This window comes from Danio aesculapii, chromosome 3 (genome assembly GCF_903798145.1).
Source record: "Danio aesculapii chromosome 3, fDanAes4.1, whole genome shotgun sequence".
Classification (NCBI taxonomy): domain Eukaryota; kingdom Metazoa; phylum Chordata; class Actinopteri; order Cypriniformes; family Danionidae; genus Danio; species Danio aesculapii.
This window is the reverse complement of record NC_079437.1, coordinates 22,978,531-23,093,787: the sequence shown is the minus strand read 5'-3', so window position 1 is coordinate 23,093,787 and position 115,257 is coordinate 22,978,531. Positions and strand designations below refer to the sequence as shown.

Sequence of the window (115,257 nt, the reverse complement as noted above, 5' to 3'; positions counted from 1 at the left end):
CAAGTTTGGAAGAACATAAGAAACTAAAAGGAACCAAATGTTTTTATTTTGGGTAGAATCAGTTTTACAGTTTCAGCATGTAAATCCTTAACCAAAAATAAAGAAATAAATAAATAAAAATAAAAATTATATATATATATATATATATATATATATATATAAACACTTTTCTTGAACGTTAAACTTTTTAGGAGGCATTTAACCTTTTTAATATTTTTTTTAGTATGTGGGTTTTAGAGTCTTTGAACAAAATATTGTTATATGTTGAATGGATACTAGACAACCAAGAAAATATTAGTAGACTACAGGACTGCTTGTGTGCAGGTGCATAACATTTCTTCACAAGTGAAGACAACTACTTGCTTGATGCTCAACATGCTTAAATGTAAATCAGAAGTTGCTGAGACTTATTTCAGTATGCTGATTTATTTCCAACTGAAAAGACATATAGAGGAGGGGACGGGCTTTCTTTTAACACATGATTTCCTTGTAGCAAACTAATGGTAAGAGGGGCATAGTTAAGAATTTTGAATTTAATGTACTGTTATGAAAGCTCTGAAGTTGATGTCAACAGAAGGACTGCCACTTCAAATGCGGAAGCAAATTGTTAGACCCTGATTGATTTTTAATTGTCAGATATATAAATAATTATTCATCTCAAGAATAACAAAATCAAATATTGTACATTTTAATTTCACACAGATTTTAAGTTGCAGGATTCTTCTTTTGTAAGTTCTTTGTATAAAAGCATATGCTGCTATATGAATAGGTTTCCCACACGTCAAACGTTGTTTCTCATTAACAATTAACATCTCATTGCATTTACTGCAAGAAACAAGACCTTTTCACTAATCTACTGCTTACAAGTCTGCCGGCTAGTCTAGATTTGGCCTACGGTCGCCTGTTAACATGAATCTGAGAGTTTCAAGACAACATGAAGCTGTGCAACCTGAACATTGTTCTGTTCAGTGTCAGCCATTTCTGCCTTTGAGGGATTAGAGTGATGTCATCGGCAAGGTCTCAACCCTTTTTGCTGTCATCCCGGCTCAGGTCGCCTTTAAGTCCAATAGGCGAAGCGTTTGCATGCACTATAATTCAGACTGTGACTTTGATGATAATAGCACTAATAATGGCCTGACAGTGACGGATGGGTGCAGGCAATTTGGGGGCCCGTGAAGTGACCCCCGGCCCAATCAGAGCACTTCCAGGTTAAATGTGACCCCAGGCAGCCGGCAAAAGGAGAAGTGCTGAATGGATGAAGGGGAAAAGGAAAGAGTGAGGGAGAGAAAAGGAAAAAGGTGAGGTGCTGAAGTGAGGAAACACTCCTCAGGATAATAAGTAATTGCAGCCATACTCCATTTCTTTCCTGTTTGGATGCTTCTGCAAGACTCTGAGAGTAGAAACTCTGTCCGCTAACCACAGAGGCAGGAGCATTCGAATCCCTGGAGCTACACCCCAAATTCTGCCGCCTTGCCAAAACCTTTCGCTTTCACAACCCAAGTCTTTGGCCGCAAACGCAGTTCTCTTAATCAGTCCAAACACCTCCCCGGGCAGCAGTGGGAATGCTTGGCCAGGCCATGTGTTAGACATTAAACGCAATCAGTGACGGCGCTTTTTTGAGTGCTGGAGAGATTGAGAGGAAGGGAGATCCAGGTTGATAAATAGCAGAGCCACTCAAATGCCCGTCTGTTCACGGGGAGTCTGGGTAATCAAACCGAGGCCTGTTTGCTTTATTTATGCCGCATGTCAAAACGAGAGATTTATCGTTATTGCAAGGCAGCTCTTGATTAGTGAGGAGAATGTGGGAAGCTAACCTGGAAAACCTCCACTGCCGTTTAACGTCGTCTTGTTGGGATGAGCACAAACCGAACAATAGATGCATGCTGGTAAAGATGGAGAAGTGACAGGGATTAAGCGTTCTTTGTGGCGACGGCAATTCTGGGCGCAGCATTCTCTCGTGATTACTGTAGGAGAGCGCTCTCCAACTCTGTTCAAAAACAACTAACATCTGATTGCCATTCATCCTTTAGCGGTATCATCTGCAGATGGGAACTGACACCAAAGACAACACAAGCTATGGAAATGATTAAGCAAGACCTCCACAGCAAATAGCTTGGTTATGCAGCACTGTAATTTCAATTTCCTTCGCAAACAACTGTTTCAATATACGTCTGGACAAACCAAATAAACACTTCTGACGTACTTAGGGTTTCTTGAGACATATAACCTTTTATCTTTGCCTGCCAGAAACAAGCGGCATGTTAAGAATTAGCACAAGGTTCTTCCCTCTAGGTCAACACCGTTCCTTGCCGTTCCTGTACTTTTCCATTAATCCTCCTCCATCTCCCTTAATCATAGCGCTGGCCTGGTGACTTGAGAGGCGCCAAGTAACACGCAACCTGTCAGATCCAGCAAGGGAAAAATGAATTAAGTCCAGAGGGTAAAGTTGGGACGGAGAGAAGTGTGAGTGGGCCGAGTATTGAGCCCTGGGGCACATCGAAAGTCATAACTCAGAGCTTAGGTACCGTGGCCCGCCTGAGGAGTTACCGTCTGCCAATTGATTTAGTGTCATCTGAGGTCCTGGCCGCCTCTTACGATTATGTGCCTTATTAAGTGATTCTGTGAGCATGACAGCTTTAGGATATTAGGTGATACTTTCTGTGGCCTTTTTCTAAGTATATGAATCGCCTGCTTTTATTAGTCTGAAGGACACCGCATCTCAATCCTGGACGGATGGTGTCAAATCTTTTCTATATATTATTGGCTGTAACCACGCAAGTTGGATTAAAATACCTCCATCTTCCATGAAGCATGGTTGCTTTTATAACAACACCAGTTTTAACATTCTGAGGTCACAACACTCAGGACATCAGCGTTTCTAAAAAAGTGAAACGCAAATATTTTAGTACCAAAACATGCCGTAAGACCAAGTGAGCGTGTTTCCTTTAGAAGGACATTTCCTCTGGATAGTGTTTATTTTCTTTCACCTTTGTTTGATGGAAAGGTTATTCAAACATATATAAAAGAATGATTTTTGTTTGATGTGTGTATATCTGTGCCTGCGTAGATGTTTATGTGTGTGCAAAGAAGCCAAAATTGTGAGTTAAATATTGTCGTAGACATTCATTAGCCAAGTGCAACAAGTACAGGGGACTTTTGACCAAAGTTACTGCAGGATTATTTTATCAGAAATCACATACACAGAGTTCCCAGAACTCACCAGGAGAAATCTCTTCATCCTCCATGTTGGATAAAATTCCTGAAGCACAAGAGATGCTATTTACCATGACTCCAGGGCTTCATGCATTACTGGAAATAGACAAAGAGAAACCAAACAAAACGTTTTAGTCAGTTTTTTCATTTCGTTTAAGTCAGACATTTGGGGTTTAAGGAAAGGGTTTGATGGGCAAAACATTACTTTCATTTCTGTATCTTTTAAAATACAATTTTAATGTTTTGAATCAACTGGGCACAAACAACTGAGCCCAAATGCAGAATTAATTTCTAAACCATGTGCTGGAATTAGCCACACCCCAAAGGAAGTGTAATTAGATTGACAACAAAGAGTTATTAAATTAAAGGTATTCATAAAATAACACAAATTGGGAGTGCACCTCATGTCATGGATCACATATCTCTTTAGTTATTATTTACATTTATTAGATTATATTATATGAATGTATTAATCTGTCTTTGTGTGGGTGTCTGCACATTATATATATATATATATATATATATATATATATATATATATATATATATATATATATATATATATATATATATATATATATAGAAAAGCTTGTTTCTTATGAAAAGGTATGCATTAAACTGATCAATACGTTTTAAATTAATTCAAATTTTGATTAACTATTTATCAACTAATCATGACATTTAGCATTTTGCACAAAAATACTGTTTTTAACAGGCCTTTAGCCAGTCTGGTGAAAGGGGCGATTCTTTTTTCTCAAAAAGTGGACCTCTTTGCAGTTATTCGTCTCATTTTCTATTTAATTATGAGATTTAAATACTGCATTTTAAGTACTATTTCAGCTGATTTGGCTGGTCGGGTCATCATCACAATCACACTTTTTTCATTCATTCATTTTATTTTTGGCATAGTCCCTTAACTAATCAGGGGTCACCACAGCGGAATGAACTGCCACCACACTTTTTGATTTACCAAAATATTTCCTAAAGATTTTTTACATTTTTTATTCTAAATCTGGCTATGGGCCTGCACAGAAGAGTATAGTAATACTGCTAAAATTTCTGCATTTCCATTAAAAGAATAAGGTTTACATAAACAAAAAAACACACCCAACAAATATTTTAAATTAATAACGAATACTGTGGAATTTAGCACGTAAAAGAAACTTAAGTTTTGTAATTTTTCCACAATACTTAAATTAATTCTGCATCCTGATTTCACCCTCAGTTAAAATTTCAAATATAAAATTGGTAGGTTTAACAGGCACTCTCAATAAAACTGGCTGAACCAATCTTTGTATTTCCAACATTTTACCTTCAACCATCATTTCAATCTCCGTACTCAACAAGAACTCTTAACACAAAAAATGAAACTGTATTACAGCCTATAATCATTCCACAAAGAGAACATTCAAAACAAAGTGAGCTGAGAAATTTTCACCCATATATTTCCAGGGTCAGGACTGTGAACCTTTAGTCAAGGGTATTTACTGCTGAATCTTTGTGCCAAGGGACTCTGACAACATGGCATTATGCGCAATTTATGTCAGCCTTGGTTTTGTGTGTGTGTTTATGTGCCAGAGTGTGTGTGAAAAAGAGTGTGACAGAGATTGCATTCATATGTATGACCTTCCTCTTTAGAGGCACCGTCAAAGATCAGAGTCAGTGTTGACAGAGATATTTCTCCCATGCATTGCAGCGGTGAGGGCTGCTGTCTAAATGCTTACTCACCAGGCGCCGACTGCTCAGGCCGCCAGCAGAGCCAGTCAGTGGCCCTGAATGCCCTTTTGCTGACTAGACTTTAGCAGCCAATAAATGGAGCTGTCACTCCTGTCAATCTTGCTTTCTGTGACACAATCGCCCTATCACGCCCACACATGCCGTCCTGCCCGCCTCAATTATGGCCCTAAAAGGACGGCTTTCTCCGACAGCCCTGCCTCCTATATGACGAACTGCAAAAATGGCCAATCATTTCAATCTCCGCCCTGACATTGAGAGAGAGAGAGAGAGAGAGAGAGAGAGAGAGAGAGAGAGAGAGAGAGAGAGACTTTATGCAATTTTTAAAAATGTGTTGCTTAACAAATCATTATTTAATTCACTGCAAAATTATGTTTTTGAAAAAATCTCATAACGTTTTCCCCCATGCCATATTGTTTCATAAATTTTCATAAATCCAGAACATCCTGTGAAATTTCACCATACTTAACAACAAAATCAGTTGACTGGTAGACAACAAAAATAACGACTGAGAAAGTAACTGATGTAGAACTCACACAGCCTTCAGGTTCAGATATCCCAAATTCTTGTGGTTTCATGAAGAACCAGAACATGAGGAAAGGCAAACCAGTAGAAGGCCTCAGTCTTCTTTCTGCATCCTGATGCTCTATCGCCCTCTTCTGGATGCAAGGTTGATGCACAGACTTGCTGTAAAGGCAGAAAACGATCATAAAACTACCACACTAATAAAGATATGTGATTTTTTTGTGACATTAGGCAATCAATCTTTCAATATTTTTAAATCCCGATTATAATAAAGTAATTTATTTGATAGCTGTTCATTAAATAACAATCAATTTAACTTTTTTACATTAACAATATTAGTCCTATTTTGTCATTTAACTACTACAATACATTGTAACTATCATTTCAGAAGTTCTAAGCTTACATATTATACATTTCAGTTACACGATCCTTTAAAATTTATTGTAATATTATGATTTTATTTTCACAATACATGTAATTTGTGAAAGTTGATATATTTTATTAACTCTTGTGTGCAATAAATAAATTCACTAAGTGGTATGCAACAAAAGGTTAGCCTTGAAATGACCTGCGACAGCTAGATTTTAGAAATTACCATATGGCCTTTCCTTTAAATCACTAAAGAAAATGTAAACACACTTCAAGTGGTTTGAATCAAAAATATTAGGCCTACTTAGCTAATATAGCCTATAATAATAAAATGAATAAACATCTTTATTTACACTTACACTGTCAGTCGTTTACGTTTACGTAAAACAACCCTTACAAAAATTAGCTAACCACAATTTTACAAAAAACATAGTAGGCTATCCACAACTTAACCATGAGGTTTCTACACTAACCATAGTAAACCGTATGTGTAGCAAAATGGTGAACATCTGTCTAAAAGAATTACATATTTAGCTATTAGAATTTTACTATAAAACCTTGGTTACTTTTTGTAAGGGATTTAACGTGAACCTTTTTTTCTGGTTGTCATCTACTGGAATCTGGACGTACACAACTATGACTACGGCCTACTGGTTTCTGCTTGAAAACCTTATACTTGTTTCTCCAAACGACCTCGCCTACACACTTTCTCCCTTGATTACTTTCCTGCTGACTATATACTTTGTGAAAGCTTTCCATTCTATCGGTGTTCTCATATATTCTGGGGCCTGTCGCCGTGTTTACCCTTGATGGGGATAAATCGTGTTTTTTCCTTTCCCGCGCTTCAGTCCCGCGCCGACTACGAGAGTCCTGAATGGCGCGACGGTTTATTTGTTTAGGAGAGCAGCATTTATTTTCCGCATGCTCTGTTTGGGCAGATGGCGGGTCTCGCTGCGCCAAGTGGACCCGGTGTTTATTTGAAATGGGGCGTGCGGCACGCGAGGGTATTGAGGAGCCCCGCGGACCATGTGTTCCTCTGTGCGCTCTGATTGGGAGACGCGGAGTTGGCAGGCGACCTGACGAGAAACAGGAGACAAAATGGCGGGCCGTTTCTCTCTGTGAGCTCAGGCCTTCCATACGGCGTTGGGTCTGGTTTGAAAGCGCCTGGTTTCATGGATGAATTAATTTCATGAGATCTTGAAATCCAGCACAACACATATTTCAATATGATTTTAAGGATATATGACAGCCCGGTGTAATTTGGTACCATACTTATGATAGTTAAGCAGGCCTTCCAAAGTACACCCATTCAGTTTTCCAAAAAACGCCCAATTAAAATAGTTAATTTTACGTTAACTGAACAATTCCCCCCTTTTTTAGTAGTTTGAGTAATGGTTAATATTTTGTGCTAAAACTTGCCAGAAACATATCAATGTGATTTGATTTATTAGCCAAACGGTTAGTCTGAAATAAGATGTTATCACTTAGGCTAGTTTACCTCCACATCAGATTTCTCTTTATTTTTGTTTTATGTTTTCTTTAGTTTTACTGTGTTAAATTGTTTTATAGATTAAAAGTTAAACGGTGTGTATATTTTAAACGAATGAAGTAGCTACTTGTCTTTTCCACAAGATTCACAATCCATGTTTTTAATTAAAAATACAACCGTAAATATGTTTTAAACCAAAATATTGGCCCTTAAAACTGTTCTACACTTTCTTTTGTGTGAAGGGTCCACACAATGATTGACAGCACACATTAAATTAAACACACCCCACAAGTTTAGCCCTGCCCTGCATTTGTGAACGTCATTTCTAAGAGGAACCAATCAGTAAAATGACAATCCATCAATGTCAGCTCTTTGGCCAATTAGAGAGAATATGCTAAACAGCTGCTAGCCAATCACGCTCAATGTATTCACTCAGTCTTCTATATAGGCAGCAACCCCTTGCTGTGCTGCATGATTTGACTGAAAATGTGAGCGAGCAAACAGTTCAATGGTTTGTTCTGTAGATCTGCTGGTTTTGGATTTTAACTCCTGCAACTGAAACCAAAGGAATTATTTCAGATTACTCAACTGGGATGTGAGGCTTGTCGTGGCTGGCTGATTCAAACAACTCAATCGAGTCAAAATCACACATAGCATCTAAAAAAGCTTCCTAACTCTTAGTGCAAGAGTGTGGGAAAACTGACTAATGACAGACATTTATTTATTTTTAATCACCCCAGTCCATCATTCCCAAAAACCTGTGGCGTGTCTTTTACATATTCTCTTGCTCACTCAAAGTTGTTCATCATCACATATTCCAAACAGACCAACATTTTGTACTGTCAAGCATGACAACTTCACCAACGAGTGAAATATGAGGAACAGTTCAAAGGTCTCACCATACGCCAACTGGCTCGTATGTAAGAAAAAGCAATGTGACATCTACATGGTTGCCTGCATTTCCCATATGCCACTTCTACCCAATTATGGGTGGCCATTTGACCAATCAGTGTTTCAGAACTGAACTCCTTCATAAATCATTGATCGGCTTGATGTTTTGATCAATATCATAAGCTCTTATCTGTCTAAAGATCACCTTTATTTAGAGAATGCACAACATATGTGATTCATCCATTTTAGCACTTTTTAAGGTACCTCTTTTACTTTGTCAAGTAAAGGTTCTTCAGAATTAAACAGAGAAAGGGAATGTTGTTTTCGTGAGAAAGTACATTAAAGTACAACAGGGAAAATAAAATCAACTTGAAATCAAGCCAAAATCTGCCTATCTACTGAACATATAAAGTATATTTCTGATTATATATTACATGATCAAAATTATTGTGATTAGTCATGTCCCTATGGTACAAAAAAGTATATGAATTTCATTCATTCATTTATTTTCCTTCGGCTTAGTCCCTTTATTCATCAGGGGTTGCCACAGCAGAATGAACCGTCAACTATTTACATTTAAACAGCGGATGCCTTTCTAGCTGCAACCCAGTACTGGGAACATCCATACACACACATACGGTCAATTTAGCTTTCCCAATTCCTCTATAGCGCAGGTTTTGGGGGAAACCGGAGCACCTGGAGGAAACCCACGTCAATACAGGGAGAACATGCAAACTCCACACAGAAATGCCAACTGAGCCAGCCGGGGCTCGAACCAGTGACCTTCTTGCTGTAAGGCAACATCTTTAACCAGTGAGCCACATTTTTTACATTAATTTATTTTCAACAAATACATTTTTGGTATATCAGAACTTTAACATAGCACAGGCCTAACTGAACATTTAATTATTTTGTGACCATTAATCAACATCAAAGAACTGCAAATATTCAAATGTGTGTTTCAGGGCATCCTCAAGATTCGTCTTAGACTGCTCATCACATAAACAAATATCAATAAAAATGACAACAGCATGAGGGCGGCAAGGTGGCTCAGTGGTTAGCACTGTCACCTCACAGCAAGAAGGTCGCTGGTTCAAGTTCATTTCTGTGTGGAGTTTGCATGTTCTCCCTGTGTTGGCATGGGTTTCCTCCGGGTGCTCCGGTTTCCCCCACAGTCCAAACACATGCGCTATAGGGGAATTGAATTAACTAAATTGGCCGTAGTGTATGTGTGTGAATCTGAGAGTGTGTGGGTGTTTTCCGGTACTGGGTTGCAGCTGGAAGGGCATCCGCTGTGTAAAACATATGCTGAATTAGTTGGCAGTTCATTCCGCTGTGGTAATCCCTGATAAATAAAGCGACTAAGCTGAAGGAAAATGAATAAATGAAAACAGCAATGACATAGCCAAAGTTTTCATATTTTAAAGAATTATTCAGATTACATCAGCAGTGTTTGGTAACTTGTACATTAATCTCATACATTTTATCACTGATTGGCTATGCTTTTGTCCTTAAATTTACAAGCATGGATGGAAAATTAATTTACATTATATTTGCATGGCAATATTCAATTTACAATTTGTAATCATAAAGAGTAACTGTAATCTTAATGTATTTTACAATGCCAAATGCAGTCTATTCACCAGTACAACATTTGATTTGGTTACACCTGATTATAAAAACAGATTATATGGAATTAGTTCCTGCCTAGCCTTCATTATAGCTACTCACAGACAGACACACACAGACACACACACACGCACGCACACACACACACACACAATCTGGTACAGCTTTCCTAAGGGAGACTTCCCACTGCCCACTTACTGATTTTATTCTGTACAAACTGTATATTTCATCGCCCAATGCTACCCCTAAACCCAACCCTCACAGGAAACAATCAGCATTTTTTACATTTTCAATTTACTTTATTCTACACTGTAAAAAAAATCCTGGTTGCCTTAAAGTTTAATTAAATTAACCTTATGAATCTATTGAACTTATATTATGTTAAACTGGATTTAAACTGCTTGCATAACTTATACAATTAAGTTACAACATGATTAACTTAGTTCAATAAGTTAAAATGAACTAAAATATTTGCTGTCATGACTAATTGTACACATATTTTTTACAGTGTATGTGATTTAGAAGATGTTTTCCTTATGAGGACCAAACAGTGTGTGTGTGTGTTTGTGTGTGTGTGTGTGTGTGTGTGTATTTTGTTTATTAGCCTATTATTTAGTATATTTATTATATATTATTCAGTTTGGTCATTTAGTAGCCAAATTGCTAAATAAATAAAACTGATTAAAAAATAAAGTTAAATAATTATTTACCATTGTTTGAAGCAGAGTCAGTGTGGTTTTTAAATGACATTATAACTGTAAAAAATGGAGAAAAAGACATACTATATTATAAAAAATCAATACAATATTATATTTCTTAATATTGTGATTAATTTGTCTTAATGAATTATTATTAAAAGATTAACAAGTGCGAAAGTGTAAATGTGAGTTAGATAAAAATGTCAGGAGAGGTGACAGAATTATATTGATAAATGATATTATTTGCCAGTGCAAAAAGTTTATCAAATTTGTCCTAAGACCTTCACTTTCATCAAATGGTGAAATTTGTTCCTCGCCAGTGCCTTGCTTGGTTTGGGACTTGTGGAGCTTCGCATCGATGGATTTGCTCTTCAATGTTTGGACTTTCAGCAGTGAAAATTAAACCACACTGAACTGAACTAAACTGAACTTCAACTCTGAAAACTGAACTGAGACAGTTTCAATTTACTATAATCTTCTATGTTAAGCTGCTTTGACACAATCTACATTGTAAAAGCGCTATAGAAATAAAGATGAATTGAACAAATGTTCAGCAGTTTTAGAACAAGACTGATGAATGATCCACTTCAAATGTTGATTACTGTATACTTCAAATAAATAGGTAGGATAAATTACAGGTTATATGGTTAGGATTATTTTATTAGAATATCTAGACATGACATGGCCAGTTTTTTTCCTTTAATCACTCAGCTTTGGGGGATAAAGAAATGCCTTTGATGAAAAAACCTATAAATCTGTCTAGTTTTTTTTTTTTAAGTTATACTTTTTAAGTACTAACATCTTCACTTTTGGTACCTCATATGCACCTTTAAGGTACCAATATGGATCCTTTATAAACCTTTGAAAGTACTCTCTACACCTGCTTTCCTCACAGTGTGCAGATGACATACTTGATTGACAGCTGTCTAAGGCCTAGTTCTACTTTTTTTGTCAATCAAATATGGAGCTTCAGAGAGCTTGCTTGAAAATGCTGGGTTGTTTTAACCCAACATTTGGCCAAATATGGACAAAACCAAATTGTTGGGTTAAAAAGTGTCATTTGAATTCAGTTGAACCCCAAATTTTACATATTTATTGACATTTTATTTGTTTGCATTATAAATTTATATAGCGTAACAGGCTATAGCCTACTGTGAATGCATTTGTATGATGTGAATCCCTGCCATGTCATTTATCATTCAACGCGTTATGTGTAAAGTGTAATATGTGTTGAAATATCACCAAGGTGAAGTCCTCGAGGAAGCGAGCGTGCAGTCATGACCTCGCGGAGGGCTGATTTTGGGGACATCGCGTGTTCTGTCCCACGAAGAGACCCGTGACAGATGACGGGACGCTGTTTCATCCGGCGGTTGAGCACTTTGAAGCGCTTTTTGCGAGCAGCTGCGAGCGGTCTGAAATCTATTAACACCCGCTACTCTCTGAAAAACACACTTCCTGGGGATGAGAAGATGCTGCGACACGTGTGTCCCGCGCTCGCAGTTTGACCTCTCTGTATAATCACACACAGGAAACATATGAGGCTACAAATGATGGAATTCAGTAAGGGTTCAAGATAGCCTACATCAGTGATTGGGAGGATGGCTTGGGTCTCATCATCCTGACTATAATGGAGTAACTTGACTCTCAGTTTATGCTTTTTTTTTTTTTTTTTAATCTGTAAACCTAGACAAATCACCTTGATTAACTAAATAAGACGAGATATTATCTGTTCCCGGTTTAACCTCTTAAAATTTTGGGGTTTCTGCCTGGATTTTGCCTACCTAAATTTAAAAGCTTCCCAAATGCACACGCAGAGGTGTAAATGCAAAAGTTTTGAATCATTTTAAGATCAATTTAATAATAAACGCGTGTCGCCCATAGGTGTATAGCTTATAATCAGCAACTCTTTATTTTTCAAGAGGACAATGTAGTTTTATGTTTGTCCACTAGAGAGAGCTATTAGTGCGACAGACACGTCACAATCATTTATTCATTATTTTTGGGGATGAACTTAATAAAACGATATATTTAAGATAGCCCTTGTTGAGGCGGTCATTGATCACATACGGCGGAAGTCCATTTGTCTGTTTAACTTTTATAATAATTCGTGCATTTTCTCTCATTGCCACTGAACTACTCTTATAAGAAAATGAAGGCAACAGTTAAACTCAGTAAATGCAGTTTTGATTAGCTCTTCTTTTTTTACACTATCCCAGTTTTTAAAGTTTATTTCAGGTCAACCAGGATACCACAAAACAGTACAGGGGACCTGTGGAGATGTTTGAATAAAATTAAATAAAATAATTAATAACTGAATTAATTAACAGTTTGCATTTCTGTGTGGAGTTTGCATGTTCTCCCCGTGTTCGCGTGGGTTTCCTCCGCGTGCTCCGGTTTCCCCTGCAGTCCAAACAAAGACATGCGCTATAGGTGAATTGGATAAGCTGGATAAATTGGCTGTAGTGTATGTGTGTGTATGAAGGTTTCCCAGTACTGGGTTGCAGCTGGAAGGGCATCCACTGAGTAAAACATATGCTGTATAAGTTGGTGGTTCATTCTGCAGTGGCAAATTCTGATTAATAAAGGGACTAAGCAGAAGGAAAATGAATGAATGAATTTATCTATATAAAAGAAATAATATTTTATAAATAAGCATTTTATAAAGCTAAATGAACACAATAGTATAATGGAAACTAATTAAAATGGATTGAAGTAGCCTAATATTTAAAATATTATATCAAAATGATAAGAGTTACAATTATATTATAAAATAATTATAAAAACATAGGGTACATTTAGCCACTACATAAAATAGAGAATAAAATATTCGTTTACATCGTAAGTTCGATTAAAATGCTTAAAATTAGCCTAAATTAGTTAACTTCAGTTTTATTTTTGTCATTAAATTTATTATGATCAATATAATAAATTTACCATGCAGCATGCTGGCCACTACGTAAATATTGTATGACCTTAACTGCAGTTTAATTTAATTATTTAACGGTTAAAATGCACAAAATTATTGTGGTGTCATCAGAAAATAATTATACCTTAATATCGGTTTTTTATAATTACAGCTGACTGTTACAACTAAACTTACAGTCGCCTATATGAGTTTTACATAAGAATGTATTTCATGCAAAATTATTATAATAGCTGCTAATGTTGCTTTTTACATATAACGCATAAACTAAACACAAGAAGTGAGAGATGAAAAGGAAAGGGTCAGACGGAATCTGTGGATGTTTTTTGTTATTTCTGCGAAGAATTTTGCTAGAAATCTGCGGATTTCTGCGAAATTATTTTGGGAGTAGCATGACTAAAACCTTAATATGTGAAATAAAAAGTAACACCTTTTTAACCTTTATATAATGTTTAAAATGCAAATCGAATTAGATTCATTAATTTGGTAAACAAAGCAAGTCTCTCATATAATATCTCTACTAAAAGACAGAAATTATTCAGTTTTTAAATTAGCTATAGTAATATTATTGACTAATATGAAAATGTTCATCTGATTTATGTACAATGCAGTTTGTACAGTAATATACATAGATTTACACACATTTACCCAAGTAAATAAACAGACTTAATGATGAGCTAAAAATTTGCGAAATTCTGCGGAAAATCTGCGGAATTCTGCGCGCGCATATTCCGTGTGGGCCTACATATAGCCATACAGCAGCAAGAGAACAAACAGATATGAAAAGGCTGGAAAAATGTAACCAATCAGCGCCAGAGCTTATCAACCTAGACATCTTAGTCACGTGTTCACGAAACACCCCTCCATCCAGCACTCGCTATTTCTGTCAGCATATGTTTCACAATGGTTTGTAGCCTAAATAAATACCTTTAACTTCTACAATAAGTATTTTTAAATGTCATATGATGAAAAACAAGTTATAAAAATAAAACGAAGTTATTAAAAAAACGAAGCAGAAAATTAATGAAGTCATGACTTCGACTGTGTGGAAGCTTCTGTCAGTAAAACAAACTCATAGCCTATGGAAACATAGATCTGCCAATAAAGCTATTTCTGAGATGACGGTCTAACATAATTTTTGTGCGTATATATATATATATATATATATATATATATATATATAACTTAATCACCTCCGTTTTAGGCATTATGCGTATAAACAGACGATTCACTGATAACACCATGCTACAATTTTATTTAGCAAATTTGTCTTGTTTTTTTCCATAATTTTTTTCAACACAACCAACTTTTATTTCTTAAAAATTTTCCTTTATTTGAAAATTATTTTCCCTTTTCCTAATTATCAGCCGTATTTTGAGATTCATGTTTTTTTTCACGCTCTTTATGCTTTTGAATTGCATTATGGGACCTTTATCTTTCTTTAAACAACTTTTACCATTGAAATCTTCGAAAACGTGACCTAAGAAAAGTGTTAGATATTTGTTACAGTGTGTTCTTGACTCCAAAACTATTCATTGACGGATATCTGTTACAGTGTAGCTCCTGTTGACTCTAAAACTAAGTGGCAGATAGCCTATTTGTTACAGTGTAGCTCCTGTTGACACTAAAACTGTTCATTGACAGATATTTGTTACAGTGTAGTTCCTGTTGACTCTAAAATTTCAAAAAAGAAAAAATTAAATATGTAAAATGTAAAAAAGTAACCTAATTAAAATGACAAATAAACTAAACAAACTATTTGATTAATGTTTAGTCGATTGCCTTTAAAACTATAATAACTACTAACCTTTTCAGTAGCTTATTTTAAACACAAAATGACCCACATAACTATTACAAGACGGTAAATAAATACAACTAGTCCAACTTTCTCTGGAGAAATAATCAGTGCAAACAGATCTGCTTTGACAGGCACCGACTGTCTGTATTGCGGAATTCCGAACAGAAAGAGTTAAATATGATTGGCTACTGAACGCTCCAGTTAAAAAAAGTCTCCACCCTCCTTTATGGACTGTGACCAATCACGTTTTGAAGACTCAACTGCAGACGCCCCTTCATTATTCATGTAGGTGGAGACTCAGCTTTGAGATTCTCATTGGCCCACAGTGACGAATGACAGACCTAGCCACACCCTCTCTAGATCAACCCTAAATATATGAAAATCTATGCAGAATATTCACGAGGAAACAATATGATTGGTTCACAGTAACTATTCTCTCACCAATAAACAAGCAGCAAAGCTGTCGCGCTTGTAGTGCGGACTCAAACAATCAGAAACGACCAAATGAATGCTAAAAAACACAAACATTTATTAGTTTATACCATGACACTTTCGTTCACAATATTTTTCATGAAACCATGGTTTAAAGAAATTAAACAAATCCAGGGCATATAAATAGTTTATTTCACATAGAGAAAATTCTAGCAAATATCCTTGTTTTTATGGAAAATTTTGTCAGTTTGTATCTCCAAAGACTTAATTAAAAATTGCCGTACTTTCAATATTTCATAGCTGTATTACACGTAGGCCAGTGTTTTCATTGCAAAAAACCCTGGTTGCCTTAAATCTTTAAGTCGAATCAAATTAACCTTGTGAGTCAATTAAACATATATTATGTTAAACTGACTTAAAACAGCTTGCGTAACTTATAAAATTAAGTTAGAACATGATTAACTTAGATTAATAAATTACAATGAACTAAAAACACTAATTGATCATATATATTTTTATTTTATTTTTTATTTTTATTTTTATATTTTTTACAGTGTTGCCTTTAATATTACAATGAAGTATATAATAATAATAATAATAATAATAATAATAAAAATGCTTCTAGTCAATTTTTAATATTGCCTGTTTCTCATTTTAAAAATATAGCTAAATATTAAGTTGTAGGCCTAGCGTAACAGAACTCAGAATCGTGTATAATATTTTTGACAAAAGGTGGTAAAGCAATGTTGACATATAGCAAAATGACAAAAGAGTAAACAAGAGGTTTATACAATCATATTCCTGATCATAAAAAAGTCACAACCCAATGGTTAATGAACTTATAACATCTAAACACCATAGAAGTATATAAATATTTGCAAATGTAAAAAAAAAAGAAAAGAAATTGCAACTTCTTTGGAAACATTCAAGCATGTGTGTAGGTGTTAGCGAAATTTGCATTTCATATGAATTAAAAAAATCTACAAAGCAGAAATGACCTAATTTACTCTTTGACACAAAATATAAATATCTTAGTATGAAACATGAGACACAAGTGCCCCTGATGTGCTACTTCAAGAATTAAATTACATCTCATTCAAAATAACAATGAAATTCCCTTTCAATTATTTACAGATTCCTTCAGAAGTAAGGGGAAGTTTTTGTTTCTGACTTATTTTAGGATTGACCACTTGATCTGCTCCTTTGCTGACTGTAACACCTACAAATGAAAACAGAATTCCAGTAAATAAGATTAATTAGCTTTGACCATAAATAAACAAACAAATAAATATAAAAAAAATACAATTTAAAATGCAATATAATGAACTCTGAGACACGTTATTCAGCTAATATGTCTGTATTTATTTAACATAATTAGCATATAATAAATGTACAGTATCATATAATAAAAACCAAGCTTGCATTATAACCCCAATAGTGCAGTAATTAAGTGTGTGAAATATGAAATTTGATAATATAAAAATATTTATAATAATATGAAATATGAAAATGCTATTAATTTACCCAGGCCATGCAAGAATTAGGTGACTACAGAAGAAGAAGATTTGAGCTAAAACTGATGATTCATAAAACAAGCTTCCAAAAAAACAAACAAATGAGCAAACAAACAAACAAACAAACAAACAGACATTGTATTATTATTTTTTTGACTCTCAAAGTGCCATGTGTTTTTATGAATTACAATGGTTACAGCAAAAAATGCCTTAATATTTTACTGAAGAAAAAAATCATAATTGAACTGCATGTTAAAAACAAATGTAAAGTTGTTTTAACCCAAATTTGTGTAAATATAGACAAACCCAGCCATTAGATTAATAATTTAACAAAGAAATTGTCCATATTATAAAACGTGATCAGAATTTTTGGGTGAAGTGATATGGTTTAATCATTTCAACAATTCATATTTCGGCCACAAGGGGGCATTAGAAGACCACAATACTAAACGGAAAGCTTGTTTCTTCGGTTTTAATGAACAGTTCTGTTCTTTAGAATAGAATAGAATAGAATAGAATAGAATAGAATAGAATAGAATAGAATAGAATAGAATAGAATAGAATAGAATAGAATAGAGAACTTTCACTGTTTTGAGAATTATAGACTGTATAGAAGCTCAAAAGTTTGCTATGTGTTCATGCACTTACATTAGTGGTGAGAGCCAGTTTCTCTGTGATGTGCTGTTAGGGTTAAAGTTGGTGTTAGAGGTCAGAGCAAGGCTGAAATCACTACAGCTGTTAATGATGGTTAGACAGAAAGCCAAACATTTCTAAACACAGCTTCAAGATCATTCACATTAAAGAAGTTCAGAGACATTTCAAGTGTGTGTGTGTGCTTGTGTGTGTGTGTGTGTGTGTGTGTGCGTGTGTGTGTGTGTGTAATACCTGCGCCACACTCTGTTCTGATAGAGGGTTGTCATCTGCCTGTGAAAGAACCAGCATCAAGAAAAATTACTATAAAATGAAACAACAAAAACGAGGCAGATTTATCGTGCAAGATGTGACGCACAAAATGTGCTAAGTGTTACTGTGCACAATAGTCAAAGTTAGCAACACAGGTCACAAAGATTAGCAACACAGTACAACATTGCCTGTAAACACAATTAATGAGCAAATAAACAAATAAAAAAAAAAGTAAGAACACTCATAGCAGCTAATATCAAATGATTTGACATTATTATTTATGGCCAATTATAATGTCAGTTTGCCCAGTTCAGTGTTAATTTGACTTCACAAGATGTTTTGTATAGCGAGTGAGCATTAGACTGCATTTGACAGCATTAATTTTTTTTGTATTGTTTCAGGCATCAATTTGTCTAGATATTATAACTGGCTATTCTAAATTTACTAAATGTCAAAACACTGCTACTGAAACATTAACTATTTTTAAAAGTATTGCATATACATTAACGTGGCATTGTTTAATTATTTAGTAAGGCTTTTCTCCTGATGATCTCCCTTGTGACAAAGACTATAGAATACTTAAAGGCTTTTGCTTGTGACTGGAATAAATAAATAGATAAACAATCTCTATTGGCAGACCACTGTACTGAAGTAATATATATGATCACAAAATAAATGTATTTAATGTAATCACAATGATTTTTGATAACCAGGATCACTGTTAATTCAGTGTCAATTTAAAATAAAGGACATTTAAAGAAAACTGAAAGAAGAAAATAAAAAGTACACAAAGGTCTTAATTTATAAAATAAAATTAAATATAATATAATATAATATAATATAATATAATATAATATAATATAATATAATATAATAAAATAAAATAAAATAAAATAAAATAAAATAAAATAAAATAAAATAAAATAAAATATAATATAATATAATATAATATAATAGAATAGAATAGAATAGAATATAATAGTATTTTAAATTAAATTAAATTAAATTAAATTAAATTAAATTAAATTAAATTAAATTAAATATTATTTAATTTATATTATATTATATTATATTATATTATATTATATTATATTATATATTATTTTAATTTATATTATATTATATTATATTATATTATATTATATATTATTTTAATTTATATTATATTATATTATATTATATTATATTATATTATATTATATTGTATATTATTTTAATTTATATTATATTATATTATATTATATTATATTATATTATATTATATTATATTATATTATATTATATTATATTATATTATATATTATTTTAATTTATATTATATTATATTATATTATATTATATTATATTATATTATATTATATTATATTATATTATATTATATTATATTATATTATATTATATTATATTATAGCACACAAATACTTAGTGACCTACTATCACTAAAACTGTGAATAAACAAATAAATAAATAAATAAATAAAAACCAAGATGTAAAAAAGTATTCACTAATAATCCATTTCAATTTTACAATAAATCCCACACATTTATTTTTCCTATAAATTAAGAAATATGAGATAAAACTTGAAGATTAGACTTGAATCTAATAATGAGTACAGTCCCATTGCATGTTTGTGGTATTTTTAAAAACGTCTTTAAAAGTTAATCATTTATTTTATGGATGGATCCAAGTGGAACAAAGTCTATCCCTGGACGATGACCCTGAACTTGAATAAAAATACTCAAATAAGAACATAAAAAATTTACGTACATTTGTAGACTACTGTTAAGAACCAGCACAATCACTAAAACACACTCATGGATGGCAGAAATGTACAATTTACAAGTTTTTATGTGGTTACATTTTATATTTGTACTTCTGTTTTATTTCAAAATCATATTTTACCGTGATTAACTGCTTAAAATGTTAATGCTTTTATGAGTAGGAGAGCATCGTCCCTCTAGCGCGAGTGAAAAATAAAACCCTGGCCAGCATAAATCAGACGTGTGGACTGAGGTCAGTCATTGATTGAGTGAGTTTATGTGAGCGTAACTCAAAGATGCGTCTCAGTGTCTCTCACTCGACAGTGAAAGCTTTATGGTCAGATGTCAACGGGACGTTTTCTCAGTATTGATGGTCTGCCGGGGGTTACAGCTGTTCCTTTGAGCTTCACACCATGCATTTACCTGCCCGGGCCACTGGGCTGAAGCAGAGCTACAGGAGCTGCCGGCTGTCTCCCTGACTCTCTGTGGACCCAGTGATGTAATCAAAAAGGACGAAGGCGTACGCTTGATCCGACACACACTGACAGGGCAAGAGATGGACATTTAGACTTTGTGTGTGTGGATTTATGCCAAAGGGACACATTATTTCTAGAATGATGGAGTAGAATCTTCCGTTTATTAGTCTTCCACAATTTAATTAAGAATTATAAACAAGCAGAATATAAAAGGCAACTCCTGTTAAGCTGAATTAATGGGCAGAGGTAAACATAAACAATAAAAAATGTGATGTTACATGTAACGTGATAAAAATAGATGTTCAAATGACTTGCAGTACTGTTTTTATATTTGACAACTTAGGGGTGTGCAAGACTGGGAAAAAGATGTCTCTATATTTTCTGTATTATATTGTTTTCTATATGTGCTATGACAATGTTTCTGAACGTATGATTGTGGTTGAATGTTAGGATTTAGATGTTTTTCTGAACACTTTTACTAATAATTACCAAAATAACTGAACATAAAAAAGTTGGCAGTGGTAGCTCAGATGGTTTAGGTCGGACATAAATTAATAAATGACACTAAGGGCTCTATTTTAATGGTTTAAGTGCATGGTCTAATGCATACGGCACAGATGCACTTACAGCATGTCTGACTACAGTTTTGCTATTTTAAGGACAGGAAAAACTCTAAAAGGTCTGAAAGGATTGTCCTCATTCTCTTAATGAGTTATGGGTGTGCTTTAGGTGTAACATGCATTACACCAAAGCCCCCTGAGGTGAAGAAAGAGTGGGAGGAGGTAGAGTTTTATATTTATGTAGACATAAATAAATTTAGTTTAATTTTAAAAATTCTTTAAAATTTAATGATGTTTGAGTATCCGTGTGTGTTTAATAAGCAACTTGTATGCATGTTGTGCATCTGCCTATACAGACGCATATCACTAATCAATCTAAAAAAAAAATATTGACTTTAGTCCAGTGCTTAGTTGTTCAGTCTATTTACTCTCCTTTACTCTCTTTTCCTTATACGCTATATATAGTCCCTAATTGATCAATGAACCAACGATTACTCTGGCGTATAGTAAATACTCTGCCCTTCCAGCACTGGGACTGGGAACAACCCATACACTCTCCCATTCACACACTTGTACACTATGGCCAATTTAGTTTATTTAATTCAACTACTGTATATCACAAATAACACTTGCGTCGCTGAATTGCACTGGGTGTATTAAAGAAACCGCTTTCACATGGATTCTTGTTTAAGAACAAGTCGCATTTTCTCACTTCACTCAGTTCGTTCATTTAGGGACGATACGGTCACAGTAATCATACTCCACACCAAAATAATCAGTCCAAGAGTGTTTGAATAATGTGACTGAGTCCTGAAAATGAATTTTAGAGCTGTTTATATGTGTTAAATCAATTTGACAGAATGGACAAACTAGTAAAATGAAATTTAGTATTATGCACACTACCGGTCAAAAGTTTGGGGTCTGATTTTTAAACGTTTTAAGTTAAGCTTCTCCTGCTCACCAAGGCTGCATTTACTTAATCAAAAATACAGTACAAATGGTAAAATTGTGAAATGTTATTGCACTATAAAATAACTGTTCAAAAGTAGATTAAAATTTAGTTTAATAATTTATTTAGTGATTTTAAAGATGAATTTTTAGCTTCATTACTCCAGACTTCATAGTCACGATCCTTCAGAAATCACTGCAATATAAATAATAATAATAATAATTATTATTATTATAATAATTATAATAATAATAATTATTATTATTATTAATAATGGTAATAGTAATAAAAGCAATAATGAGTGGAGTGATAATTTAATTTGAAACCACATACTATAAAAAGCAGTTATTTAACATTTGAATAAATATTTAACACTTTTTTTTACATTTAATAAATGGCACCTTGATGAACAGAATAATTTTCTTAAAAAAAAAAGAGCATAAAATAAAAACTGACCCCAAACTTTTGACCAGTAGTGTCCATTGTATAAAAAAGGTAGTTTGTTTGTCTATTGACCTTTAGATTTAATACTTGGTCAACTTGGAGTAAGATAAGGCTTTTTAATTTGATTAAGAATTAAGTAGCCTTAATTGTTGCTCCAAATGGTGAAGTAATAAAAGCTCTAAAAAGATGCTGTCTGTCCATTCGGATCAGTTCTGGAACATAAACTGTTGCTCTCTGACCAATGAGCTGAGAATTTACTGGTATGTGAAAAATGCTGATCCAGTTATAAATCTTGTGAACCAAGCCAAAACTGCAACATTGCATCAGTTTTAATCCTTGTTTCATGACCAAAGCATTCCACAGATTCTACACTCTACAGCTATGAAAATGCCCTGCTAGTAGGTGAGTGATTCACTGATTCATTCAAATGATTTGTAATTAATTCAGAAAGAAAGCAGAAGTGACTGTATTTATGAATGAATCATTGAATAATTAGTTCAAAAACGGATTCATTCAGAAGCAAAACACTGCAATGTTGCTCTGATGAGCTTATAGGCTTTGTTTAGATCAAATTTCATTAATAAATCAGAAAAATAAAAACTCAAAATATGGTTGTATTGTTGTCACGTAATATTTTGGTATTTTGCTGTTCTATAGTGTCTTACCCTGTAGTTGACTTTTTCCATGACCTGTTGGGGATCGCTCTCCAAGATCACGCTATAAAGTCAAAAAGCAAAATATGAATGTAAAAATTCATTAGTTGTACAATATAACATTGCTAGCATTGACATTGTGGGTAATGATAAGCTTTGCAGCTAATTATTTCATCATTAAGAAGGTCTAAAGATGTAGTTTTTTCTGTAGTAGAACATAAAAGAATATTCATTAGACATTGGTGTGTCATTAGGAGCCACAGATATTAATTTTGTTTAGTCTATATGCATTTCATCAAAAGTCACCGCCATCTTGGATGACTCTGGGGTGATGTAGAGGAAAATAGTTCATCCAATTATTGGATACAAGAAAATGTTAAAATTATACAGTTAAAAAATAAACTTCTTTCCAAACATCTAGTGTGAACCATATTTGATTTATAGAAAAAGAAAAAGAAAAATACATTTTTTTTTACAGCAAAGACAAATTAAATTGATCAAACATGACAACAAAAAAATTGTAATGTTTTAAAATTGTAATTAAAATGACATTTATAACTAGTCTAATATATAATAATGAGTTGGTCCTTAAACTAAAGTGTTACCAAAACGTCCTTATTTACCCTCCATCGATGATTTCATCCACCACAAGGAAAACTCCATCCATATTATCCAGCAGAGTCCTTTTCTCCACATTCTTCCTGTTGGAGAAGAACCGCACATCTGAGCACACAAATGGCCTACTGTGACACTTTATTTGCTGCATATCCTATGGTTACCACTGGAGGCTTGATGCCAAAAATAGCTACTGGAATTTCTTACACGAGTAAGTTTATAGGCAGCAAGAGCAGCACATGTTGTCAATAGGGGCTTTTACACAAGCCACCAGGCCTGTCCCATGAGAATTACCCCCTTGAGGCATTTTTCCTGGTTGAATTTTCACCCTCACTACAAACTCTAACAGGTTAAAGCAACTAACAATAGCTTTAATGTAAATGTCTTGAAACTGCCAGTGTTCCAACACCTGACACCAGCTGTGCAAACATGCAAATATCATGTATTTCCACCAATAAGCTATGAAAACGTTCCACTAGTGCAAGGGTGTCAAACTCCAGTTCCTGGAGAGCCGCAACACTAAACAGTTTAGTTTCAACCCTGCTTCAACACACTTACATGTAGGTTTCAAACAATCCTGAAGCACTCATTTAGTTTGGTGCAAAGCTGTGGCCCTCCAGGAATTGAGTTTGACACCCCTGCCCTAGTGCAAATGTCCTGTTCTTCAATATCAAACACAGACTGGCCTCACCATTTGGGGTTGGTTTGAATTTATTTTTAAAGGCATAGTTCACCCAAATAATGACAAATTTATCCCTATTTAATCACCCTCAAGTGATTCCAAACTATGAATTTCTTTCTTCTGTTGTTCTAAAAAAATAAGATATTTTTAAGACAGATGAAAACCGGTAACCATTGATTTCCATAATAGAAAAAACCCTGTGGAAGTTAATGGTTAAAGGTTTACAATATTTAAAAAAATATCTTCTGTCAGCGCTAATAGCCTAGTGGTACTGTGTGCCGACATATAGCACCGATGTGCTCATGACGACCCGAGTTCGATTCCCGGCTCGAGGTCCTTTGCTGATCCTTCCCCTCTCTCTGTTCCCAATGGTTTCCTGTCTGAAATCTCTGTCCTATCATAATAAAGGTGAAAAAAAACTTCTTTCGTGTTTGACAGAAGAAAGAAACTCATAAAGGTTTGTAAAAAGTAAAGGGTGAGTAAAAGATGAGAGAGAATTTAAATTTTTGGGTGAACTATCCCCTTATTTCCAGTACGATTGAATAACGTAAATGTCTACATTACATTTTTCAGCAGTCATTACCTTTTCATTGTCACACAATCCACCAGAATCACTCTGATATACCCATTTGTTGCCCAAGAAACATATTTTTGAATTATTACTGTTAAAAGTACTACCTAAACACTTTAAAAAAACTATTTATTTGAAACAGAAATATTTTTAATGATGATAATAAGATTATAAATGTCTTTTCTTCCCTTTTAAACAATATAATAAATTCCATGTTGAATAAATGTATAGTTTTAGTATAGTAGTACAAGTAATTTACCACATAGTATATGCTTATCCACTAGTTAGAGAATGAACTCACCTCAACATTTGACTGAGAGAGTCAAACAAGCAGTTCAACACTGCCATCAACATGAGCTGGAAGACAAACACAGGAAGAGAGAGGAGATAGACAGAGACAGAAAAGGAAATGAGATGAAACATTTTTGTTGCATCTGCATCCTCTTCAAAACAAAAGTAGATGAATCCGATGTCAGACGGTGTCCAAAACTGGCCAGCTCTCCATAGCAGTAGGAAAGAATTACAGTCACATGCAAAACAAGTGACTGTGTTAACTCCAGCCAATCACATGCCAGCTCATCTGCATACAGGACTCACCTCGTTTTCCTGAGCGCTGCCGACTACATAGAAGAACAGGTCTATGCTGCTCTTGTAGACTATCGTCATTCCCTCTAAGAAGGCGATCTCATCTGCACACAAGGACAGAAACCAGAAAGGGATAGTTCAGACAAAAATGACAATCCCAAGTGCTTCTAAACATTTTAGAATTTCTCTCATCTTTTGAACACAAAGAAGATACTTTGAATAATGGCATAAACTAGCAGTCATATGCTACGTTCCATTTTGAATAGTATCTGTTCTGTTCTTACTGAATTAGTAAGTCCCAAATTGAAGTTTGTTGTAAAGTGTATGCCAAAGGTTCCTGGATGGTTTACTATTTCTGGTAGAGGTTTTAAGTGTATAACCGTCCACACTCTAACCGCTGATATTACCCACAACACATTGCGTATTGGATGTGAATTCGATTAGAACTACAAACGCAGGTTAAAAATGTAAATAAACTACAAACATGATGGATGTGCGAGACCAAGCGTCAAGTAGAAAGGCTTCGGTAGAGATGTTCGTATGACTGTTAATTAAGATCTAGCCAACTGGAAATAATTTAAATCGCGTTTTCAGTGTTACGTTTTATCTGCAACAACAATACTGAACTTATATAAAGATGTGTTTGGATATTAAGGTCTTAATACAGAATTACCCAAAGACCTGAAAAGATTTCTCTGGATGAAAGACTTGAGAATGGCAGATTATCCTGCTGCTGTTTCTCCAATAAGGTAGGAAATTAAATATGACAGAAATGTGGATGATGTGTTGAGATGTAGACAGGGCTCATAAATAAGCAACACAACGATCTGTTAACGAGGAAGTAATATGACCCAAAGTTTGCATGCTCTTCTGTTACCCATTCAAAAGTATATATTTTTCCTTTACAAAAAAGTACATAGTTTCAGGGCGTAGGAAAGTATGTGAATTGGGATGCAGCAACAGACTTTCACAGTGTAATTAATTCCTACTATGAATGTCAGTGGCTGCAGGTTTCCAACATTATTTAAAATATCCATGAGTGTGAGTAAATTGTGAGAACCTTTATTTTTGGGTCAACTATGCTTTTATTTATACCATTTATTTATTTTAAATGTGAATATTCAGTCAAAAATATCGATCTATGTGAGGGTTTTATACAGTTTAGTGGCAAAATAAACTTCGAACCGAGATCAAAGCGAGGGTGTTTTTCACTTTGGTTTTCTTGGTAGATTTAAGCCTGACCATAGAACAAAGTAAGGATGTGTTCACACTTTGGTTCATTTAAAACAAACTCTGGGGCAACTATTCTACTTGCAGTGTGTTTTGAAGCATAATACATACCATAAAAGCGGTTTCCAGTGTCAGTATTTACATGTAATGAGCAATATCAAGAAAAAATGAGGAAAAAAAATTACCATGCCTGAGTTTTCGATTCTTTTTATGGCCACATCTTATAGCTATACAAGCCTTCTAAGTGTGAACACACCCTTAATTGTTCTTTTAACTCAAGTTATTATAAGGTCAGTATCATATATAGAGTAAGACCATATAGAAAATCCTAAATGTAATATTCAGGACCGTGCAAGTGTTTTTATTAATCAGCAATGTAAATTGCAAAACATTTCACAAGTATGTGAATAAATGAAACTGCTTCTTAGATAAGAAAAAGTGCTGGTGGGACGCTGTTCATTGGGAAATGACACATATAGATGGTTGGTTGACTGTGGTTAGCTATTAGTAGATCTCTTGACAGGTTGATCGCATCCACAAGGATCATTTTGATTATGAGGGCACATGAATTACAAAAAACATTATTTTAATGACCCCTGGACAGTATTTTACTTGTGGTGTTGTGCTTATATGCTGGTGTCATATTACTCAAAGTTTCATGTGAAGAAAACACCTGTAGGTCAGATTTTCACTCAGATGAACATCTATATATATTTGTCTGACTATCTGAATGAAGAATGAACTACACACTGTAAAAAATTGCTGTCTAATTTACAGTATTACTGGCAATTTTATACAGTAATACTGTAAAAAGTGCATTGTAAATTAACAATGTAAAACTGTAAACGCTAACACTACAGCACAATTGTAATTATTAATTTACAGAGCACTTGTAAATTTTACAGTATTACTGGCATTTTCTTACAGTGCAGTCAAGAAGGACTCTTGACACACAGATCACCATTTGTTGTTTCACCTTTAAGTGACAAATACAGGTGTGTATTTTGACTACATTACCTCAGCTGAAAGAATCAGGGTGGTTTTACTGTCCCGGTGTCACACTCCTTCGCCCCACAGGGCAAGTGACTAAAAACATTTATGAATTAAATGGAACAGGTTCTCCACCCAGTTTTTCAGTAATCTGACCTACAAGCCCCAGAGGATCCTTGTAAGTTCTAATGACCAAGGCCCTCACTAAACTAGTTTTGAAACTCGACCTGGGACTAATCTGGGACACTTCTTATTTTACTGAGAGTGCTTCTGGTCTTAATCGACACGATAAGATCTCCAAATTCACGAAACCCTTAGAGAAGAGCTTGAGCTGGAACATAAAGCAGACGGCCACGTCTATTTACTATGCACATTTTGCAGGATGCCGAATAAAACGCAACACAGAGCCTGTAAAATAATCAACTTACTGTCAGCTTTGTGTGTTTTGTTGAAGACGTTCTTTTCAAAATTCTTCTGCTCCTTCATGGAGGGGTAGAGTTCTGGATCATAGTACTGAAATTTCACAGGAATCATTTGTTACAGGACATAGATATTGATTTGTAACATGTTTGTTTTTTCTTCAAGTAATATGTTGCAGTTTTACATAATGGAAGCAATCCTAACTTAAATAAATACAAATGGGAATAAAATATATAGAGATAACTAAGATCTGAATAAAGTTATAGTTAACACCACAATGAAAATTAATTACTGACAAACCTTAATGAGTTTCATTTTTTTGTTGAACATAGTAAGTAAACTGTTACTACCATAGTAGGTAAAACAATTATAATAAAAGTTAATAGTATTTCCAGATTTTTTTCTGATATAAAACAGAAAAAGGACACTCATTAAGGTTTGTGACAAGTGTAGGGTGAGAAAATGATGGCATGATTTTCAGTTTTATCTGATCTATCCCTTTAAGGTGTGCTCATTTACGTAATTTAATATTTTTGTCCCAGTTACTCTAAAAGAGAAACATCAGGGTTTCAATATATCATATTTATCATACAAAGTTATTCTTTGACATTAGCTATTCTTTCAATAAAAGAAGACATTTTTAGATATGTAATTAGATCCCATCCCTGTACTACAAAGGGCACATGTACTAATATAATAATAAATAATATAATAAATAAATAATAATTACATTTTGAAATAATTATAAATGTCATTATTAAATAAAATAATAATTATAAATATCATTCATTCGTTTTCTTTTCTGCTTAGTTCCTTTATTAATCTGGGGTCGCCACAGCGGAATGAACCGTCAACTTATACAGCATATGTTTTACGCAGTGTATAATTATAAGTATTGAAATCATTAATTAAAGTCATTTTAGATATCTAATTAGATTCCATCCCTGTACTACAAAGGGCACATGTACTAATATAATAATAAATAATATCATAAATAATAATAACTAGATTATTAGTTATTAAACAGTTTTATAACTACACAAGGCACATAATATACTACTATACTACTACTATACTGACATTATAGTAATATAATGTACTAATATAATAATGAATAACATAATAAATAATAATAGGCAAGGCAAGTTTATTTATATAGCACATTTCATACACAATGGTAATTCAAAAGGTTTTACAGAAACATGAATAAAAGAAACAAGAAAAAAATTATTAAATGAATTAAAAATGATTAAAACTGGTAAACAAAAGAGATAAAAATTATTAAATATATTTAAAAATAAAAATAATAACTAAATATTCATTCATTTTCTTTTCGGCTTGGTCCCTTTTTTAATCTGGGGTCACCACCGCAGAATGAACCGCCAACTTATCCAGCATATGTTTTACGCAGCGGATGCCTTTCCAGCTGCAACCCATCACTGGGAAACATCACTCCCATTCACACACATAGATTATGGACAATTTAGCTCACCCAATTCACCTATAGCACATGTATTTGGACTGTGGGGGAAACTGGAGCACCCGAAAGAAACCCACACGAACACATGGAGAACACGCAAACTCCACACAGCCAACTGGCCCAGTCGAGGCTCAAACCAGCGACCTTCTTGCTGTGAGGTGACAGCACTATCTACTGCGCCACTGTGCTGCCCATAACTAAATATATTTCAATAATTACAAATGTCTTTATTGAATAAAATATTATTTATAAATATCGAAATCATGTTTAAAATACATTTTTAAAAACATTTTAAAATGGATAAAACATCAAGATTCAATTCTTATCCATTCTCATATGTATAATAACACTAATAGTGATAATAACAACATAATAATATCAATAAATATTATACTATATATAAATAATTCAAGTGATAATACATATCTGATAATAAATATTGAGATAATTTCTCAAATAATAAATATTTATCATTTTTAACATGCTAAAATATCTCAAGTGTAAATTATCCATCTTTAATGAAAGAAATAAGTGTAAAGGAGGAGTCTATGCACCTTTGAGAGTAGTCTGTTTCCATCGTTGTCTAAGATGAAGACTGCCTTAACTGTGTACAGCGAGGGTTCCTGGTTGAAAATAAATCATGCTGATGTTAATTTCGAAAGTTCAACACTTTTGTTTTTAAATGCAAGATTAAATACATCTGTCACACATGTCGATACAGACAGAGAAGGTTTAGTCAAAACAGGCTGTTGGCTCTCGCTTTGGGTCCATCCGGGCCAAAGTTCTGTCATGCACTGACTACCACTGATTCAAAGTCTGAGTGTATCACAGAACTTGAGCCAGGTGAACAGGGGAAAACCATCATCTTTTCAGATCATCTGGCTGAAATATGAGACAATCCTGTCTCAATGCAGACCTTTAGGGCCCAATACCGAAACCTCATCGGCTGTAAATTATAACAGCTATTAAATATCTATTAAACTATGTTTCTATGCAATAAAGAATACATGAATGACTTTTAACTATAAGGTTTAATGAATACTTTGCTCAATTTAATGATAACATATGTAGTATGCTACTGCATCTGTTCATTCCAAGGTTGTTTGAAACAGTGTATTGTGTGTAAACAATGAGTATAACAATGCAAGGCCTTTCCTTTTGTCAAAGTCAGTAATGAATGAATGTCACTTGTACCATCACCTTTTTATTTATAGCACACATACATGTATTAAATGTAAATTTTTTGACATTTACCTTGAGACAACAGTACATTTTATTGAAATATATCAATTAATTTACATGTTTAAGTGTCATCCTTCATCTAACAGTATTATAATGTTAAATAGCTACTTTAAAATCACCCGCCCCCCTCCCATTTATAAGGTATATTCAGTAAAGGCGACAAACCGAGTCGCTGCTCTTTTTCTACAGCTAAGCTACTACTTCATTAATCATTTGTAGTGAGAAGTGATGTTGTTTATATAGGTCAACTCATAAGAGTATTAAAATGTCCATGGCAAGCAGTAACCCTGATCTCCTCCAAGTGTCCACCTGTGGAATCAATCACGCGCACCGCACAGGCAGCGCGCGCTCCGCTCCGGCAGACGCGCATCGAGGACGTGGCATCCACGTCTCACTCTGAAAACCCATATCTTCCACGACTACACGGAAAAACTTTCAGAACAAACGGAGCACAAGTGCAGAATGAACATGATCAAACCTGTAGCGCACAATAAGAGGAACACACAACAACATTCGCATTTGGCACGACTATAATAGGAAAATAATGTTATGCTTTGCTCCCAGAAATGTTCACTTGCTCGCAGAGAAACAGGATCGGTCTCTGGCAGCAACATTTCGATTTCGGGAATGTAAAATGAAAGCACCAGCGTATATAACACAAAACAACACACGTTTCTAGTAGTTCACAACCGTAGGTTTTCTTAAAATATTTTTTTTCAACTTAGCAGGCTAAGCCTTAGAATAATATAAAGCGAAATTAATCGCTGTAGTAAAGATATTTCTGCTTAGATTTAAGGACAAAAACTGCGCACAAGCTGCTCAAGCCTCTCGATATATGATTTCAGCGTTTACGATAAGTCAAATAAAAAAGAGCAAGGATTAAATGGCACACATAACCTACCAGAGCCGCGGAGTCCATGGTTGTAGCAGTGTTGACGTGGACAGCTTCGAGCTGTCATTACACTAGCGCTCCTAAAGTCTCTGACTCACAGGGGGCGTGTCTGCAACTACAGCCAGAGAGCCGCCATTTTGGCTCAACCCCACCATTGCGATCTGTTACAGCAACGCTCGTGTGGAGGAGCCACAATGGCGGATTTTATTGTGCGCTCTGCTGCTTTCTTGAATGTGTTGGGCGGTCTTGAGAATTAAATTAATATTTAAGCGTCACGTCGCTTGGTCCAATGAGTTTCATTACGTATGACTTCCATTTACATGAAACACCTGAGCGAACAGGATATGCTATGAATATATAATTAACAGCAGTTGACTTATGTAACGCCCCCTCTTGCTAACGCGACAGGGGGCAGCAAAGCTGAAAAGCTTACTTAAACATAGATTACTGTAAACGTACTCTCAAAAAAAAAAAAAAAACATTAGTAAAATTGTTTATTATTAGACCTACTTTAGGTATAAATAAAGCGACATTACTAATATTATCATTATCTGAGAATCCTCTCCCTCACTAAATATTAGAGCCTATACACAATAAAATAATTATTATTTTATGATGATGATAATGAAATGTTGATAATAACAAATATAATAGGCCTACAGTATTTTAGGCACTTTATAATATATTAATAATATTATATTTGATATATAATATATATTATTATATTTAATATTATCCAAGCATTGTACACACATTTTATAAAATGTTATTAAATAATATAAATAAAAAATATAATATATTATTATTATTTTAATTGTTATTATCATCATCGAAACATATACAGACAAAAGCTCAGGATCACATTTTTTTGTGTTGCACTAAATAATATCATATAAAATATTATAAATAAAATGATTTATTATAATGTTGTTAATGATAATTATTATTAATAATAATTGTGCCAAGGGTTGATGATATTAACATTGACATTATAATAACACAATATTAATAATATTTAATTAAATGCTGTTACTATAAAAAACATACAAATATTTTATAATGATGATGATGAAGCCTTTTATTGTTGTTCTTGCATTATCTCCCTCTTTTAAATGGCATATACAGAATAAAAGTTCAAAGTTAACACTTTTGCATAGGCTACTAAACTTTGAATATTAGATTATAATTATAACCATATTACTAGACTACTATCAGGTTAGCCATTAAAGTTCTGAAGAAAAAAATGTTATTGGAAAATCAGCAGTCTATTGTAAACACTGATGAACGGAGCGAATACGCGCTGTCAGACCGAAAGAAAACCGAAAGTCTTGTTTACGTCACGTAGGAGGAGACCAATGCTTTCCGGCTCTCGCTCCCTCCTGCCCCATAAATACACTCGCACATTATTATAGAGCATGTTGTGTGATTCAGATCATCCAGAAGGAGTAAGTGTTCAGTTCGCACGCCTTTATTTACTGACAACCAGAACTCTCTCGTCTACCGACCGACAAGGTAATGAATATCACTTTTCTATAACTTAGTATACAGTGAGCTTATTGTGGAAACTGCTTTGGATATGTAGCTGTCTATGCTATATTGTTCATTTTGGGAAATGTTAGGCTAATCATTTAAAAGTGTGTAGCTTATCACATAATTACTGTATAACTATCATGAGGTCGGTGCATGTTTTGTGAGTGACCTGTTTGAATTAAGACAGGAAAAAAATAAACATATTCTGTCATACTTTCTTTCTTGAAATACTTATTAGCTAATTTTGTTTTTCTGAAACCGCACCACTATTACATCATTGCGTGACTCAAGCCGCCTGTTGCCCAGTTATGAAGAAATAATAAACTGGGTCACCGGGAGTGTCACGCGTTATTGACTGCTGTTGATGATGGTGATGTGTTATAGGCTACAGTTCCATCATTACAGCTTCAGTCAAGATAACAGAAGAACATTCTGGAAGATTCGCGCCTTCACCTTGTTTGTTCACTGGTTAATATTAAAAAACATGTTCAAAACTGAAAGTGAATTCACAATAGATGGTCTCGCGTACTTCATTGCTGTACTTACATACTAATATATTACTTGTTACATATACATGCTGAGTGATTAAAGAATATTAATAAATGACGACATATTTCTAAAATATAATATTTATCCTGCTCTATTTATTAAAACTATTTCCCCCAGAAATGTTTTGTTTCAGTCCACACTTTTGTGATGGAATGCAGCTTACTGACCGGTAGATGTTTTGGCCAATCAGATGTGCCAGCTTGATCTCACAACGAAATTTAATAATTTTTTAGTGACAAGGTGTATTAGTGACAACAAGTTTGTAGTTCATACAAATAAACGCAACAACATTTGTATTAAAATGTATGATTTTTCTAAATAATTCCTGCCACTAACCCCGTCCCATCACTGAGGCAAATAGCAAATCATGTTCAAATCAAAACTGTACAAATAAGTCAATAAATTCATATAAATTAGCCACTAAATCAAAAAGTTATGAATCGCTGCATGATGGCGTTGGAGGTGCACACAGAAAGTGAATATACTGTAAATGCTAATAAGTTGCGATTCCTCAAATGATTCGAGGAAAGTGATTGCCTCAGTTCGTTTGCGTAATAGGAAATCGACAGCTCAATTAATTGAGTTGAGCAAATTTAGTCTCTTCTTTGAATTAACTTAAATGTTTAAATACAGTTAACTTCAGAAGGCTAATTGACTAAACTTCCAAATCTTTTATATTCTTTACCATTTACATTGAAGTTGATATTTAGCTGCACCATGTTGGTGTTTTGTAACATCTAATTTTACGAGATGGGTCGTTAATTTAGCTTACCCAATTTACCCATAGCGCATGTCTTTGGACTGTGGTGGAAACCGGACCACTTGGAGGAAACCACACGGGGAGAACATGCAAACTCCACACAAAAATGCTAACTGACCCAGCTGGGACTTGAACCAGCAACCTTCTTCCTGTGGGGGCGATAGCACAACACACTGCGCCACAGTGTCGCCCCTGCGTGTATATTAATTAGGAAAAATGTATGTAAGCATTTAAATATCTACTTACTAAATTAACTTTTCTTTTTCGTCAAATGGGTTTAGGTAGTGCCTTTGTCTTGCCGCGCTTCAGCAATATTCAGCATCGCAAGCAAAATAAAAAAAGCGAGGTTGTCAAGGCAGAACTTCAAGTGCAACCAATCATGTTAAACAGAGACATGGTGAATCGTTTAAAGAAATTGAAATATGAATTAAATGTTTTTTGCTGCATAGGAGTAAGTTAAACACACCTGTATAGAAGTGTCTTGAAAAATCTCTAGTCAAATATTATTTGCTGTCATCATCGCAAAATCAGTTACGAGAAATAAGTTATTAAAACTATTATGTTTAGAAATGTGTTGAGGAAATCTTCTCTCTATTAAACAGAAATTGGGGGAATAAATAAACAGGGGGGCTAATAATTCTGACTTCAACTGTATATAGCCATTTTAAGTAATCTGTACTTAAACATTTAAGTTAATTCAATGAAGAGATCACATTTGGTCAACTCAGTTAATCGAGTTGTTGATTTTCCATTACTCAAACGAACTGAGGACATCACTTTCCTCAAATCATTTGAGTAGTCTCAATTTATTAAGGTTTACAGTGTAGGCCTATGAGGGCCCAATCCCAAATGCAGACAATAGCCACTGTTCTCTAATATAATCTACAAGACAGCATAGGGTATCTCATTTACTGTTTTCAAATGGAGCACCAATGTCATGGATATAATGTTCACATCCGCAAAACCACAGGTGAGCATGAATTTTCAATCTCAAATGGCACACTTCATGTGCACTTGCAGTCTTGTAGACTTAAAATGGCCACAGTTGCACTTTCAGGTGGCATTTACAAGCACCCCAGTGTGACCTCTCTGTGCACTCGATGCACACTCCTGCCAAGCCTTCACTGAGGTGAGCTCTGCAGGAGACTTTTACCTGAAATTTAAGGCATGGGTGTTGTGTTGTGTGTGCATGTGCTTTATTCAGAGTTCTGCCTAAATCACACTTAGACAAGCTGAGAGAAGACTAAAGGCAAATGCAAGGAACCCCACAGTCAAAATGGCTTTATGTCATGAAAGTGTGGACTCGCTCTTAGATTAAACAAAAATGTCCAAATCTTAAATTCTGATATCATATTATTGTTTTTTTTTCAGAATATTTTGTCACTTCTCTATTTCCTAAGACACTCTCAAGCTTCAACTCTCCAGCTGAATACAGACCCTAGCTCATATTGCAGCTGAGACTAATTTGACTAATTTTTGCAGCCGGCATTGGTTTGGGCCATGCCGGACCTGAAAAAGTACTTCACTGAGGGTTTGATCCAAGTGGCTATTCTTCTCAGTCTGGCTGGGATGCACGTGGACGTGGATCCTTATTTGCCTCCCTTCAGCGAAATCATTCTGGGCCCAAGTTCAGCTCTCACTCAGACTCAGTTCCACAATCTTCGAAACATCCTTGATGGATACAACGTGCACCCAAAAAGCGTAGACCTAGATGAGTTCTTCACTGCCCGCAGGCTTCTGAGTTGGGTCCGATCGCTTGACCGTCTTCAGGTGCCAGCGGCAGAGTTGGAAGCCTGGTTGGTCCACAGAGAGCCCGACAATGGAGCCTCTGTCCCATCTCAAGTGGGACTCCTTGAGGAAGGTGGAGGACTTGAAGATATGGAAGAACCGATGAGGCTGGGAAGCGGAGGAGAACTGAGCTATGAAGTAGCTGAGGATCAAAACCTTGAAGCTTTTATGTCAAGAAGCCTCAACCATCCAGACGACGATGACCTCCTTAAAGAGGTAAGCAGTGAAGCCAGAGGTTTTTCTCATTTTGCCCATGGCCTGTTTTGTGGTTTGTTACATAACCGGTCAAGTAAATATTTGAGGAATGGAAGTTTGTGCTAGACAACACCCTGCATGCAAGGGTGCTGAAAACTCAAAGTAGAAAACACTTCTAAATTGTAACAATGCATTAAAATAATGCTGTTTTTCAGTAGTTCTGATTTTAAAAAGCTTATGAACAGTTTTGTGAAAATATTATCTAAAGTCAGTTATACACAATCTTTTTTAGCTCTTTTAGTTAGCTATCTAACTGGCTTCTGCAGAAATGTGTTTGTACAGGTTTAGCAAGGGAAGAAAAGTATGTTTTACATCAGACTTTATTAACCTTAGAATTCTATTTCCTCATGGCATATGATTTCTAGTTAAGCCGTGCCCTTTAAAAATAAGGAAGTGTTTTACCTTGCAATCTTATTTGGTCATCAGCTTGTACAGTTAATGTACAACATGAAAAATGACTTACATGAAGTCATTAACCCTAACTCAACCCTATGATTTCAAATACAGAAAGCAGCTTAACTCCATCAAACAAACTCTATTTGCTTATTGCAATACTGAAAACACACATCCATACAGCACCAGCTCTACACCACAAATATTCCGTCTGGCTATGCACATAGATTTGTTTTTGAGATGGACAGATGCGTGTCCTGTCTTTGCCCTGAGACACAGCTGCGTGTTAAGCAACTTCAAACATCTGATACTCAGTCCTGGCTGGGTTTTCCACCCATGCATTACTCAAGTGTTGCAGGCTGTTTTTATTCTACTGACCGTGAGAGATTCATGAGACCCAGATTATTCTGGGTAATGGGGCTAACATATGATCGCTGGAACGTGTATACTAGCATGTTACATAAGTTTCTGTGTTGTAAACACAACTGCAACAAACAATTTTCAGACTCAAGAATAAATAGAAACACTCCAAAATTTGTTTACATTTTGCTCGAATTATATGATCAGACCTGTGTATATCATTCCACACTGTCTGTCTGTAGCTTTAAATGCTTGCCATTCTAATGATGTTGTTCCTCTATTGTTGTATTTGTGGTGTGAAGCTTTTCTTTTAAACTTAGAACAATTTTTAGAACCATTAATAAGGCCTGTTTACACAAGAAAACTAAAACAATACATGCATTAGCATCCAAATGAACATTCAATAATGTTCTATTTTATTATAAACATAAGTTTGGGACAAGTGGATGTTCTTATCATTCATTACCAGGAAAAACAATTCAATAATATTGTTCCTTTGAGCTATTGATTATTAAAATATATAATTACTGTTACAGTTATCAGCTTTGGAGCCAGATGTATTATCAGCTTGTATTGACATATTATCCCCTCTTGCATTTCTTTTGGTTTAAAAAATAACAATAATAATTAAAATCATTGTCAGTATTTACAAAAAACACAGTAATGTTTGGAACTGAACTTATACTTCCAATACAATATTTATGAAAGGTTTTTTTATGAATCACGCAAGTTATTTACTATCGTTTGCCGTAGTCAGTGGTTTTTGCACAATTATGTATACATTTTGATTTGCCCTGTTTAGTTTGCCCTTAACAAATAATTTGAACGGGTCTTTAATCTGATTTTATTTATTGACAACAAGCACAAGTCAGCAATTGAGTGACTACTTAAAACATTTCAATGCCACTAATAGTCTCCTGCAAACACAATTAGCATTTTTCTCACAATATCTGTTATACAGGTATGACCCACAAGCGACTGCCAGTGCCAGCATATACACACTGCATCCAACAGACTAGTAGTGTGACAGTGACCGGCTGCTGGGCTGCGTGCCCACATTATTGACTTTAGTGAGAAGCATTGAGATGCTTTCTTTCACTTACAGTTCACATGAATCAACTCAGTGGGACGGCTAGGGGAATTTCAGTGGGATGCTTTTTACTTTACTTTCTGTTCCTTCAGTGGGCTTGGAAACAGAATAAGAGGTTGGACGCAATGTTGAACCCGAATTCCCCTTGGGTAAGGACCCTGTTGTTAGTAACAGTTGCCATGTGTTTGTCAAGTCCCCACATGTACAGACCAGATCAGATTTGACAGGTTTCCATGCTCATGACCCACAGGGCTATTTCTGAACCAAGAGGCAGTCTGTGCTAAAAGGCTGCATATTTGGCCTCACTTGGCTTGCTGGATCAGACTGTTAACTATTTTTTTTTACCTGAGGATAAACAGAAGTATGCTATGTGGGGAAAAGTTCCTCTTTGAGTTCTTTGCCTTAGCCTGTGTATGTATGATTGATAAAATGTCAAAACTTCCAACCAGAACATTTTTGTTTTTGTTCCTGTTTATCTCTTTTTTTCAAATTAGCTAAATATAATTTGATGTAGCTAAACAATGTAATAAAAGGTTGAAACATGATTTGGTGGTAGGACACTATTTGCATGATTGTAATTATATAACGGATTTTTAATTACATTTAACTATTATATTTTATTATTATACATGTTTTTAAATACAAATTTTAAATGATAGTGGTTTTAGTTGCTGATTTTTTTGTATGGACTTTTTCAGTATGTTTAGTTTTCTCTGTAGCTCACTTTGTATGGTGTCTAGTGAAGTTCGGTGAAGCACTGTTCACAAAAGACATAAAAGTATGTACAAGGTAAAACTGTGGTTGCACCATCGCAGTGCACTTTTCTCTTACACTTTTTTTTTAAACACTATTGGCAGGTTTTGGTTTTAGGGAATTGTTAGATCAGCGCACTAATTTATAAGAAGGCAACAAATTACTGCGATATCAAATCAGCAGTCATGTTTCCATCTAAATATTTTATGCATGTTTTGAAATACTGCATAAAATAATAGAAATGGCAAGATGAATTTTGAAAATACACATAAAAAAACATATGAGCACAACTGAGCAGGATTTTATTTGATAAGAAAAAATATGCATAAACTATGATGGAAACACACTGAATAAATTCCAGCATACACATCCAAAAAATCATTTGATTTTGTTTTAACAGATCATGCGATGATAAAAAATGAAGCAATGGTGGGGTGGCACTAATGGACAAACCACGGCTAAGCTTCTAAAGTGTGATCTCACACCTCCAAAAGCCACAGCGCGTTCATTGCGTTTAGTCTTCTGAGGCACAAGTAATATATTATATAACAAAAAGGCACTAAGGTTAAGTGGCTTCTTCTATCACAGCAAATTCTTATAGTTATTGATATTTGGCACCAGTTTATCACGAAGTGATGATTTTGTTCTTTTTGAGCCGTTGGATGAAAATGGTGCTTTATTTGCAAATGTTTTATGCGATATTCTGCGATTAATTCAAATCTTTGGAGGGAAACATAGCTATTGTAGTTCAATTTGATCATGCAAGATTGTTGGGACCCCAACTTGAAGTCTGACCACTGGTAGATATGCCTGGGCATGTGCTGGCTTGGCGTCTACAGCACCGGCCTGGCTTGTTTTGTAATCCAAGAAGACATGCACATTTGCTTTCGCAATGCCTGTTTACCGGCTACCGATCAAGTGTCTGCAGCCGTTCCCTCAAAATGGACTCAATGCACAGTACACGAAAGATGCTCCACATACCTTCAGCTTAAATGTAAACCGGCAGTCTGACCTTGTCAAACCCTTTCTAGGACTGAGCATATGTAGGCTGATTGGGACTGAATAGGTTACATGATTAAGTGACATCCTAACCTTAACTGTAAGGTGTTGGGAGGGGAGGGGGTTGTTATTCCCCTAATACCAAAAACATATTAGTCAACTGCAACGCTTGTCATCAGGGCCACAGGGGTCTAAGGGGACTTCCAATAACAACAGCACAGACACCCAAGAGACCAGCCTCTTTCAATTCCCCCCCATCCAGAACTGGGAAAGGTTGTCTATTTATAGCCTAAATCTGTCTGTTGTCTATAAATGTATGGGTTCCATATAGAAAAGACTGAAAAGTGACCACAGATATCTCACCAATAGGATAAAAACATGTGGAGGTTACTACAATAAGTAATTTTATAGTTTAGATTTTTATGAAGGAACAATTTTGTAAAAATCTGAAATATCTAATAAAGTTTTCAGAAGGTAAACGAACAACACTGAGGTGGGAATCTCGTTTCAAGAACAAAAAAGATCCAATTATATAAAACTGCAAACGTATCTTTTACAAGATTTACTTTTTTCACGATTGCCACATCATATCTTACAACTTAAACTGATAAACTTGGAATTTCAAGTTTAAATTCTGAAAAAAAAGTCAAAATTGTGAGATTTAACTCACAAAAAAATCCATGATCTAAACTTGAAAACGTAAGGAAAAAGGAACTATTCTTAGCTTACTTTTCAGTTCTGTCGGTTTCTTCTCACCATTGCCCCTTTGTTTCCCACAGTTTCGATTTAAATTGCAAGTGAAGTCATTGGAGTTAATTTTATACCTCACAATTGTGAAAAAAAGTCTGAATTCTGAAAGTAACTTATAATAAATAGTAATCCTTAGCTGAGACTAGGCATGGGCCAGTATAAGATTCTGACGGTATGATAGCCTTGGATAAAAATATCACTGTATCACGATATTGCGATTACTTCTCTAAAATATCTTCTTTTTAAATGTCTGGGTAAAAAACTAAATCTTTTTTTGCCTTTGAACACAATATATTTTATTTTGTGAAAGATTTAAAATATTTTGGGGCAGTAAACATGTCAGGCTAAATACCTCAAATGAATCATTGACTTAAAATGGCATCTTTTGATATCTTTTCTGTTGGAAACAAAAAAAAAAATGTAAATAAAAAATTATTACACATACCTTAGGAACGGTATTATAGAAAATTTTGGCGTTTTTAAAACATTGACTTTTCCAAACCGTGGTATACCTCGAAAACGGTTAGCGTCCCATGCCTAGCTGAGACGATCACATTTTATCCATAAAAAAAAGGTACTTTTATTTTTAACATTAATGACGATCCTTACTTCTGCATTTGCAGGAAGATGGTGAGTCTTTCTTCTGGGAACAGGATCCTCAGCAAAATATCCACCAGGAGCAGTCGGAAAATGGAAGAACCCAACCTAACTTGCTTAATGGAGAAGAAGAGGAAGATGATGAGTTTATGTTGGAGAGCTGGAGAAATACAAATCCATTTCACAATCAGATGCTGGAGGAGGATCTAGAGGTACAATACTGAATAAAATTACAATATGAACCACATATTTAATACTCTGTAATATTTATATATATTTACGTCATGGTGGTACAGTGGGTAGCACGATCTCCTCACAGCAAGGTCACTGGTTTGAGCAAGAGTGTATGGGTGTTTCCCAGAGCATAGAAGGGCATCCGCTGCGTATAACATATGCTGAATAAGTTGGCAGTTCATTCCGCTGTGGCGATCCCTGATTAATAAAGGGACTAAGGCGAAAAGAATATGAACGAAAAAATGTATTTATATATTAATATATGATTTTTATATCATTTTTATATATAAATGAATGACTTGAATTCATAGGTGGAATTTACATATATCTGCAATATCTAATTCTAAACAACATCGGTAATCATTAACACGTTTTACGTAAGATTATATGTCTGTATTTGAGCTAAAGTATACCTTGAACAAATGTACTTTACCAATATAGTGCGAGAAAGCCAAACAGCTCTATAGGAATTACTCATTTGAATGAACAAAAAGGAGATGCTGGTGCTGACCTTGATGAAATCTTTCCACAATCCTGAGTCAATAATGGCCATCGTTGTTTGACCTTGACAGATAAGAGAGTGATATGAGTTTTATAAAACAATTTCCTCATTTGCTTCACTTTCAGTTGTCAGGTGTGAGAGACGGCTCTTCTCTTTGGCCTCTCATTGATTCCAGCTTGCTCTCAGAAGAGGCTCCAGAGGTAAACACTTGATCTAAAACCCAGTGTTTCATATTTTACAATACTCAAATGATCCTCTTTAAAAAAAAAGCGTAATTTTATCAGTCGACAGGTCCTGGTGTTCAGAACGCAGGAGAACATGCACTTCAGATTCAGAGGTCTCTCATCTCACCCTTGTTGCCTGAACAGGAATCCACATTCAGCTTAGAGCAACAATGGCAAGATGTTTTGTCCATCATGGAATCACAGGTACGTAATAGCAAACATCGTTCTGTAAAGTAACAAAAGTTCATAAGTTGAAACATTAGTGAACAAAAAAGAAGATCTTTCCCTTGTAGTTATAGTTGTTTGTTGAGAAACTTTTTGTGTAACCCCTTATTATTGTAAAAATGTAATTATGTTACTCTTAATTGTGGGAATACGACATGGTGTGAATGCAGCAGATCTTCAAGTTCAACTACTTGATGCATATTTTTTAATAATTATGGTAATTATAACAAATAGCAAGTAATCATTCAGTCCTTGTCAGCAGAAAATCTATGAAAATATGTGACAATTCAAGTTGGTTGAATTGTGAAACTAATTGCAGTTAGGTTTTAAACAGCAGAGTTCACTGAAGTGTATACTGTCAACTTGCTGTATTAGTGTGATGACAGTGAGCAAGTTGAGTGAGCCGTAAAGTGACAAATGGGTTTACCTTTAATAATGCCTTTTATTTCTATAAAAATCAGAGCGACAGTGGTTGTAATGTATATTTATTTTATTTATTTTAAACTAGAAATGATCTAGAAGTTGTACTTTGTTAAAATCGTAGCCATATGAAGATGGCTTTTCTTTATTATTCATCAGTTTGATATGTTTTTAAATTTAAGACATTTAGAATGTCTGTCTTTGTTTTGGTCTTGATAACCTGCCCACTGCCAGTTTACCCAATTATATTTCAGCACTGAGCAGGTTACATCGAAACACACAATGCACAAGATTCCAGCGACAAGCAATTTGGACTCTAGTTCAACTATGTTTATTTTATTTTCCAAATCCGAGGTAAAAGACATAAATGTCACGAAAAATTGTATTCAAAGTCACATTTGTAACATTTAATACTAAATAACGCATAACCAGGAACTTATGTGATCCTTGTCAGAAAAGTTCGCTCAGCTGCAAGAAACTGTAACCGTTTTTAAATAGAAATTTCAGGTGATGAACAAAAACTTGTTTTAATAGACTCAGACTTAACTTTATTATCCCGTTTAGGGAAACTAAAAATGCAGCAAGGTGCCGTAACACAGGCGAAGTTCCATGTACACATTAAAAAAATATTACAACACAACATACATCATTTTTTAGCTGCATCTCCCTCCCCGCTGGACTCATTTAATAACCTAATGGCCACCTTTATAAAAGAATTTCTAATTGTATTTGTCCTGCAAATAGGAACTCTAAAACGATGTCCTGATGGCAGCAGCTGAAACGGAGTACAATGGGTGATTCAGGGTGCATAGGATACCCTGAGCTCTCTTTAAAACATAATTATGGTAAATTACCATTAGACCAGTTTGGTTAAAACTGATAATCTTGGAAAATATGGAAAATATTGTGTGTTGTCTCCTGTAGCTAGTATACGGTGAATGTTCGGTAGACAGGCATGCTTTGGGTGTAACTGGAAACCTGTGTTTGTGTGGAGCCAGAGGAAGGACAGGATGAAAAAGTGTTTTCATTTTGGAGTGCAATACCTAATTCAACCACTGGATGTCAAATCTTACATGCTGCAGCTTTAATATTGTCATTTGACACTGTAATATATTTTTAGGGGGGGGGGGGGGGGAGATTGTGCTACCAGTATAGTTAAGCACACTGCATGTCAAGTTGAATGAATCGTTTCTTCCCCAATATTCAGTTTTCTCATTGCTGATCTACCGCAAAAAAATTTACAGAAGAGCAAATAGCATTTTTTGTGGTTCATTAAGTATTTTTTTGTTTGTAAACATTGATCAATTTAATTTCTCATAAACAGCCAGCTTCTGTTAATGATTAGATCTTGACAAGGATTTATAATAATATTATTTAAAAGAGTTTAACATTCAAATGATGGGGCAGGTCACCTTTATTGACCCTGGCAGTCAAATAATTTATTTCCTTTATTTTAATCTTTACAGGTAATGAATACAACAGAAACAATAGAGGACTCTCTTCACAATATCAGTGATTCAGACAGGAATTTTGGATCCATGGAGAATGTCATTCATCAGGACATTAGCCTTAATCAAGCCACTCTGCCAAGATCCACTGAAACACCAAACGGCATCACCAATCAGATTAACAACCACACCATGCCAAACGTCAATTTGGACGCCTCTTCCAATACAGAAGCTTTTGAAGACTCTGATATCATAGAGCTCCTCCTGAACGCTGGCTCTGGCCTCCCGAGCCCATTAGATCCTCTGCTTGAAGAAGCTATGCTTGATGAGATCGGACTAATGGATTTGGGACTGGAAGAACTTGGACAAACACAATTTGAAGAGCAGAACCAAGCAGATTCTGACTCTGGTTTATCACTAGACTACAGCCAAAGCCCTTCATCCCCTTGTGGATCTGAATCCTCCAGTTCCTCATCATCATCTTCATGCTCTTCATCATCCTCCAATTCAACCCAAAGTTTGGTGCCCGATGAAGGTGCTGTGGGATACAGTCATATCAAAGAAGAGGATGGCGCTGTGGGCGGTTTCATGCCAGAACAAACCAAAATGTGCCAGTCAAGCTTTTTGGAAGCCAGGCAATTCCACAGTCTTCCTTGGCTTGAGCACATCGGACATGATCATACCTACAACCAACCTCAAAGCCAAAGAAAACCACCAAAAGATCCCTTTGACGAGTCAACGGAAGACAACGCATTGGAGCATCTGTCCAGCCGGGATGAAAAACGTGCACGCTTGATGAACATCCCATTCTCCAATGAACGCATCATCAACTTAAACGTGGATGAGTTCAATCGCTTGCTAGAAAAATATCATCTCAGTGAAGCTCAGCTCACGCTCATCAGAGACATTCGCCGTAGGGGCAAAAACAAGATGGCGGCTCAGAACTGTCGCAGAAGGAAGCTGGATGTCCTAGTGGAATTGGACCATGGTGTGGACAGTCTGAGACGTCTCCGAGCCAAACTGCTCAGGGAAAAGTCAGAGATCTCTTGTTCCATCAGGGAGATTAAGCAGCGTCTAAATAGCCTGTATGAGGAGGTGTACGAGAGACTAAGAGAAGAACAGGGATTGCTCTACTCCGACAATAACTTTACTCTGCAGCACGGCAGAACTAGAAATGCAGCATCACAGAACAGATCAGATTCACAGTCCAGACGCAAACTTAGCAAAAGGCAAAAGCACAAGTGAGATGGAGGACATGTGTAATGCCAAGGCTCAGGAAAAACACTATCTGCTGTAAAGTCCATCAGCTGGTTTACCACAGTTCAATGGCAATTTGCATCAGGTAGGGTATATTTACCCAGGAGATCATCCTTAAAGATGTAACGAATTGTGCAGGGACATAACATGACTTGACAGAACTTGAAATTTCATAATGGTTTGATATTAAAGGGCCATAATATGAATGTCCTTTCGAGGTAAAGATACCAATAAGCATACTGTATGAGGCCACAAACATGCAGTTTGTGAGTGAGGTTGACTTAAGTCAGAGAAAGCAGGCAATTTTGTTGCACATGTCACGTACAACAAGTGGTTTTTTTAAAGGAAGAGCAGCAAATTAGACTGATCTTCTAATTCTAGGTTCATACTAAACGTGGAGCACTACATCACTCCCTCTAGTTTACTTGAGAGGTTTTTCACCTCAAGCAAATTTTGAGGGTTGAATTATTTGAACCGGTGTGGAAGAAACTGAAAGAAATTCTGGTGCATTTGTGCCGCCCAGTGGAAATTAACACATTTGCATTGACTTGCATTGTAATACTTGCAAGAATACGAATTTCGCTTTTGGCATGATAACCCAGTGTAAGGGCCAGAGATGGAAAATGGTCATAAAAGCTAAAATATGAGTCAAGAAACTCATAATGAGATCATAATTTATAAAAATGGAATATTGCAGTTTGTAAATTACCAGACTACCTTGTGCTGTTTATTCAACTTTTTTTATTCATTTACTTTGAGCATTATTGATTTAGCTTCCCTCTTCTCGCAATGGCATCTCATCTTTGATAGGACAAAAATTCATTCCTTCTACCTCTCATTAGATACTATATGAGCTACGATTAGTCTGCAATTTATGCTGATATGAATACATAAATAAAACCTACTCTCAATAGTTAATAGTTGCATTCAACAGCATAATAACAAAATTACAACCTCACATACTTGTAAAACTCAACGTGTAAACTGGGAATTATTAGAGAGCAAGAACATTTTAAAATCATGAAATAGCATAATTATGAAAGGGAACACACACTTTATCCATCAGTCAACAATATGCAACTTCTAGTTCATCCTGATAGTTTAAAAATACTGGGAAACAAGGACATACTGGAAATTGTTCCCAAGCAGCAAATGGTAAATTATGCTTGGAATCCAAGTTTTGATCCATTTTAAATACTGGTTTAATACAAGTGTTGAAGTATATAAAAGTATACAATGAGAAAGTATTATTTAGTTTTACAGGGTTTCTGCAGATATCACCAAGTCAAATGTAAGACTTTAAGACGATTTTAAGACCATTATGAATGAAATTTTAGACTTAAACAAGGCTAAACCCTAAAAGGATTTTCACTTGTCCCATTAAAAAGTCTAACTACTTGAACAATATTTAATGTGTCAAACAAGCAAACCATACATACATTTTTCAATATAACGTTTCTTTGATAATAAATTAAAATGTACAACAGTCTGTCCAGGTCAGTGTCCTCACCACATATGGTCTATAAATACATGGAGATCTTACAAATGTTGTTGTGATAAAGATAATTAATCCATACAGGTAAACAATGTTATAGAGCATTTTTTGGAAATAGATTGCTGGTGACTGTATGTGTGTTGGCCTGATTGGGTAGTTTTACATGGACATTTGAAATTTAAGACCTACAAGTCAATGTTTTAGTGAATTTAAGACTTTATAAGGCCCTGCTGACAGCCTGTTTTAAACAGGATTATCATTCGCTGGGAAACAAGGTTAATAGATTTTTGCTCCTGTATGTTTTGAGAGAAATGGAGTTCTGCCTTTGAGTTTGTGTTTTATAAAGACTGTGTTACTGTAACTCATCGATTCAATTCTATTTGATTTCATGTCTTGTAAGTCATTTAAACCTTTTTATATTGAATTATGTATATTGTGTTAAAGGTTTTGCAGTGAAATTAAGTTCTTCTTTGATTAAATGCTGTTTATTTATTGTGCTGATTTGTCCGTTTTTATTCATTAAAATACGAGCTTGCTATAACATCAAATACATTTTGAAATGATCTTCTATAAAATAAACACATTTAATTAAAAAAAGTTTATTTTGTAATGAACAAATAAATGTCTCCCCCTTGAAAAGGTGAAAATGAAAGGAAGTAACATGCTTCAAACAGTACACTTTAAAAGAGAAAACAGAGAGTCCATCAGAAAGGAGTATAATGCAGTCACATTACTGATTGTGCAGGACAAAGTACTTCACGGCTCCTCAGATACGCAGCAAATAGCAGTGTCACTATTAATACCTTAATTAGCAAAAAACACAGTATCCAGTGATCTGAGCACTTTTTCAACCAACTGCAGACATTAACATTTTAAAAAACTTTATATAGTCGATACATTATGCTGGTGCAAAGGTAGTACTGAGAGACCTGATCTGTAGCACGGCAATGTTAGCGAGACTTTTCACTACACCTTTGAATGTTCATGATATAAAAGATGCCTTAAAGCTGTGTAGTACATTCGACTTCATGAGCACCACCAAAGAGGGTAAAACAGTAAAGTGTGTCAATTTTTTCAGAAGTATTTACGAGTCAAGACTAGCACTTTTGATCAGCCTAAAAACCCTGAAAAATCAGTCAGAGAAGCTGGGATATAAAGAGCAGATTTCCTCTTCACACAGCAATGTGACAGATAAAATACAAAGACAGTTATTAGTTAAAAATAAGAATTTATATGAGATTATGGGAAACGCAGTTTTACTAGGCTGTGAATATATATATCTCCCCTTATGCAATATATATCCTCAAGTGGTGAACATAAGACAAGAATACTATATACTTGAATACAAATTCAAAAATACTGCTAAAACAGCAACTGCAAAACACAGCAATTTGCTCACTAATAAGGTGACAACAGTTTTTAGAAATGTATGTACACAAAAAATGACAGAGAAAATCTCAAAAGATGAGATGGAAATGAAATGCGAAGGCTTGAGAAATTAGGTCATACTGCCCTACATAGACAAAACACAGCAACTACACACACTCAAAGCTTAAGCAAAAACTACTTAAATTGAGTGTGGACACTGATATCAGATTAAATCAAATTATGTATCGATCATTTTTAATTCCAGTGTCGCGTACTTACTGAGTTTTCATTTAGGGAAGCGTATTACACAGTGACTTGAATGTCCTTCGAATCTCTTATCAGAAAAATACAGAAGGAAAGAGATACGCACAGATGACCCATCGCAAGTTCAATTCATTTTCGTCATCCGGGAATGACAACTGAGCAACTACTGCAGCATATACACACCCCATTTCCCATAATCAACCAGACAGAGAAGCAAAGAGGGAAAACAGTGATCCTGCGTTTCATCTGTTGGCCAGTCTTCTGACACAACATTCGCTTTTGCCTGCATAAGATGACTTCACTTCCACATATCGTGCTCTAAAATATATGAGTCCAGGTTTTATGGTATTGAGAGTTAGAGTGATTTTGGGTGTTTTTTTTCTTTCCCCCAACTCGAAACTTGTCCCAAACCCACCCTGAAAAACACAGCAAAATAAGCCTGACGCCTGCTCTGACTTGCCCCAAGCCTAGTTCTTGTCATCTTTCTTCTCTTCTTCCTCTGAAGGGTACGAGTGCCATGTTAGCCGCTCTTCATAGAAGGAGATCACCACCTGTGGACACTTCACATTGGCCTCCTTTGCTGGAACCAGATCTGCCTCGTCAGAGTTTTTCCTGTGAAGAACAGTTGCATTTGAGGACTTAGAAAATTAGGTCTAAAGATGTATAAATATATCAAACGATCTCCATTTTTATTACATCACTCTAGAGCAGGGGTCTCAAACTCAAACTGGCGGGGCCCATTTCAGTCACTGACAATTCATAGGAGGGCCGTTTTAACATTCAAGCACAAGAAAAAAAGTGGAAACCTGACATAACTGATGCATTTTAGGACAACAGACATGACGTTTATTTTAAACATTACCTGTCACCAGTGATAATGCAAATCAGCACGTTTATCATGTCAATCATCAGCTGCTGAAATTTATCTGTGGTCGTTGTGTGTACAATCGAGCATTAGACACACGGTCATTCTTCCACAAACTATATGCAGTCAAAACTCTAGCTTTTTGTTTCTTGTTGTACATTTTGATGGGGGAGTTTAAATTGCTATGAAAATACTACAAATAATAAGGCGTAATTATTAATATTATTAATCTGTCTCAACCAACTGTATTGTGCCATTAGCGTAAGAACAGCAGAAAGCAGTTTGGATAACGTAAGTGACTTTACTGGCAATTGTTCTTCTCAATATCTTTCCTCTTTTTGTAAAACTACAACAAAAAGGAGAAATGTACATATTCACATTTACTTTAACAAGTTCAATTCAACTAGCAGTGCAATTTAGTAATGTACATAGTTTTTTATGCAAATCCCTATAAGCATATGAGGACAACCTCTTATATTAGACTATTTGAATAGAGTATTATCAAAATTAAATTTGTTACACGACCAGCATAACGTGTAAGCCATAAAGAAGAGTTTTTACAACAAAATACAAGTGGTATAAAACTGATAATAATATAATGACCTTTGAATATCTACAAAAATAGAGCTTTTGTAAAAATAGAGCATTTACGGACTTATACTTTAACGTTTAAATCAGCCACAGAATTAAAATGCATGCGTGTTACTCTCGACTGTACACTGAGAGAAAATGAAAGTAAAACTAAACTGAATGCAGTACTTTAAATGTCGAGTAGGTTGCGAGTCAAAACCACAAGTGGCTGGATGCGACTGCACAACATTGATAGTGATTAAAAATGATATGTTTTGGTGGGCCGAACCTCGTTATATTTTTAATGTCAGTTACGGGCTTCAAGTTGGTTGAGGGCAGTTTGAGACCCCTGCTTTAGAGTGTAAAAGACTACATCAATTTGTATGTCTTTCATAACCAGCACACCCTTTTTCAGGCTTAAAAAAATGCACTGGCTTAAATTAACTTCTGTACAAAACACAACTTGTCAAAAATAATCTAATCCATGTTCAGTGAAAATTGTTTGATGCAGTAATTTATGAGTTTGTGTGTGTTTAGCACCAAGCCAGCTTCTACAGCTATTTTAATTGTGAGACAATCAATACTTAAGTTAGATTATATTAGGTTTTTACAGGTTTTTGTTGCTGTTAAAAACCGTTTAATAGTATTAAAATCTCTTCAAAAGAAGGAAGTGAACAGAAAAAAAACTCACAGAATTAAAGCAGACAATCAAATAGAGCATGCTTCATAAATAAAGTGCTTTTGCAAAAAGAACAAATGGGAGGATCAACTCCTAGAAATAAAAACTCCCAACATTGGGGTTAGCTTCTAGTGTTGTCAAAAGTATCGAGTTCGGTACCAATCGGTATAGAAATCTTAAAAACGTCCATTACCAGTTTGCTAACATTTGAGTGCCATTTACCACGTTCTCAAACACTGCTGATTGACGGTTGTGTTCACATGCTTAAAAGAAATTACCTTGATTAGCCGTGACGGTCATCAGTTCACCGCTGTTCACTTTTATTCACTGAGTGCAAACACAGATACAGACACTGGAGTGTTTCAAAGTCACATCGATCAGCTGGACTGCCTAGAGGCTGACATACAAGAGCAATCCACTGATGGAAGGACTGATCTTCAAAAACTTCAGTGCCAATTGGTCCTGAACTCAATATTTTTGACAACCCTATTTAACGTCATGGAGTTTGTTCCTTATATGCAGATTGCATTTTATTTGCCATTTGTTATTGATTTATATTTGAGCCCAACATAAAAAAAACGGGTTAAAACAAAAGCATCTGGACTTTGGCTAAAACCCCTGAAATGAATCTTTATGAAAGTTTCATAGGCTGGACTGAGGCTTAAAACTGGTTGCCAGATGTGAGAGTGTGCACATAATAAAGCAACTACTACAAAAAAACGCACATATGCCTTAAAAGGTAAAATGAAGTTTCTTTTTGGAATAATTTATTAATTTAAAAATATAAACCAAAGGTTTAGAGAACATCCAGTCTAGTCAGACCATGTTTATGCTTGACCAAGAGTGAGAAGTGTTAAGTTTTTTCATGATGCTGCTAAAGCAAAAACTGTCTTTTAAATCCTGATTTTACTTACCATTTCATTAAAAACATGAGCTCCCCGCTGGAATCTGTGGCTCCAATGATGCGTTCTGGATCTAAACCCCGTGCAAATCCCCTTGGCTTGTCTTGCTGCAAAACATTAGGAAATTCATTTGATTGTATATGGCTTTTAAGTTAATTCTAAATAGTCTTCCAAAAACAAACTTTTTCTTCTAGGAAGAATGTCTTTGAGATGTTATTAAGTGCTACTTGTGTAAAATCTGAATCACTTAAATTTTAGGTTCAACATCTCTTCTGTGGCTGTTGCACCAGGGAATCAACAAGAAAGTAACAAGACTGTCAAACTAAGGCTAATTTCACAGAAAGAATTTCATGAGCAAATACTGTTCAAAGGAATTGATTGAGTCTAACCTCATCTTTCCTCTTCTTAGGCCGACTATCTTCTCCACCACCATCTGTGTCAGATTCTTTCCTCTTTGCACTAGATTCTTTCTTGTCATCATTTATTTTATGCTTTGTCATGTACTCTGCGATGAGATCAGGACAGTCCAGGTTGTCCTCTGGTTCCCATGTGTTGTCTTCTCTGAAAATAAATTAATTAATAGTCAGCAGACCTCAATGCTATCTTTTCGTTTTTCAGAGGAACTCCATCACTAAAGCAAACCAGAAGAATGCATTTGTTAGCAAATCATTTGCTGGAGTTCTTTTAGTTGTGCTATAATGCCCAACATGTTTGCTAGAAATCAACTTTCTAGCCTTATACAAAACGTCAGAACTGCTCCAATATATATATATATATATATATATATATATATATATATATATATATATATATGGACATCAGCACAATTCTAACATTTTTGGCTCTATACACCAACACAATGGATTTGAAATAAAACACACAATGTGTGATTTAACTGCAGACTGTCAGCAAAGGGCTTAGAACGACCAAGAGGCGACACTCAATAGAACGTTCCATTGCAACAGCAGCGCCCAGCAACAGCCGTGTGATTCCACCATTCTGGAGTGAAAGCGATCTGCCGTCCATTGGATCTTATTGCTTTCGCGATGGCCAGCAGCTGCTTTGTTTTTTATTCATTTATTTAAAAAGGCACATCAAAGCTGAGATACAACCTGAAAGACGAAAATACAACACTTACTATCACAATCATCAGCACTTTTAATAGTTTATTTTACAGACTTATAATATGCTGTTGTTCTATTGGAATTTTAATTCCAAAATGGCCACCGCGTGACACTAGCGACATCTAGTGGCTGTTTCCCCAAATCAAACTAGAGTGTCGTACTTAGTGATTCTATGCTCTTTGCTGTCAGCTTTAATTTGAAGGTATTTACATCCAAATCAAGTGAACAGTGTAGGAATTACAACAGTTTGCATCTGTGCCTCCCACTTGTTAAGGGACCAAAAGTAATAAGACAGAATAATAATCAGAAATCAAACTTTCACTTTTTAATACTTGGTTGCAAATCCTTTGCAGTCAATTACCACCATGCTTCACTGCTTAGGATAATGAGCAGTTTCTTTCTTTCTCCATACTCTTCTCTTTCCATCACTTTGGTATAAGTTAATCTTAATCTCATCTGTCTATAGGATGTTGTTCCAGCACTGTGAAGACTTTTTTATAACTCATCAATGGTTTACATCTTGTGGTGAACCCTCTCTATTCACTCTGGTGTTGTCTTCTCTTGATTGTTGACTTAGACACACATACACCTACCTCCGGGCGAGTATTCTTGAACTGTCTAACTGTTGTGAAGGGTTTTTTCTTCACCAGAGAAAGAATGGTTTCGTTTGTCGACCACAGTTGTTTCTGTGGTCTTCCGGGTCTTTTGGTGTTGCTGAGCTCACTGGTGTGTTCTTTCTTTTTAAGGATGTACCAAACAGTTGTTTTGGCCACACCTGATGTTTTTGCTATCTCTCTGATGTTTTTTTTTTTTTTTTGCCTAATGATGACTTGCTTGACTGATAGTGACAGGTCTTTGGATCTCGTCTTGAGAGTTGACAGTAACAGATTCCACATGCAAACAGCACACTTGAAACGAACTCTGGAATGAAATGACCTTTTATCTGCTCATTGTAATTGGGATAATGAGGCAATAACAAAAACTGACCATGGAACAGCTTAGAAGCCAATTGTCCAATTCATTTGGACCCTTAACAAGACGCACATATGCAAACTGTTGTAATTCCTACACCATTCATCTGATTTGGATGTAAATACTCAAATTAAAGCTGCCATTCTGCAATTTAAAGCACATCTAGCTTGTTTCAATTCAAATCCATTGTGTTAGTGTATAGAGCCAAAAATGTTAGAATTGTACTTGACTGTATATGATTGTACTTACTCTGAAAAGCCCTTCCATTTGAGCAAGTATTCCACTCTGCCCTTCACCACCCGCCTGTCCAGGACCTTCTCCACCACATATTCCTCCTCTTCCTCTTCTACAACATCCTCCACCTTCTTCTTGGTCTGCTTCTTTCCAGTACTGGCTGCCAGCTTGCTTTCTGGAGAAACTGTTCAGAAAGGAAGAAAACATGGTCAGAGTCCATGGAAAAACAACGTCCGTATTATAACTGTTAAAAACAAAGTTGAAACCCTATAGTGCTAAGCAATACAAACAAAAACAATAATACCTCACAAGTGGTAGTACTGCTCAAAGAGGAAAGTTTATTTTAAAAAGAAAAATAAATAGATGAAGGCAAACAAAGTCTGTCTAATGTTGAAATCTTGAAGTCTTTGGTTCATAAAGCACTGTACTAATATGTGAGACATATATTAACTAGGGTGTGAAACACAGAACTTTGTGATAAATGAATGCCTTTGCAAACTAAACTGAAAACTAAAAGCATTCAGAAAAGACTTTAAATGTTTTCAAGTTAACCATCCAATGCTTACAGGTTTGGTTCAACCAAAAATTATTTTGTCCAAAATGTAGTCACGTTTTTCCAAATTTGTGGGGCTACTCACTATTTATTCTCCATAAAGTCGTTCTAAGCCTTGAAGAGACAACCAAAGATCTTACAAAGAAAGTTGAAAACCAGTAACCACTGACTTGCATAGTAAGAAAAACAAATACTTTGGAAGTCAATGGTTAGGCTTCTAGCTTTCTTTAAAATAACTTTTTGTTTGACAGAAAAAAACAAAACCAATTTGGACCAGAAGGAGAGTAAATGACAATTTTCAATTCATTTTAATACCAACCAAAACCATTTGTATACATCTGATCTTTAAATGCATAAAAGACACAACCCAATTCACTCAAACAATAATTTCTAAAGAGTCAGCATTAACACACCATTAGTGTCACATTCCAAGCACAGCAGATACTGGTTTAAACTTGATCCAAAACCCCTTTATGCTTTTTACACAACTTCCTCAGGCTATGACATGAAATCCTTTAAGATATTGGAATCAACCGATGACTCCAGACTAATATATTCTGACAGACTTAAGGCATAAATGTACACTTTTGTACAAATAGCCATAATACACATTAAACCAAAAAATATACACTACTGTTAAAATGATTTGGTCAGCAAGAATTCTTTATTGTCTTTTATGATCAAATTAAGTCTGCATATGTTTTATGGAAATATAACTTGAAATATTTCATAACATTAAATGTTTTTAGTCAATCTAATCAAATTAGGAGCATTTATTTCTTATTAATCATAACAATTATTATTAAGTATAAATATACAAACTATAACTCATTAAATTATATAATTATAATCTAGAACACTTGAACACCAGTGTGAAAGTCACATAATATTAATGCTAATCAAATCTATTATTGAACATTCATATCTGCATTTTATCAGCATGTGGCAACTCAAATTTAGTAATATATACATCATCTGCATACATAAATATATATACCCATTAACCATGAACTAACAATCACAATATACCTGCAGTATTTACTAACCTTGGTTGCAATGGACTAATTAATAACTTAAGAGATTAATAAATTAATAACAGATCCCTTCTTTAGTTTCAATTGGTAACTAACAAGTAACTATAACCCAGGTTGTCACACCCAGAATACTCATTTGGTCCTTTTTAATACTATTGACCTTATAAACCACAGTAGAAACACCTCACTGATAGTTAATGGATCATGTGGTAGATGAAAACTCGGTCATGAAAACAGACAGTCACCAACAATTCAACAAAAGCATATTCAAGACAAAAACACTGAGATGATTTTAGCAGCTGAAAATTATAATAAACCCTCCCCACACACGTGAATAAACAACAGCAGTGAAGGAGAAAGTTGAGACACCTTCGGTGACGCTGGGAGCATCACTAACTGTCTCTGTCGGTTGGCTCATGCTCATCGAGGCTCTGTGGAACCTTCCGGTTCCTTGTCAACGTCAACAGTGCTGAACAGAGTGAAAGCGTGGATTAGAGGGGATGGGGGCTCAGGTGACCTCAGGGAAACAACAAGGCAGGAAATAAAATTACACAGCAGCACTGCGGATAAAAGTTCAGTAGATCTAGCTAACACAGCGTCTCATGGTACACTGCTCCCTTTTCAGTTGCTTTAGTTAAAAAAAATAAATTTTAGCTATATTAAAAATACCGTTCAAATATTTAAAAAAAAAATAACCTTTGCATTTAAATCTTTTTTCTTTTCTTTTTTTCAAAGTATTTAGCACATTTTTCTAGAAACTGTCATTAAACTTTTGTGACTTGCAATAGACCATTAAGTTGCAGAAGAAATAAATTATAAATAGATATAACATAATAGACCCTTTTCACCAGACTATTATGATGTGTTAATGGACATTCTAATCCTAAGTAATACTTTGATTTAAAAAAAAAAAGTTTGAACATTTATATACATTTATGTATGTATTATATCATCTTTGCATCAAATTACAAAAAACGAATTACCACTTATACAAGGAGTTTTTAATGCTGCGTCTATGGAGCAGGACAGTGAATTTGACCTTATTCTCTCCTCTGGCTGCCGTCGTCAGTCTCACACTATTTTCTTTTTTTTTCTGAAAGTCTTGATAGCACCACTGCTGTGTTTTTCTTTCATTATTTCAGCAAATAGGATTGCAAAAAATATTTATTGTACTCTCCCATTCACTGCACTCTTAAGTTTACCCAGCTATGACAACTTCTGCAGCTGAAAAACCCAGAAATGTGAAAAGGGTCAATAACAGTTTAATAAAAACATATAAAACATGATAATCAACAAAATTTAGCACTAACATGCTGTCTAGGGTGTGCTATTCTGACATAAAACAAGATTTCTGATAATCCCAATTAATCAATAGATACATGTATATATAGACAGAGAAATATAGACCTAGAAACAACAATAACAGGCTCCCACGTTGTAAATGTTAAATAAAACAAGCTAAATAACTCAATGTCCGCCCGTTTCGCATAAGACCTGCAGAGTAAAAGTAAACAGCTTTACTCATCTCCTCAAGGTTCATATTTTAACTTTACATTAATTCTAAACACTTAATCTCATACTACTACTGCTGCTGCTAAGCATCAGCAATTTATATACAAAACTACTTTATTTCTACACATAAACAGTGTGAGGACCTCGAAACGAAAAGTATAGTTCACCCAAAAATGAACATTATAATTTACTCACTCTTTACTTGTTCGACTTTCCTCTGTTGAACACAAATTATATTTTTTTAGAAAGCAAAAAACAGTAACCATTGACGTTAATATTATTTGTTTTTTCTACTATAAAAGTCAAAGCTTACAGGCTTTAATAAAAGAAACTTAAAAATGTTTGAAACCACACGAGTAAAATTTCACGCTTGGGTGAACTATCCCTTTAACTTCATCCAGCGACGTGCACGCGCAGACACAGTACCAAACTGTTCCGAGCCATTTCGCCTGCTGACCCGAGTTGGTAATGAGAAATGTTAAAATATATTGTTTAATGTTATGGTTAACACCACATACATTTCTTTTTAAAACGGTGTTTCCGAGATACGGTTGTTTCTGAACGGCGCACGTGCACGAGGAAGGCGTTTCTGTCTAGCATGGATCCGAGCCAGGAGGTTGAACTGACTCTATAAACACTCACAATTTTAGGTCCAAAGGGTATGACACCGGCGACATTTATACTGACTGCAAAATACATGCAGGAACAGCTCCAATGCACAATAAACCTAACTTTATAAATCTATAAATAAAGTTACTCCTAATATAACGTTACGCGACACCGACTAGCCTTGTGGCTAATGTTGCAAAAGCATGGTAGCTCATTTCTCCATGTTGACCTGGATTCGACAAAAAAAACTAGTACACATTTTTAAAAATATGACTAAAATATTATTTTAAAACAACCGTGTGCATAAAACACTCATATCATCCACCGGTTTTTAAAAAAAATCGCATTTCTTAATACAAACACAATCAGTCCTGCAGTTGTTTTTACAATCTGCACGCAGCGCCACTTACCTGTGTATTACTGAATTAACGGCGAAAACCGCCAAAATAGGTGGTTCAGTGCAGCTAGACCGGGTTTAAGTCTCGACAATCTTTAAAATCTGTCGACTGGAGGTGGAGTTTGTTTTTATTTTACCGAGCTTCCTTGGTTGTGCAGACAAAAGGTAACGCTACACGAAAGGCTCCAGCAACCCGCCAATTCGACAGAACGTGCATGGGTACGTAAAAGAGTGGTGCATGCTGGGTTCTGTAGTTTACATGAGCACTACAAGAATGAAAAAGGCACATTGGCTGAAATCGCATGAAACATTCTTGAGGAGGTTGCTTTGCGAAAAAAACGAGAACTTTGTGTAACAACCAAAAAGTATATTCTTATACACATGCCTATACCGTTCTTTTCCTAATAGCAGTAAATGCACAGGGGTGGATTTAACCAATAAGCAAGGTAAGCAGCCACTAAGGGCCCCAGGAAATCCTAGGGCCACTAAATTAATACCTAGAAGTGTAAAGTATACTATAAATTTATAACATTGTTTTCTATCATATTTTGTGCTGTAAAGGTCTAAACATTTTTAATTTGAACATAATTATTTAATCTGTGCAAATGAGTCCCCACCTTCAATCATGGACCAGTCCAGCAGTCAAATCAGTAAAGATTTAGTTTTAAAAATGAAATAGTTCATTTATTATGTTTAGTTGTGAATTTATCTTAAGAAAACAAATCGTTTAAAAGTTTTATAAGGTGCTTTACATGTTATTATTGTTTTGATTTAAGATAAACTGTAGAAAAGGAGAATGAATGATATAAGGAAAAAAACAGCTAAATAATAATTCAAAAAATTAAAGCAGGCTACAAAAGGTGCCTTTTTGAACTTTTGGGCTGCTTGGTTGGAATTGCTTAGGGCCCCAAAATCACTAAATCCACCCCTGTATAGATGTGTAGAATTAAAAAACAACACAACCATAGGCTAGTTGTTCAGAATCCTAATGCATTGGGTATCAATCTAATACTTAAAATATGCTTCAATTCATTTACCCTCATAATGCATATGTATAATATATTTTCACATTCAGATACCTTAACTAAAATCTTTATCTACAAGTTTTTCTAGTTTAAAAAATTATAATTTAAAATTTTAAATCAATAACATGTCAAACAATGACATGTTTTATGCTTTGCAATGCAACACTGTAACACTTTATCTAAAAAATAACAAATCTGTAATTTGAGAATCTGAATAATCTGAGATTTGAGCAATCTGAGTAATCTCACATCAGAGTATAATACAATTACAGAAATTAGAAGACAAAGACCTTGGCAACGTGCTGAAAAACAAAAGTGGAAGACCAAAATAGCTTCAAGAGAGGACTCATATAGATTATAGGGAAAATAACTTTGATTTATCTTTATACACTCACAGAGGAGGAAGAATCCATACTTCCCTATTTTGACTCCCTCACATCTTCTGCAAGACATTAATCCAACTCTGTTTTCAGCACTCTCACACATTTTCCTTGTGCAGGCTAAAGTTACCACACTGCTTAAGAAACCTATGCTAAACACTTCAATTTTAGAAAGCTACAGACCAGTCTCCCTGCTCCCTTTCATAGCCAAAACAGTGGAAAAGATTGTTTTCAACCAGGCTTCAACATTTCTTTCACAATAACTTGCTGAACATTAAGCAATCCGACATCAAAAGTGGCCATGCCACTGAGACAGAATTATTCACCGAAGCCCTGCAGATTGCTAAAGCTGGTTTTAAATAATTACTTCTGCTTCTACTGGACCTGTCTGCTGCCTTTTACACAGTTAACCATCAGATTTTTCCAGCCTGATCTCACGAGAAAAAGTAAGTATTTTACGTTTTGTCAGTTTAGTGGCTAATTCATATGAATTCGTATGAGTTCAGTCTTACGAAATTTTACGATTTTGAAAAGGAGGCGTGGCACCTAACCCCACCCCTAAACCCAACCGTCATTGGGGGATGAGCAAATCGTACGAAAATGTACGAATTAGATTGTACGAATTCATACGAATTAGCCACTAAATCAAAAAGTTACGAATTGGCGTGTGATTTGATTGGATTTTTCTGTACACTCTCTTGGGCATTACAGGAACTCCTCTTGGCTGGTTTAAGTCTTACCTCACCAGCAGATCTTTCAGGGTTGACTTGAAGGGAGATGTATCCAAAGTACTAGCTGACGGGGCAGGGATTATTTCTGGGACCCCTCTCTCCTCCCCTACTGTTATGCAAAAATTTTCTTTTAAAACCAAATGATTCAACAGTGGCTGCACAGTTCCTGAAGGACACCTCAGCACGGATTAAAAATCATTACCAGCAGTTCAATTTGGGAAAACAAAGCTTCTCGTCCTCCCTGCAGCTAAGAGCCCACATCACACCTCTGTTTATCTCCCTGCACTGGCTACTGTTTGAAATTTGCATCAAGTTTGAAGCTTTGATGCTTGCATATCACAGACTCCTGCTATTTCAACTTTTTTCTATACACTACCTCCAAAAACCTCTGGTTAATAAGTGAGTGCTGCATCATGGCACCATCACAGAGAAGCTCAAAAAAATCAATGTCTAGAACTTTTACACTTTATGTTTTTTACAGACTGTTGAATCACTGTCAATACTCAATCAGCAACTGAAATCTCATCTCTTTTTTTGAGCATCTTTATTTAAAAAATCAGCTTCCCACTCTTTCCCTGCCCAATTTTTCTCTGAAACTTTGAATTAGCTATTTACTATGAGTCAGTTGATGCCTTCCTTATTTATAAGTTGCTTTGGATAAAAGCCTTTGCTAAAATAAAAGAACAAAAGTAGAACTTACATCTTTCAGAGTAAATTTTGGGTTGACAAAGCCTTACTAATCCAACCTGGTTAAGATCAGGTTAAGTGTATTCACAATGCTTGATATAAACCTTCTCTGTTAACTTTTGGTTTAACCCAGGGTTTGTGTGTCACTCTGGACCGAATGCAGCTGAAATTGTGACACTTGCAGCAAACATCAATCACACAACATATGAAAGGGTCAGTTAAATTCATTACACTCAAGAGTCTGTTGAAGATTCAGAGATATATCAGAAATATCATTTTCAACACATTTACAGGCAACTTAAAACAAATATTATATCACTGAAAATCAGATTTTAAAATCTTTAAATTTAGATGTGAGGATTTTAAATGTAAAGTTTAATACAAATCCATTGTTAATTATTGTATTTAATACATAATATACACAATAAGTATATATTAATTAATGAATACAAAATGAATATGAGTATAATATAAAGTATAATTATAACTATGACTTTGGACAAAAAAGATGCTATATCAGACTGTGAGTGACTATTCCATCAAACATAAATGTCACTTTTCTCACAGCTGACCGGTCCAGTTGGGGTTTACAATCTCAAACCTAGAATAAAACCTGGTCCAAAGCAGGTTAGCCATGTAGCCTAGATTACCATGAAGATCAAACCCAATCGAAACCAACCCACCATCTTAAGTTTCATAAACTCAAAACATGGATAAAGCTTACGTGGGTAAAAATGTTTGCCCCTTCTTGTGTTTTGGTGTCATCTTTTGTGTGAGCACACACTCAAAAAATTGATTACTGCTGCTTGTTCAAACTAACTGTTTAAAATGAGCTGACACAACACAATTCTTGTAATTTCTTTGACCAATTTATTTGTTTTCTGTTCAGTCCACTTAAATAACTTAAATAACTTCAAATAAAATTAAGAGACTTCAAATTGTATGACACATATTCACTTTTATTTGATAAAATCAAGTTTGACCAACTCACTTGCATTCAATTGTGTAAATTGTTTTTTTTAGTTGGTGCTAAACAAATGTATTGAATGAAATCCTGCCCTCAATTAAATTGAGTTCATCCAATGAGTTATTTTTTTCAGTGCATAGCTTAGTTTTGTTTATATGTGTCATGTGCACTCCTGCATATTGCCTTAACCCCACTGTATGTGTTATACCCGTTTATTGATCCATTTGCTCCACCTATCCTCCTTTATACCTTGATTGGTTTGCTCTCCTTATTTATTTTGTCTGTTTTGTATTTTGAGCTGATCCATTGTCTTTACCATGTTGAAAGTTTCTCCCTTGATCTTGTGTAAGCCTTGCCTTGTCAGTGTCTGTTTTCCCCAAAGGGGTAGTTTGAGTTTGTTTTTAATTCGTTTAGTAATTAAGAAAGCTTAAATGATCTTTGCATTTGGGTCCTTGCCTCATCTTTCTACAAACCATAACAAAAATAATTGGGTGGTGATGTGCACAAATAATTAAAAGTCGTTTTGAACAAAAGTGCTTGCTAAATGATCAAATGTAAATATGCTTTTGAAAAAAAAAAAAGATTAGCTGGTCAAGAAAAGTGCAAACTGTCACTGTTATAAAAATAATAACTTTCTTCTTTCATATGAAGAGGGTTGCTGCCATGACTTTGTTTCCAGAAGTCTCATGTTTCATGGAAATCCTGTAGAAATTATCCAGATGACGATTCCAAACTTCTGAAGTGATCCCAATTTTGTGCACTGTATTCAGTTGTAAAGCAAGCAATCTGAAGGTGTGCTGCCTGAGGATGAGACCCAAATATGCCCGACAAGATTTTTTGCTATAACTGAACGAGAGTAGTGGGTGTTTTCTGTAAATCAGTATCTGTCCCCTTCAATCATCGTCTGTTCACTAAGTGAGCATATTTGCAATTCTCTGAGCAGTTCATCCAAGGTCACGTCCTATATCTAAACAAATGAATTCAGTTTGCTCCATGTATTGTGTATTTGCAAAAATGAGATATACTCACAACATCAAACTCTTATTATAATGGTACATTCATATTCATTAAGTTGGCAGACACGTTCATCCTAAGCGATTTACAAACGAGAAAAAAGAGCGCTACAAATTATTGGAGAGTAGTATAAATGTTACAAGTCTAAGTTAGTAAAAAAAAAAAAAAGGTAATTTTTTTCTTCCTCCCTTCAAGCATACTGAAATGAAAATACAGTGTGTAATACAGGTGGTTTGTCAAGCCGACTCATCTGTGTGGAGCACACTCCGAATTGCAAAGTGTTTTCCAAGAAGTAAGGGGTGCTTATGTAAGTAAGTTATCTGTATTTATATAGCGCATTTATTGTATATGGTCATACACTCAAAGCGCTTCACAATCATGAGAGGGGTCACTCCACTCCACCCCCAGCATGCAGCATCCACTTGCATGATTTGACGGCGCCAGTGCACTCACCACACACCAGCTATGGGGAAGTGAAAAGACAGTGAGACAGCCAATTTAGTGGATGGGGATGATTGGAAGGCCATGATAGGAAAGGGCTGATGGAGGGAATTTGGCCACGACACCGGGGTTACACCCCTACTCTTTACGAAAAGTGCCATGGGACTTTTAATGACCACAGAGGGTCAGGACCTCGGTTTAGCGTCTCATCTGAAAGACGGCGCTTACTGATAGTATAATGTCCGTCTCCTTTACTTTACTGGGGCATAAGGACTCACATAGACCACAATTTAAGCGCCCCCTGCTGGCCTCACTAACACCACTTTCAACAGCAACCTAGTTTTCCACGTGTTCTCCCAACCAGGTACTGACCAGGCTCAGCCCTGCTTAGCTTCAGTGAGTAACCAGTCTTGGGCTGCAGGGTGATATGGCTGTGACAAATATGGCTTACTTGAAATAAGGTGTCAGATGCAGTTGCAAACTGGAAGCACAGAGACAGAACCCAGAGGAAAAACTGGATGACGACACTAGAAAAACTTACTGTGTGATGTCATTTCATCTGTCGAAAGCAACATACAGTAGTCACCAAACAGATAAGTGACTCTGTACAGATACCTCCCCTAATGCTTAGTTCCCATGACAAAACTTAATAAGAATTTAAGATCAGGCTGTGATTGTGGGGAAATAAAAAACCCATCAAAGAGACTTGCTCAAGGATCACCAACACCTCACAGACAAAAAGAGCATGCTAAATATTCTGCCCTGAATAAGCTGACTCAACACCACACAGGGTCAGATGTAGGGATGAGCTGCAACAGATGAAAAAGCAAGTCATGGGTTGACTGTCTATTGTTTTCACATGCTCAACAGAATGGGCATCCATGCACTCACGTATCTGCAATCGCTTTCAGAGCTATTTACAGCTACTGCTAGCTCTCTGGCTGTGTGTACGTCATCATCACACAATTAGCCATTAGTGTGCTGCTCTTTCTGTTGTCCAAATGGGATATATCACCCTCTAAAGGCTACTTTGAAATGTGGAAAAAAATCATGGCCGCCATATTGAAGTGTTGTTCCAAGCCGAAGTGCTCAAAATTGGCCACTTTGAAGGGCTCTTTGGAATGAAGGATTTTGAAACATACAACTGATGGACATTTCAGGCCCTAATCCTTTGAACAGGTAAGCTGTTTGGTGTCACACTCCGCTCAAATCGGAAGGGTGCATATGCCCTAATCCTTTCACATGGACCCTGCGAAGGGATTAGCATATAGGGATAAGCTCTTGCGAATGAAATCCAGTGCATATCATTCACTGTGGTTTGGGGGCTGGACAGAGTTGTTGGGTGACAGAGTTGTTGTTATTTTGTGTTGTTTGTGACCCCTCTTGTGCAATCCATTTATGTAGCGTTGCATAGTGTAAACACCTAAACAACTTAAAGACGCACTATCAAGTCATGTAGTCTGAACTGCACAGTGATCTGCCGATGTTTAAAGTCATGTAGTGTGAACTAAGCTTAAAGAATCAATAATATGTAACGAATGACGAGAAACTTCTGTCCTTGAATTTCCCCATAATGTGAATTTGATTGTAATGATTGGATGAAAATAAAAAAAACTTCTGAATTCTGGTTCAGACCAAGCAATTGAATCAAGAGTGCAAAGAGCCTTGAATAAGTCTGAGGGAAAAACAGGGTCCTAGACTCTTGCACAATGGTGCACTTTGCTCCGCTGAACAAGAGTATGTTGACCTTGTAAGAGCACAGAGAATAAGAAACAGCCTCTGTTGTCTCTCGTTTTGCCCTGTTGCAGTTCTGCTTTAGTAGACACTCATTTGCATTGCTGCAGCCTCATGCTCTACGAAAAATGGCAGAAGATGTGTGTGTGTGTGTGTGTGTGTGTGCATGTCGGGTTAATGTAGAGGAAAAAGACCTGCTCAGAGATGAGTGGAGAACAAAAGAGAAGCATTAACAAAATTCATCATCTGTCTGAGTGTCGTGATTGAGTTAATTACCTCATTACTCAAACAAACCAGCCACACCGTCCACAAACAGAGGGTGATATTTATATTGTCTCATGCAGTGTCTGCAAGGGTGGGGATGCAAATAATAAGCATGCTTTTGTCCTTTGTACCCAATAACTTTTATAAACTCTGATTTTTTCACACACAGTTCATACAGTGTGTGTTGTGGCACATGGCAGCATATCTTAATGGTAAATTAAAGCATTTTTAGTCATGTTTGTTGGTGAAAATTTCAAGTACAGTATACAATGACCTTAGATCAGTACTCATTCATTCATTCATTTATTGATTTTCTTTTCGGCTTCATTTCCCTTTATTAATCCGGGGTCGCCACTGTGAAATGAACCGCCAACTTATCTAGCATATGTTTTACGCAGTGGATGCCCTTCCAGCCGCAATCCTTCACCGGGAAACATCCACATACACTCATACACTACGGACAATTTTGTTTCTCCAGTTCACCTATACCACAAGTCTTTGGACTGTGGGGGAAATTGGAGCACCCAGAGGAAACCCACGCAAACATGGGAAGAACATGCAAAATGCCAACTGACCCAGTCGAGGCTCGAACCAGCGACCTTTTTGCTGTGAGGCGATTGTGCTACCACTGCACCACCGTGACGCCCCCTAGAGTTCATATACCCCCAGAATTATCATTCTTGTATGTGAGATATTGTATTACGCTTATCCTAAAATGTAAAAAGCATTTGGAGTTTCTTATACACACTAAACTACACACTATTTTTTAAAATAGGGCACATTCATTGTATGCATTGAAAATATATTTCTGTATAGATATTTACAGGTGTTTAGGTTATGTTTATTATTTATTTTAATCAGTTGTTTGGATTAGTTATAATGAAATCATATTTGTGTGTTGCTTATTCTATAGTTCTGTGTGTTTATTTACCTTAATTAATATTCTATTATTTATTAATTTCATTTCTGACCCATTTGAAAAACCTCTAGCACAGAAGGCATAATAGCAAACAAATCACATAAATATTATGCTAAGTTTGACTCTCAGTGATGACCAACAGATGACAACTATATCTTTAATACAGTATATATGCCTTTACTGTAACTTTTGATGTATTTAATGCATATTTTTAATATAACTGTTCATTTCTTTCATTCCTCTATCCAAACCTTTGAACGGATTAATAATGATGTTTTCAATTAAACAGTTTTTTTACACACATTAATGTCAAAGTTGAAAAAACAAACAAACAAGGATTTAAATTATTCTGCAGTGTTTGTAAGATCTCATGACATAAACAGGTCATATTGACTTATTCATTGATTTAGATTGTAAGTACTGACAGTATCTTTATGCATTTTGTGTTATAATGTAGTCCACTGCCTATTAATTTGTCAGCATGCAGTAACATCAGTGAATTTCAATATTCGTGTTCAGTGCAAAGCAAGGAAATGCAAGCTGAAAACCAAACCATGGTCTTATATAAAATTACATAAATTTTTAGTTATATAAAATAAATCTGTTTTAAATGCATAAAAACACATTGCCTATATTCACTGAGAAATGGATAAAAATAATCATTTTGAAAATGGGGTGTACTCAGTTATGCTGAGCACTGTAGCCATACATGTATTTTTCCATATCACAGGTCTATGAACCATAAAAGCATGACACGTCTAAAATGATACAAAGCATTATACTGTAAAATGAAATTATTATAAGGTAAAAAAATGTTTCATATTTGGCTAGCAACACTCTTCTGGTGTTTTGGTTTGTTTTTTTAGAATTTTTCATCACTATGTGTGAAAGTTCTTTATTTTTGCTGTTTTAAAGCAAAAATATATTCATATTTTAATATATATCTTGTCATGTAGCTTTATTGCTTTAAAACAGCAAAAATGAAGAGGTTTCACACATGAAAAATTCTAAAAAAAAGTTTTTTTCTTTTTTTTTTTTTTACTAAAATTCTAGTTTTAACTAAATTAGGCTAAATTGTCCGTAGTGTATGAGTGTGAATGAGTGTGTATGGATGTTTCCCAGAGATGGATTGCAGCTGGAGGGGCATCCGCTGCGTAAAACATGTGCTGGATAAGTTGGAGGTTCATTCTGCAGTGGCGACCCCAGATTAATAAAGGGACTAAGCCGAAAAGAAAATGAATGAACGAATCATTTCATTTTACAGTATAATGCTTTGTATCATTTTAGACGTGTCATGCTTTTATGGTTCATGGACCTGTTATATGGACAAATACATGTATTGCTACAGTGCTCAGCATAACTGAGTATACCCCATTTTCAAAATGATTATTTTTATCCATTTTTCAGTGAATATAGGCAATGTGTTTTGGTGCATTTACAATTGATTTATTAAATTAAACAGATATATTTATTAAAATTACATTTTAGCCACATTTTAGTATTTAGAAATGGAAAGATAATTCTAATACATTCAAGCTAAATATTGCAAAAAAAAAAAAAAAACCAAATAAATAAATAAAATAGAAGTTACAACCTACAAAATTTCAACAAAATTAAATTTTTTTTTGCCTTTCTTGACTTTTCCTCTTTTTAAAATTTGTATGTAATATTTTTCTATAACATAAATTTGGGTGTTCTAGTTTTTGGACCGCTACGTTAGTTATTTTGTTAAATAAGCTGCAGATTTGGCTTCAGTACTGACTAATCTAATGTATATACACAAATATAATATTGGTGCATGCTGCTATTTGTGCGGCACTTTTTAATTTATAGAAGAGTTCGATTTTCTTTTAATAATAGCATGGCATGCAGTCTACATTAGATGCCTTGAAATATAGAGGTGTTATAAATGTGACATTGCAGTAAAATCTCAAAACATAAATACACATAGAAAGTATATGTTAACATTATATTGAAACATGTTTATATTTTTTTGGCATCAGAAAAATATCAATCTGTTAAAAAATTATAATTTAAATGAGGGAAATGAACATGGATGTGACCAAAAAAGTCTACGAGTTTACAGTACAGTACAACACACTTTGTAGAAATTTTGTGAATTAAACTGCACATCCCAAAAGAAATAATGCTAATCAAAAAGAAGTGTTGGCTCACTTTAAAAAAAAAAGAAAATTGACATTTTTGAATTTATGAGGAAAAAGCTTGGTTATAGATGTGTCATCTCTCTGTTATGGATGTAACAGATGTGAAATTGTCACTTGTGTGACTTTGGTAAATCAAATATAATAGTTGAAAAAAGGTTGACAGAAACATTTTTGAGTATTTTAACAGTACTGTAAAGCACAAGCCTACACAAAAAACGTAGAAAGGGTTTCGTTATTTTGGTGAAAACATAGGCCTAATATTTTTTTTCATGGCAAGGTTGACATTTGCATGAAAGTGCTTATAACATGTAGGCCTATAGCTATATACGATTGGGCTAGTTTTACATGTTTTCATATTATTTAGGCATACATATCTTGCTCTTTCGTTGATTTGATTACTTATATTATATAAATTTCTTCTAAGTCGTTGTGGATGATTGCCTCTGCGAATTTAATAAATAATGTAAAATGTCAGCTTTCTTCGCCCAGTAATTGTTGTTGTAGCTAATTGCTGTTGCTGGGGCAACGGAGTCAAAATGGTTTATAAGCACTGTCATACGGGTTATCCTTCTGGATATCTGCTGTTAAAAGCACTGTTATTGTAGACTTGCTGCCCTCTGGTGTCTGGAGTAATGCCAACAAACCGTTGAAACGTTGTGTTATTCCGCCATCTTCCGGTTTAAACCGTAACAACAGTTTCCTGAACACGCCAACACACACTGTCTGCTGCTGACAATCACAAGGTAATGCAAAAAACAAACACTAAATATGATTTGACAACTCATACGAAACTAAAATATTGACACTAAAGGACATTAAACTACTAATTGGACTATAATTATACACGTTTAGGCCAACTTTCACACAAAAACCAAGCGCCTCGTTGTAAGGTTGGTGTCACTTTAGGCCTAGCGGCTAAGTTAGCTAATGTTAGGCCTTCATGGTTACTGCATTGAAATTATTTTTAAAAATTAGACAATGACAAAGATATGAGGCATATTTCAGTGGGACATGCTGCAGATTATCAAGCAGCTCGGTGGAAACTAAATTATATTCTGATGCAGATTAAGTCTGGGTCGTGCAACGTTGAGTTATCTGCACTGCCTGCTGGGGAATAAAAATCGATACACCATCATCGAGGCGGAGGAATGTAATCCCGCCTTGAGCATCTGCTTGTCAGTTGCGTCCATACAACCGGTCATACCGTGAAATAGAAAATCCCGCCTGTCCGCCATGGCCTGCATTATTTACCGCTGAGCGGACAGTGACGGAGCGGCGGCTCGGCTGCACCTCCGCTTCTCACTACCAGGTGGCGCTTGGGAGTAACATGACGGTAGAGTTAAAGACGTGCGCTGTTGGTGAAAGGTGGCGTTTTCTGCTATTAACAAATGGTTAAAAATGTTGTTTATTAAAATCTATTAAAAAAGATCAAATAGGACTTTCAGGAGGGTTGGACAGTGTATTGATTAAAATTGTGTGTGGACGATGGTAGTTAAAGTGAACGAAATGTAATTTTTTTGTAGATCTTTCTGTATTTCTGTATCGTTATGTATTTTTCTGTAAGAGTAACATTTCGACAAAAATAGACTTGTGGCGGAAAGAAATTCCCGCTGCTGACCTGATTTTACGGCTTTGTGTTTGTACATATAGCCTTCAGTATATTGTAGTATGTTTATTTATTTTTGTGTGGTTCTTGTAGGATTTCATGTCAGTGATTGCAATTTAGTCGGGTTTGATAGTGATGAAAATGAGTAAAGTGATCAAATATAAGAAAATAATAATTGCTTAAAAACATTAATTCATTAAACTTCATAAATCTTGTTTAAAGATTGTTAGTGGACTGGGATTTTGCTTAAAAAAAGATTTATTATTTCCTTTAAAATTATACATCTTAAAGATGCAGTTGATAATACACATCTATAATTAAAGTAAGCATGTTTTACATTTGTGATTTAAATGTAATTTTTATATTAATCTCTTTATACTGCGAAACAGCCCAAAATTACTTGATGAGGAGTTTTTTTTAAAGAAAAATATATTGATAAAATATTCTTGAATATGCCAACGTTTCTAACTAACAAAATGGTAGAATTATAAGGTTTAAGGATCAATGCACACATCCATATTAAAACAAATTAAATTAATAAATTAACAAATTAATAAATTAAAAGCAGTTGTAGTACTTAAAATGCTTTTATGGATATTTCAGCTTTAGTGTTAAATATATTTATCAAAAATGCAGATTTGTGATCGTCGAAGTTTATACAAATCACACATTTTGTTTTTGAAAAGGCATGTTTCACCTGGTTAAATGAAAAGAATTCATGACTAAATCATTTGTGTAAATCTATTTAGTAAATACATGTTTTAATCTTTTTAATAATAAAAATATCTTTTTGCAAAATGCTTTTCTATGTGCAACAAAATTATTTTTATTACACTATATTAATATTGTCAAAATAACAAATTTGTTAATTGATTTTTCTTTCACAATTTTAAAGTCCACCAATTACATTAAGTACTAAACTACTATTTTAAATGTAAGACTGATTTATTTGTGAAAAGTACAAATTCAAACCTAAAATATAAATACTAAATTGTAAAGAGGATTTGCAGAAGCGTCGTTTTTAATAACTGATTTTTACCCACTGGTTATGATGTGGAATACAATCATGTGCAAACTGATAATGCTTTTGCATTTTAAATATCTTCACATAAAAAATACTTTTTTGTAATATATAAAAAATCATAAATTACAAATTAATGCACTTATTTATTTTATTTAATAAATAAATGATTGTGGGTTCTCCTTGTTGATTGTAGTTTTAGACGCATATACTGTAATTGCATCTGTATAGGAAACGTGCATGTCATTATGTATGTGCACAGCAGAGGGCGCTGTAAGCGGGATTCCTCCATGACAGCTCCTATGAAGACAGCAGAAGTTTAATAGGCTCATCCTGCCGTTCCCAGACACTGTAACAGATACATGACCTGCGTGTGGAGCGTCCGAGATCAGTTCAGCACAGAGGGAAGCAGCGTTTCTCTGTTCCACGAGCCTTTCATCTCAATTTAAACCATCCTCTTCACAACGTTCCACTCTCTGCTCTATTCCAGCTCGTCCTCTTGACAATATCTTCTTTTCTGGTGCTTTATTTGCGCCCCCTCACCTCTCTCCCGGTCCATCTTGGTCTTCCTCCCGTAGTCCCGCTGTGAGGCGAGGTGTAATATATCCATGGCCCATGTGTGCTGAACTCTTTAACATTCTTTCATCTGCAGAAACTGTACTGCATGTACGCACATCAAACACTGCTGCTTTATCTGCTGCTTTCTACTGCTGTGATTCAAAGGTTAGAGGGCACTTTTGTGCTTCCCGGCCTCATCTTCCATCTCCAATACCTGCGTCTTGTTTTTCAGCCACGATCGTAAATGTTGTTTGCTTATTTTTGGCACAGAGGCAGAATCGATTAGCTGGATTGATATGCTTTGTTGTTATTAGTCGGCTTGAGATTAGATCTTTGTTATTCTGCATGTATGTTTCTGTAAGAGGAATGTACAGACGAATAGAGATTTGTGTCAAATAGAAATTCCTAGTGCTGATTTGCTTTACGTCTTTGTGCTTATTTATTTTTTAGCATTTTCTTGTCTCGTAAAGTTCTGTATTTTTTCAGGTTATTTGTTAGTGATTGCAATCTAGTTAGGTTTGATGGTGGTGGAAAATGAGGCTGAGTAATAAAAGTAATACAATCTAAGAAAATAAGGATTCATTCACCAAATCACATAGCTTAATTATTCTGTAGTTTGTTTCTCTTTGTTAGTGGAATATGATTTTGCCTTGCATTTTTAATCATAAGTTTACCACAATTTTGAAAGATTTAATATTTCTTTTAAAATGATACATCTTGATTTTATGCTTTATTTCATTTTCATTTTCTGTGTTTTTTTGTAGCGAGATTGGTTTTAGAATATTGATGTATTATTTATTATTATTCATATTTTTAGAGTATTTAAATGTTAGTAGTACTAAGAAAACAGTGCAACATTTTGTATTAAGAAGACTCCTTTACACAATTTTATTATGAAGCACATTTTAAAGAGTTGGGATTTGTTAAAAATAAAATGTGTAAATTGCTTGATGTCATTTTTTTATTCCTTGGTAGTTTAAGCAGCTAAGGAAGCCAGACAGTTGGATGTGGCAAAATGTAAAACTCCTGTGTCTGGTAACAAACCAATTTGATATCAAATTGTATAAAGTAAATCAATTCGGAAATAAAAGAAATGCGTATCATTTTAAAAATGGACAATCAGGTAGTACATACGAGATGTAGAATTGGCCACTAAAGACTTTATTAAAATAAATAGAAAAGAAATATTTGTGACTTGATGGTAAAACATATTTTAGTAGAATGTATATTCTTAAATGGCATTACAAAATGTTTTATTCTGGAAATATTTTGATGCAGACGTTTAAAAAAGTGTCTTCTGGAGGAAATTTTGAGTACTTATTGATCAAATGGAAACAACTTGTATGACGTTGTCAGTAATGATTAAGAAACAGTTATGATTGCAAATTATATATTGAATGTTTACTACAAGCGTTGTCATGAAAACAGCCAATGCTGCTAATATGGCATTAAAACATGAACGAATAATTTTATTCTTTGACTATCTTTTAACAAGAATGATTTAAAGGGGGTTCTAGGCAGGGGTTGGTATAAGATTCTGATGGTATGATAATTGTGGATAATAATATCACAGTTTCACGGTATTGTGATTACTGGTCTAAAATATATTCTTTTTAAATGTTTGGGTAAAAAACTTAAACTTTTTGCCCTTTGAACACAGTGTATTTTATGTTAAGAAACATTTAAAAATATTTTGGAATGGTAAACATGACAGGCTAAATAATTCAAGCCAACTATTGACTTCTGCTGTTTTTTTTTTTTAGTTTTCCAAAACACTGATTTCTCTACAATTTAAAATGGCATCTTTGCATAGGGTCACATTTTTCTGCTGGAGAAAACCTCGACTTTTCCAAACCACGGTATACCTGTTATCTGTTATCGCCCTACGCCTAGTGGGTTCACAATTAAATGTTTAAAAAGTTAATGCAAGTAAATTGCTTTTAGCGTTTATTCTAGAATAATGTATGGATATTCATATTTGCAGTACAAGTTTACATGAATCTAGGTTTTTGAAGATTTTTTTATTGTATTATTATTATTAATATTATTATTTCAACGGTCTAAATATAATATTATTTCAAACAGCATTTTTCCTGGATTATGTAAATTAGAGAGAATTAAACATACATGGTTTTGTTTGTGGAAAATATGTATTTTTTGCTAATCTGTAAGGTTTTCACAGATTATTGTTTATTTATTTATTTATTTAATTTTTACAAATGTTTAAATACCTTCAAATTGTTTTGGAGAATTTATTTGGAATACTTTTTCATATGGGATTCGGCTGTTTTCTTGTTCGTAGCAGCAAATAGTTTTCCTTTGTTTTGGGGCGTGCTGGAAAGTGAAACACAAAAACACTACTGATGTATATTTTCATTAGCAGTGTTTGGGATGCGTTCACGGTCAGGTCAGCCGAAGCGTTGGCCGAAACACACGTCGAAGTCAGAGGTCAGTCAAAATGAGGGTACGGAGAGAGAAAGGAGGGAACGAGGATGATGAAATGGAGAAAGGAAGAGCTTAGATAGTGACCTCTGGCCTGACGTCTTCCTTTTCTCTTTCACTCTCTTATTCGCTCCCTATGTTTCTTTTCTCATTCTTCTTACTGGCTCTTTGTGTCCAGCGTTGATCTGACCACGGGCTGTGATCTCTGTGACCTTTCCAGGGGTCATCAGCTGGCCACGGCGGCAGAAAGGTCAGTCTGCGGCCTCGGTTCATCTCTCGGTCAACATCAGGTCACTTTTTGGTCAACATCAGTGGTGTGTTCAAGACCCCGAAGCCATGAAGATGGGTCAGTTTGTCGGTGGGTTTCATCAAAGGCCAGGTCTTGTTTCAGAGTGTGATATTATACTTGTTGTCTCATATTTCCAAACTAAGTTGATGTCTGTGTGAGCTTACTTTTGGTGGTTTTGTGTTTTGATGATTGGCGTTTTCCCATGCAAGGGAGAGTTAGAAGGCCTGAATTATCTGCTGGTTTTAAGGCAAGATGCTGCAGGGAAAAAACACTTGGTGCACCTGTCGGTTTTGATGTTTTGAATTTTTTTTTTTTTTATTGTCTAATGTGTAGAAAACACCCCAAATGCACTAAAGCATTTCTTTTGTGCCACTTCATCAAATTGCATCTGGAGATTTCAATTTCTATATATATTTTTAAAGGCTGTTTTCTCTAAATATTTTCTCCTCTACTGAACCATTAATCTTCACTTCAGCAGCTTCTATACAATATTTCTGAAGGTTTTTGTTTATAGAAGGATTTGCTCATTGCATAATTTGCCTGATTAAGCACAACATTTTGTTCTACAAAAACCTTTTTACATGTTTTTTTCTGGTTAACAGTATTTTTTTAATTATTGGGCGATGAGGAGATTTTTAATATCCTTTGTAAAAACCTAAAATTAAACAAAACATATTTTAATATAATGTATTTTTTAATGATATTACGGAACATTTTTATTAAGGAAATATTTCTGTCTTGTAGAGGAATTTTAGAGGATTTATCATTGATCAAATTGAAACAACTTGTATGACTTTTCATCAGTATTTTTGTTATTTGTGTAATTAGTTTTTTTTTTTTACAATGAATGATTAAAAAACAATTTGATTTGTAAATTTAAATATTGAATATTTACTGCAAGTGTTGCCATGAACATAGTCAATGCTGCTATGCCATTCAAACATACATACATACATACATACATGCATACATACATACATACATACATGCATATACACATACACATACACACACACGTACACAAATACATACATACATACATACATACATAAATGCATAAATAAATAAATACATAAAGGCTTAATTTTATTTTAATACTGACGTCATTCAATATTTATATTTTTTGTGCCAGAAACATACTGTATGCAAATCATTTTCAAATTTAAATATTATTTAAATTTTTGATTATTTTTTTATAGAAATTTTTGATTTGTTTATGTAACACTACAAATCTTTGCAATTTTACCTGTGGTGTCTTCTTGCCTTAGAACACAAGGATTATTTCTGTAGAAAATCAACCTAGAGCTAACCTAGAAGTAACCTCTAGTTAAGCGATCAAAACTGAGGTCGTCTACCGGTCAATTACAAGGCATTTTCCTAAAGCAGTGGTCGAAAATTGGCAATGTTGCCTGGTTTCCACTATTCTAATACATATCTGCCCTCGCCATGACCTGAAACCTGGGGTCATTCGGCAGTCATTGGAGTGTGCTCAAAAAAAGCTCCAGATGATTCAGCATGGTTTCAAACACTGGGACTTTGGTCTGTCATCATAGGTCACTTTGTAGTCAACATCATGCGGCAAAACCCAACCATTTGGTTGCATTCATAAGGTGTAATGGCTTGACCCAAATGATTACTGTTGACCTGCGTGTGATGCACAGAAGCTTTTGCATGAATCTTTCACTTCTGGATTTGTGGCAAAATGATAATAAGATCCTTTGTATGTTTGTTAAACTAGAATGAAGCAGCGTATACTTAGAATGGCTTTCTGCAAAGATCTGCATTTGATAAAGAGTTTAATTGTATAATAATATGACAGATTTAGTGTTAACCTTGTAATTCTAGTCTTTGTTGACATTGAGTGTTTTTATTGAGGTTTTTTAGGGATTCATAAGAAATTGTTAACATTTTGTTTAGATGTGATGATATCTGAAATATTTTAGCAGTATTTATCAGTAATGCTAAATATTGAAAAAATACAAGCTCAAATATCAGATCTTTAATTAATGGAAGGTACCTATTTGTATGCTTGGATGGCATTAAAATGTCAATTTACAAATATTGACAACTTCTTTAAAACTAATTTCATATATGTGTAGGGATTCACAATGCAATTGAGTCTAGAGTGATATTTGAAATCTTGTCTGGAAATATATCAGCACTGGTCAATGCTGAATCATACTAGTCAAAATATTAAATATTTTACTTTAAAGGGGCCAATGTTTTTATTTATTTAGATGGCCTTAAAATTATAGCATTTTAAACAATAAAAATGACATTGAATTATAGTAGTTTTTATAAATGTTAATAATATATTTAGTTATTTATGTGAAATATTATCAGCAAAAACAAAAGTGTTAGACAAAAGAGAAAAGGAAAAATTATATTATTGGCTAAAATAAGAGATATAACTGAATAATTATAAAAATCTAGACAGTGTTTAGGGTTTCATAGTAAATTGAGACCATTTTGGATATCTGAAATATTACCAGCAAAATTTACCAGTATTGATAAATATTGAATAAATGCTGGCTGAAATACTGGATGTTGAACTGGAATATGTATATTCAATTAAAATCACACCCATTTTCCTTTTAAATTGATTTTGATATTAAAAGCTTTTTAACTGATGATAATTAAAGTAAGAAAATAATTTAAAAAAAAATTAAAATCACATTTTGTACTTATGAAACCTTAATATGTATTAAAATTATGTACTTGGATATTAATTTTATACATAATTTAATGAGATTAATTATTGGTCAGATATTTTTGATGTTTTATTACAAGTTTTTTTTTGCCTTGTTTTGCATGCAAGTAATTCTAAGTTATGGATTTGACTATCTATCTATCTATCTATCTATCTATCTATCTATCTATCTATCTATCTATCTATCTATCTATCTATCTATCTATCTATCTATCTATCTATCTATCTATCTATCTATCTATCTATCTATCTATCTATCTATCTATCTATCTAGAAGGATAGATAGATAGATGGATAGAAATAGATTTTTTGAGTTTGTGTATTTTTGTCTATTTTGGCTACTTTTAAAATGTGATCAGATTTGAGTATCAGTATGACATTTTTTTGCTCCACAACTCTCACTGCAAACTTCAGAATTTTCACACACTTCAATTAATATTCATGTGACCCTAAATTCACCCGGAACGCTGCGCAGGTCGTCTGGCGGTCAGTGGTATAGGGGTCCTTCTTTCCCTTAAAAGCACTACTATGTCCCCTAAAAAAAACATACAATTGCAGATCATTTAGTCTGATCATTCAAATTAGTAGGCTACTTGTATTTGGCCTGCGTCTGACCTGCATGTAAGCGAGGTCACTCGACGGTCAGATTCAGGGGTCATCTGACGGTCGAAGTCCATGTGTCCGTTCTGAGCCGCCGTAGGGTTTTGGCTGCAACCTTGAGATCTGATTGGCTTGGCTTCAGGGGCCCAAGGGCTCATCTATCCTGCCTCTAATCATTACAGATGGAGGACAGTGGCGTAAACAGGCATCATTAGGCCACAGTCGCTCGCGTCCACTTTAAAATGCCGTTACGACTTCACTCAAGCATCTGTAACTCGCTCCCCTGGGGAGTCATGTCGAAGGATGAAGTACTTGTGAGGTGCTCTTCTATCAGTTAAGTGTGCAGGGTTGACAAGACTCGGCTAATTTTGTCATCCACACCACAGTGATGGTCGGCCCGCTGATGTGAACGATGAGCTGTTATTGCTGCAGGATTTAGAGGAAAAAATTCGATAAAATCATCTGTGTGCTGTGCTTGTTTGTCATTTGGCAAGAATTTTGTGATTGTATGTGAATAGTAGTAGTAATAATATTAATAATAATAATAATAGTAAATTGATATATATACTGTAAAACACAATTAAAATGCTCTCTGGATTTACCAGATTTATTAGATGTCGGTTTGATTGAAAAGTTTTGTTCCAAAATGTCCAAATTTCAAATAAAAATGTTGTTTATAGCAGAACCCCTGGAGAACTAACTGCGGAGTTCAGCTTCAACTCTGACGTACTAAATAGGATCTAAAGGAGCATTTAATAATAACAGACAAGATGTTTATGTTGGCCTCACATGTATACAGTTACTTTATAAGAGACGTTTATTTTGACTTTTGATATTTTAAAAAAGATTCTTTTAAGACACGTAATAATAAAAACAAATCAATAATAATGCTTATTTTTTCTTGAAAACATACATATATTTAAATAAAGTAAAAGACCGCATTGCAAGTTTTATTAGCTCCTAGAAATGATTACATTTCAGACCAAAACACGAATGAACAGGGTCATTTCAAAAATAAACGGAATAGATTTTTTGACAGTTACAGAAGGACCACTTGTAATCTAATCTATAACAATAATTCATCCAAAATAAGTTTGTCATCATTCACTTGTTCCAATCCAATTTGAGGTTGTTGTTTTTGTCTTGTTGAACAAAAAAGGTATTTTGAAGAATGCTAGAAACATGTAGCCGTTGACTAACCATCCATATGAATACAGTGGAAGTCAGTGGTTGCAGGTTTCAAACATTCTTCAATATATCCATTTTGTGTTCAAACAGAACCAAAATTTATTTTTTCTAGTTTGGATCATGTCGATGGTGAGTAAATGATGACAATTTTGGATGCATTATTCCTTTAATTTCTTAAATTACTGAACTGTGTTTTTACAGACCAGGATTAAGCACTAAAAGTTTGACTGACAACTGAATCTAGCATTTCTGCATGCAGTACATGGCTTTCAAGCATTTCTCTGGAAAGATCTAAGTGTATAATATGATCTTAGCAAATGGCCATAAAGCAACTTGAAGCAAAAAAAGTTTGTCTTTAGAACATTTAGCTGGAAATCAAGCTGGATTTAAAACGTTCCAACATTGTGGATAATGTGCTGCTCATGTGTAAATGAACACAGTGCTACGTTTCACTCCAAACCAACATATAGAAATATTAAAGCGCAGCCTTTGCAATTTGAAAACACATATTGCGATTTTTAGTTGCAGCAGAGAGTTCTCCTGCATTAAAAGACAGAACAAGCAGTTAAGCGATCTCTCGCTGTATCGATTGTGTCGCATCTGTACGCATTGGGACGCAGCAGGAGAGGTCAGAATCTGCGAGCTCTGCAGCAAGGTGCTTCCACTGATGATGAGGTTTCATAGCGTGTGTTTCCAGGAGGAGGAACGAAGCGGGTTCAACGGCAGGGCAATGGCAGACCCCCTGTTCTCAATCACACTCAGTCCCTGAGGGCATGCATGAGGCTGTGCGGCACGCTGGCACTTGCAGAAGTATGATTTAACCAAAAAAAAAAAGTGCACAGTTCTTATATATAAGGAAGGGAATATATAATTGACGTTCTCCTCCTGTCTCATTATCCTCTTTGCATTTCACCCATTAATGAGCATGTTGGCGAGGTAAACATCTGACATCATAGGCACACCATGTGGCAACGTCGTAGAGATATTTTTAACCAGCAGGCTGCCGACTTTTCCTAAAAGCCCTATTCTTCATACCACTCTTTTTTGCTTCCCTCGTTTTCTCTCTCTCTCTCTCTCTCTCTCTCTCTCTCTCTCTCTCTTTCCACCTGCTCTTCACCCCATCAGCGGCGGGGTCGTTGCGAGGTCGGGAGGAAAAATGAAGCGCCGTGTAATGCCCTTCCGTGCCTACTGATGGAATGCTCTTTCTTGTTCCTTCTCTAATGCTTTCCTTTAATTCCTCTCTTTCATGCTTGTTTCCCGCCCCGTCTTATCTCATCTCTGCATGCACCTGTGCATCTATCTTCCACCGTGCCTTTTGTTTCTAAACAGCGGCCTAGAGGTGTTTTAAGGGAAAGTCTGAGCCGCAGTACTGATTCGGAATGAATCATGATGCATCAAACATCATATCTGACGCTAAACAGGTTCCTTCTTAGCCGTTTACAGCCATGGTTTATAGTCCAATGTAGGGCTGCACAAATAGAGATAGTTTCTGCATCTACATGGCAATGTGTGCATCCACAATAGTCACATTGCAAGATGTTAAGTCAGGAGGATTATACTTAGCACCACAGTTGTGGTCTCATTGCAAAGTTACACCATAACATAGTAAACGTTTACCATTTGCATATGTTTTTAGGACTATGCTGTGAGTGACTGTGTAGCCATTTCAAAAGAGTTTAAACCAATTGGCCACCAGAAATAACATTGTACTTTCGACAAAGACCCACTGTTTATTTTTAAAATGATTTCTTAATTTATTTTTAAATTTGATTTATTAATCTATTACTGAATACTGTTAGACTCCCTGGAAACTCATAATGCCCCCCTACAAAATCATCCCAATCAATCTAAAATTATGAATTATTTCCAAATAGTACTATTCAAGAAATCTGGTTAAACCATATTCAAAATGCAAGATAGAATATAGAAAACCGGTTATTGCAGTATCAGTTGTTTTCCAATATTGTCTAGCCCTAGTTGTTTCTTTAGTTTAAACATATTTATCAGTTATTAAATATGCAGTTTTGTGTATGTGCAGTAATCCCAGGCTCATTTTTCACACATAAACATGTCCTTGCTGGGTTTTTGTTCTTATGTGGGCCAAACAGTAAGATGAATGGCTTACTGGGCAGCTCTGTGATCTCTGGTGGGATCAACCCTCAGGATCTTTCTTGAAAGTCTGACGGTGCACAGGTTAAATATTTTCATCCGGCAAGCCCACTGAACCTCGTACTCCTTCTATTCATTAACCAGGGACTCTGTGATCTGGCTTTTATTCAGCCCTGAGTCGAGGGCTGTGCCGTGACTTCAAACATGGAGAATCGAAAAGCAAAAGGAAGTTGTCCTGAGGCCTTAATGCCCCGTCCATAATTTCTGGGCCACTGAGCTGAGGATATTTTCAGATGGTGTACACGTTGTTCTGATTGGAGCAGCCCTCCATTGCTGATTCATTCTGATTCGCGCTTTGCATTTATTTCGGCGTGAGCACTGGGTTAAAAAACAATCTAATTAAGTAGCTTCGCGGAATCGAATTACAAATTAAATCCATCTAGTAAAAACCCAGATTCGGCCAGCTTTAAAATCACAGTGCTTCATTTTAACAGCTCGCTGACTGTGAAAGCTCTGGAGGATTTTGGCCCCCAGTGATTGTTAATCAGGAATGAAGGTTAATAGCAGAGTTTGGACTCTAGATGTCAGCAGCGTCTGGTGGACCGTTGATGAAATGAGCACTGCTTTGAATTTAGATTTTTTTTCTGTGCCCAAAATCCTAATGTGACAGTGAAGTGGAAAAGAGCTTTAAGTAGAGGTTTGCTAATTCTTTGCTCAAAGCTGTGTGATTGGTCCAAACTTTATAGCAATGCTGAGCTAGGTGATGTGGAAATAGCTGTGATCGTTTCTTTTTAGCATTCTGATTATACTCACACAGACAGAAAGACTTAAATTTCAAGATTGAACTTGGATACTTTCTAAAGCTTTTAAATTTGACTTGACTTGTCTTTAATGTCACTTGTCATTTGTTGCTATATTATTAAATCATAAATAGGGTGCAGTTAAACTAGAATAGTGTTGTAATTTTCAGAAATAAGAATATATGTAAAGTATGTATGTGATGCTTGTAACCACAAAGCTAAATAAAAGAATTGTATCTAAAGAAAATACCTTTATATATGTATTTTTTTTTTTTACATTTGAGGCATACTGTAATATTTTATACTGTTTGTAATATTCTCATTCTGGTATTTAATTCCTCCTGACGACCTGAAACCTACAATTAAATTGTAGATAAACTAAACATGGCAAAGGGAATGGGACTACTGCATTAATACTTAAATAATTACCTGAAGTTAACCCGAAAATAAATGAAAGACACTTTGCAAATTATAATTTTGAGACCAGGCCTGAACAAACTGTCCTTAGTAGATGTCAAATTGGACATTCTAGGTTGACTCATTTGTTTATAAACTGAATAACGAAGCATACTACAGAACATATTTCATTGGAATGTGGAAGTTTGAATACCATTAGACAACATTTTTAAAAGGAGAGTACTTTGATGGACATTTTTAAAAGGTACCTGCAGAAACGATCTTAAGTTATCAAAAATTGAACTGAAAAATCATATTTAACTTGTATATATTTGTGAGTTTTATTTATTTATTTCTGTTTATACATTTGTCTATGTAACTTTTTATTGTAATACGAATTTGTTTTTATCATGTAATATTTTTATGTATATGAGCTATTCCAACGTTAAGGATGTGACATTTGCAGTAAAAACTCAAAACATATATTCACATAGAAAGTATATGTTAACATTATATTGAATCTTTTGTTTATATTTTCGAGAACAACTGACCACAGAGTTAAGGCATCAAAAAATATCAATCTGTAAACATGTTTTGTACTTTAAATGAGGAAAATAAACATGCGTTATGAATGTGACCAAAAAAGTCTGCGATTTGATAGAATAGAACATTCTTTGTAGAAATTCTGTGAATTAAACTGCATAAACCCAAAGTAATAACGATAATCAAAAGCATAAGAGTCGGGTCACTATAGAAAGGACATGATTGATTTTATTTTATTTAATATTTTTGCATTTATGAAGAAAACATGTTATTATGGATGTCACATCTCTGCGTTATGGATGTGACAGATGTGAAATTGTGACAGATGTGCGACTTTGGTAACTGAAGTATAATAGTTTGAAAACATTGACAGAAACATTTTTGAGTATTTCTAAAGTACTGTAAAATACTTGCTTACACAAAAAAACTTTCAAACGGTTTCCATATTTTGGTAAAAAGGTTTTCATGGCAAGGTTGACATTTGCATGGGATTGCTCATATCCATTTTGCCATGAAATAGCCATAAGTTGCTGATATGGCAATGAATCAACAAACAAACAAACCAACAAACAAACAAACTCATTCTGATAAGTTGCTGTGCTAAAAGTTCTGTAATCTGGTTGTGAGAAAAAGGTCATTTACTGAGACAAAGATGCCCGATTTCTTTTCTCTTTTGTTGTGTTACCAAGTGAAAGTCTTTAATACTTCAAATAACAATTAAAAGTGTAAAATGTCAACGTATTGGTGAATAATGTTCCATTGCCATTAAGTGCAAGAAATAAAAATGAAATACGTGTTGATTATATTAAAATTTTAACTAAATCTTGTTCTAAATAATATTCTAACAAATTACATGCATCATTACAGGCAAAGACATTTGTTGGTATATCAACTATTACTACACTGAGTAAAATTTAAATGGGTATTTTCTATATTTGAAAAAGGACACTTTCTACTGTGCAGAAAAAGATCACATTTCTAGCAGGATTACACTTATTCTTTTGATGTTTTATGCGGTTTGACTCGACTTAACTGAGTTTTTTAAATACATCCTCCTCTGATTTTCTTGTTTTTTTTCATCTGTTGTCTTTATACAAGGACAAAAGTAAAAAAAATATATTAATTTGAATAGATAAAAAAATAAATAGTTAGAAATGAACTGATTGAGATATTCAAATAAATTCTAATTAATTTGATGTCTCTGTTATACAATTATATCAGATTAAATGCTATGTTCTAGATCTAATAAAGCGCTCTGTACTTTTTCCTCCTGCTATTTTCCTCTCCTTCATTCTATGTGAAGCAGTGGATGCGGGCTGTGAGTATGGGTTTCCAGGGCAACTGCTGGCATGGTGAGCGGGTAAGATTATGTCTGGCATACAGTGACTAGATTGGGCAGGACAGCTGGGTGCCATACAGACCCCCTCAGACGTGCATTTAATTTGGCGGAGGGATCATAACAGCAGAATGCAGCGTTCAGCCAGAAGCACGTGTTCCATGAGACAGGACATTAGTCTGATTTCAACACGACTGGATTAGTTCATTACTTGTTCTTGTGTGTTTTTTTTTATTTGTTAATTTTTTTAAATAATACATTTTTTGTAAGTTTGATATGATTTGATATGCTCCAAATTTATAAGTCTGGTTTGGTTTTCAAACATCAAAACAATAAATATACACAAAACAATCTTAATAGTTTTTCTAATATTACAACAAGTTACTTTTATGATATTACACATCTATGATATTACTTTTTAACCTAAGTAAAAAAATCGTAATATCATAGATGTTTGCTGTCATTTACAGAAGACCCCTACAAATTGTCTTTGACTAACAATAGTTCATACACAAAACATCTTGTTAGGCAAAGGGCTGCACGATATTGGAAAAATCGAACATTGGTGATTATTTAGTTTTTCTGCGATTTTAAATATTGCAATATATTTGTTACAAAACATGAAAACGACTATTTGGAAAGAATTCTTGACAAAAACACTGATTAACAATCTCATCCGTATTTGATTTATTACTTTCGTAAATTTTATTTGGAACATTAAAGCAGACACTTAAATTTAAAATATATAAATAAATCAAAGAATACTAAAATTGTGTATATTATGGGGCTTTTTTAGTCTTCGGTATGGTACAATTTCAACATGCTCTGTTTGCTTTGGTTCAGTTTTTCTTGCATGGATTTGCATTTCCACTGCACTTAAACTGGATTGGGTTATCTCTATAGTTGTGTTGCCTCAACAGCGGTAGCGTCATCTTAAATTCAACACCAACCAACCCACAACACCAAGGCAATGGATGCGACTGATGTTATAGTGTTATTGAGCAGTGGCTGCTGCTGGCTATTTCAATAAAGTGGGTTTGGTGTACTGACGCTGATAGTGACTAGCCATGGGCTGATATAAGATTCTGACGGTATGATAACCTCGGATAAAAATATCACAGTATTGCGATTACTGCTCTAAAATAAGATGTTTTTAAATGTCTGGGTAAAAAACAAAAACTATTTTCCACTTTAAACACAATATATTTTATTTTGTGATATTTAGGAACAGTTAACATGTCAGACTGAATAATTAAATCATTGACTTCTGCTGTCTTCATTAGTTTCAAAAGCACAGATTTATTTAAAAATTAAAACGGCATCTTTGGAGACCTTTTCAATAATAAAAAAAAATCCTACACATACCTTAGGAAATGGTATTACAGAAAATTTTGGCGGTTTTAAAACCTTGACTTTTCCAAACCACGGTATACCCTGAAAATGGTTATCGTCCCATGCCTAGTTGTGACTATGTTCTGAGACCAATTGTTGATCAGCAGAATGTACCATTAGTTCTGTCGTATGATTCTGTCGTATTGTTGTTTATATATTAGACTTGTAATTTTACTGACCTTTGACCCTGACCATTGACACCAGTAATCTGTTGCATGAACCGATCAGCACAGAGTTTTGCACAAAATCATTGAATACTATCCATCCAAGGCTATTTGCGTATTTGCGATCAAGCGCATTGAAATGAGCATCTAAAAAAACGTCCTCGTCTCCTCCGCCCTTTGCTTTCTGCCTGCGAGAACACAGCAAGTTCTTCATTAGGAGAGGAAATCATTCCCCCATCTCTCACACACTCCCAATCTGCAAATGTCACCAGGGTGTGGGCATGCGTGTGTGTGTTAAGATGCCAGATGGATGGTGGCACGAGACACTATTTCATGTTTGACTGTGCCTTGTGTCGCAGGGAGGTGTGTGTGTGTGTGTGTGTGTGTGTGCGCTGTAGCAACGGCTGTGCACAGCGAGAGATTAATTCTGCTAAATTAATTGGGCTGAGATTGAAAATGAGAGAGCAAGCAGGTTGCAGATGAGCACACACACACACACACACACACACATACACACACAAGCCTCCTGCCTGTGACGCACACACTCTTATTTGCCATACTCCCCTGTTTGTTTGCAGTGTGTTTGTGTGGTTGCATTTTGGAGTATATATATGTGTGTGTGTTTGTGTGCCTACATGCACAGTGGGGAAGAATGCACACACACACACAAGCTGCAAGGCTGAGATATGCTGTCAAACACACCCACACACACCCCGGTGTGTGTGGGGACTCAGAGTGGTGATTTTGAGACGAAAGGCCCCCATAAATCTCCTTCCATACAGGAGCTGAGTCTGCACAGGGACGAGAAAGAGAACATTACCATCTGGAGAAAGAGAGAGAGAGGAGGTATAGTTTATATCAACCGTCAGTAAAGTCTCACAGGCCACGTTCATACTCTCTTCTGAGTGTGGAAGCCTGTTCTGTTCACACCACACAGGAAATGTGGAATCATTTGGGTTCAGATGGCTTGACAGCAGTTATGACATGATGTTCATTAGCAAAAAGAAAAAAAAAGTCTTATGAAAACTTATTTTCATTAAAGGGGGACTATTATGGCTTTTATAATTTTACCACCACTTTCAGTGCATAATGTGGTCGTTTGAGCTGAAAAAAAAAAGAGTATTTTTTTAAGGATATTTATAAATCTATGGTATATCAAAAAAGAGTGTTTCTGAGCCCCCTCAAATGTTTTGATTGTATTCTGAAATTTTCATCTAGGGGTGTATCTGTCAAAAATTTCTTGCTTGAAGTGACAAGATCATGTTTGGGTTAGCAGCTTGCAGTCTTCACATCTAAGAGATTTCAAAGATCCAATATACTGATATACATTTCTTCTCCAAATGTTTAATTTAGCTGGCATAGTTGTTATGCTGTGTGAACAAAGAGTGATTAAATTTGGGTTGCCCTCATGTTACCTAAAACCAAGATTGGTGCAAAGAAACTAAACTGAACTTAACTGGCTACCAGCTAATCCAGCTTCATGGTACCGGCCCCAGGAATTATCTGTGTACAATTACTTGCCAGGAGTTTTAGCCCATATAAATGTCTTTATGTTTTTTTTTTTTGCCAGAGTGTACTGATGAACTAGAGTGTACTTTCTAAGCTCTTTTTGCTGTCTCTCATTTATGCGGTTTGACAACCTTGTTTATTGACACTCCTGAAGTATGGTTGTTACCTTGTGGATAAACTAATTACTAAATCATACTTAATTGCACAAATGAGATCATACAAAATAGCCACTAAACCAAAAAGTTACAAATTGCTGTGAGATTGTGTTGAGTATGCTATGGGCTTAACATTCATTTAACACCACTTTGACTAAGTGTCTGTGTCTATCAGGAGTTTGAAAATAAGCTTTAGATTATATGTGGAGGTTTTGTTTGTTATCGCTGGAGTAAACTACAAAACACTGTAAAAGTGTTTCTTTTGAAAATCTTGATATTTGTGCCAATTATGTACTGCTGTGAGTTGACCTTAATTAGTATTGAACCCAGAAAATTAAATTATTTATTTACCTTGACTGCATGTTATTGCTATAAATGGAATAGAACACCATTGAGCAAAAACACTTCCCACCTGCCTAATAAACCTGTTGGTCCTCCATCCGCTGCCAAAAAAGCCTTGGGATCTGCATTATACCAGAAGTTGCCTTGTGATATCTGGCACCACATTAGCAGATCTCTCAACAACTGTAAGTTTCAAGATAAAACCGCTGAGAGTCAGACTTGTTGGTCCTAGACATCAACTAGATGCTCCGATAGATTGAGACTTAGAATTGCTCTCACACTGTTCCCAATTGTTCTCAATTCTTGTTAAATTTTATAAACAATCTCAACTGCAGGCGTTGTATATTTTATATAAGATTTTAACTCAACATTTGAGTTTGTCAATAGAAATCTGAAATAACTCAGTATGATTATTCCTTTGAGTCTAGTAGTTTGAAAGCTACCAATGTCAACAGGTTTATGTGAGTGTTAGGCTTAGAGGTGGTGTAAATTCTACAATATAGCGGAGTAAACTTTATTATTTTAGTATGAAACCACTGCATTTGTGAAAACCCTTTACTGAAATTGCATCAAATGTTTGTTGTGGGAAAGAATAGGTGGAGTGTATTAAAGTAAGGAAATGAAAGCAGAAAGTGGGTACAAGAGAAAGGCTGAGGTGGTTTATTCTGCCCAACTCTAGGAATCTTTACAGAATTCAGCTTCGCCTGATTGAGCAACTCAATTATCCTGTTAATACAGTTTCAGCCTCAAACACCGTTCCCATTACTGCAGAACACACCGCCTGCGGCCACACAAACACACACTCTCACACACACCAACAGCTGTGGTACAACAACACCGGCACAAACACATGGTTCTGAAATAAGAGAGGAGAAAATTATGCCTCTGAACTCCATGTGTTCTTCAAAATGAATCTCAAAAGGTAACATAAAGGTCTGCTGCTCTTTTTGGGTGACGGTGGGAACATAAAATTTCTGGTGCATGAAAGCTTAGCATCTATATGAGTCTCTGATACCTTTTGAATGATACCGCTCTCTCACTTTCCTTCCACAGCTTTGGTGTGGAACTCTGGCCCAGTGAAAACAAATCAAATGTAAAGTGTGTCAGAAGAGACAGATTGATGTGTCTCTCATCTCCAGCCTGACTGAACATAGCTCATCATTACTGTCAACAGAGAAAGAGAGAGAGAACGGAAAGGATTGAGAGAACAAATGAGTGCAGACAGATTGAAAGACACTGGAAAGACGAGACCGATATAGACTCAAATGTGCAAACGTGGAAGGATGCATGAAGAATGTGATGATATAGGTATTAGAGGCGGTGACCAGAAAGATACAATGAAATACGGATTCCACAAAATATACTTCAATCTCAGGATAGAGCTTAAGGATTGGCTAGTTAGCATTAGCACAGATTAACAGAATATAGAGGTGCTGCTGTGAATTTACACTTTTGGTTCCTTTTGCCCCAAAGTTAATGTTTTTAATGGGTGTTTTGCTAATTGTATGTTTAACACAAGTTTGAGAGACTTTCGCAATTTATTTTATTGTGTGAAATAAAATACATCAATAATACTGATTTTGGATTGCTAACAGTTAGCTACATTTTAATTAAAAAGGTTTTCAAGTACATTAAATATCACAGTAAATAATTCAACTACTCACTAGTAGGGTTGTACAACATATTGTTTCAGCATCGATATTGTAATATGCGCATCCGCAATAGTCGCATCACAAGATATGCAATGCGAGTCGGAGTTATAGTTGACAAGGAGCTAAAGAACACATGATTTTTGGTGTCATGCTTAATTGAGTACCATAATCGAGTGAAGGTTTATCATTTGCATGTGTTTTTAAGGCCTGTGACTGAGCATTTCAAGAGAGTTTAAAACATTTGGGCATAAGAAATGATGATGTTTGGATGTGTAACAAAGATTATTTGTATTTAATTATTTATACAGAATTTATGTAAAAAAATTCTTAGAATTGTTGTCTTCTAGTTTAAATCTACATTTTAAAGCAAAGCAAGATTAGTTTACTTGCCTAATGGCTAACAATTTAGCTTGTTTTACGAAAAAAAACTTTCAATTTTGATTAATTTTTTTCAGAAGGTAAAAAAAAAAGAATACAATATTTTTACTTGATCTAAAAAATAAAATCATTATTTGTACTATAAACGAGACAATGCAAAGCATTTCTTGCATTATTACTGTATCTCAATAATGTTAGACTCCCCAGAAAACTCAAATAGAGCTATTCATCTTGTGTAACTGTATTACATATTAAAATATTTATCGCAGAAAAATAAAACATCGCATCAGATTTTTCCAATATCGTGCAGCCCTACTCACTAGTCTGTTTTCACAGCATTCCATGCTTTTAATAACACTCTTGTGAACTAATCTAACTCAAGTTTTCCAATTTGTACACTTTTATTGAACCATTGTCTGGAGCCTAATGGTGGTGGGGTTTGTGATTTTTATAAAATGGGATAAAGTTGAATCCCATAGATATTTAATAAATTATTGTTGGTCACATATAACTTACTCAAAAGTGACAAGAAAACAATCCTATTGACTTTTTGTGAAGGGTAAGGCTAATTTCCGGCTATTGTAAGACTACTGGCCTACATAAAGATGTTATTCTTAAAGCAATCAGTCATTAATTCATTCATTCATTCATTTTCCTGTGGGTTAGTCTCTTTATTAATCAGGGGTCACCACAGTGAAATGAACCGCTAACTTGTCCAGAAAATATTTCACACAGCGGATGCCCTTTCAGCTGCAACCAAGTACTAGGAAACACCCATACATCCTCACATTCTCACACAAACACTATAGCCAATTTAGTTTGTTCAGATCACCTGTACCTCATGTCTTTGAAGTGTGGGGGAAACCGGAGCACCCCAAGCAAACTCACGCGAACACATGGAGAACATGCAAACTCCACACAGAAATGCCAACTGACCCAGCTGCGGCTCGAACCAGTGACCTTTGCTATGAGGTGATTGTGCTAACCACTGAGCCACCGTGTCGGCGCAATCAGTCATTAATCATTGAAAATAAACATCGTGCTACATCTGCAGATTGTCTGTTAGATTCATAATTGAAGACAAAGTTGTACATGTGAGAATCATGAACTTGTATTGCTCACATCGCTTATTTTCTGCAATAACCTAGAAAGAAATGAAACCTATTGGCTTTCTCTGAGGGATCCAGGCTAATCCTAGAGCTACGTATTTTACTTTGTCTTGTTGCTCTCTTTCTACTCTCTCCGTTTCTTTAAAATGAATGCCAAATGCTTTCATATAATGCTAATGCAATGACATTCATGCATTTGTAAGTGTGGTTTAAGACTTCAAATATATTTTGTGGCCACTGTGTGTTACTTCAGATGAAGTGGATAGTTCTTCTTCATCACACAAAATAAATCAATCCTCTTTCAGTCTATTATCGTATTAGTAGTCAGCAGTTGTTGACCTCTCAGCTCTTGCGGCACCATGGGGGGAAAAAAAAACTTCATTTCTCTTAACATCAGCACTTATTCCCTCTCACTCCTTTTGTGCGTTTCTGGCAGCCATTTGTGTAGACCATCCTGTCTGTGTATCCATTTGTGACAGACTCATGCGGGCCAGACAGTGGAAAGAGAAAGCAAGGGGGATGAAATGAAAGACAGACAGTCAGTCCGACAGAGAGCCAGTCTTTCCTGTGAGAGCATCCAAACACCCAGCGCCAAAGCTAATGAGTGGTAAACAGTAGTAAACAGGAAACTATGGAGAGAGTGTCTTAAATCTACTTCTGGTGGGGTGTATTAAATGAGTGTGCTTGTGCGTGTGGTTGGGTTTGAGTGCATATGTTTGTTTATTATTGAATAAGGAGAATGAGGACTCTGGGCAGTAGGGAGCCTCTCCTAAGTGTACTTGGAGCCAGTCAAAGGTAATTAAGACTCAAATTAGGGCTGTTTGCTGAAGAGCTTTACATATTGCACGTGTTGTTTCATGATGCATGCGGCACTACTTTGTTACAGCCAGTGAGGTGACTGCAGTGTTAATGTCACTTTTATTTGTGTTAGTTACAGTTTTTGTCTTTGGACAATTCATTTAGACAGTGTTTTAGCTATTTCCTTTTAATACCTAATTCTAGTTGGTTAATTGGCAAGATTCTTTCTAATACTGACCGCATCTTTCATTGTTCATCTTTAATACATGCTTATATCTTTTGTATCTTAATGCAAGCTTGCACTCTAACAAACGCAGCTAATTTCTAGTTTAAAGCACTCTAGAGGGTTGTTCATATTAATGTATTGTTCAAATGACTCTAATATTGTTGCAGTATTTGCCTTGTTGGTATGCCAGTTGTTTTTGTACATTATATATAGATTTTTTTCTTTGCCTTTTTTTCTGAACTCTTTTCTAAACCCAAAAAGGGTTTGGACAGAACTGTGTGTAGGTATACTGTGTCCACCAGTCATATTGGAGTGAAATAAACACAAGTCTCTTTTTTACCGCAACATGACATAGGAGTTAGGGTTGGGTAGATACCACGATGCTGAGCCGGCATTGCGATCCTCCGCCCCACCCCCGTCGCAAATCCTCTTGTGAAAAATACACACTTGGCCCCGTTTACACTAATACGAACGAAAACAATCCACATCCACACTGGTGTTTCACCTAGCATTTCTGAACAGCCCTCCGTCCACACTACCGCTGAAAACGCACATCAAGTGACCACACACATGCACTGTCATGCGCTGGAGACAGCGGGTCCAGGCAGTCAGCGGGTCAGTACACTGCTTCAATCTTTCACTTTCACACTTGTACTTAGTAATTTTTGCGAAAACCACAGATACTGTTTGGTGGTTCCTGTTTGTTGTGCACCTTTTTACCAACCAAGTTTGTGGACGCCATTATAACGACACTGATCACTCTGCCTATTCATGCCAGAGTCACGCGGAAAGTCATTGACAGGTGGTAATTTGTGTGTTACTTATCTTTATTTATTTATGATTTGGTTTTGGGTAAAGCTAAGACCATGCGGGTCAGGCAGTTGAAACGGTAGGCTACAAATAATTAATTCATTATTATTTAATTAATTATTCATAAATCATTAATTTACTGCCTCCCATGACAATGATGCCATCGTCCATCGCGATGTTTCTTATTAAACCTCGAATGATGCCAAATTGGTCGACATCGCCCTACCCTAATAGGAGTGTGGTTTTCCCTGCCCAAAAAATTGACAAGTGCATATTAATATGGATTAAAAGATCTGTTCCAACTCTCTGTGATCAGCTGCACCTCAACAATGAGTTTTACAAGTTTAAGCGTTTTTAAAAAGAGCATGTTTGTTTTAAAGAAAACACAGTAAAATTTCGATGTAATTAATAATCGCTGGAATCACCACAGCTGCATCAGTACAACTACATACAACAGGATTCCCGGTTCGTAGACGTTAAATCTGGTTTATTTTCTGTAGTAGCATAATGGATCTAGCTCTATATATTAACTTGTATCCTGTCACATTTGCTGTAATAGACATGAAAAAAGTGCAATGTTAAACGTGTGTGTGTGTGTGTGTGTACTGCAAACTTTGTAATGACATTTGTGTAATTCGTCAATTCAATTGCTAAAAAGGGGTTGTACTAATATTTCCCCCTAGAACTTTTTTCATTCTTCTATGCATAGATTCACAATGCTTGGGATCATTCCTGTGAGATTTTGGACCATTTTGATATGTTAGCTTCTTGGGCTGGGTAATTTTAATATAAATTTTTCAAAGGCATTTTGTCAGTAAAGCTGGTTCATATAAACCACCAGGACATGCTTCATGTGGAGCAGCATTTACTACACAGCAAAATCAAGTTCAGGATCAAATTGATTTAATCACACAATAATGACTTTAATTGTTCTGTGATCATCACAGCTGGTTGCGTATCTTCTCAGTGAACTACGGCTCTGTGTAGAAAATACTGCATGTGAAAATACCACATATAGTAACATACTTTTTACTCCTTAACTTTTTAAACTTCCTTAAAATGCCATTAAACCCCCCAGTTTCGGTTCAAGTCTACCTAAAAAAAATGCATCATAATGGGCGTGGAGCTCTGCGAGCAGAGGCAGGAGTGGGTGTGGCCAGCAGAGCAGGGGAGAAGGAAGGGAGCGAACAACTGTTGTCAGTTGGCTCACAAAATGAGACGACGCATGATTTTATAGTTTACGAAGTTAAAATGCAAAGAAATAAACAGTAATTTAATGCCCTGCTATATTTGTTATTGGTAATTTCATATACACACAATTTATTTCATTATAAATATAATCATGTTTATATAAACACTATAAAATCCTGGTTCTAAATGCAGACTCAGTGCTGCTGGTTTCTTGTCCTGCCTATTTTAACCATTAGCCTTGCTGGTTATCTGGAGGATTTAGGCGAACACAACAACACGGCAATGTGTCTAAATGTGAACGAACTTAACTGATAAACAACAAAGTCCGCCATTCTCCAATTCTCGTACTGCTATCCCGACAAAAATGCTTGCTGCACACATACAGCTTAGCTGTATCAGCCCTGACAGGATCACGGGGAAAAACATGCAACTAACCTATGGGATCATGGAAACAAACACATACAACTCTTCATGACAGGCTAAATTCTGTGTGCCGTGGGCCCGTGGACACGGTCTCACCCAGTCATCAACATAGGGTCTCACAGCTTGCCACTGGCAGGTCTGTCTTGCCTAAGGAAAGCAAGTGCGCTCATGAATAATTAAGAAGCAGGCTCTTCTCATAGGATAAGAATTCTGCTATTAATAATAATGAGAAACCGACGCGTCATCACTCCACTAGTTTTGATCCAGCCCCAAAAATCATTTTAAACCTGGAAGATGAAATTAGCTGACAAAAGCTCAAAATGATTCAGTTTTCCCCACAATTAAAGCTGACAGGTGCTAACATTGTCTTAAGTTATGCTCAACACACACAAATCTGTTAAAATCTCAAAAAAAAAAAAGTACTTCAGGTTTTCTTGAACCTTTAACTTCAGTCAAGTGTTTGAAATTAATAATTAGGTTAGATAATTCTGTAATAGTGTAAAATATACAGTTTATAATGCAGTGCTATAAGATTTCCTGTTTTTTTTTTTGTTTGTTTGTTTTTTTGTCTGGAGTTATTACGTGAGAGCACCTTCTGGCCTTTGAATGAGATTTACTGATCACATAACTGTGCTTTCCTGACATTATATGCATGACTCAGCTTTGTTCAATCACATTTTAATTAATTATTTAATTTATTTGTTTATTTATTTATTTATTTATTTATTTTAATTCTGATTAATTACCCAATCCTATTATCTTTAATCAATTGCTGCAAATTTGCACTTAATCATCATGCACTTATATTGTCAATCTCCCATTCCAGTACATCCCATAGTTGCTGTATTGAATTGGGATCTCATGATTGGGAGCCATATGAATATGGAATTCTCATTGTCATGCTCAAGAAACAGTTTCAGATGATTTGAGCTTTGTGATGCTTTATCCTGCTGAAAGCAGCCAAAATGAGCACACGTAATGAAAGAATAAAGATGAGATGGATATGGTAAGCAGCAATCTACAGGAAGGCGGTGATGTTTGAACAATGCTTAGTTAGTGCTGAAGAGCCCAAAGTGTGTCAAGAAAATATCCCCCACACTATTAGACCACAACAGCAAACTCACTTTTTTTGATTTTCATATTTGGTGTCAGTTTATCAGGAAGTAGGGCTGCACAATATATCATTTGAGCATCGATATCGCAATATGTGTGTCCTCAATAGTCACATTGTAAGACAGACAATGTTGAGTCAGGATTATACAGTAGATGACCAGGAACCGCAGGTCAAAACACACAAGATTTGTGAAGACACTGCTGAATTGAATCGTAGTAGAGTGAAAGTTTATCATCTGCATTTGTTTTTAGGGCCTGTGTGAGCATTTGAAGAGAGATTAAAGCATTTTAGTAGTGCATAAAGAAGTTGCATAAAGATTAAATTAAATGATTTAAATGGTGACGACTGTACAGTGTTATTTTACATTTAATGTAAACTTTACTGTTGCTCTCTCCAGAAAACCACGAAGCATGGTTTATTTCACTTTAAAATTTGCTCAGTTGTGTTTATTATGACTGTAGTTTATGTGTATAATGAATTACATGGAAATATATTTATATTTCACTACCCTACAGAATCATCCCAATTAATGACTTTAATAGAGCTATTTAAGTCAGCTGGTGAAATTATATTGCAATATATATCGCAGAGAAAAAAATATCGCAGGTTAAAATTTTTCCAATATCGTGCAGTCCTATCAGGAAGTGAGGATTTTGGCCCAATCCCAATTCTACCCCTTAGCCCTTCCCCTTACCAAAGTGTCCCAATCCTCTTTAGCTTGAAGGCGTAGGGCTAAAGGGAGGGGGTGAATAGCCCTTGGAACAAAGATTTTTCAGGACCACACTCGAAACCAAGGGGTAAGAAAATTTCCCAGAATACACCAGCCAAAACAGCAGGATCACAGCACCCGGAAGTAAGGAGATCCACAAATTTGTATTTTTTTAATCATCATTATGGATTTTTACAACAAACAAGCACATGTTTTAATACATTCATAACCGCATTCATGTTTTACAGTCATGCTTTAAAAAAAACACTAAAATAAAAACTGCTAAATTTTGCGATCTATAATCTCTAATAATAACTTCTGTATAGCAATCCCACATCATTCTGACACTCGATGACACTGGAATACCCTGTCAGAACAGTCTAGTGCCTGTGAATGAGCTTTTTACAGTGTCTGCTATAATGTTCATGGTGTTTTTGGTGTTTACATAGATAAACACAGCCACGGTGTAAATGCACAGTACAGACAGTTACAATCATTGCCACATTAGATCGTTATGATAACATAATATATACCTTCAATGATTTCCTGAAGATAAATACCAAAAAATAACCCAACTGGAATAACTACAGCAGTCGCAATCGTTTGATCTCATATGAAGCATGAGATCGCAATGAAATATGATGACGTGTGCAGGTGCTGTAGTGCTGTCCCAATTCTTAGGGGTAAATTTTAAAGCCCTTCCCCTTCACCCTTGGTTTTAAGGGCCAAGGGGAAGGGGTAGGGGTACAAAAATAGAATTGGGATTAGGGCCTTTGTCATCTTTGATTTATTGAATAAAAAATTGTACTTTAATAACGAAATGTTTTTTTTTTTTTTTCGATATTGCAGTTTTGTGCATGTTTAATTGGCGTCTTTTGATAGAAACGGCTATAGAAAAGAAATCATTCAACCGTTCAGTATACTTTTTTTTAAGCTTAACACCAGTTGATACTGACATGCCAGGAACAGACTTGCAGACTTTAGGCCTCATACTTTACTAAACAGCTGTGTAGAATAGATTCTTGGAGATTTAACAACTGTGGTAAGAGAAGCAAAGAAAACACACCAGAAGAAATATATAGTACTGCACATCTTCGTCAGCTAAAGCCCTTGGTGCAGTTTGCCCTCTCTGGCCTTCAACCAAGACAAAATGGACGCACCCTCAGAGGATGCATGGGGTCTGTCGACCGAACGACTGGTTCACACGCTATACAACAGAGGGGGAGGTGGGACCAGAAACAACATCCTCGTGAGTTTTACGATCTGGGAATGTCAGAGGAATCCTGCCGCGGAGCCGCAGGTGAGGAGAGAGGAAGAGTGGCAGTGATCCAGAGGCGTACAAATGCAAGTGCAGATCCACATGTTGGGGATGCACACATCAAACTGAATATCGAGAGGAAGTGGCCCTGTGACGTGACTGACGACCCTGAGCGCTGACCTCTTTGACAGGGCGTTTCAGAGGCTCAGGAGGGGATGGGAAGATGTGTGAAGTCAGGGGAACAAATCCAAAGGAGCCGCCGTGCTCCGGAGGCCATTATGTCTCTGTCAGGGAATTCCTGCACGTTTTCGGCCCAATTCCTGAATGTCCGCTCTAGTCGATGGAGCGATCTGTCTGCGTGCCTCTCCGCAGGGGGTGAGACGGCCTGCAGGAAACCGGTCAGGCCTTGAGGATCTTGAGCTCTCACTCCGCCTTCTTGAGAAAATAGATGTGTGCACCTTGGACTATATAATGGCCCTTGAGGATTTCTTAGGAGCAATGGTGATGCGTGCGTGCGAGTGAGTGAGTGTCATGATGTCAATCAGCTGGTGTCCTGCTGCATGGACTTCCTGTCTGACTTCAGGGCTTATGTCATTTCCTTTAGTTTAGGAAAGACCATTTCCTCACTGCTTTTAGCCAGTTTTCAATTCAAATGCTTTCATGTCTGTTTACTTTATCGTAATGAGGACAAACCAAATCACTGATGAATCTGTTTATGTTACGTTATTGGGAATTATTACACTCATGGAGCAGTTTATATTAGTACAATTGCATGCCAGTTAATTTTTTCTGTCCAGACTAACATTTATATGTGTGCGAATTTTTTTTATTTATTTATTTATTTTTTTTTTTAAAAACATTTATTAGGTATGATTTTGTAGTTTTTTGTTTTTTTTTTCTTTCTTTTAAATGTGTGGTGTTCAAAATATGGTAATAAGCACGCTCAATGGTTTTCATTTCAAGTTTGTGCGGTTGTTGATAAACAATTTATAGTTTTGGAATAGCTGAAATAAAATTAGTAGAAACATTGGCACAAACTTGACCAAAAACACAACATGTCATACCTTAAAAATTAAAATGGGGGGGACAACAAACAAATATTGTTCTTGTGTTTGTTGCAAAATATTAAACTATATGCCTACATATCTGCTTTTAATCCCCTCATATAATCATAGTGAAACTTAAATTTTCTTTCAGAGTCCTAAACTATAGAGCTTTACGCATCATGTGCATATTAACATTTTATTCCCGCAACTTACTATACATCAGCACATTTTACAAATCAGGGTTCAACGCTAAAGACTTTTTCTACTTGCCCAATTGGGCCAGTGGTTTAGATTTTTACTTGCTCTGACAAAATTTTCACTGGCCCAACCAAAAAAAAAAGGGTAATAGCTATTTCTTAGCCACATATTTTAAAAAATGTGTCAAAAATAATGTCTTTGAATCTAGATTTTAAATATTTACAAATTTTAACAAATGTAAAATGAGCAAAATCTAAGGTTTTATGCAAACAAAAAGAGCAACAATGTGCAGCTATTTTATTGCAGTTCTAAATTATTTACCAAAAGGTGGCTGACGTGCCAAACTGGTGCCAAACCGTGCAAAACATCACTTTATTTTCTCATTACGTTGTACCCACGTAAATGTCTGCTTTCAAGACGTTAAAAGAAACGTTTTCTTTTAGCCTCATAATTTGATGTTGTCGCCATTTTGCCGTGTCTTCGCTGTACTGGTTACCAGATTATGGAAAAAAACAACATGCTTACAACATCCAGTCCGATAAGAGTAACTGAAAAGCAATATGATGTTTATGACATTACAGAGAAGGTAGCATGTTTCTCGATTCTAAGACACATTCAAGTTTGCACACAATTGACAAATTGTCACAGGCAAATGAAACTTTATTGACAAGGCAGCCCTTGATTTGGCCTGTTTACTGTCCTGAGCATCTTGCACGCTGGCCCCAGGCCATTGGGCAGTCCTTATTGTTGAGCCCTGAAAATTCATACATTTTTTTTTAGTAACTCATGCACTTATTTTTCTAATTTGTTCCCCTATTTTAAGTATATTGTGCATGTTTTACAAATTTGTTAGAATGGTTTGAGTAAGTTCTTTATAAATTCATAACCCATTACAGTCCCATCATGCTTTATTCGCAAGATCGCCTTGTTAAAAATATATTAGTTTTGAAAATGAATAACCTTAACATTTAGTATTCAATAACATTAATACATTAATGTTAAAATAAATAAATAAAGTGCCACAACATGGGTCCCACTCTTTTCATTTAAGGCTTTACTTAAATGGAAACCCTTAACATAAAATCATATTTATTTTTATGCCTCCAGATTCAAGTTTTGTAAAATCGAACTGCACTAACCTCTGTGGATATCCCCTCACAATAGTTTAATCAAGTAAAACCACATTAGTTTCACACATTGTGAGTTAGACACTCATATACAGCAATCTACCGTTTATTATTTCATCAATTTATCAAGCATTAAATCAACCCAAACCTGCTAACGTTAGTTAAAACAAATAAACAAACCAATAAATGCAAAATAACTGAAAAAACCTGAAGTTATAATGTCCGTAATTGGCAATAAACAGATAACGGCATCACTTACAGCGACGTTGCTTTTTTTGAACAGGATGTTCTTTCTTATTATAGTGGACAGTTTGCTGAGCTCTTACTGAGTCATTAAGCGGCAGCATTAGCACATTAGCTTCCTGCGTCTGTTCAATCTGTAGCCTCTGGGTTACTGCCTCCCTGCTGGCGAACTCAAGATGCGTGTTGTCAATAAAACATGATGAGACGCTTGTCTGTAATGACAGCTCCACCACTAAATCGTTCTCATTACGTCTCATAAACTTTCCTCTCTGTTTAAATGGGCACTGCATATAGCATTTATCCTAGTTGATGTGATGCTACGTCTGCTGTATGTCATGGCATGGTTTAGAAATAGTAAATGTCAGGCATGTTTAAAGGTGATGGGACTTGAATATGTGTAGGATGTGAAGGGAAAACTTTGAGAGGCAAAAGATACATGGATTTACTGAAGTTTTTGCAAGATTTTTATTCAACAACACTTTTGTAGTTAATATATTAGTAATAGAATTAATAATGTTCAAATGTTTTATAAATGTCTTAATCATTTAAATGTTTTGTCTTTCATTATTTGGGGGTCAAGTGATTTGTATATAAATAAAAAATGTGTTAAATGCAAGTATAATACCTAAATGTTTCAAATTACTTCAAATTGTTCAAATAAAATGTGTAAATATGGGGAAAATGCACCTTTTAAGATACATTTATGTAAAATATTTTACCTATGATCTAATAGCTAGTGGCTGGGACGCACAAGAAAAGAAACCAAAAAGCCACTCTGGCGGCATCCTTACATCCTTTTTTATTTACAATCTCCTCACTGCGGCTATACGGCATTCGTTTTCGCATGTGTTGTTGTTCTGACCTGAAGTGACAAGCGTATATTTTGGATTACTTGACCATTTACAATGCGCGTCGCTCCCATATGCGCGTCTTGCAAGTCGCGTCGTGCCTTAATGCTTAATGGCATTGCTTCCAAGGCACGCACATTTTAATAAAACCTATAGCGTTTCATACAGGAACTACATACCAAATCTTTTTTTTTTATCAATATTGACAATGGTGTTCGGTCAATAAATATTGATACCAATTTTCTCACCCAGCCCTAAGTGATCATGGAAATTTGATTATTTTGGAAAGGATTATTTAGAGTCTTTTAAGTCATTCTAGTAGCATTTTTTTTAATTGACAAAAGAATGACAATTGGTGTCTTCTGTTAAATGTTGAATTCTGATAACATGGACTTGAGCTAAAGGAGCGAAAACCGTTGCTTTCTCTCTCTGCTAAAATTCTATGGGGTTTTGTGAACAAATATCTGAACTGGAACCACAACACATTCCTTATATAATTACAAAATCCAGAAGCATAAATCTGCCAGGCTGCTGTCAATCTTAGCACATTAATCTCCATGACATCTCTTCAAAGTCCTGCCCTACATGGCTATTCGATCCTTCACTGCCAATGTTTTCCAGTCAGAACCAGCAGTGATTCTCCCTGGATGCCAATACATTGCTTGAAGTACTTTCGACAAATAATTCCAGCTCTTGCATCAATGTTGACTTTGTTCTAATGTTGCGTATCTGAAGGGATATTGTGTTTTCCTAGGTGCTGCGTTTCCGAGAGTTCAGAGAGAAGAGACTGTGCATTTTTTTTTCTTCTACACTCAAATCAAGACCTTTTTCAAGACTTCAGCAGTTTTGTTTTGCCCGACTGCTTGTTAAACTAATATTATCTACATTTTGTCCTGTTTCTGTGTTTTGAGAGAGCAGTATTAGGCCATTCATTACAGATCATTTGCCACATTAAATCTCCACCTTTCTTGTAGCCATTTTTGCTGACTCAACTGAGCAATTGGTTTTCTTAGTTTATGTAGGGTTGCTTTTTTTTTTAGTTTATGAGCTTACAAGAGTTGTGCCAAATTGGGTTATTGACTTGTCACTAATTAGACACAGATTTAGAGGCTTGCTGATGTATTTGTGACACGAACGTCTCTCCATTGTTCTGTATTGATTTCTAGTATCTTGGGCAAGGAAATAAACAGAGAAAATGCTTTGCTGCTGAAATATTTTTAGATATGATAATGTAATATCACACAAAATGCTAAAACAAATCAAGTAAATGATATTTTATACAAAAATTATACAGAATTTTTTTTAAACCCATTCACACTAGAAGCGACAAGCGAACATTTATTTCAGTAAAAAGCAAGCAACTTCCAGTGATTTTCTGTCTATGCAAGTGACAGGGAATGTTGGCGTCATGCATGTTGGTGTGTCTAGTGACCCAACAAAGTTGAGAATAGACTTGAGATGTGATCCAATGGTATATGTTGCCCTCCAAAGGGCACTTCAAAGTAAAAAAACATGGTTGCCATATTGAATTTCTAATAAAGGGGTACAAACCAAACTGGGTAGAGGGCTGTGGGCCAAATATACACCAAACCGTATTTATTAAATTTGCCTAATTTATTCTGTAATATTTATAAATAATGACAAAATGTTGCTTTAAATTATATTAACTAATACAGTATTATTTTTTTTTTTACGTTTTATTATGAATTTATTACAGTTAAAACATAATCCCATTTATAACACAATGGAGTTCAGTGCTGAATACACTAGTCAAGCTGCAAGTCTACCTTTTATTTGCGCTCAGATGTCTTGTGCATTGTCCTCTGTCTGGTGACAGTATTTACTTTTTCAAAGTCTGATTCATTTACATTTAATTGAATCATTTAATCTCAGTTGGCATTTTTGTAGCTCAACAATAAAACAAAGAAAAAAAACTTTACGTTAAATTTAAAATGACAATCTCTGTCAAAGACATTCGCCCCAACCACCTCCACATCATTCTCCCACTCTTTTCAGATAGAATGGGGGGCCAAATCAAAGGTTACAATGGGCCAACTTTGGCCCGCAGGCCCTACTTTCGTCATCTCTGCTCTAATCCCTTCAGACCCTGCAAACGCCATAAGCATGAGCCCTTTCAAATAGAACTTAGTGTATCAAAGTTTAAAAATTCTTATATTTTTATTATCATATGTAATATATATGCACAGTTGAAGTCAGAGTTATTAACCCCCCTGAATTATTAGCCCCCCTGCTTATTTTCCCCCCAATTTCTGTTTAATGGAGGAAAGATTTTTTTCAACACATTTCTAAGCATAATAGTTTTAATAACTATTTTTTTTAATAACTAATTTATTTTATCTTTGCCGTGATGACAGTAAATAATATTAACTAGATATTTTTCAAGACACTTCTATACAGCTTAAAGTCACCATTTAAAAGCTTAACTAGGTTAATTATGCTAGGGTAATTAGGCAAGTTATTGTATAAAGATGGTTGTATATAGATGTATATAGATGTGTGTGTGTGTGTGTGTGTGTATGTGTGTATATATATTATATATATATATATATATATATATATATATATATATATATATATATATATATATATATATATATATATATATATATATATATATATATATATATATATATATATATATATATATATAGCCAAATAAACATACATTTTTTCCCGCACATCACATATTGGAAAAATAGCCCACATTTTCATTCATTTGGTTTAATTGTTGCATGCATTCTTGCCTTGTAATAAGCCATTTTTTATGGTGTTTGTTTCACCTATTTGGCAGACTGGTATCTAAATGTGGAGCAGGAAATTCCCTGAATTTTAATTTCATGTAAAATAAAGACGTTATGTTGCAATTATATTTTCTCCAAAGAACAAATACAAGCTGACAAGCAGAATACAACCTTGTTTTTATGAAGATAGTCACCTTTTTAGTGTTAGAAATTACCCTAATTTTCACACACAATTGGCTTGGCTTGGGCAACCAGGTAGCCATTTTAAGGATAATAAGGAATGCTTAATCTGGCAGGGGTGTCATTTGTAGTACTAAAAAGCTATTTTTTTTACTACAAATCTGGGTTACTATTCATTTCTCCCCATGCCGACTCCACCCCCAGGCCATTCCCACAGCTGTGACACAACCCTAACCAAGTCTATCCTTCAAGTTTATGCAAATGAAGAGTGTCTTTCGCATGCGACAGTCAATATGAGCATCAATAGAGCTCACATGCTCCTGCCCCAACCCGGTGTATCCTTCAAACTGTAGATGTAGAACACATTTTGTTTATGTTCATCTTTGTAGTTGAATATTTTATGTATGGGTTTTGTTTGTATTTAGTGTTTTACTTCAACAGTGTATTTTCAGTTGAAAACTCATGCGGTCCGTAAATGTCTAAATGTTACATGAGCGACCTCAAGTTGGGAACTCTCAATAGCAAAATCACTGGTAAAAACAGGATATGCACAAAAAAATTATGATAAATACTGCATCTCTTGATAAAGTCATTAAAATTGTTGATTTGTTTTAAAGGCTAAAAGAGTGGTCAATTTTAATTTTATGATGACACTATATAAAGGCTGTAGCTCATAAAAGTGTAAGAATTGACTTTGACCTTCTTAAACTTGCACGTATCTGCTTGAATAAGCTTTGGTCAGTGGAAATTGTGATAAATTATCAATAAATAACATCTATAATGATTATATTAATGACCATGACAAAATGCATTCTGCGAAACTGAGCTAATTAATCTAGTTTCTAGACAATTTCTGGAGAAGAAGACCTTGATAAAAGGCTCAATAAAATTCCCCTAGATTTCTTTTTCCAAACAGGTTTGTGCACTAAATAAATGTAATGTATTCATGTGGTTAATATTTAATTTCACAGCATATTTATTTGGATACAGGCCTGTAAGCTCGGTGAATACATTAGCTCTCTCCACTGCCATTACGTTTATATAAGATATATAATGAGCACATAAATAAGTTATTTCTGCAGGGTCTGTTAGACAGACCAACTCCTGTTGAACTTATTGCTAATACAGAAGGAAATCTCATTATTAGAGGCGATCTTATTCATGTGAAACCACAAGGAGCTGTCTGTTTGGTTATGTGACCCTCGGAGTGTAGCGCTGGCATGCTGAACGCTGTAGAGCAGATGGACAGTTTACAGTTAAAGGGCACCTAAGACTCGCTCAAATGTCCCGTCGAGGACCGAGACGGTGTCTGCTCCACATGCATGAAAATGACCAGGGTTATGGCTCTTCTACTGTCAGAAATCTGTTGGTTTTAATTTAATCTAATGACTCTGCGTCTTGTTTTGTGACAGGATGTGCAAGTTTGAGCTCTTAACTGTCAAATGATCCAGTTAAGTAATGCCTGACAAGAGTGTGAACCGTGCACTTTTTTTATTTATTTTTATTTTTTCCATGAGTTTGTGTCTGTGTTGAGAGAGGAATATAAGGGAGTACAGGCTGATTGTTTCAATGAAACAATTTGATTCAATTTTCCACTCAATAAAATTAGCCATCAGGGCTCGGGCTCTCCAACCGTCCACAGTCCCTCATTTCCAGATTCTGCTCCTAATTGAACGAGTTTATGTACTTGTCTGCGAGAAATTGGAAAAATTCATCACCTGGAAAATGTGATATTTTTCTCCCTCCCGGCTGTGCACAGCTTGTTTTGTCCTCCCTCTCCCCCCTTCTCTTTTACTTCATCAAAATGATGAGCCACTATGAAATTAATATGGTGACATTTGCATGCCTGTGTGTTTGTGTGTGTGTATGTGGGGATTTTCAAGAGAATTATCTTAATCATCTTTAAGTAAAAAAAATTAGCATCTTAATTTCACGATGATGGATAAAGATTTCTAATAATCTGTGCAATCTGAGGCTAATTAATTGAAGGAATTTAGCCAATCACTTTCAGTAGATTTTCTTATATGTTGATGTCAGCGTAAAGATTCTATGTTATTCATGCTACAATTGCATACAGTAGGTCAAGTAGTGTAATAAATTGTAAGGTTTTAAAATGGGACTGCTTGTGGTAGAGACAATGGTTGAAAGACATTAGCTTTGAGAATGTTTTCTCTATTTTTAGAGCTGAAGGTAAAGGCACAGTATGTCATTTTTGTAACTAGTGCTCACGTATTTACAACAAACAATGGAGTAGTTTGGTGTTGTGTGGAATCATAAGAGTTGTTGTCTTCCTTGCATTCTGCAGGAGCTAAAGTATTCAATCTTATTACTGTATGGTACAACGTATACTGTGGTATAGAGGTAAAACTAAAAGCCGTTAAAGCAAAACAAGACCGCTGAAGAAATTGCTGATGAGAGATGAGGGGCACTTGTCACGAAAGCAGCTGAGCTTTTGTTATGCCACAGTTCACCATTTCTAATAAATAGCAACAACAAGCTATGTTTCCATCCCAAAATGCGATTAACTTTATGCGCAAAACTGGATTATTGCATAAAAGACGTGCGAATAAAGCAGCGTTTTTATCCAATGAGTCAAAGCAAGCAAAATTGTCACTTCCTGATTAATGGGCGCCAAATATCATCAGTAAAAATGCAATTTGCTGCGGTAGGAGCAAAATCTGATTGAATAATTGCTTCATTTAATATATGACTTGTGTCTCCAAAAGCAATTCTGACACGCAGTGAACGCGCAGTGATGTTTGAAGGTGTCAGACGCAAAACTCTTGACAGTTCTGGAGGTAATTAATAATATAATAACATTAATACTGAAATGGTTAAATGACCATAACAACATTTCAGATGTTTTACAATGCGGTCAGCAGTTGGTTTGTCAATTCACATACATTTTTATCATCACATGATCCCTTATAACAAAATCACATGATCTTTTTTTAATGCGCAATTTGTTCGGTAAAAGTGTTTCCATCGTGGTTTATGTGCATCTTTTTTTTATCGAACCCCCAAAATGTATGCGCATCTTGGTGTTTCCATCAACCGGTTAAAATAAAAATAAAAATAAAAAAATTGGTGGATGGAAACGTAGCTAATGACAGAGAACACATTTTTTTCTTGTTCATCTTTGTAATTACATATTTTATGGATGGATTTTGTTTATATTTAGTGTTTTACCTCCACAATGTTTAATTTTCAGTGGTAAGAAAACTCATTGCTGTCAATTTTGATTTCTTGATGACTCTTTATTTAAAAGCTGTAGCTCATGAAAGCATAAGAATTGATTTTGACCTTCTTAAACTTGCACGTATCTGCTTGAATAAGCTTTTATTCCTGCTTCCAGTTGTGAACATGCGATGAAGCAGCAGTTTTATCATGCTAACTACATTTTAGGGTTCTGTTATATTGTTGCTCTGTGCAATTTAATGCACAACAAAACCAAACAAGAAATCAAGGATGTATGGTGGTGTCATTACCAAATATAGGACATGGGCCTTGTTACTGCTTAAAATGGTTTATTCTTCTGGATTTGAACATTCTTGATTAAAAGTAAAATGTCTTGCCTTTGCAATGATGTACGGATAATAAATGTGAGAGTGAGGTTTAGATAAATGTGCTGAGCTTTTCTTGTCAAAACTGAGAAAACATTAGTTAAGAAAGCATCTGATCATAACAATGTGGATATGCTTGCTCTGCAATTTATGTTGATAGATGAGATCACCTGAAAATAATTTGTTCACACTTGTTTTAAACCTTTGAGTTCCTTTCTTCAGTTTAACACAAAAGAAGATGTTTTGAAAGATGCTGAAAACCTGTAACAATTGTTTGTGTTTTGCTACTATTGAAATGAATGGTTGCAGATTTTGAGCTTTTTATAAGTTTATCATCTTTTGTGCTCATCTGACGATAGAAACTACTGAAGGTTTGGATCTACTTGAAAGTAGTAAAAGTTTCAGTTTTGGGTGAAGTACAGTATCCCTTTAAAATGAAACTTATGATGTAATGTATTTGGAATTTGTATAGATCTGAGTTTGAATTCATTACTCTGTTTTTCACAACATGTTCTTGTAATGTTTAGAAATGTCCACAGTTGTTTACATAAAAATCAGTCTACGGGTTTAGACAACCTATGAACAGGCTGTTCAAAAGGGTTTGCAGCAGATTGTTGAATAACAATTATTGAAAATGGAATACTGTAGTCTATTTAACATTATTTTGTGGTAAATCACATGAAGCAAGTTTGTGAAAATGTTCCAATGTTCATGCTTCCACTCAATAAGTCGAAACTCATAATATTATGATATATTAATAATATTATGTTCACTGACATAAATTCTTAATTGTAACATGTAGATATGCATGGGACGATAACTGTTTTTAAGGTTTTAAAACCGCCAAAGTTTGAGTTTTTCTGCCATACCGTTCAGTGTAAGTTTTTAAAAACATTTTTTTATTTTATTCATTTCTTTTTTTTAAGACAACCGTATCCCCAGCAGAAAAGATACCCAAAGATGCCTTTTTGAATTGTAAAGAAATCTGTTTTTAAAACTAATGTCAGCAGAAGTCAATGATTCATTTTAATTATTTTGCCTGACATGTACTGTTCCAAAATGTTTTATATGTTTCTCAATATAAAATCTATTGTATTCTAAGGGGAAATTTTTTTTAAGTTTCTTACCCAAATATAAAAAAAACAACAGATTTTTGAGCAGTAACTACAAGACTGTGAAACTGTGATATTTTTAAGTTTATCATACTGTCAATGCTGTTGTTGCATCTTTCACTTGAAGGTTCAAATTCTTTAAGTATGATTTATTCTTTTCTTCTTTTTTTAAGAGTAGACAATATTTGCATCTAAAGTATTTGTGAAGTATGTAAAACTGAATACTGGTTGAAAAGAAAGACTGAAGTAGTTTTATTGTTGGGCTACATGACTGGATGCAAACTTTATAGTGTACAGCAGGAATCATTAATCATGATTGAGAAGTAATGAGATCAGTTGTGTGTTTGAATCGAGATGGCAGTCTTATATTGATCAATTGTGCAGCTCTAACATGAGTATTATCAGAGTTTACACTGACCTGTGGAGTTCATGCAGATTGAGTGTAGCAAAGGGTCTCAAATCAAATGTTTAGACATTGTTTTTTTTTAAATTTTACCTATTGTCAGAAAAGTGCCATGCAAATTCATTGGATTTCATTTGTATGACAGCATACGTTTTTCTTAAAGGGAAACATGCCTCCAAACCCCACCCCTAAACCTACCCTTCATCAGGGGATGAGCAAATCATATACGAATGAGATTGTGAAAAAGAATATGAATTAGCCACTAAATTAAAAAGTTACAAATTTCTGTGAGATTGCGTTGGACATTCAGAATATTGTTTACATTTGTTGAATTACTTTAATTTCTTTTATAAAGTTTTGCTTGCCATATGATAGCAAATTTCTCATTAAATTAATAAATACAGAAAAATCAAACATTTATAAAATAATAAAAGCAAAATGTTTTTGTAAAATTGAGAATTTTGTGGATAAAACTGTGGAATGAGAACATTTGTGTATAAATTCACACTGTGTGTGTGTGTGTGTGTGTGAGAGAGAGATAAAAGAGATGATCGTGAGATAGATGGAAGAGAAAATGCTGTACGATCTGCCATCTGTGTGCAGGGTTTCTCTCCTGTGCTCCATATGGTCAGGAGAGATGAGTTACAGCACACACATATGCACAGATGCACATGCTCTCATACACACATTTATGGCTCATCTTAAAACTTAATTATCCAGCCTTTTTGCTCCAAGTCGTGTTTCTTTGGCAGCAAATGAAAAGATTTCATAATAACGATGACGATGATGAGGTTGATGACATCACTGAAGCCTTTGTGCTGTGTTAAAGGATTTTAAAACTAGGGCTGAACAATATATCGTTTGAGCGTTGAAATCGCAATGTGTGTATGTATATGCAAGTCACATCGCTGGATTAGATTATTTAATTTTATTAATTAAATTTATTTTATTTTATTAAAAGACAAAGATATTATTGATTTTTTTTATTATTTATACAATGAAGACCATGCTATTTTTCATTTGATCGTTCAATTTCTGAACTTGAATACTTTTAGACTCCCTATAAAACCATAAAGCACAGTTTTATTTATTTTTTGCTTGTAATTTATGAAAATGCATGCAGATGCACTACATTGAAAAATATTTAATCATTCCAGTCGTTCTAAATTAATAAAATCTTTCCAAATAGAGCTATTCAAATCATCTGGTGAAATTATATTCATATCGCAATGTATATCGTGGCAAAACAAAGTATGGCAATGTCAGATATTTCCAACATTATGCAGCACTTAAAACTGTTGCAAGTGAAATTATGAGCTGTTACCTCCAGTGTATTGCCATCAGATATTTTATCCAAGTAAAAGCTGTTATATCAAATAAATAATCACTGAAAAATTGTTTCATTATTATCAATTCAGGATCAATAAATTCAGAAATTGACAGTAAATTTTAAAATTAAATATAAAATGACGTGGAAAGCAGGGTTATTACATTCAAATAAAACTGAAGAAATCCTTGTTTAAAAAAATAATACACATTGACTGAAATGAAACACTTTCAGCAAGCTGTCGAGCCAACATTTAATTGACGTTATTTTTTAGTTTTATCTTAGTATTAAAACAACTGAAAAATTAAACGACATGTAAACACCAACCCATAAACTAATAGCTAATAAATATCAAATATAATAAGTTGATAACTGAGAGGCTGTAGTGAAATTTTCATGTAGACAAACTCTTCTAATTCAGTCCTCTAATCTAATCTCTCTAATATTCTTTATTTACAGAATCAAAATACTGCTTCATTTGCAAAAACAATCCAAATGCATCGAATGAACTGAATCAGTAGGGCTGCATGATATTGGGAAAATATGACATTGCTATATTTTGTATTTCTGCGATATACTTAGCGGTATGAATACAGCTTTATTTGGGAAAAAGTCTTAATTTTAGATTGGTTTGGTGTGATTTTGCAGAGGAGTTGATTTTCGAAAAATATATAACAAATCACTTACAAGCATAGATAAAAACAATATATCAAAGATAAGGTGAATTATAGTTTAGAGAGTCTAACAGTATTCAGGTACAGATATTAAATAATCAACACTGCATAGTATTCATTGTGTAATTTTTTATTAAAGTTACAAACAATATAATTACTAGTGGCCTGATGTTTTTTTTTTTAAACTTTGAAATGTTCACAGTCACATTCTTAAAGGTATAGTTCACCTAAAAATGAAAAAAAAAAAAAATACTCCGTTTACTTAACCTTCACTTGTTTCAAACATTTATGAGTTATTAAAATATCTTCTTTTTGTGTTCAACATAAAAAAGAAACTCTCAAAGGGGTGAAATGAAAATATTATAATATTTATTAATTTGTTGAAATAAAGTAATATTTTGGGTGAACTATCTCTTTAAAAGCACATGCAGGTGATAAACATTTACTCCATTATAATTCAACTCTGCACTGATAGTAATCAACTGTAATCCCAGCTCAACAATTAATATCCTGCAATGTGACTATTGCAGATGCGCACATTGCGATATCAATGCTAAAACAATATATTGTGCAGCACTAATCAGTACAACCTTAATCTGAGAGGATTTTACAAATATATATATGACTCATTGCCTCAGAGTGCAATATAACAAACAAAAGCAGTGTAGCTTTTTTTTTTTTTTATCGTAACTTAAGAATGCTTGTCTGTAGTTACAGTAAGTTGTGTAAATCCTAGAATAGCAGCATCATTATTATAGTTATTCTCACTAATGGCACTTTTGTTATTCCCACACAAGCTTCTTAAACACATTTGTTTAATGTCAATTGTGAAATTGCTGCAATTGATAAACATGCTTATGTCTTCATACACACGTTTTGTGTCCCATTTTCTCTTTTCACACACACACACACGCACACGCACACACACACACACACACACGCACACACACACACACACACACACACACACACTTGTGAATAAGTGTTATATATTATACTTTGTAGTGATGGACAGGCTCCTCGCAGGCTGCCAAAATGAAATGAGCACAATTACCAGGGGCGACAGAGCCTGGCCACATTAGGCTGACCAATCGAGCAGAAATTCAAATGAGCAACACACACACGCACGCACGCACAGGCAAAAACGAGTGCAGCTCTAACTCTGTACAGAAACCCTTTACAATGATGAGCCACGATAATACATTGAAATCAGTGTAAACTTCATATGGCATGAAATTGAATGTCTGCATTCAGAAGCTTCATGGCCTTTAAACCAAGGGGGGCATTTGTCCCTCAATATGTCTGAGTGGAAGAGCTTATTAATGCAACTTGAAGAAAATTTTTTTGTTTTATAATTAAGTTGCATGATTTGTTGAACTCTTTTTGGCTGTCAAGTTCAGATATACTGTATAGAAAAAGAAATAAGTATTTTATATGAAATTCATTTGTTAGTTAACATTCTTAATATTTAATTAAGTACATGAGGTAAAAAGGAACTAATTTTTGAGTGTCCTGATGAATTATTCTTCAAAAAAAAAAAAAGATGACAAAATAAAACATTAGTTGCTGAAAGACACCCACTAAAATGCCATTCGCTGTATCAATAGTTTATATACAGTAAATATTCAGGCATTTGCCGCATGAAATGCCTTTATTTTACATTATTAAAGACAGTGGAACCCCAAAATGCTAATTAATTGTCAATTAAAAATTTTTTCTTTGGTTTTAATCATGTGAAATACTAAATATAATTTAGTATGAAATTTAGTTATTCTAACTTCTACTTTTATTCTTTATATAAAATAAATAAAACAAGCATGCTTGTTTTTTATATCGGTATATTGACCTTATTCTTCAATGTGGAAGTTGTTTTAGAACTTCCGATTCGGTTGCATTTGGAAGAAATGACTAGGAATAATAAACGTTAGAAAACGGTCAAACTACTAGCTCTACAAACAAGTGTTTGCACGACTTTACATAAAAAGTTGAATAATATAATAAGAAAATATCAGTTTGCAACATAAAGCAGCAAAACGAGCGGTTTTTCAACTCAAAAATAAATGTAAATGAATGAGAGCGGAAGTCTCGAGCCAAAAGGATTCAAATGGCTGCGCCCAGTTGTACGCGGAGAATAAGGTGAATACTGACTGTCAAAATATGTAAATATAGAAAATATTTGAATAGGTGAAATACTATTTCCAATTAGGCCTGTCACGATATCTATTCTTTCTTGTACGATAAATTGCACCAAAATATATTGCGTTTAAAAGATATTATTGTCATTTAATATACTCATTATAAAAAGCCAGAATTACAATATAATGTCATCATAATGCAAGTACACACTTCCAAAGTACACATAATATTTTTAATTTTAAGAATATTTCATTTAATTGTACATATTTTAACAGTTTAATAATTTGGCATTGGTATCAGAAAGTAAAAACGCACATCCTAAATAATGTTAACCAAAAAATGCAAGGTAAAAAGTAACCGAGGCTGTGTTTATCTGCTACCAGATATATTTTCAGTTGTCAGACACCCACTTATATGTACTATAGTAATATATACTATAGTAATTTACAGTAAATACTATAGTGTTTATTAACCATGCTGACACTGACACCTCCAATAGAGATGTTGTGCAATCAGCTAAAATGTTGCTAGAATAGTTTATGTATGGGCGATATATATTACATCACCAAAAACAATTAAGGTCATGTCCTTGTTTTGTGCGAGAAGTCGACACATTGATTATTGTGACAGGACTATTTCCAATGTTATTTTTTTCCACACATAATGTTTTTTAAACTGTAAAGGAGACACTATCTGGATTTACAGTGATTAGAATAAACTTTTTTATAATTAAAAATGAATTCACTGCTCATATGGGATGGCTTGTCTTTAAGTCCAGAATTTATTTTGTAAATCATTTTTCTTTAGACAATGATTGAAACACATGCTGGATAAGTTGGCGGTTCATTCTGTTGAGGTGACCCCTGATTAATAAAGTTTCAAAGCTGGAAAGAAAATGAATGAATGAAATATTTTTAGACGCTGCTTTTAAAAACTGGTGTTGGTAGGATTTTATTATTATTTTTATTAAATATTTTTAAATTTGTGTATTGGTTTTGAAAGTCTGTTTTTTCACAAATACAATAAGATTGAAATATTGTAGATAATTTAAAAGATCATGTTTTACATTTGAGCTTGCATATTTTTTTTTTAAACCTGTAATACAGTTCAAAAGAATAGCATTAATATGAATAAGAAATCTTCTGTAACATTTTAAAACATTTACCATCCCTTCTAAATTACTGCAATCTTACTAAATACTATAATAAACTATAGTCATTTATATTAAGCTCTTTTAATACAAAAGTTCTTTACTACATAGGAAAGACGTTCAGAGTTTTTGAGTTTTTGAGTTTACCTTCCATATGAAGTCTGCATTATAATTGTGCAACTTTATTTCAGATATGGTGTTGATCCAGCACTCTGTTGACTGAGGTGAAGCAGAGACAGACTCGGACTCGATCTCTGGACGTTGTCTCGGCTGAAGCTCCGCCATGCCTCCTCAGCCTGACTCTGCACGATCAATACGCTGGAGCTGGAGAAACAGGTCAGCTGATGCTCTTCCAGTAAGAGAAGACCGACAGAATAGTTCGGTAGAGAGTCTTAAATCGTGTCTCAAGGGTCTCCCTGTCAAAAGGCACATTCAGCATAGACAGGATAAGCACAGTTTTATTGGTGAATTTGTGCAACAGGAGCTTGCAAAGAACATTATAGCCACTGTAAAAGTTTGTGGTTGCAGGATTTTCTAAATTGGATTGGACGTGTACAGATATGCTTTGATAAATGTTATATTAGCAGGATTTCTTTGGTTGCAGGTATTTACTTTACATGTTGTAGTACATTCAGTAATTTTGTGGCTTTGAGGAAATGGCTAAATCAGCAGTTATTTGCACTAACTGCATGTATTGTGTGCTGCTGCTGGGAGGAAATGTAGGTCTGGATGAAATCTCTTTTATTGTGCACCACATGGTAAATTTAACTGAAAATGCACTATAAAGGCTTTATGAAGCAGTTAACCAGTAAAAATATACGGAGAGTTTGATTCAAGTCTATAACATAAACAGCTTCTGTACTGTAAATCTGCATAAATTGAATCCATGTGTTTATGCTTAATTTACACTAGTGCGTTTTTATTTTAAAATGGCTTTTTAGAGTCAAAACATTC

At 34.9% G+C, this 115,257-nt stretch overlaps 3 protein-coding genes across 7 annotated transcripts; 1 reads left to right on the top strand and 2 right to left on the bottom strand.

Annotated features, from left to right (window-relative positions):
• Positions 1 to 16,287: 16,287 nt before the first annotated feature.
• copz2 (COPI coat complex subunit zeta 2) lies at positions 16,288 to 31,771 on the bottom strand. 3 transcript variants are annotated; one of them, XM_056453400.1, is made up of 10 exons: positions 31,677 to 31,771; positions 30,088 to 30,156; positions 28,062 to 28,146; positions 25,426 to 25,517; positions 25,130 to 25,185; positions 23,584 to 23,661; positions 22,973 to 23,024; positions 18,101 to 18,139; positions 17,864 to 17,896; positions 16,288 to 16,920 (listed from the first exon to the last, which is right to left on the bottom strand). In XM_056453400.1, the coding sequence occupies exons 1-10, from the start codon at positions 31,692 to 31,694 to the stop codon at positions 16,873 to 16,875; spliced, it is 570 nt and encodes a 189-aa protein (XP_056309375.1). In that variant the 5' UTR covers positions 31,695 to 31,771; the 3' UTR covers positions 16,288 to 16,872. The 3 variants fall into 3 exon arrangements, 2 of the variants coding, with proteins under 2 accessions (XP_056309375.1, XP_056309376.1); XR_008836255.1 differs by lacking the exon at positions 17,864 to 17,896 and adding an exon at positions 20,302 to 20,419 and having other exon boundaries at positions 16,870 to 16,920; XM_056453401.1 differs by lacking the exon at positions 17,864 to 17,896.
• Positions 31,772 to 33,092: 1,321 nt separating this feature from the next.
• nfe2l1a (nfe2 like bZIP transcription factor 1a) lies at positions 33,093 to 47,793 on the top strand. Of its 2 annotated transcripts, none has more exons than XM_056453397.1 (6): positions 33,093 to 33,179; positions 35,989 to 36,510; positions 41,518 to 41,703; positions 42,353 to 42,427; positions 42,512 to 42,655; positions 44,563 to 47,793. In XM_056453397.1, exons 2-6 carry the CDS (start codon positions 36,007 to 36,009, stop codon positions 45,787 to 45,789), a joined length of 2,136 nt encoding a protein of 711 aa, XP_056309372.1. In that variant the 5' UTR covers positions 33,093 to 33,179; positions 35,989 to 36,006; the 3' UTR covers positions 45,790 to 47,793. The 2 variants fall into 2 exon arrangements, with proteins under 2 accessions (XP_056309372.1, XP_056309371.1); XM_056453396.1 differs by having other exon boundaries at positions 35,878 to 36,510.
• An 86-nt stretch (positions 47,794 to 47,879) lies between these two features.
• Positions 47,880 to 58,588, bottom strand: cbx1a (chromobox homolog 1a (HP1 beta homolog Drosophila)). 2 transcript variants are annotated; one of them, XM_056453398.1, is made up of 6 exons: positions 58,393 to 58,588; positions 56,231 to 56,378; positions 54,290 to 54,458; positions 52,334 to 52,505; positions 51,957 to 52,051; positions 47,880 to 49,540 (listed from the first exon to the last, which is right to left on the bottom strand). In XM_056453398.1, exons 2-6 carry the CDS (start codon positions 56,283 to 56,285, stop codon positions 49,396 to 49,398), a joined length of 636 nt encoding a protein of 211 aa, XP_056309373.1. In that variant the 5' UTR covers positions 56,286 to 56,378; positions 58,393 to 58,588; the 3' UTR covers positions 47,880 to 49,395. The 2 variants fall into 2 exon arrangements, with proteins under 2 accessions (XP_056309373.1, XP_056309374.1); XM_056453399.1 differs by having other exon boundaries at positions 56,231 to 56,330.
• Between the last annotated feature and the right edge of the window lie 56,669 nt (positions 58,589 to 115,257).

What these genes read in the sequence shown, in the direction of transcription:
- copz2 (XM_056453400.1), bottom strand. An exon ending in GAAACAGACTACTCTCAAAG is followed by an intron (nt 28,147 to 30,087) that starts GTGCATAGACTC and finishes GTGAAATTTCAG; the next exon opens with TACTATGATCCAGAACTCTA. An exon ending in GATGAAATCATCGATGGAGG is followed by an intron (nt 23,025 to 23,583) that starts GTAAATAAGGAC and finishes TTGACTTTATAG; the next exon opens with CGTGATCTTGGAGAGCGATC.
- nfe2l1a (XM_056453397.1), top strand. Translation starts at nt 36,007, where the DNA reads ATGCCGGACCTGAAAAAGTACTTCACTGAGGGTTTGATCCAAGTGGCT. An exon ending in ACGATGACCTCCTTAAAGAG is followed by an intron (nt 36,511 to 41,517) that starts GTAAGCAGTGAA and finishes CTGCATTTGCAG; the next exon opens with GAAGATGGTGAGTCTTTCTT. An exon ending in TCTCAGAAGAGGCTCCAGAG is followed by an intron (nt 42,428 to 42,511) that starts GTAAACACTTGA and finishes TAATTTTATCAG; the next exon opens with TCGACAGGTCCTGGTGTTCA.
- cbx1a (XM_056453398.1), bottom strand. Translation starts at nt 56,285, where the DNA reads ATGAGCATGAGCCAACCGACAGAGACAGTTAGTGATGCTCCCAGCGTC. An exon ending in TGCTCCCAGCGTCACCGAAG is followed by an intron (nt 54,459 to 56,230) that starts GTGTCTCAACTT and finishes CTTTCTGAACAG; the next exon opens with TTTCTCCAGAAAGCAAGCTG. An exon ending in CTAAGAAGAGGAAAGATGAG is followed by an intron (nt 52,052 to 52,333) that starts GTTAGACTCAAT and finishes AATGTTTTGCAG; the next exon opens with CAAGACAAGCCAAGGGGATT.